Raw genomic sequence first — 121,416 nt, forward strand, 5'->3', positions numbered from 1 at the left:
GCAGGTGACCCCCAGCCCTGGGGACATTTCCCACCACGAGGGATGGTGATTTGAACATGCAGTGCCATGGCTTGGGTGGACAATGCTGTGGTCTGAACATGCAGTTCAATGCCTCGAGTGCACAACGCCACGATTTGGGTGTGCAGTGCCATGGCTTGAACGTGCAATGCTACAGTTTGGGTGTGCAATGCCATGGTTGGGTGTGTAGTTCCAGGATTTGGGTGTGCAATGCTACAATTCGGGTGTGCAGTGCCATGACTTGAGAGTGCAACGCCATGATTTGGGCGTGAAGTGCCCCAATTTGGGCGTGAAGTGCCCCAATTTGGGTGTAAAGTGCCACATTTTGTGTGTGAAATGCCACAATTTGAGTGTTAAATGCCACAATTTGGGTGTGAAGTGCCACAATTTGGGTGTTAAATTCCATAATTTGGGTGTGAAGTGCCACAATTTGGGCGTGAAGTGCCACAATTTGGGCGTGAAGTGCCAAAATTTGGGTGTTAAGTGCCACAATTTGGGTGTGAAGTGCCAAGATCCAGACCTGCAATGCCACAACTTGGACCTGCACCGTGGTGGGGTCAGACCTGTGTCCCTGCAGGTCCCTGAGCTCTGGTGGGTGGCCCTGCAGGTCCCTGAGCTCTGGTGGGTGAGATCTGTGTCCCTGCAGGTCCCTGAGCTCTGGTGGGTGAGATCTGTGTCCCTGCAGGTCCCTGAGCTCTGTTGGTCAGACCTGTGCAGGTCCGTGGGCCGTGGTGGGCCGTGATCACAGGACCTGTGACCCCGCAGTGCTGGAGCAGCTGCTGCTGGAGAGCAGCAGGAGGGCCCAGGACACCCCTTCTCCTCTCAACCCCGCCGTGGAGCTCAGCTACCCCCGGCTGCCACGTGTCACGGCGGTGCCATCACGTGGGAGCTGCCACATGGGCCCCTCGCGTGTCGGGAGGATCCGCGCGCGTGCCGGGGGACGCGATAAGGCCCCGGAATGCCGTGGCGTGAGTTCAGCTCTCCTGCCTGGTCCCAGCAGCTGCAGGAGCCGCTTCCACTTCCTGCCCGTCCCTGCCTGCGCTCCGTGCTGTTCAACAGCTGCCGCGCTCCATCCTGTTTCGTGATGAAAGGTGCTTTAGGAGCGGAAGAAAGTTGTGATGATCGGGAGGAATAATGTACAGGCGGGGCTGGAGGCAAGGCAAGGCTGTGCTCGTCCTGGTTCCAGCCCTTGGGGCGGGTGGTGGTGGCAGGGGGATGGATGTCCTCAGCTGGGCAGCGGCGTGGGGACCCCTTCCCACCCCTGATTTTCGGGTGGCACGTACGGGGTTGGTTTGCTGTGCTCCTGCTGGCTCGCTGCAGTGCCATCCCAGTGGCATGGCAGCATGGAATCATAGGACCAGGGAATGGTTTGGGTTGGAAGAGAACCGTAAAGACTTTCTACTATCCCAGGTTGCTCCAAGCCCTGTCCAACCTGGCCTTGGGCACTTCCAGGGATCCAGGGGCAGCCACAGCTTCTCTGGGCAAACCCGTGCCAGGGCCTCCCCACCCTCACAGGGAAGAATGTATCCCCAATATCTAATATAAATCTCTCCTCCTTTACTTTGAAACCATTCCCCCTTGGAACTCCCATTTCCCACACTGAGGAACCTCACACCCACGGGGAGATCCCCTTTGTCACTGGGATGAAAACTGGGGGCAGGAAAAGAGGCAACACCAGGGGTGCCCACATGGCTGAGAGCCCTGGGGCTGTGTCTGGTGGGGTGCTGGGACTGACCACTCTGGGAAGTCCTTTGCAAGGCAGAAACTCTGATTTGGGTAAAGAAGAGAAGAAAACCAGACCAGAAACTTGGGACCAAACCAAACCAAACTTGCAGTAAGAACATTAATCCAGTAGTGTATTGGAAGATCAATCAGAGTGAATTTACTTATTGAGACAGATCTTGCTGTGTGTAGCTGTTAATGATGGTGAAATTTGGAGAGAGGGGAAATGGTTTGGTTTTTAGGTAGAAGAGAAGCTGGTTTCCTTTCAGGCCCGTTCCTTTCAATCACGGACTCCTGTTTGTGTCCTGTTGGGTTGCAATTATAATCTTTCAGATCAGACACATAATCATTGGGCTGGAGAGCAAAAAGTACCTGGGTAATGTGCTTAACAGAAATTAACCTGGTTACGTTCGGACTCTATTGAAAATGAGAAAGTGCTGATGGTCAAAATCAATTCCTCCCCAGCCAAATTACTGCAGGGCTGGCTTAGGGTTTCAGCTAAATGCTCAGCCCTCAACAATGAGCCGGATTGGATTGAATTAGGCTCCTGATCATACAGTTCAGATGATGGCAATGGTTTGTCTTTAATACCAGCAGCGAGCCCGTGGGCAAAATGGAAAACCCACCCTGTTTTCTCCCTGGGATTGCACAGAGAGTCCCACTCGGGGTCCATCGTGGTGGCCAAAATGGAATATCCACCCCGTTTTCCCCTTGGGACCGTGTGGAGGGTCCTGCTGGATGTCCCTGGTGCTGGCCAAATGAGGGCCTGCCTTGCCCAAGCCTTCCCTGTCCACATTCCAGCCCATCAGTCCAGGATCGTAGCTGGAATTGGGATAATGGGCTGGGAGGTGTGGGGTAGGATGGTTTGGGATCCACAGCCCTAAGTGCTGATAAATCCCAGCCTTCCCATGGGGGTTGATGTTTCTTTTGGAGACTCTAAGTGCCTGGAGAGCGGGGCAGCTCTCCACAGAGCTTGTCAGCTCCTGCCTGGTTACATCTTTTCCCTTAAAAGCCGGAACCTCGCGGAGTTTCCTGGATGAGAGCACCTCAGTCATTACTGTGAATTGGAAATGAAGCAGATTTACAGTACAGATCACAGGAACACGGCGGAGGGAGCAGCAGGACAGCGGCCTGGGGCACTTGCTCCTGCCTTTCTCCCCTCTCCAGGCTCCAACTGGGAATGTCCTGGCTCATGTGCCACCCTGGAGCATCACCTGCCGACACAGCCGCCCTTGTGCCACGGTGCAGGGCTGTGTTGGGAGGTGCCAGACTGGTTCTCCCTCATCCCCTGTGGGATGGGGATGTCCCTGAGCTCCCCAAATCCAGCAGCAGCGGGGTGGCCACTTCCCAGAGCTGGGGGTGGCCACTTCCCCAGGGGATTGTGACAAGTGGCAATTAATTAGCTGCCCATAACGGGGAAGGAGGAGACCTGTGGTCCCGCTGTCGCAATTAGGAGGGAGAAGGAGGCTGGAGGGAGGGAGGGAGGAATGCTGTGACCTGGGCAGTGTGGAGAGGGACAATCCTGCTGTCGGTCCTGCCATGAGCCCACAGCACCAGGGCAGACCCAGGAGGCTGCCCTGCACACTGGGGGTTTGCTCCCTCCCTGCTGTGGGACACAGATTTTGGACATGGCCATCCCAGCTGGTGCTCCCCAGGGCTGTGCCAGGATGGAGCCATCCCTGGCAGGCAGTGGGGCAGGGAGTGGCTGAGGGGAGCAGCCTCTCCTGGTGCAGAGAGGGAGGATAATGTAACATTTCCCCCCGATCAATGGAGATTTTGGTTCGGGAGTTATTAGCCCGGTGTCATAAACTATCTCAAAACCACAAAAGTAAAATAATAAATCTCCCTGTTTACCTCCTGTGTGTTGTTTTTAAGTACCCAAGTCCCTCCAGGCATCGGTTCAATATTGCATTGGCTGAATGTGAACACAAATCACAGAGACAAAGCCGGATTTGGGGGAATATTAGTCAGTCTTTGCTGTTTTCCAGCACTTGGCCGTGTGCAGGGAAGCTCCCAGGGGCTTGTTGGGTACCACAAGCAAGTGCCAACCTCGTGGTGAGTGCTGGAGGGCTGGAGCTGAGTGGAGCTGGGGAAGCACAGGGGGAGGGTGATGCTGCTGTGGCTCCTGGGGATGTGTCCCTGTCCCACACGGGCCCTGTCAAACATTTTGGATGCTTTGTGTGGGAAACACACCTTAACCATCCTTAGATATTAAAAAGCAGCTGGTGCTGGTAAAGCAACAGATCTCACTCCCAAGCTGGGGTTCACCTGTGGTGCTGGGGGGACAGGGGCCATCTCCCCCCAGTGCTCCCACTGCTCCCAGTGCAATCCCAGACGTGCTGGGGATCCATGGGGCATCCATGCCAGCAGTGGGGCTGTGCCTCCCTCATCCCCGTCCTGTGCCCAGTTCTCCCACGAGCCTGGAGGTGTTGGGGTGTCCTCTGACCCCCCCAGCCTCCCTTCCCCTCCCTCCAGCCACAGGTTTTCTTTTTCAAAGATGCTTCTGGTGGCTCTTCCCAGTATTTTTGTCTCCTGGCTGCGGCCGCTGCATCCTCCCTCATTTACTAACTGCCTGGGTTGGGTTGCTCCGTGGTTTTCCCCTATCCCAGCGGTCTCCCCCCCCCATTAGCCAGCGAAATAAACCTCTCAGAGAAGAAAGAATGATAAAGGCTATTTCAGGCAGGTCCAGGGCCGGCAGGTTCCCCTCTGCAGCACTGGGAGCTGGATCTGGGGAAAACTTCCAGCTGCAGAGAGAAATCTGCCTGACCTGGGGGGGAAAAGCGGATTCCAAAGGCAGGGAGGATGGTCTGGATGCAGGAGCTCGATGCTGGAAGCCCAGCCTGCATTCCAGGTGTGAAGGAGTTAGTGTTGGGCTTTGATGGCTTTAATGAGAGGAGCTCCAAGAAGAGAGACGGGGCCAGGACGTCCCTTTTCCAGGGAGATGGGAGACGTGTTTGCTGCTGCCCGCGGAGCAGGGAGCAGTGGGGGATTTGGGCACATCCTGGCACAGCGTGGCACCGGGAAGGAGCTCCCTCAGGACACCCCGAGCCCCACACACAGCCTCTCTCTCTCTTAGCAGTGCTGGGAATCACGTTGCTTCCCATCCGGACACCTGGATTTCAGGATCCCCCACGCTGTTCAAAGCCGGAGAGGAGAGGAAGCCGCCCCTTCCCTGTCCACGGGGAGCCAGAGCAGGGTCCTGCTCCCTCCGTGCCCCGCAGCTGACACAGGAGTTGGGTTCACAGGGCTGGAAAACCAGAAGGAGCCGTTTTTGGGAGCGTTTTGGGAGTGCAAAGCTGAGCTCCCCAGCCCCATGAGCTCTCCAGCCTCTGGCAGCAGGATGTTCCCAGCCAGGCTCGTGTCTGACACACCATAGCACAGCCCTGCTGCAACACAAGGGTTTGGTTTTTTTTTTTATTGTGGTTGTGGAGTTGGATTCTGCCAGGATGTAAACAGGTGCAGCTTCCTGGGTTTCTTCAGGGGCTCTGATTTTGGCCCCTAAAGTGTTAAGTGAGTGCTAAGCCCTATAAAATTACCCTTTCAGCTACTATTTCTGCACAAAAGGCTTTCAGCGACAAGATATGCCAAAGCATCTGATGAAGTAATATGTCTATTCTCATTTGTGACATTTATTATTAACAGGGAAAAGGAAAAAAAAAACCCAGTCAGAAAGAACTCTTAATTGAAGGACTATTGTGCCGTGGTAACTGCTATTAAATTAATCTGCTGCATTCCTTTCCACCCACACACTTTAAAACTTCCTGGTTATAATTAGAACCATTTAAAACCAATTTGACACTCCTTGGATGATGCAGTTCAGCTGCTTAATATGGTGAAACTTTGGTGAAAGGAGCAGAGAGGGGCTGTGAGCAAGCTGGGGCTGCTCAGCTCTTGGGGAGGATCAAACCCAGGAGCTGGTGCTTGTGAACAGGGACGTTCAGTCCCATGGGGAAATTCAAGCTCAGTTGTGCTTTTCTCTGGTGCTTTAAGTCCTCCTGGGCTGGCTGTCCATGGGAGATGCTCCTCTGAGAGCTGCCCAGAGCTGCATCCTTCACCCCTGTGGGTGCTGGGAGGGCTCGTGATGCTGCTCCTTGCTGGGCAGGGGGGGTGCAAGTGCCTTCCCCCTGTTTTGGGAGGCACCTTGAGCACTGTCTCCTCCTTTGTGCAAAGTGAGAAATGCACCAAAGCAAAGAATGCACCGATGCAAAAGCGTTTGGGTGTTTAAGTGTGGGAAAAAAGGCTCCTGACTGCAGGGCTGAAAGGGGATTTTTTGGCAGTGGGAGGCTTTAGAGGTGTGTTAATGCCACACACCCCTGCACCAACGCTCTGCCTGCCTCTGAATCCCATCAAGGTTAAGAAACCCTTGGAGGATGATAGTCCTGAGCTGGATTTGGGAAAGGTTCTCCGGCTGTGTGGGAGCTGGGGTGTAGCTGTTCCCTGGGAGACTAAACAGAGAAACCACCAGGCTTGGCTGAAAACTGGTGCTGAGCCTTGGTGGGTGTCACTTCTGCAAACGTGTTCCTGCTCGACCCCTTTATCTGTCATTCTCGTAACCACCTGGGTGGCACTTCCACGGTGTCCGCGGCGCCGCTGGAGCTCTCCAGCACATCCCCAACCACCTCGAGGCACAGCCAGTTCCTCTAACGGGCCCTGGAAGACCCTGTTAGTCACGGTATCTTTACTGTCACCTTCTGTTTCCTTCTCCATTTGGCTTTCAGTTTGGAGACATGTGTTAACCAGGACTGCGCGCCGGATCCAGACCCGACCCCGCAGCTTCCTCACCCTCCGCTGGGACGATTTCCTCCCAGGGCCCACCTTGTGCCTGTCCACCCAGCAGCCAGGGGTGTGATGGCTTCAGCTCCAAGGCTTTAGGGGAAAACACGGTGGTTTGGGCTCTACACCCTCCGTTCCATGTGTCCTTCCCTCTGGGGAAGGGCTGCAATGAAAACCTCGAGCGCTGTCCCCGCTTCCCTCTGTGTCGGTGCAGTTTCAGGTTCCCGCTTGGCCCCGGGGGCTGTGGCTTTTCGGATGTGCAGTGCACAGAAATTTGGGCTGCAGTGACCCCAGTGGCTCTCCTTGATGTGTTTATTCACCCTCTTAGCAGTGGCTGGTGACAGCTCTTGGTCCTGCTCGCTGCTGTCACCAGCTCCCCCTGCCCCGTGCACAGCTCCCAGCACGAATCGAGCCATTCTGACCTGGGCTGTTTGCCTCCTTCTGGGGCCAGACCCCCTCCTTCCACGCCAGCACTTTCCCCTTTCTTTGCCCTCCCCGCTCTCCCTCTTGCTGATGTTTCACATCTCTCCCAGATCCCATCAATCCCCCTCAGCTCACCCTTGTCTCCCTCCCTTGTGTGCTCAGTGCACGAGGTGGGGACACACTCTCCTGCCCCATCCAAGGGAGTGCCAGGGTGGGTCTGCCAGGAGTGGCCAGAAGAAGGAAACGTGGTTTTTTCCCTCAAACAGGCCCCTGCTGTGGGACAGGGACCCCCAGCTGAGGCTGGTGATGGGGAGCTGCAGCCGACGGGTCGTCTCGGCAGGGATGGAGCACGACGGGCTGGCTGGGGCTGGCGTCACCCTGTGTGCACATTTCAGTTGTTTGGGGTTATTTTTTAATACACAAACTCCAATTTTTTTTAAGGTTTTGAATTTTTTTTTCCCCCTTCGTCTGTCCTCCCCCTTCTTCCGCTCTGGAGCAGGATCAACCCCCAAAGAACAGAGGTTATTTACGCGTTTGTCTAATCCGTGTTGGTCGGGTTTGGGTTGGGTTCTTTTTATTTTATTTTATTTTATTTTTTCTTCTCTTCCCCCTCTTGCTACTTCGACAATTTTTTTCCCAACTTTGGAAGCGCGACAGAGAGAGGCCAAAGGAAAAAAACAAAACAGGGATATTTCTGCTACCCTGTAACTTTGCAAAAATGCTGCGTGCCTGCGCTGGAGCACGGCGGGGGGCGTAACGAGAACCAGGGGCTGCGAGCTCCGGCCAGACGGAGTAAAATTAGCCCAGGAGGCGGGAGAAGGGGAAACATCTTCATCCCGGGAAGCCTCCAGAGCCCAGATGGGTTTGTAGGGAGCGAGCGGGATGCGGACTGAGCTCGCCCCAAGCGTGATCTACCAGTCCCCTCTGAGCGTTTAGCCCTGCTGGTTACAACCTCCCTTTGCCAGCCTCCTCCCTTCCCAATCCAAACGAGGGCTCGTTGTCCTTTGCTTCCCCCTGAGCTGTGACATTTCCCTGGATGCTCCCTGAGAGCAGACAGCTCAATCTCATCCCTGATGGTCGCACAAAGCGGAGCTCCTGGAAGGAGCCGTGTGCCCGTGGCCGCCTCTCCCGGACCCCCATCCCTCAGGGAGCCCTTGCAGGGGGGCTGGGACACCGAGTCCTCCCCGGGGTGGTTATTCCATAGTTATTCCACTTGTTGTTTACAAGCAGTGCCTTGGCAGGAGGCGTCAGCTCAGCGTGGTGGCTCTGCCAGGGTTTGTCGCCGCCCCCGCTGCTCTGCAGTGCCGCCCCTCTGCATCCCCACCATCCCCGGGCAACAGGAGAGCTGGGCTTTGCCAGTCTGTGCCTGTAAAAGGTGCAGATGCAGCCTGGGTTTGTGTCTTCAGAAAAAAAAAGAAAAAAAAAGAAATTAAAGACTAACCCAGGCTGTGGGGTTTTAGGTGTGGAAACCCCATTGGGTCCCCAACACCCGTGTGTGGGTCCCTGATGCCTGTGTGTGGGTCTTGCTGCCTGAATGTGGCACCTGCTGAGGGTTCTCTGAGTGTTTCTGAGAAACACCATGGGCTGCACTATCATTTATATACATAAATGTCCATTTATGCAGGGAGCAGGACGTGGACAAATGTGATTAGGGAATTGATGCTGCCGGATCAGAGGTCTGGGCAGAGAACTCCACTGGAACTGGTTTTGGCAGCACAGAGGACAATTGATGAGGGTAATTAACCCCTGCTCGTTAGCAGGGGGTGCTAATTAAGACGCAGGAGTGCCCAGGGTGGCACCGAAGTGCTGAGGGTGCAGGGATGGTGATGGCAGCAGGGCAGGTATAACACAGGATTTGCTTCCTGACTGGGAATGAAAAAGAGGGATCAACTGAAATCAAGGGGGACAAGGGACAAAACAAGCACGTTCAGAAGCTGATTCAATCTGACAAGGCCTTCTGAGCTCTGTGAGTGGCATTTACTGCTAATGACACGGCAAAGCAAATTAATCTCCTGGGTGTGACAATTGGCTTTAATTAACACCAGAATGGAGCCTGTGGCTGAGCAGGAGGGAGGGGCCCAGGGCTGGAGGTACCAGGGCACTGTGGTAGCAGAGGATTTCCCTGCCCTGCTGCTGGGGCAACATTAAAGAAAAACCAGGGAAAAAGGTAAGAGAGCAACAAGTGGACACTGGAGATGAGAGGCACAAAGGGGGTGGATCCCTGCTGGGCCGTGAAGGAACTGTGCAGACCCTGCTGTTGGCACGGGAGGGAGGAAGATCCTCCATCTCTCACCTTCCCACAGCCAGACCTGCAGAGCTGCCTCCCCAGGCAGAGCTGCCTGGCTGAGCTCCTGAGTCTGTGTTTGAAAGGAGGAGCTGCTGAAAGGGAAAGGGCTGTCCAGGAGCATCCAGGTGCTGGGACACAGCATCGAAATTCCCAGCCCCTCCACCCTGATGAAAACCTGGGAAAAGCCCAGACCTGAGCATTTAAATAATTCCAAGTGGTTTGTTGGTTTGGTTTTTTTTTTCCTTGGAGGTTTCTGGGCTGCTTTACCAGGCTGCTGAGGAGCATTCCAAGCAAAAATTAAAGCCTTTTCCCTTGGAAAGTGGGAATGCTCTATTTTGAAACTCTGAAATGTGATGGGTTTGACTTTTGAGACAACAGTTCAGGCAGTGGAGAGAACCTTGCAGAGTGTTTGGATGTCACTGTGCAGGTTAAGGGCAGCAGCTCCTGCTGGAGCATCCCTGGCAGCTGGAGTGGGGGGAATCAGCTCCTCCCTGGCTCTGCTGAACCTCGAAACGAGGAGGGGGAAATCTCAAGGAACCCATTTGCTTGTCTGAACGAGGCTCTTTTATGGGAGCAGCTCCATGATGTGCTTGGCCTGGAGAAACTTTCCCCCTCACCACCGAAGCTTGGCCGGTCCCAAAGGTTGTCACCCAGCCTGGTGACACTGGAGCACTTAGCGGCCTCCTGCCAGTCCCCAGATGAATTAATTCTCTTTTGCTTTTCTTGAGTCTGATTCTCTCCATTTGGGCTATTGATTTGAACTTTAAAGTGAGGGGGATAATGCTGTTTTTATTGTGCCGAGTGGGGGGCTGAGGATGCTGGTGGGGGACGCAGGCACTGCAGGAATAAATGGAATTATTGTTGTGTTATGGTGAATGTGGTGGAGCTGCCATGGTGTCGGGTGAAGGGGATTTGGGGGGTTCAGCCTTGTGGCACTTTGGGGGGGTGGGATGAGCTTTTCCCTGCTGAGCCCCCAGTCCGTGCTGGCTGTCCATAAATCCCCTCCACCCCCCGTGAGGACAGGAGCAAACCCAACACAGCAAAGCCTCGAGCCCCTTCGGTGGCTTCAGCATTAAATATATATGGGGAGAAAATTAGCTTAATCAAGGCAGAACAGAATTGATTAATATTTTAGTAAAAATGTCACACTCGAGTTTAACAGACTGGTTAAATCTCAGCTGGAAAAACCACTGTGGTTCCCCACCACCTTTTTTTTTTTCTCTTAAACCCAGACTGGTTTCCACAGCCCCATCCCTGCCTACAGGGGCTACTGGAGCTGCCGACCTGCAGCGGGGTTGCTGGAGAGCATTAAGCAGCTCACCGAGCTGTTTGCCCTTTAGCTGAGCAAATAATTAGCAGCGGTTTAAGAGGGCCCTTTCTCCCCCTCCCCGCTCCCTTTTATAGGTACAATAATCAGATAAAATATTTCTGGAAGACTATTTACAAAATTCCCCATCCCCATCAATCTTACCGTTAAGAAGGAGAGGAGGAAGATCTCTAACCTCAAGAAGCTGCTAATGCAACCGAGCTATTTAATGGTGGGGTGGATATTTTCTTTTTTTTCCTGCTAGCCATTACTATGGAATACATAATAACATCAATAATTAAATATAAATTGGATTTAATATTTTATGCTGGCGACATGTAATTTACACTCTACCCGAGAAATCAAAAGGTCATGTCTGAAGCAGAGGCAAGAAGTAAAGGGATGATGGGCTTGTCCATGAAATGATGGGGAGGCTCAAAAAAAACTGCTGCAGGGAGGGGAAGAAGGGCTTTGTTTGGGGTGAAAAGGGAGAGTTTTGTGGTCTCACTGCAGGTGGGATGATTTTTCCTGCCCTACTCAGCCCTGGATCTGCTGGTTCTTGGTGCAGCAATGCTCTTATCTTGATTTTAAGCCTCTTCCAGCAGCAGGGCTGGGCTGAGGGTGAGTGTGTGTGTGTCTTCCCCCATTGCTGGTGTCCTGAGCACCCTCGAAGAAATGCAGCTCAGAAGGCTGAGGAGATGCTGCTGCTCTGGCAGAGCTCTGCCTGCATTGATTTTTGTGGGATCACGGCAGATTTCGGGGCCTTGCCAGCGCTGCAGCCTCCTTAGCACTGGGGTAATTCAGGAACTGCCTGGGTTATTTCTGGAATGTTTGAATCTCCATTTTTTCATCCCTCCCCCCCCATGAGGTCATGGAACACCTTTTCAGATTCTCGTGTTCATACGTGGGATTTTGTGCCCTTATTGGGTTCCCACAGCCTCAGTTCTCTTTGCTGTTTGCTTCACACCTTTAATGAATTAAAAACAGGACAAATCAAACATCTCTAAGGCAGATCTGGGCTCTTCCAGCTTTCCAACCCTTGGTTTGCACCTCCTCCTTCGTTTCCCTGGGTCAGGAGCGAGCTGGCAGCATCATGCCCTCGTTGCAGGATGAAGATTCCCTTGGAAAGACTGGGATAGCTGGATGCACATGCAAACCTTGAGCCTTCCTGGGCTCACTGTGGCGTGGAGAGAGAAGATCCCCATCCTGGCTGGGATAAATTATTGCTCAAGACTGTGGGCAGAGAGGTTTGGGGGCTCGTCGGGGCTGCCCGAGCCAGGTTTCTTTGCAAGTGAGGCTTCTGCTTTTTCAGAGGTTGTGCAACACATCTGGGCAAAGCCATTAATGATTCTTCTTCTTCTTCTTCCCCCTGGAGTGGGTTTAAACACTGGGGTGAGACGAGGAAGTCGGGGGTGGTGGGTTTTGGGGTCTCACCTTGCACGAACGAGGAGGAGGCAGGTGGAGGCTGCACGAGGAGAGGCAGAGCTGCTTGAGATGAGGATGTGAAAGGTTCTGAGCCCGAAAAACAAAAGCTGACTGTTGGGATGGGGGAAGAAATCCATTTTATGCATGGGGAGGTGGCTGCCTAGAGCTGCTGGCTGGGATTTGGCTGCTGCCTTGTGCAGGAGGGGGTTTGGCTGCTGTTGAAAGGTGGGAATAACCAAAAGTGTGAGGGCAGGCTTTGAGGGATGTGCTTTGGGGAGGCTGTGGACAGGCAAGGAAAACCCATGGACGCTCCAGCACATTGGGTGGTCCTTGCAGGACGGACAAGGGTGACATGTCACCCACCACCCACTTGGCTTTCCTCACTGGGGAGCCTGGGATGCAATGCTGGAAGTGCCTGGATCTTATGTGGGGTCTGTTTTGTCCAGGTTTAGTTGTTACCACCACACCAGCGAGCAGAGCCCAGCCAGGAGGGTTTGCTGCCTGTGTGGAAAAATCCTCGCTGATCCTTGGGTTAATTGAACATCTTATTTGTTTTCTTTGGTCTCCACGGCCAAGTTAAATAAAAACCCCACAACAGCTGACTTTCCACACCCTCCAGGAGTTGTAAACCCACGTTACAGCTGCTCAGAAGTGGGCAGAAAGTGCCCTGTTTAATTTGGCAAGCCACAGATGTGGCCAAAATGTCTCCTTTTGGCTTTTCCCTGAACCAGATCCCCACTGGCCAAAGGGACCTCAGGGGGGCCCAGCCCTGATGGAGGCATTTGGGGAAGTGTCTGAGGCCAGGTTGGATGGGGCTTGGAGCAAGCTGGGATAGTGGAAGGTATTCCTGCCCATGGAAGGGGGTGGGACGGGACGGGATGGGCTTCCTTCCCTTCCAACCCAAACCATTCCATGATTCTGTGAAAACAAGCTGGGAGGGCTGGATCCTGCCTCTGCATCTGGAGCCCTGCTGGGATTAAGCCTGATTTGGCTTTTTGCATCACCTGGAGGGTGGCAGTGGCTGCCTTTTGGAGGCAAAGCTCTTCCAGGTACCTCCTGAGCTGAGCTGCCCCCAGAAGCACTCGGGGCTGAGCTTTATAAGGTCATTACGTTCCCGGTGCCTTTTTACGGGGCTTTGGAATCCAGTTGCAAAAAAGAGCTACTTGTTTTTTTGTGGGGCCTACATGGTTTTGATCAACAGTGAGGCACTTTTTTATACCTCCTTCCCCTTCCCTTGATCAGTCACCTGCCTCCGGAGGAGGAAGGATCTAATGAATTGCAAAAGGATGCCACTGTACCTGCCTTCTCGGGGCTACACTTTAGTGGGCTCCCTCTATTTATTTATTTAGTTTTTCCGACTCAGCTATGGAAAATCTACATAAACCCCTCACTCTTGCCACTTACGGTGCCCCTGAAAGTGGAAACACCTGGTTTCAAAGGGCGATCCTGACTCTTAATTGCTCTTAATAGCATATTTTGATTTTATGGATGGGGATAATGCGACTTGGGGGCTGGTTTGCTTGGCAAGGGAAACACTGGGGTTTTCTGGTGCTTTGAAGTTTGGAAGGTTTTGGTGGAGGAGGAAGGTTTTCAGTGGAGAGTCAGGGCCCTTCTCTGCATGTCTCTGTCCCCTGTACAGTCACCTCAAACTACACATTTTTCCCCTTTTAATGCACCAGAATCCAGAGGCATCCCGTGCCACTCCTATTTTGAAGGGCCGAGCGACTTTAATCCTTAAAAGATTAACACAGCAAAGTCACAATGCCATTGATACACTATTATTTTCCATCTTCATTCATCCCCAGATGCAGCAGGAATGGCTCCCTTCAGGCCACTCATAACTGGCAAATGCTTTTAAGACCTTCGCAAGGTGCCTGGTTTACGGCCTGAAAGAGTCGCTCTGAGAAATTGCTTCACTAATGTTTTGCAAGGGGCCCAAGTGAGTGATTGATGGCCAGGATTCCAGCTGATAACCAGTCACTCCATCTGCAGCCAGCACTGCCCTGATCAATCTGAGAGGCAGAGAGGAGGAGGTGGGGAGGTTCACCTTTATGTCGAGGGATTATTGCCTGGAACAGCCAAAACCTGGTCTGCGGGAGTCGGTGGGGTTAATCCCAGCTGAGGAACTGGATTTTGGGCTTTTACATTTTGATTTAAGGGTGCCAATATTATAGAATATTAAAGATCACTTTGTTCCACTCCCTGCCATGGGCAGGGACACCTTCCACTAGCCCAGGTTGCCCCAGGCCCCGTCCAACCTGGCCTTGGACACTTCCAGGGATGGGGCAGCCACAGCTTCTCTGCCCAACCTGTACCAGGGCCTCCCCACCCCCTGAGTGATGAATTTCTTCCAAACATCTAATCTAAATTTCTCATCTGTCACTATTTGCCCTTGTGAAGTCACTCTCCCTCTTTTTCATAAGCCCCCTTCAAGGCCTGGAAGGCTGCAATGAGGTCTCCTCACTGCCTTCTCCAATATCAAGGTTGCTCTGCTCTGTCTTTAGCTGTGCCAGCAGCACCCCTCTCCTTACCTGTTGCTCATGCTCTTTCTGATGCCCACAAAGTCTTACTGCCCCAGGTAAATGGCTTTTCATCACCTCTGCAAACTCCTCTTTGCTGTGAAATGAGTCTGTGGTGGAAATCTTGTGCATTTTCACTGAGATGAGCAGGTTGGGATGCACATGCAGGCCCTGGGGCTGTGCCTGAGCTGCTGGATTTTCACCTCGATTTCTGAAAGATCACTTCAGAGGGGCTGGGGGACAAATTCTTTCCCGTTTAACTGATCCTCCAAATTCAATTTGCCCACAACCCTTTAACTTAAGGCAGCTCCAGAGAGAGACACGTGTGAGTCCACCCCGAAAGCTGCTGCAGGAGGGACTCGATGCCGTGTCCTTTTTGCAATGCCAGAGACTTTCTGCTGGTGTTTGACTCCTCTTCCCCCTTGTAAAGAGACAGAGTCCCTGGCTGGTATTACTCCCCCAAGAAAAGTTCAGCAGCTCTTTGTTTCACCGCCACAATCTTTTGTAACAGAAAGCAATTACAGCCAACGGCTCGAAGGCTTCACGTCCCCAACTTGATTTGCCTTGTCACGTCCCATTAACTTCGAATTCAGCACTAATCCCTGCCCTGAAATATATAATGAAAGACATTCAAAATATATCAAAATGGCATTGGTATTGATTTATTAATGCTAGGGAATGCTGCCCTAATTGAATTTAGGTCCAGGAAGTAAGTTAATGCAGCTGACAGTGATACAGGAATCCAATCTCCCCAGCGCACAGGGTTAGGACTGTTTTTCTCTCTCTTTGTTGTCAGTTGGATAAATAACAAATCAATTTAAATTTCAACGAGGTTGCTAAAAACAAGGCAGCATCTGCCCGGGGCCAATTGCTCGTCCAGGGGTTTGGCTGCTGGGGAAGGTCGGGGGAGGTTCAGCAGGGGATGAAGGACATCCCCGGGCACTGCTGAGGGTCTTTTGGTGCCCACCCCTCCCTGGGGGCTGTTGGACTGTGTTTCTCACCGGGGTACAGATTGGTGACAAACGCTGCTGTGGTTGTTTTCCCGTTACTCCAAACCTGGAGGACTCAGAAACTTCTCCTCCAAACCCCACCTGGGCTTGGACCTGCAGATGCTGCTCATGGGGGCGGCAGTTGTGGGGCTGTGCTGGGGTCACACAGGTCCCTTCCCTGGGGTTATCCCGCTGCCTGACCCATCCAGAAACTCCAATATTCCCTGTTTTTTGGGGGATGCAACCGGAGGTCTCTCCAAAGCAGCAGGAGCTGCCGTCTGGTGCTGCCTCTCCCCGTGGTCGTGCCTTGACTTTTACTGTTGAATACGGTCATTAACACTTCGTTCAAGTTTAGGCAAAACAAGTCACAAATGTTTGTGGCTAATTGGGTTTGGGATTAAGCAACAAATGCTGCTACCCTGGAATTGCAGAGCCCCGTCGTTCCGAGTCGTCATTTTTAATTTCTCCGGGCTTCTTTTTTTTTAAGCTTAAGCTTAAAAACTCGAGCTTAATCTTGTGTTTGAAATCCAGCCCTGCCGGGGTTGGTATGGTCAAGAAGGCAGAGGAGCCTGAGTTAATTAAATCAACAGCTAACAGTGGAGGTTACCCACAAAAGTGAACCTTGGTGCCCCTAAAACCACTGACCAGAGAATGGCTGGAAAAAAACAAAACCACAGTTGGAGTGAAATGGAAAAAGAAATCTTCAGCTCTATATCACTTCAGCTAGCCACAGGTATCAGAATATTAATTGCTCTTTGACTTGATTTTGTTGTGGGATTAAGGGCACATTGTGGCTTATGAAGATATTCTAGGAGCCACAAGGATGGATGCAAAATCCATCTGTTAAGCATTTTCTTTGCCTGCTGAAATCCAGGATGCTGCTGCAGTAGCTCCAGCCTCCTGCTGTCCCAGCACGACCAGGGGCACCAAGCAGCCACTTTGGCTCTCCCAAACCATGTGTTCCCCTCTGGCAGCTGGAAGCTCCTTGTCCCTGTGAGGGAATATCGGGTGCTGAGTGTAATTCTCCCCAAGGTTTCGGATGTGGGGTTGATGTCCTTGCTTTGCAGTGCAAGCTCTGGTTGGTGGAGGCAGGTGCAGGGTCCTGCCTCCTCCCTCTGTTCCCAAATATACAGATTGCTGATGGATGAGCCAGCCATGGAAATTTGCAGGGAGATGCACCTGGGTGGGAGGCTTAAAAATGTGTGGAACGGTTTGAGACAGGGGTGAGCTACACACTGGGTTTTCCTCCCTGCTGCAATGGGCTGTCGCTACCTCTGGTGCTGGAGGACTTGTCCCTTCTCCCCAAACATCTCCATCCCTTCTGCTGGGCATCCCTGTCCATTCTCCTTGAGTGTCCCTGTCCCTTCTCCTGGGCATCCCTGTCGCTTCTCCCCAGGTGTCCACATCCCTTCTCCTGGGAATCTCTACCCCTTCTCCCTGGTAATCTTCATCCCTCATCCCCAGGGGTCCCCATCCCTTCTCCTGGGTGTGTCCACTGCTTCTCCCTTGCTGTTCCTGTCCCTTCTCCTGGGCATCTCTGTACTTTCTTCCTGGCCATCTCCATCCTTATTCCTGGGCATCCCCATCCCTTCTCCCAGGCATTCCTGCCATGCTCTGCTCCACACCAGCTGCCCTGCAGAGCAGCTCTCATGGGTGTGAGAGCCACGGCACCCTGAGCATCACTCCAGGCAGAGCATGGATGGCCCTGGGGAGGTTTCCCGAGGGCAGAGGCAGCCCAGAGCTGCTGAGCTGCAGCAGGAGCTGCCTCCAGCTCTGTGTTTGCCAAGCCAGGATCCCTGGAGGGAGCCGGGCACCTCGGGGCCGTGCATCACTCCCTGCCCAGCGTCTGGGCGCTGGAGCCCATCACTCGGGGCCTTTTCCCAAGCCCATAAATCCCAGAGATCAGAGCAGGGGGGGGATCCAGTCCAGCCCATAAGTCACGGGACGTCAAATAAAACCGCGGACGTTAAAACTTTACTGCAGTGAGTAGTTTTAATTTCCGGGGTATAACAGCTGGGCCGACGCTGACGGCAGATGAAAGCGGAGATTTCCCGGCCGGTCCAGCCCCAGCCTGGATGGACACGGCCAGGAGTGAGGGCTGGTAACAATGCAGCTATTTATCCCCTGAAAGTCGGATCCATTAGCCCCAGAGATGTTAATTACAGCAGAAATTACCTATGAAAGACCTCGCTCAGGAGCCTGAATGTTCGCGGCCAGTAATAACTTTATTTTTTTCCATCGTGCTGCTGCCTTTTTGGTGGGGGATTTGAGGTTGTTTTCATTTTTGGTTAAGGGTTCTTTTGGGTTTATTTTGTTGGGTTTGGTTTAAATGTGTTTTACTAATGTAATAATTAACGTTTTCTGCCTGGCCCGGAGGCTTCCTGCCTGCTGTGGGGGGTTCGCTGTGGCAGCCTTCATGCCCTTCAGTGGCCTTGGAGGAGGATGATAAATGGATATTTGGAGGATAAAACAAAGAAAAGAGGCTTTTTAGGATTGCAATTGCTGTGAGCTGCCGTCAAAGTGCCATGGGGGAGTCTGTGCCACTGGCTGTGCTGTGGGTGACCCACAGGGATGCTCTGCAGCACAGCTCAGTGGGCAGCCAGGGCTGGGGTTGGGATGCAGCCTCTGGGGGAGAGCTTGGTGTCCCCAGAAAGCCTTTAGGATCAAGTACCTGCTCCAAAAGCCATCCCTGACCCCTCCTGGGCCCTTTGTGCTGTGAAGGTCTTGCCCTTTTCAGAGGTTCCACAGCCATTTAGCAACTGGGAGGAGAGGGAGTCACTTCCCGGATCTCACCCAGGCACTTCTCTCGTTGGGATTTTATTGCTTCTTTTCATCCCAAAAGCCTGTGGGCTCAGGGCAGGGTGTGCAGCCTGGGCTGGCACCTGACATGGTGCCCACACAGCTGCTCTTGGCTCCACCACTGCCATGGAAGCACCAGGATGGCAATCCCATGGAACACCTGATCCAGCGCCCTTTGGAAGAGACGGAAAATCTCCAGCCGATGCCGCAGCTTGGGTCTAGCCCTCATTTCCCTCCCGTTCCCTGCTTTCATTTTTCCCCCTGTTTGGGGGGGCTGTCCCCAGGCATTGGGGATGCTCAGAAGTGACCTGCCCTCCTGGAAGATGGAGCAGATGGTGGGTTGAGGTGCTCACCGAGCCCGTTCCTGTGTTGCTTATGGAAGTGGGAGAAGAGCCGAGACAGCGAAGAAGAAGCAGGATGTTGGTGAACCACCTCGTCTGGCTTTGTCTCGAAGCACAGCCCCCAGAGGCAGCTGTGTGGTGGGCAGTGGTGACACTGCTCAGCTGGTGGGGCTGAGGGAAGTTGTGTCAGTGCTCAGGACAGGTTTTGGGTTCGCAGTGGCCCCGCTGTGCCCTTGCCCTGCTGAGCAGCCTTGGGTGATGCTTGGGGTGGTTCCCATGGGTGAGGGACAGTCAGCTGTGCTCACCCTTTGCCCGTGCAAAAGCAGCTGCTGGGAGTGGGGCAGCCACAGGGTCATGACCCCTGTGGAGCCAGGACTGGTGTCACCTCGAGCCAGGAGCAAAGGGGGAAGTGGGGAAAGGCCACCTGTGGGGTGGCCACTGCTGGGAACAGGGAAACAGAAGCAAGGGGCCATCACACAGCTGTGAGGGCTGCCAGGACCCTGTCCCTTCACCCGGGCTTTCCCTGCTCCTGTAAATAGGGGCAGTGTGGTGGCAAGATCTGGTGCCAGGTGGGCACTGACTCACTGTCCCGGGGTCACAGGGCTGAGGTCACCCCCTGGCCCAGCTCTGTGGTCCAGGTGGCTTCTCCTGGCCCTGGGGAAGGGACCCTCCTGTCCCTGCGCTGTGGCACTGCCTGGATCCTGCTGGTGCAGGGCAGCAGAGCCTGGCATGTCACTTATTTCTAGGCATTAACATCTACTATCACAGAGGCCCCAGGGAGCTCGGAGTGGAAAACGTTGTGTTCCTCATCCCAGCCCACCCCTTGCTTAATGAGCACATTAACAAACCCCTGTTTATTTATATCAATCTCAAAATCTCCGAAGACACTCCTGTCCATGAGCAGGGCAGCAGATCCCAGCCCTGTAATGGGTCATTAATGTATTTTAAGCGGGAGAGACAAGTCCTCGTTGGCAGAGGAGGAGGATCAAAAATGCTTTTATAGCAAAATGACCAAGAGTGCCTTTCTGATTGCCTCTAAATTCCCAGTGAATAAATGAATAATAGAAAAATAAATGAATAATAGATATATCAGTGGATACAACTATTTCCATGCAAGGATAATCAGTCACCCTGTGCCCCTGCCAGGATATTTGTTTAACAGGACAAACTGGGAAAGTCAATACAGAAGGTGTGTGGGGACACGATAAAACTCCTGCTTGCATCACTGTAACGATAAAACTCCGGGTGCTGCTGCAGGCGGGTGGTTTCTTGGGGTCCTGTGTCCAAACTGTGCCCTAGCAAGGTGGCAGCCTCTACCTGGGAGGTTTTCCCTGTGCCAGGACCAGCTGGACACCCCGGATGACATGTGAGTGGTGCTGTTGTGCTGCTGCAGGCTTTGCCCTGGGGCGGGGGCGTTGCTGGGGGGTGCCAGGGGGTGCCGGCAGGACGGGTACAGTGGCCATCGGGTCCAGGGATGCCCTGACCAGCCCATCCCACGGCCCAGCGGCTCTGGAGCAACGTGCACTAGAGGGAGACAAAGCCCCACGCTCGGCTGGTGGGTGCGGGGTGTGCGGGAGCGGGGGAATGGGTGTCCCATGGGAGGGGACCCCCGTGGGGTGGGACCCCCGGTCCCCCTGCTGCAGACACGGAAAACACCGCCGGGGCTTTTCCCGGCACAGGGTCCAGCAGATGAGCTGAGAGGGGTCCCAGATGGGACCAGGAGCTCCCAGAGGGCTCCAATCCGGACTGGCAGGAGAGCTGAGCTCAGGGATGGTGTGGCACCCAGTGCCGTGGCCCCGTGACAGGAGGTGCGGTGACATGTGGCCTTCTGGCACGGCACCGGTGCCTGGGCTGTGCTCCTCGTGTCACCCCACACACAGCCCTGGCTGCTCCTCTGCTGAGACAGCAGACCATGTCCCCAGCCACAGTGACACCCCTGGGGGTCAAAAGGCATTAGGGGCAGGGAGATGGGGTCAGTTGTAGCTTTGCCACGGTCAGCAGTGCCTTGAGGCTCCAAAGCCACATGGGAAGCGTGGTCACGGCTTCCACAGCCACCAGCACCATCCTCCCTCCCACAGGGCACTGATCCCTGCCTGCCCATCCTGCCCACACACCCTGAGGTGTCCCTGGTGTCTAAAGGGCTGAAAACCCATGGGACTGGGCTTCTGCTCAGCCCACGGGAGGAACAGACCCTCTCACGTGTTTTGTGCTGAAAAGGTACAGAGCTGGCTCTGAGGAGCCACTTTCTCTGGTCCACAGGAGTTTCCACCACCAGGAAAAGGCTCCTGGAGGGACAACGGATGGCTGCATGGGGAGGGCTGGAGCTGCACCCCATGAAACCGAGACCATGTCTCTGCTCCAAGTTCTCCATGTGGATCTCGTTGGGGTTGAGGGCTGTTTTCCTGCTCTCAGTGCTGGGTTAGGTCTGAGCCTGTGCCATGCCAGGTACTCTGTGTCACTGGGGTTTGTTTGTTTGTTTTCTTACTTTTCCCTCTATTTCTGCTCCATAGAAAACCCACCTTTCTCTTCCTGAGGCCGCAGCATTGCCACCCTGCACGCCGAGCCACCCAGGGTGGCCTTAAAGAGTAAAAAAAAAACAAACTACACCCAGAAAAAGAAAATAAAGAAATTAAATAAATTAACTAAGCAGAGGCTCTTCTCCTCAGCACAGCTGAGGCTTTCCCCTCCTTTTTCTGCTCTCAGCCCATGACCACACGGCCAGAACCTTCCTCTCAATTCTGACCCACTGCTGAGGTGCTCAGGGGATGCTCTGCTGGTGAGGGCACAGCAAAACCCCTCCCTGGGTCGCAGCAGCTCAGCCTGGCACGGTGCAAACTCACCACTGCTGGCGCTGCCTCGCTCCAGCAAACAATAATTGAAGCGAGGAGCGCGCCCTCCCCGCCGCGGAATCGGGGTAGAAACGGCCCCGGGCGAGATTTTTGGGGAGGGTTTTGGGTGTTTGGGGCGCGGGGCGCCCTGACAGCAGGGTTCAGTCCAGGTGTGAGACGCTGCCTCTGCCTGTCAGCCCAGAATATCCTCTGTGGTTGGTTTGAGGGCTGAGGGATGCAAACGAGCCCTCGCTTTAGTTTGTTTATTTGTTTAGAGCCACAGTTTGTCTTTTTTTTTTGGCTTCTAATCTGGACTCGTCCGAGCAGCCTCATTTGTTTAGGCAGCTCATCTGGACGATGTCTTTTTCTAGGACTTTTTTTTTTTTTTTCCTTGTGGGTGCTGAGATCACCCAGTGAAGCCACCAGCTCCTCTGGGCTTGGTGCTGGTCCGGGAGGACACCGGCTGCAGTGGCTCCTCTGATGCCCCAGAACCTGGGGTCAACTGTGAGTTATTAGGACACTTAGAAAGGCCACATGAAAGCCCCACAATCCCTGTGACACACGCAGGTGGTTCCCCCCAGTGACTCTCTGGGGTGGTGGGGATAGGGGCCTCATTAAGACCCCTCATTAGTCACAGCCAAGGTCCCCAAAGAAGCCCCTACTGATTACCCCACGTCCTTGTGCCCTTCTAGCCTTGTTCTACAGGATATCCATGGGTGGCATCCTGGAGCCTTTCCCATCCCTGGTGTGCTGGTGGTAACATCAGGAAGGGGGTTTGCAGCCACCTTGGGTAAATCATGGTGATGCTCCACTCAGCCTCTCTGCAGGAGTGAGCTCCTCTGCTGTGGGACCTCAGGATTTGCATTTCCAGGGGAAAATCCTTGGGAGTGGGGGAGAAGGCTCCGTTTTTTTCTGTTTTCTCGGCAGTTTGCTGGTGCACTTGATGAGAGCGGCTGTGTCATTAGAAACCACAGGTTCCCCCGCCGTTGACATCTCCATTAATGAAGGAATCACTTCTATTTGCAGGTCAAGAGCTGTGGTTTGCAGCCAGTTACACTAATGAAGACTGTGGCTGTGCCCAGCCCCACCTGGCCCCGCGCCAGCACCCGTGGAGGGTTTGACCCAACACCACTGAGTGCTTTCCCCAATTAACCAGCGGGGCCGGCGCTTCCCCGTCGCCTCCCAGCAGGAAGGCTGCTGGTCACAGGAGGGTTTCTTGTGGCACCTGAGACCTCCTTGTCGTGTCCCGAGCCACGTCGGGCTGGTTTCGTGGCCGGGGGCTGGCAGGGAGCAGCCATCCCCATCCTGGCCTCAGCCCTCAGCCAAAGGAAGGAGCTCCCGGGCGGCGTGAACCAAGGAAACAGTGAAGTGATGCTGCAAAGTCGGCTTTTAAAGGGTTTCCCTGGGGTTTGGCAGCAGGGAAGTGGATGGAGAGGAGCGTGGCTGGTGCTGCACAGATCCTGGCCCTGCAGCAGCTCCACTCATCCCCGATGCCAGGGCTCTGCCGTGGCCCTGGCACTGCTCTGGCTCTGCCTGTAGGGATGCCCAGGCTGGCTGTGGCCCTGGAGGTTCCTCTACAGCTGGGCTTGGTGAGAGGTTTCCTTTAAACCATCCCATCCAACCTGTGTGTGCTGGTGGCACAGGAAACATCCCTCCCTCCCTCCCTCCATCCTTCCCTCCATCCCTCCCTCCATCCTCCAGGTAGCAATGGATGTCAGGCTCATCCCAGAGGTTTTAAAACTTTGTTTCAGTCCACTGAGGACCTCTGCACTTCCCATCTCACTCATTGTTCCAGCCATGCTTGGACACCTGTGGAACAAGCTGGGACACGTCTCCCTCCGTGAGCTCTGGCAGGTCCTGTCCTCCCGGGGTGTGATGTTCCCCAAAACTGCCAGGTACCTGCGTGGGAGGCAAACCAAGCCCTGGGGTTTGGCATCTTAATATTTCAGATTAAACACCAGCCATGGGGTGTCCCGTGGGCAGGAGTACAGCTGGGGAAGTGGCAGCTCTTTATGTCCTCCGTGAGTGATGTCCCCTCTGAGCCAACAGTCCCTGGGCAGCGTCCTGATGCCAAAATCCACCAGATCCTGACTCCTTCTGGCTCCCTTGGACCTTCAAACCCTGCATTTCCTCAGGCAGAAGCGGAGCAAAGCCTTGGTGAGTGATCTGGGGCAGATCACCAGCCCCTGATGGGAAAGTTCCTACTCATAGTGGGTTTATGTTGGGGGGGAAGTCCGGGAGAAATCAGAGGGGAGGGGACCATCCTTCTGTCCTTTATCAGGGAATATAATTATGCACTTTCCATCCCTGCTCCTTAACACAAAGGAGGAATGTGCAGTTATGTGATCACAGTTTGCTGCAGTGAATTATTTAGTCAGTCTGTCCTGCAGCATGCTGTTGGGGCTAATGTTGCTTGTACTAATGTAGGAAATCATTAAAGATCAATAAAGAAATCATTAGCAGTGTGACGCCCTCACCGAACCGCCTGAGCTACAGATACACCACTTAATCCGGCCATAAAAACGGCACCATGAGCTCATTTTAATGGGTGTCAGCAAGATTGATTGGCCGGGGGCAAAGGTTATAACAGCAATTTGGGAGCAGGGCCACTAATGCACTTGTAACTCCTTGGTTCTCTTTAATGCAAGTTAAACAGAAAATGCCCTGGAAACCGCACCGAGTCCTCCTGCGCAGACGGCTCGAAAGACTTTCGACGTGATGCAAGATTTAGGAAGAGAAACAGCAGATGGATTTGACTTGGTTAAAGCAAAACAAGCCATAGCTCAGCTCGGTGGAGACGACTCCCAGCAGCCTCTCGTGGGGCTGGGGCTTGGGTTGGGACCCTGATTCCGTTGTCCCTTTGCCTGGTTCACCTTCTGCTTTGCGGGGATGTCTCAGGACATTCAGCTCCGCTCACCCTGAAGGTGTTTGCTGTCCTGCAGGTGCTGTGAGCAGCCAGGAGATGCCCCCCTTTTTGCTGTGTTCCCACAGCTTCTGTGTTTTTCCCAGATGCACAAAAGGGTATGGGGTGACCTTGGGCAGTTCCCTGCCGGCACCTCAGTTTCCCCGTGTGTGAAACAGGGCTGGGTGACACGTGGCCATGGGTGGTGCCACTGAGTGGTGTCACCAGCTGGTCACTGATGGAGCTGGAGGTCCTCCAGGCGCAGATATTCCCTGGCACCAAGATGTTTCCAGAGCAGGGCTGTCTCCTCAACACTGAAGAAATACCAAAGGCTCAGGAAAAGCCATATTTACATAACGAGGCCACATCTCCCAACAATCCCAACGAAGGGCATTGGAGCAAGCAGACAAATCCCAAGACCAAGGAGGGGAAATTGTGGTGGTACCAGAAGCACACTAAAGCAATTAGTGGGCAGTGTTGCCGGGCTCCTCCGTTAAATTCTGTGGTCACTCCCATTTAATGAAACCCCATCCCAAGGAAGACACATCAGCTGTGACCTCCTCATACTTCACGCTGGCCACAGGCACACCACAGTGGTATCAAGAGTGGTTCGAGGCATTAAGGAAAATTACTTATTGCAGGGAGAGAGCCTAATGAAAAAGCTCAACCCCACCGACCAAACTTAGCGGGGCTGAAATAATGGGAGTGTGGTTTCTCTTCCCTCGCTCCTCGGGTTTAAATTACTGGCACAGGGAGAAAGTCTTCTGTTAATTAGTCTTTTCGTTAGAGGTTTCTCCTTTGGGATGAGTGGCTGATTCGGGAGGTTTTGCCCCAGTCCCAGTGCTCTGGGACAAGTTTGGGTTTGCTTTGGGTTCATTTCCACACTGTGGTGAGTGCTCACGTGCTACAGCTCTGTTTCCATCAGGGAAGCATTTGTTCCCTTCCCTGCCTGAAAATGCATCACAAAATCCCTTTAATCCTCACATATCCTCTTTCTTGACCAGACCGAAATCCCGGAGCCACGTAACAAATTGAGCATCAATCTGAACTTAATTCACTCAGCTGAAATGTATGGTATCAGAACCATATCATGGAATCATAGAACACCAAACTGGTTTGGGTTGGAAGGGAGCTTAAAGCCCATCCCATTCCACCCCCTGCCATGGGCAGGGACACCTTCCACTATCCCAGGTTGCTCCAAGCCCCATCCAACCTGGCCCTGGACACTTCCAGGGACGAGGCAGCCACAGTTTCTCTGGGTAACCTGTGCCAGGGCCTCTCCATCTTCACAATAAAGAATTTTTTCCTAATATTTGATCTAAACCTACTCTCATTCAGGTTCCAGCCATTCCTCCTCATCCTGTCACTCCAGGCCCTTGTAAATAGTCTCTCCTGACGTTTCTTTGAGGCAAGAAAGCTGCAATTTTGTCCTCCCTGTTGTGATGTGGCTGGGGAAGGGGTGAGGGGGGTGGCAGCAGAGGCAGCCCCACGTGCCCTATCCCAATCCCCCCTGATCTCCAGGGGTGGGATGCAGCACTGGGATGCTTGTGAGTACTTCTGCCTCAAACTAACAGTGTAGGGGCTTGGCAAAATCTGGAGTGGGATGAGCCATCAGCTCATCCATAAAGTTTGTCTTTCCGTGGTGGGGCAGAGAGGGCTGGTCTTTCCCTGAAACAAAAAAAAAATTGCTTCCAGTTAGATCAGAAATGAGACGTTTCTTTTGGGTTAGAATCAAGTGAAACCATCAGGCTGCTCTGGACTGTGTTGCTGCTGTAAAATTATGGAAGCAGTGCTGCTGGAGAGTGGCTGCTCTGCGGGTTTGCCCATGAAGATTCCGGGCACGGTGGACAAGCAAGGCTGGGGTTTGGCTCTGTGCTGCCTCACCCAGAGGGGATTTTGTGCTGAGTTCATATCCATGGTCTTCAGAGAAGCCTGTGGCTGTTGTGTCTTCCCTGCCTAGAGACCCCCAAGCCACTCAGGGAGAAAAAAGCTGGAGAAACCAGAGAACTGGTCAAATTTTCCGGTAGCCCAACCCGTGGGAAGGCCTTTCCAGCAGTGTGGCACACACTGACTGCAGGAGCCTCCCCTGATCCCTTCAGCTGCTCTGTGACTGCCAGTGCTGTTTGCTGGGCTGTGTTTTAAAGCACTGAACGTTTAATTATAAATGGCACAACAATCCATGGCTAATGAAGTACCGGGCCCTGCGGATGCGGCGGATGCAGCTCGCATTAGCTGCCTCCCACTCCTGATGACTTCATAAAACCCTCGTTACCCACCTCCAGCTGGGAGAGAGGTTTGATCCCTGTTTAATAAGTAATTTCTAATGAAAAGTTTGGGGCTGGTAATCAAGGAAATGCACTGGCCGTGGTTGCAAGTGTCTATGAGGTTGCTGGGGAGCGATTCCTGCGGGGTTGGTGCTGCAGCCGCCGCTCGGGGTGGGCTGGGGGAGAGAAACCTCCAGGCCCCATGATCCACATCCCCCAAGGAGGGATCCATCCCAAGAGAGGACATGGGGCTGGCTGGGATGTGTGGTGCTTTGGGCTAAGGAAGCTGCAATTTTGTCCTCGTTGTCATGATGTGGCTGGAGAGGGGTGAGGGGGGTGGCAGCAGAGGCAGCCCCAGGCTCCCTATCCTGATCCCCCCTGATCTCCAGGGCTGGGATGCAGCACTGGGATGCTTGTGGGTACCATGGGAGGAGCAAAGAGTCCGGGCTTGGTGAGCCTCTTGGGTTTGGAAACCATCAAAATCTCTTATTTTGCGCTTTTTTTTTTTTTTTGATTGATTTGTGGTTGTTTGTTTGGTTTTTTGTCTGTTTTTGTTTTGGATTTTTTTTTAATTATTATTTTTTATGGTTTTTTTTTTTTCCTTTTGCCTTTTCCTGCAAAACCAGTGCTGATTTGGGGTTTGTTCCTCCCTCTCTTCCTCTAAGCCAGTCCAACACCCCGGACCTGCAGTCTTGGGAGGAGGGCTCTGCAATGAATGGGAAGGGCCACCCCAAGAAGTTCCATGGGGGTCTGGCACTGCATCCATGGGGGTCTAGCACCATGTCCACCTGTGGCAAGCCAGGGCAAAGCAATGGGCTGGCATCCCCCTCCCTGCAACCACCACGTGCAGGAGAAGGGAGAAGTGAAGCACTAAAAGACAGTAATTCAGCACAAATCCTCACTAGAAAGAAAAATCCCCGGTGGGGTTTGCAAACGCTGGTTTTTCTTCAAGCTCCAGAGAGCTGCAGGTTGGAGGGGGGGGGTGGTGGGATGGTGGTGCGTGTGTCACTGGAAGCCACGTCTCCTTCCCTCCACGCCGGGGAGGGGGATGCCAGGCCGGGGGGCTGCAAACCATCCCGGGGGCACCGGCCACTTCCCCAGTGCGGCTCAGACTTCTCCTCCATCGCCTCGCCCGCCCCCTCCCCCGGCGGCGGGAGCTGCCGCGTGTTGTGTCTGCAGCATCGCTGAGAAAAGCCGGCGATTTCACGATTTCACGATTTCGCGATTTCATGCAGAGGCTGAGGGGGGGGAGAATCGCCCTCCTCCGCTTCCTCCCGGCCGCAGGGGCGGTGGTGACAGAGCAGAGGGCGCTTGGCTGAGGGGGGGATGCTGAGCCCCCGGTGCAGCCTTGGCCCGTTCTGGGGGTGCTCCCCCATCCCCCAGAGCGAACCCCCCGTGGTTTTGGGGGCAAAAATGGTGCAAAGCCGTGTCCACACTGGTCTGGTTCTCCGGCACCGGTGTCGCCCCAGAGGGACGCCCCAAATGAGGGCTGGGGCTCCCCCCAGCCCTTTGCTCTTGCAGGGACCGTGTCTGCAGCTGGCAGGGGGACAGGGGGACAGGTGGGGTGTCCTGTGGGGTGGCCAACCCCTGTGCAGGGCTGGTTTCACATCACTTATCTGGGTCACTAAGGTGACTCTCAGCCCGTGTCTGTGTCACCGCAGGGTTCCTGCAAAGTTCAACAGCGCCCGTGGCCACCGGGTTTCGAGGCCTTCCCAGCAGTGCAGAACCAGAACCACCAGCCCTGTCCCTGCACATCACCCACTCCTCGCTCTGCCACCGTCCCCAGTGTCCCCCCAGAGCACCCCGTGGCAGCCCAGGGTGGCTCTGCTGCCCACCCCAAGGGGGATGTGCAGGTCCAGCCTCAGGGGCTTGTGGTGAGGGTTTGGATTTCCCTTCAGCCTGATGGGACACCTGGGGGGAAGTAGCTTCAACACTAGAAGTTGTTACTTTCTACACTGAAACCTTAGAAAAATCGCTGCCTGAAACGAAACGTTACCTCCCGAGCCAAACCCAAACCTTGCTGTACTTTTTTTTTTTTCTGCCTTTCTGATCTGCTTTTTAGGTTTGGATCCTTGATATTTTCTCTCGCAGTTCTCAAAACTGCTCAGGAACTGGGAGAAAATGTGTGCTGGGTGGATTCTTGCACCCAGAGGAGCTGGGAAAAAGCCATCACTTGTTTGCTGCCCTGGCCCTGACTTGGTGCTGGGGTCACCCATCGCTGGTCACCCATCAAGCATCACAACACCACACGTGCCCTGACCTGCCCTGGGAGCTCCCAAACATGAATGAAACGCGGCCTTGTGATTTATTTTTAGGTTTTTTTCCCCCCACATTGAGTCCCCTGCATCCAAACTGATGCAGGGCGAATTACAAGAATTCAACACTTCAATCTCGGAGCGGTTTCGTTTCAGGAGGAGACTTGGTGATGCCTGTGGTGAGGTGTGAGACCCCCCAGCACCTGCTGGAACTCCCATGACCCCGTGGGTGTCTTTGTGCTGACGTTGTCCCCAGGAAAAGCCACCTCCCAGCTCCTGCTGTGGCTCCTTGCTGGTCAAAGCCACCTGCCTGATCCTTCTCCTGGGCTCCAGAGCTTGAAGGATCTCACATCTCACACATGATGGCTTTGAGAGAACCAGAAATGTGTGTTTTCACCCAGAAAAATGCCTCTCCAGTAGCCTCAGTTCAGAGACACCCCAGGTTTATAAAGATGCTGCTGACCCAGGGTGAGCTGGGAAGGCACAGTGGGTTGTGCCTCAGTTTCCTTTTTGCCAAGCCAGGAGCTGAATCCCTCTGCGGGAAAGTGTCTGACTCCTGACGGAAAAAGGCCTTTAGAAATCCTGGATGCTCATCTCCCCCTCATCCAACCCTGCTCAGCTCCTCGTGGGGTCTGGGACAGAGCTGGGCTTCTCCAGGGACACCAGTGACACCTCCAGGCTCGGGGAGGTGACCCAGCCCCTCGCTGGTCGCCGGGACCTCCAGAGGTCCCTCCCTGGGGATGGGATGATGCTCGGTCCCCTCGAGGGTCCTGTGGGGTCTGAGGTGCCCTGAGCATCCCTCCTGCTCCTCCCACGTGATCCGATTTGAGATAAGAGGTTTGGGATTTCTTTCTTTGTTGTTTGTTTGTTTGGTTTTTTGAGGCAGGGGACAGTTTTTCTGCTGGAAGAGGAGAAAAGACTAAAAAACCAACCAACCAACCAACCAAAAACGCAACAAAAAAAACTTCTTTGGAGCTCTATCCTCTCAAATGATCTGACCTTGATCTGCTGCGCGGGAGACAATTGCGCCGCTGGTCCGGGGTCGGGGGGGGGGGGGGCAGCGACACCAATTGCGCTGCTGGGGGCTGGGGTTGGGCTTTTTTTTTTTTGGTTTCTTTATTTCCCCCCCCCCTTCTCTCTTACTCTGACTGTGACTCACCCGGGGCAGCGAAGACACGAGTCCCTCCGTTTAGAGAAACCGCACGTCTGAAGAAGTTTCCCACGGTCTGCTCTTTAAATAGCGCCGCGAGCCGTGGCTGGACCGCGCCGGTGCTCGAGCATCGCTTCCCCCATCCCCTTCCTCTCCCGCACGCCTTCCCCTTTCCCTCCACCACCACCCTCACAACCCCCCCCAAAAAAAAAAAAAAAGCACCCCGTGGAGGAATTTCTCCCACCAGCGCTGCTTCACCCCAAAACTGGGGGTGCCCTGAAGGGTGATGCCCGGAGGTTTCCTGCCCAGGCTGGCAGCCAAAGCCCCTTCGCAGCCAAATCCTGCCTGGTTGTCACCTGCCACCGCCTTCGTGACAAGCGCCCCGCGGTGCTGCTTCCGCCCCCGGGGCTCACTCATGACGCTGCTGAGCTTTTGCTCGAAAAGTTAAATAAAAAAAAAAAAAAAAAGAAAAAAAAAAAGCAAAAAAAAAAGCAAGAGAAGGGAAGGAAAAAAAAAAAAGGCGGTGAGAAAGGAAGGAGCGTGCCAGGGGCCCCTCCGCACCCTTCCAGTAAGCGAGTCATCGGGGAGGGGGGGGGAAAGGGCCCTTCTGAGAAGCCCGAAGTGCCGCGGGAGGCGGAGGGGCACCGGGAGCGAGCGGAGGGTTTCTGTGAAAGCGGCCGCCGGGGGGGGAAATGGAGTGAGGGCAGCTGGGGGAGGACGTGCTCCCCCCTCGTTGGTGTTTCTCGCTTTGGGCACGACAGGTAAAATTTGGGTGAGACCGCAGCGCTTATCAGAGAGCCCCTCAGAGGGACCCCCGGACCTTCCCGGGGGTCTCCAGACCATTCCAGGGACCCTCAGCCCTTCCCGGGGTGTGGGTGCAAAGGCCTGTGTCTCGTGGGGCCAGGCTGGCACAGGGAAGGGCTGGGGCCTTGTCACCTCTGCTCACGTTTTGGAGTGGGATCAGGGAATTTTTAAGGTTGGAAAAGCCCTCTAAGAGCGAGTCCAACCATCAGCCCAGAACTGCAAGGCCATCACTGAACCATGTCCCCCAGGTGCCACGTGCAGTTTAAGTGCTAAACCCTCCTGGCACTGGCTACAGCGAGATGCTGACAACATCAATAATAATAATAATCACAATTTGAACCATAAAGCAATTTAGGTACACTCACAGAGGGTGAAATTTGGCAGAATTTGGCAGGCACTGGCAAGATGCCCCCGTCCTGCTGTGAACAGATCTCTGCTGCTGACATGGCCGTGTCCTGGCTCCTCCCTGGTGGGGATGCTCCTGACTCTGGGGCTGGAAGGAGCTGGGCAAATTCCCAGTGCTCCAGCACCCACCAGTGGCTTCACCCTCTGCAGCTCCTGCTCCCCTCACAACCCTCCCCTCCCTCCCTGTCACATCCTGGGAGCTGGGATCAGCCCTTCCATTTTTCCACCCTCTTCTGCACTGTCAGTGAGGGATTAAGTGCAGATTTGCTGCAGATGTGATCAAGAGAAACAGCTGCCTGGGGGGGGTGGGGGGGAAAGGACAAGAAAAGGGGGAAAAAGTATGAGAAAAAGGAAAAAAAAGGAAGGAACGGGGGCAATGTTCTTTAGTTTAGCAAAAGGGGTGTTTTTGTGTGAATGGGAACAGAACACCATGGGTTGAATCCCTTAAAATTCGTCCCTGGTCTTTAAGCCATTAGTTCTTCTGGTTTGGATCTCTTCCCTCTGGAGGGAAGAAGTAGCTCGGTAGTAATCCTAATAAAGATTTCTGTCTCTGAAATAAAAGATAAAACTTGCAATATGGATGGCAGGAGAGAATCAGTGACCAGATGGTAATAAATTATGTGTATTATTGGCATGACAGCAGCTCTTACCCCCACCCTGGAAGAATCAGGGTCCTTCTCCCACATCTGACAGAACCTATACTGGTTTTACTGGTCGTAGAAGAGAAACCCTGAGACAAGTTAACCTAAGACAACACCAAATCCATTGTGTTTGGTGTCTTGAAGAACAAAAATAACTTCAGTTTTCAGTTTAAAAGCAAAGGTGAAACTTTCTATTTAAAAGTGAAAGAAATGGGTGGGAAAAATGAGGTTTTTGTGGAAAAAACCCCAAATCTCAACCAAGCTACAACTTGTTTTTTTTTTTTTTAAAAAAAATGAGCCAAAGTTTTTATTGAAAAGAGATGTGAATTTTCTTGATGGAGGCACCTTCATTGTGAAATGTTAAATGTTCTATAAAGTGCAGGTGATAATTGAACTGGATCAATTACAAATTCTGTGGAAATACAAATATATGTATACATATGTTCATGCTGGTGTATATATATATACATATATAAACTATAAGGAGGGACTGGGTGACCCCTGAAGGTCTCTCTTCCACAATTCCATGACTATATGAATGTACCAATATTTTCTACCACCTTGTGGCCATACATCAAAAGTTTTCCCAGCGTCTCTTTGCCTTTTGATGGGGTGACAGGTTTTAAAACTGAAAAGAACAACGAGCCAAAGAGATCAGACCCTTAAAGCAGGAGCGTGGAGGGCACTCGGGTGAAATGCTCGTGTTGAGGAGCTGCAATTTCCACCTTGCCTCTGAAATTCAGATTAATTAGTGTTTGACACAAATCCTCCTCTCTCCAAGCAGTGCAGGGTGTGAGGGAGGATTTCTGTCACCCGTGGATGGATGCTCGGTACCCACCCACTCTGCTGAGCTCCCCCCGTGGGTGGTGACGTCTCCACGTCTTGATTTGCTTCTCCTTTTCTTTTAATTTATTTTATTCTATTTCTTCGGGGTGGAAAATGTCTCCCAAATCCACCTCTGCCCACAGGCTGTGGGGATAATGCTCACGTTCCTAACCACTTCAGAAAGCTCCCTGATAACGAGCTGCAGCCCACGCGTGCTCTCCTGTGCTGCTGCTCTCCAGCATGGCAAACCCACTGTCCTACCAGCCCCAGCAGGTCCTTTATGGGGGGAAAAGTTGGGATCCTGGCCCTCCTGAGATCCCACAACTTCAGCATTGCCCCAAAATACGCCCTGCCTGAGCCCCACCCTCCCTACCTGCTCCCAGCCCTGTCCCCCCTGCTTGGCAGGTGCCCCTTGGAATTGCATCCACTCATGGCAGTCTCGGCTTCCTTGGCTTCTGCAGGAACCTCTTGGAGAACTCACGTTCCAGGACCACAGACCAGACACAGAAATTCCCATTCTTGGCCATAAATTGTTGTTTGGTTTTGCCTCTCTGTTTGCAGGAGGGGAGGTTGAGATGGGTGGGCGATGGCTGAATGGTCCCCGGGGTATTTCAGGATGGGCAGATGTACTTAAACCCAAAAAGGGAAGCAGATTTCCTCATGCTCTGTGGATGAATTGAGGTTTGAGGGATTTTTAGACTTTCTCTCCCTCTGTGGGGCTGGGGGTGAAGTGGCTTTGGCCCCGTGGGGACCTGCTGGCCCCACTGCTGTTACGCTCATCCCGCTTGGAAATGCAACAAACCCCCTTAATGCTGGTGGCAGAAAGGATGGTCAGGGCAGGGGGGATGGTGTGGGTCATGCCCCAGGTCACTGCCTGCCCTCCTTGCTCCTGCCTGTGACCCTGGGTTCAGGCAAAGGGCAGGAGTGTGACCACACTCAACCAGCGTGTGACTGTGGCGTGACCCAGCGATGGTGCAACCCCAGCCCGTGGGGGTTCTCCCTTCGGATGCTCCCGGATGAAACGTCCCTGCTTGGCTGTTACCTCCCAGGGCTGCATGGCCCTCACCCCACCACACACCCTGGGACCTTCCAGATGCCCGCAGGGCACTTGGATGGGTGCTGCAAACTGCTCCAGGGAGCTGCTCAGCATCCCACAGGTCTTTGGCATCCCACAGGTCTGTGGCATCACACCCCCTCCCTGGCAGTCTCGGGGTCCCACGGGAGCAGGAAGGAGGATGGCCAGCCCACCCTGTCCCTCTTGCTCTGCCAGCACCTCTGTCCAGGCTCTGGAGATGTCCAGGCAGGTGCTGAGTCTGTGCCCAAAAGCACCACCAATTTGCCTCAAATGCTTTGTCCCTTCCTAAACTTGTTTTTTTTCCCCCTTGTCCCAGGGCCATGGTCACCCCTGTGGACAATGCCCCAGACCCACTGCAGAGTCGCTCTGCCAGTAGCTCCCCAGCCACTCCTGCAGGCACTGGATGGCAACTCCAGCAGAATTCCGGTTCCATTGCACCAGCTCCCACCTCTCCCCAGCCCCGGCACCACCAGCACCTCGGCACGGGGGCCCCGGATCCCCACAGAGGCACCCTCAACTGCCAGCCTGGGGTGCTCCCCCTTCCCTGGGGTGCACGGGGACAACAAGGCGGCCGTGATGGGAGCGATCCCGTGGCCCATCCCTGCTCCAGGGGTTACAAGGCCGGCATTGTGCCGCTGTCCCCTGGGCGGCTCCGCAGGGCCGGGCACAGGGCACCGGCCACCGGCATTCCCAGAGCGCCCTGGCGCCGGCCAGGAAGGGCAGGAGCGAGGCTTGGACACAGCCATGAGTTGTTCCTGGGTCATGCCCGTTTTTATGGAGCGGATCACATGCCTCCTTTCCCATGGCTTGGGGCAGAGCTGGCGTGGGGATGGGTGCCGGGGTTGGTGGTGGGGCAGGGTTGAGCTGTTGTGGGAAGAGAGCCCTGCCCTGGGCAGGCTCGGCTGCGCTGCCGGGCTGCCAGCGTGGCTCTGGGCCTCGGATTGCTCCAGAGCCTCTTGGGGCTCTGGGCAGGGATTTTGGATCTTGGGAATGCTGGGGGTGTCCGTGACTCTCATTAAATCTGTGTAATGAGCACGTTGCCTGATTACATCGATCTCCCTGATGTGCTGCCAGTGCCACACACGAACTGTGCCCAGAAAATGTGTGGAATACCCAGCAGGTTGGGTATATAACACCCCTTACACCTGACTGCAGGAGTGACTGGGAGCATTTTGATTTAAAGCCCCACGGGAGGGAAAAAAACACTATATGAACGGGCAGAAGGAGAAATTTTATGATAAATGTTGATTTTGTGGCTCACATGAGGATGATGACCAGGACCAAAAGCCCTGGTTGTGTTCAGGACCATGTCCATGGGGTGGTACAGCCAAGAAAAGGGATGGTGGGAAACTGATGGAGAAGAAAAGCCCCATCCAGAGCCTTCCCAGCTGGTGCTGATGAAGGATTTTTGACCAGTGTGTAAACCAGCACAGCTGAATCAGAGTTCCCACCTGGCACCTAGTGATGTGAGGAGTGGAAAGATACCTTAAAAGCACCTTATAAAAGGACCTTCCCTTACTCTTCCCTCTCTTCTCCATCCTGACTTTTCTCCTCATCAGACCCCATGGGACCTAAACCAGGTGAGGGCTAAAATTCCCACCCTTTTTTTCACAGCAGGGAAGGAGCCATGAAATCCAAAAACTAGCCTGAAAAACTTGACTATTGCCCAGGAGGTTCGGAATGCTGAAGCAAGCAGGGGTGGCCAGCGGGGTGCTCCTGGGCTGGACCGTGATGGGGACAGAGGAATGGATCCCCCCGGGGGTGGAGCAGGAGGGGAGCAATGCCACCACTGTGGTAGAAATAATTTTGCTGCCTGTAGCCTCCCAGGCTGGGGCTGGGGCTGTGGTGAGTGTCTGGCAGGCGAGACAAGGCGATGCTGTTTGGTGCCACAGACCCCGCTCTGTGCAGCTCCGGGTGTTTTCCAGGCTGGGTTGCTTTTCCCTTTCCTTTTGTGCCAGCATTTGCACAACCTCTGCCCCCTTCATTGCTCTGAAACCACTTTTCCTCCCCTTCTTTGCTTGAAGGCAGCAAACAAGGAGTTTTCAGCTGCAGTAAATGCGAGCAGCTCTTTTTTTTTCACCCAGTCTCCAATGACTGTGCAGGAATCTGTAATGTCTTGGCCAATAACATCTTGGTGCACCCAAGCACCATCATCCATCAGATGAAAAACTCAATGGAGAATGACAGTTGTGAACACCAAACTCTCCAAATACCTCGTAATCATATTTGTGTGCCCCAATGTCTTCTGCCTTGGGCCCAATTTTACTGTGGATTTGAGTTGCTCAAGCTTAGTTTGTGTGTGTTTTGTTCCCTTTGCTCTTTCTTACAAGGAGGAAAAAAAAGAAAAGGACAAATATCAGCTCATGTTTCAATTCTACATTTCTTCCTATTTAGGGAAAATTCATCTCTAAGGGTGATAACAGGAATTTTCTATGAGAAAACCCTCCAGCCTCAGGCAAGGCAGTGTCTGATGGCAGCTCCTTTTCCTGGTGTGAGCACCCACTGGGTGCCAGCAGAAAGAGCATTTTTAGGTGCCCCTGGAAACTTGCTGTGCCATGGCTTTATTACTTTCTTACAGAATGGCTTTCCTACCTTAAAAAAAAAAATACATGAGTTATCTTCTGTCATTTGGGCAGAGCAGGAGGTCAGCTGTACCCGTTGCCTTCTTCCTTCTCCTCCTCTTCTCCAGCCCTCTCCACCTTCCCCGGTCCCCTCTCCGCAGCCAGAGCTGTTTATTCTGCTCCATGTGCTTCATATTTTTGCCTAGTACTAATTCACATAAAATCCTTGTGAAGAACCACCCATCCACACATATGGAAGCAGTCTCAGCACAGTCCCCATACCCGGCTGGGAGGCGGAAAGCTGTGTACAGCTCAAAATTGGGATCCAGACAAGTGGTGAATGTGGGAGAAAAAGCAGTTAAAAGGAGAAAACCACGGCATGTAAATGGGTTATTACTTCAATCACCCAATTAGGGATCTACGGGCCCTCTTCTTCCTTCGTTCTAAGGCAACAATATAATTAATTGAAGGGGAATGTCTCCTCCGCTCCCGTCTGTCACTCAGCCGCGAGTCCGAGCGAGCCTCCCACGAGCCACCAAGTGCAAACCATGAAATTATTAGTTTAAAAAAGCAAACAAAAAAAAAGGCCTATATAGGAAAAAGAACCCCGAACCCCAGCACCCCAAAACCACAGCAATGTCATCGGCCCCCTTGACGCCATGGATCAGGTGACGCCGCTCTCCCACCCGGCGGATGCCGAGCCGGCGGCTCTGCCGTGCCGACCACAGAACCACCAGCCAGCCAGAGGCTACCTGTGTCACCGGCAGGGTTTTCCTCTTCCTCCTCCTCACTGCCACCTCACCCATCCTTCCTCTTCCTCCTCCAGGGGCGAGGAGGATGGGATCCAACAGCATCTTCGACTCCTTCGCCACCTACTCCTCCGCTTTCCTGCGCGGTGAGTACAGACGGGCTCTTTCGTTCCTCGGCAGCAGGATGCACCGGCGGGGTTTGTATTTGTGTTATTTATTTATTTTTGGGGGGTGAAGCACCAAACCAGCAGTGGCTCTGATGCAGCTTTGCTGGCACCTCGCTGCCTGCCGGGGTTCCTGCCGGCTCCGCGTTGCCGCCGGGCTTGTCCAGGTGACGCGGTTTGACACCAGGTTCGCTGTGGTTTGCTCCCATTGAATCCTTCCCTCTTCCCGTGCAATGGCAGCGCTGGGAAGGGTCAGGGCTGAGCTGTGCTGGGATGGGTTTGGTGTGTTTGTCCAGGCTGTTGGTTGGATGCTGGTGGGTGCAGCATGCTGGGGAAAACTGGTTTGGAAGGGGAGGAGAGCTGGGGGAGATCGGGGCGGCCGTCGAGCTTACTATTTAATATATTTATTAATATACAACATCCTAAATATGACAACTGTGTATTTTTGCTAAATTTATAACTGCATTGGGTGATGAGTCTGTTCACCCTGCTGTTCCTGGGGTCTCTGCACATCCCTCACGGCTGCCTCGGGACGGGCAAACTGCCTGTCAGGGCAGGTCACTTCTCCCCAAACTTCTCAAGTCTCGGTCCCAGCTCCCAGCAGGATCTCACATCCCCAAAACTGAGCCTGTCTTCGTTTCACAACCGCCGTCCTCTTGTGGAACTGCTCTGCAGCCGGGTGGCTCAGGGGGAACGGGGTGGGCCAGTGTGGGCTGAGCTGCCGGGACCGCGGCTTGTGCCGAGACCTCTTTGGGAAGGAGCTGGGCACTTGCCAAGTCGTTGGGAAGAGCTCTTCAAACCTCTGCCTTTTCCCTTCCTGATGCAGTTCAGGAGCAGAAGCTTGAGCTGCTCGTGGTCATGAGGACCCAGGGGCTGGGTGGCAGCTTGGAATGTCACGCTGAGCCCCAGCAGATCAGGGGAGGGGGGGTAATAAACCCCCCAAAGAGCAAAGTGCAGCAGCTCATCCAGAAACTGGTCACTGCAGACCAGACTTTGGCCTATTTTTGAGAATGTGAGAGGTTACGTGTCCTTTTGAGGTGGCTCTGTGGTGTCAACCGGCGTCACGACACTTCCCTTGAGTGTTCTTCTGAGCAGGTTTTGGAGAGGCAGCAGAAGGAGACAGGGATGCAGTGGGATCACAGAACTATGGAATGGTTTGGGTTGGAAGGGACTTTAAGGTCATCTAATTCCAATCCCCTGCCACGGGCAGGGACACCTTCCACTATTGCTCCAAGCCCAGTCCAACCTCGCCTTGAGCACTTCCAGGGATGTGGATGAGATGGATATGAGGTGGGGGGAGTAAATCCAGACTGGCTTTCCCAGCCCCATCCTGGGTACCCCACACCAGAGCACAGGCAGAATAACCACGTTCATCTTCCTGCCCTCGGCTCGGGGATGGTGGCGTTACAAATGTGTCCTTTGTACTCCGTGCAGCTAATTAAAGGCAGTCCCATGGCAAGGAAAGAAGAGAAGTTTATAAAAAACATTTGCATGGTTCTTTTTAATCTATACTTCTCCCTCCCCAAGCCAGATGAAGAAATGTCGGGGTTTAACTCGCTTGTTTAAAAATAAAGAGCGAGTGAGCAACAGAAATATCACGTCTCGTGTTCAATTTCCATACAAATAGGAACTCATAAAAGCAATAAACATCTTTGTTTCAGACATAATTTTTTATTAAATGGGGGAGAATTAAATGATTGCACCAAGGATGGAATATGGCCAAATGGTGAAACATTTGTTTAGTGTTAGGACAAGAAATCCTTGTTTTCTTTAAGGAGCTCACTGTGTCTTCTCCTGCCCGGCTGGATTTGGGTGAGTACTGCAAAACATTCACGGATGTTCATTTAAATTCCTCATGGCTTTGGGGGATACAACCGCTTTCACAGTTTTACTTTGCTTTCCTGGGCACATCCACGAAAATAAGTGTTTGTTTGTGCAAATATTTAAGGAATGAAACAAAAAATCCTGAAGGCATTCCCTAGTTAGTCTGGAAAAGTGAATTTTTTGAATATAGAAAAGGGATTTTTTGGCTTTTCAATAGGGCTGGGTGGGGGAGTAGCACCCATCCCTGGTTGCACATACAGGATTCACAGCTGAGTAGAATATTTGGTGGAGAAAAATTTGCCTCTGGTCAATGATTTTGGGGATATAACACCAATTTTGGGGCCACTGTCTTTCTGCTTCATCTGAGCACCCCATGGCTTGTGCCCAAGGGCCGGCTGTGCTCTCCTGGGAGCTGCAGAGATGCTGTTCCAGGGACAGGCAGTTGTCTCTAAGTCACCAAACCACAAATGTCACGTCCATGAGTCAGATCTCGGTTGCCGATGGCTATCGGGACAGGGAGGCCTCAGCAAAGGGGCTGTTTCTCAGCAGCCATCTCTGTGTCTTCAGTGGAAACCTGCAGGGACACCCGTGGGGTGGGATGGCTCCATGGATCCACCAGGGGAGGAGCAGGGTGCTGGTGGCTTGGATGCTCCCCGACCTTGGGAGATATTTTGGGAGTTATTTTGCCCTGGGGTGGGTGAGCCCTGTGGAGGGGTGCTGGTGGCACAGCCTGGCTCCTCTGCTTGGGGTGGCCATGCTGTCCAGCTTTTCTCAGCTCAGGTTGCCAATGTTTAACATTTTCCCTTGGTTTTCACAAATCTGAAGCGCACGGGAACAGCTCATGAGCTGTCACTGTCCTTCTGCACTCCCCTGTGAAAATGAAACGGTGCCACATCCCTCTTTGTTTGCCTCTTTCTCCATCAGGTTGGTGTCTGTGGACAGCTGCCCTGACCCCATCACCTTTCCCAGGTGGCTCCATGCCCTTGCACGGGATGCCAAGGGCACCAGCCTCGGCCCTGGCATCTCAGGAGGGGATTTTGCTGTTTGTTTGCTCTCAGCCCTGTTTGACTGTGGTTGTCACTGCTGCTCTGAAGGAACTGAGACTCGTCCTGGGGTTCAGCCCCTGCTTTGCTGCTTCCCCAGGACTCTCCTGGTCTTTGTCTCCAGTTGATGGTGACAAATTTCCTCCTGTCTCTTCACCTCTTGCTCTGCTTTGCTAAAGGGAGCAGGAGGTCCTTTGCTAAAGGGTGCAGGGAGCCTGAAGGCCCCTCCTGGCCCTTCATTAGCCTAATGAATAGGCAGGATTCTGTTTAAATTGGGGAGCTGGGGGGCTGCTCTGCACCCAGGGAAGGCAGTGGGGTCAGAGCACCCCAGATCACCAGCAGCTTTCCTCTCCTCCTGGAGGGGAGGTGATGGCCCCAGCTCACCCCAAGAGGAGGGTTCCCCCTCCCACCCCCTTCCTGTAACCGGCCACTGCAGGATTCCCTGCAAACTGCCTTTTAATGGATTTCTGTGTTTCTTCCTGACCACAGAGAACTATAACCCTGGCAGTACTTGGAGCAGTTCTTTCCTCTTCCTGCCACACCATACCCTGGGTAGTGCCTCTGCTGGAAGCTGTTCTGAGCAGGCACTGGGGGACATGTGTGACGGTGTCACTGAGCTTTGCTGTTGTGTTTCCCTAAAGGCAGGTGTTGTGTTTCATCCTCTGCCACCCAAACTGATCTTTATTTTATCCTGTTTTGCATACAGGTGGCTCAGCTGCCCCCACCAGCACAGCAGCAGTACATTGCACCAGGGGTCTGGGGTGGGAGACGTGAACACATGGATGGGGCAAGGACAGGATAGGACAAGGGGGAATGGATTTAAACTGGAAGAGGTCAGGGTTTGAGTAGGTATTTGGGAGAAATTCTTCTTTGTGAGGGTGGTGAGGCCCTGGCACAGGTTACCCAGAGAAGCTGTGGCTGCCCCATCCCTGGAAGTGTCCAAGGCCAAGTTGGATTGGGCTCTGAGCAACCTGGGCTAGTGGAAGGTGCCCCTGCCCATGGCGGGGGATTGGAATGACGTGAACTTTAAGATCCCTTCCAACTCAAACCGTTCTGGGATTCTGTGACCATGCCTGTGCCTCCAGGTGAGAGAAGCAAGGCAGAGCCTGTGGGCTGGGTGAGGAGGGATGAGCACTGCACTCCCCGTGGGTGTTTGCACACAGGAGCATCCCTGCAGTCACAGCTCAGCCAGAGCCAGCTCTCACCCAGCACCCCGGGTCTCCTCCCCCTGCACAAACCCCACACCCCTGAGGGTGGGGGACAGGGGGAGCCCCACCCCTGCACACACACACACACTCCCCCACACGCCAGCAGCCTGGCACACAGAACTACATGGCCACAAAATCTGGTTTGCCTCCTCTCATCCTCCCCTCCTCGTGCGCTCCGAGCTCCTGATTGACTGTCAGTGGCTTTGCCTTTTCCAAGGGAACCCCGCTGGCTGGTGGCATGTCTTTTTTAATTTATTATTTTTTTTCCCCCCCCCTTTAAATGTATTTCTGCATGTGGGAACGAGTATAAATCCGTTGTCTCTCATCACCTTGTTATGATCTAATAGGGGCAGGGAGGCGGTGGCGTTCCCCTGCGCTGAGCACTTTAATTCATGATGATTTCTCAGGCTTGATCTCCTCCGATACGTCGTCAGTGGTTGTGGTCCACTGTTTTGGCCGCTCGGGGAGCAAACAATGAGCCGTGTGTTTGCGGGCTCACAGCCACACATGGTCGGCATTAGAGGCAGGAATGTGACTTCCCATCCGAAGTGATGAGCCCGAGCCACGGGCCCTGTGCTGGAAAACACTCCCCGAGAGAGGGGAGGACGTGGAAAAACCTGCCCGGAGGTCTCCAGTGGAACTGGAGCTCTGCTGAGGGGACTCGGGGCCCAGCACCAGCTGAGAGTAGGGTTAGGTGGGATATTAGGAAAGAATCCTTCCCTGGGAGGGTGGGGAGGCCCTGGCACAAGTTGCCCAGAGAAGCTGTGGCTGCCCCATCCCTGGAAGTGTCCAAGGCCAGGTTGGAGCAACCTGGGATAGTGGGAGGTGTCCCTGCCCAGGGCAAGGAGTAGGAATGAGATGATCTTTCAGATCTCTTTCAACCCAAACCATGCTGTGATTCTGAGTTGCTGCAGCACAGGGAAGCACCCCCAGTGCCGGCTGAAACCACAGATACTTCACCCTTTTTGGCTGCAAACACAAACCCTCCTTTTCCTTTCAGACCTGTTGCTGCTCCATGCCTTTTCCTGGAAAATTTCCACCCATTTCTGACTCTTCAGTTGCTTCCCTTTGCTGCCCTGACATCACTGGGGCAACCTTCCACCACAATCTTATCTTCTTCCTCCATGGCTCTTTTCTTGCTTAAGATGCCTTCTTTTTTTTCTTTTTTTTTTTTAATTATTATTATTAGTATTTTCAAGAGAGTGGGACAGCCGAAGTGTCTGCAGTCTGGGGGTATTTTCCACAACATAAACGTATCAAAAAGAAAAAGAAAAGGGAAAATAAAAATAAAGAAAAAACCCAAACAATTTTCCATTCCCACTGGAAGCCGTGAGTGCGTTTGGAACATGAGGAACGTATTACTCGGGCTATTGTAAAATAAAATATCAAAACAACCAAAATAGGAGGAGAAGGAAGAGATTAAAAAGAAAAAAAAAAGCTTTGGTTGGGAAGGAAGATACTGAAAAATGGGCTTTTTCTCAATAACCTCTGTTGTGCAGGAGAGTCCTGTAAAGATGTCTGGGATTGTGGAATTCTGAATGGAGGGACAAAAGGCTCCAGGGTTTGTATTTCCACCTGGGGAGGTGTGGTGCTCCCTGTGACTCTGGGAAGGACCTCCTGCCACCCTGGAGGTCCCATCATTCCAGCAAAGAGCATCCCACAAAGGATTCACATCCCATCAGGGACTCACATCCCACGAGGGTTTCACATCCCGTGAGGGATTTGCGCCCCAGCTGGGAGGAGACACCTTCTAAGGGTCTTTTCACCTGGTAATGATGGGATTTAGGGCTCCAGGGCTGCTTTTCTTGCCCCACTCGCTGTGTGTGTGTGTGTTTATGGCAGCTATATTGGGATGTGACTTCACGAGGCAGCGTGGTTTTTGTTAAAATAACTTCTGAAAAAATACAAATCCAAACAAAATGGCAGGAATGGTGTTAGAGGCACAACCCTGGCCCGAAGTCTGCCCTGGCTTCTCACACCCTCTGGGTCTCCTGGGTCCCGGCCAGGGCTCAGCCTGGCACGGGGGCAGACAGACAGACAGACAAAGGGTGTCGCAAGCACTCCCTGTGCCGATGGAGAGCACGTCACTGACGGGGTGAGCTGGTCCTTAAAAACACTTATTGTGTTAATGAACCTTGTCTGGGGAGTTTCAGGATGTTTCCTGCGCGGCTCCGGGGGCAGCAGCAGCAGCAGCATCCCGGGATGGAGCCGCCGGCTCGGGGGCCGGGTGTCTGTCGGGGTGGTGGTTAAATCGTGCTTCTCCTGCAGCTGGGGGGGAGTTTTCCTGGAGGAAAACCTCGGCCAGCGGCCGGAGCGGTTGGTTTCTGATCTCCGGAGCGAGCACGTGGGTTATTCCCGGGAGCAGCACGTTCCCCAACCAGCACACGCCTCCCGTCCAGCGGCTGGCGGGGCTGTTACAGGAACATCCCAGCTGCGGCTCGGTTTCTCTCCCAATGAGAAGCCAAAAAGCCGGGGAGGAAGCTGCACTCGATCCCAAATGCTAAAAACTCCCGCGAAAATCGCCCGTTTCCATCCCTCTTTGTGTCTCTTATGAAACTTTCAAAGGAATATTGCTCCCTGCATCTCACGCTCGGCGAGTGGCAAGGAGATGCTCCAGCTGGGAGCTGGGCCGTGCATCCATGGGTGCATGGAAAAGCCAGGGAGGCTGTTTCTTCACGGGCTGGCAGGGCTTAAATGCCAGACGTGGGCTGCACCATTTCCCTTTAAACTGGAAGCATGTGCTTGGAGATAATTTGAGGACAGAGCATGATCTTTTCAGCGACTTCAAGTCAGGAGTAAACTACTCAGGGAAGGATTTGGGAGAGGCTGTGCTGTTTCTCCTCATTAGGAGGGAGAATGTGCTAGCCAGGGAAGCCAAAGACTAAATCAAATGTGCTGTTCCAAAATTCAGCCCTTGTTCTGCAGCTCCCTTGCACTGTGCTGCATTTTACTGGCCACTTTTGTGCCCAATTACCTTGAACCCTGTAACTAAACACCTTTCTTTTATTAGCTCAGGGTCAGTTTGGAAAATCTCACCGCCTGAGCAAGGCTACCACTTTTTTTCCATAAAGCTCAGCAAGACTGCCAGGCTGGGAGGAGCAGCCTCAGTCCTGACTCCTCATCCCTGAGCAGTCTGGGGGGACACCACTGGTGTCTCAGCCCTGTTCCCATGGGGGTAGGGGTATGAATATCCCAACCCCTATCAGAGCAGGTGAAATACCCTCATCCCCTCCCACAAGATCAGGGCACTGGATGGTTTCCAAGGGGGAACCAAAGCACTTGCTGGGCAACCCCCATGTGGACATCCAGGGTCCTTGGGGGAAGCTGAGGCAGAGCTGTGGATTGAACCCAGACATCTCCTGGAAGTGTTCAAGGCCAGGTTGGACAAGGCTTGGAGCTACCTGGTGTAGTGGAAGGTGTCCCTACCCATGGCATGGGGGTGGAATGAGATGAACATTTAAGTCCCTTCCAACCCAAACCATTCCATGATGCTGTGATGTTGCCTGCCCTGCCAATGCCTTCTCAGAGCCCAGCCTTCCTGCCAGCAAGGGCCTGTGCTCAGTTGGAGGAGAAAATACACAAACACCCTCCAAACCACCAGTTTTGGAGGGTCAGGGGGTGGCTCAGACCCCCGGGACACACCGAGGTTGCGTTCCGTGGATCAGAGATCCCCTCTCTCGCCACAGAACTGGCTGCTCCTGTGAGACACAAAACCGCTGTCACTTTGTCTGGGCAAGTTCTCCATTTCTCTGCTCTCCAGCCCCAACCTGCTGCTAAGCCACCCCAACTTCCCTGGCTGCTGTCTGGGCCGGGTGAGGAGCCCGCTCGTGGCGTGGGCCAGCTGACCCCGGCAGACGGGCACCTCCTGCTTGCGTAGGAACTTCTACAAGAAACTTCTGCAAAGGAACAAAATGAGCTCATGCTGGTGAACACGGGGCCGGGGTTCGATGGAGGCGAGCGGGCACAGTTCCCTTTCCAAGCTGCTGGGGATGGATGAGGAGCAAACAGTGACTTAACAGCGGTCCCTAAATAACATCGCGTTTGAGTTGTCTGAGTTCGTAGCCAGAAACCAGAAAAGTACCTTCTGCCTCGTTTTTAGCCTGTGACTAATTCCCCCGAGCTGGGGATCTGCTCTGTGCCTAAAGGGATGTGTGACTGTCGGGTGAATTCGCAGGCTGAGCCCTCTCGGAGGGCTGGTTTTTGGAGCTGCTCTACAACCCCCAGACCCACTGGTGGGGGATGCTGGGCAAACTCACATTGATGAGAGTCTTTACAGAAGGGCAGATGTGAGAGAAAATGTTTGTACCGGAAAAAACAAGGGTTGCAGAAGCAACACAACCCGGAGCCCAACTAGTCAGAGCAGCCCAACGGCAAAGTCACGTCGCCCAGGGTTATTCTTAGAGTGAAAGTGGTGAATAATGGCAAAAAGCAGATGAACCTGGAAAAAATGGTGCAGCCCTGCGGGGCAATCCATGGCTGGAACAAAAGGTTGGTGCTCTCAGAATTACTTTGCTGTAGGCGAGCAGTTGACAACGGAGTTTGAGGCGGCTCCGTGCTGCTGCTGGAGGAGTTTCTCTGTTTCCCCTGTGGGTGTCCTGGTGGAGATGACAGAAATCAGGGACTGATGTATAGGGATGATAAACACCTCACGTGGGAAGAGCTGGTCCTCGCCCAGGACCTTGCTTTTTGTGAAAAAGGGCCCATGTGTTGCATGGGCAGGAGTGTTTGGGGTGTGATCCCGACCAGGCCGGGCTCGGATGTACCTTTGGCCATGAGCTCTGAGGCAGAGCCAGGGAGCTGCGTGTGGCGGTGATTTCATGGACAAGCTGCCTGAGGAGCAACCTGAGGGGACCCTGGGGAGATGACTGAATGTGGAGATGCAGGATCTGCCTGCAGGATCATGCTCCACACCAAGCACCATCACAGTGATCTGGAGGAACTGTCTGCCAGCCTCCTGTTTGCCTTTCTCCAGCAGTATGAGATGCTGCTTCGTGCAGACCTCTGGGCTCTGTTGCTTCAATCAGTCCTGCTCTTCCCATTCCTGACCCCTCCCTTTAAATACCTCAGTTTCAGGGTTTTCTCCAAACTGTTCTCTTGCTGGAGAACAACTCCCAGCCACCCTGCACAGGCACTGCTCTGCAAAGCTCCTCTGCCTGCAGACAGGTGGGGAAAACCCTTGTGTGGATGAAAGCTGCTGGATGAGGCATGTTTGTAAAACCACACTCTTAAAAAGCAGGGCCTGTGATCTGCCTCTCTCCTGTCTCTGCCTCTGTCAGGGCTCATCCCAAGCCAGGCAAGAGAAATGGGGTGACCAGCTCGGGGGGATGATGGGGAAAGCATGAGGGCTGAGGCAGGAGGGGAGGAGATGCCCATGCTGGTGTCACCACCAGCCACCTCAGCATGACAGCAGCTCTCCTGGTGAGACGTTGCAGACTGAGGTTTGGGAGAAGGGGAAACTCTCCACCTCCAGCAAGAGGGTATTTCAGGAAAGGCTTTGAATATTTAGCAAAGAGGTGTCTCCACTGGCCTGTGGTCAGCCAGTGTGAGACAGCACAACCCCATTATCCCCTTCAGAGCAGGATGCAAATGATGCTCAGGGCCACTGCACATCTGTGGGCCACCAGGCTGAAAGGGTGTTGGGGGCTCTGGGATCAGTGGGTGCCCCCAGGGTGACCAGGCTGGGTTCCCTTTGTCATGCTGATGATGTCCCATGGAGAAGTTAAACAGAAATGGTGTGTTTGCACTTGCCTGTGAAGCTGCTTTTGCCGAGACGTGACCTCTGTCAGACCTGAGCCAAAAGGGAAACTGGAGTTCCCTGTCTGACGCCAGCGCCCGTCGCAGGCAGCTGCCAGTCCCCTCCTGCCTCCGGGGGGGTGAGCACCCACTTCTGTCCCCACATCCGAGAGGGGCAGACACTGCAGCCCTGGAGCAGGGAAACCTTTGGCCGAGGTTTGCCAAGAGCTGCCCTTGGCAGGGATGGGGGTGAGCACAATGTGGGATTGCACTGCCCAAGGTTCACTTTCTCTCTTCACATTTCGACTTCCCCAACGGGATCACTCGGCAGCAGAGCCCAGCACAGCCTCGCTCCACCCCGTTGGGGCTCAAGCACCTGCCCTGGCCACTGTTTCCCTGTGTGGATGCAAGACCCTTCCCGCTGCCCCACAAACCTCAGCGCAGCCCAGGAGCACTGAGCGTGTGCTCGACACCCAGATCATCCCAACATTTTGGCTGTAGGGACCTGCACTGAAAAACGCTTTTTGGGAAACACCACTGCACGTTCAGCCAATGTACGAGGACAGGAGATTGGGTTTCCCATCCCACTGGGGTGGCGACAAGTGATGGGTCCGGTTCTGCCGATGCACGACGATTTTCCAAGGCAAGAAACCGCTTTCTGCAGCGTTTGCCTGTTGCAATAGTGCTTTGCTCAGCACGTGCAGGAGGATTTCCCTGCGCCTTGGAGCTCTGCCCGGGAGCCCTTCCGTGACAGAACTGCTCCGAGCGCCTCTCCTTGCAAGTAGAAATCACAACGTGTTTTTCTGCGTCCGTTGTGCTTTTCTCGTCGTCATGTGCCTTTCGGTTCCTCTTTTCGCCATCCAGACGTTTCCCCTTTTTCTTTCCTTTGGAATTTTTTTTTTTTTTTATTTCTCCCCCTGTCTCGTTTTGGGGCTTGGAGGTTCGGCACCGCCCCGGGATCCGGCGGCACAACCGTGGGACAGGCACTACCCAGGGCCCCGGCGCTCCATCCCTCCCTGCGTGGTTTTGGCTGCGCTGGGCTCTAGGGAAGGGCCATCCAGGGGGTCCCAGGAGCCCCATGAAATACTCGCCACGACTTCACCCACCTGCCTTCCATTGTGGGGAATGGACACACTGGAGATGTCTCCAGCTGAAAGAGTCCTCTTTCCCCGTAGGATCTGGCAGGCGGCATCACACCTCCCTAAAACTCCTCCGAAACCCCCGAAGAGAAACTCCCATGAACTCCAACAGCTCTGAACAAATCCCAGTGTTTCCAGTTGTGCTATCCACCTCTGGGCATTTTTGGAGGAGATGGGATGTCCTTAGGTGCTCCATAACCTTTACATGAATAGTTCCTTTTCTCTGCATAAGCACATTCTTAAAGGAGCATTGGGCTTTCATTCTCCACTTACTCCAACCATTGGACTTCTCTGTTCACTTGTTTAAATCAAGCATAAAGCTCTAACTGTTCTTTGAATATTTATGACTAGTTTTTATCTCATGCCATGCATACAAAACATACTTGATTTCTTTCCTAAAAGTTTTTTCAAGTGCAAAGTTTTAAAAACATGTGGCTTTTATTGCAGGCAGGAATGAATAACAGCATTCCACCCATAACCACATTAAATGGAACAGTAATATTCATATGCGTAAGGGCAAAAGCTGCCTTGTTTCCTATTTGCAGTTGAACTCTGAAATTAATTAAGGACTAAAAGGATCTGACAGTCATTAGGATCTTTTAAAAAAGGAGTGGAAGTGGCAGATGGGACCCACGCTCCGAAAAGCGGCCGTGCTATCAATAGCAGGGAGGATGTGAGCCCTGAACACGCTCCTCGGTGTCGGGCTGCTGTGGGGAGGGGAGGATCGCGGTCCCGGCCGACGAAGAACGGCACTTTCGTGACTCCAGACCCGCAGGATTCACGTCAGTGGCACTCGTGCTCCTCTAAGTCACTCTGCAGCTTTTGAAAGCCCCGGCTGGTCCCGCCGCTGCCGCGCGCGCTCCGGTTATTGGTGCGACACCCCGAGCACAGGGCGCCCGTCAGGGGCTGGTGCTGGGGAATGGGGGGGTCCTGGATCCCCCTGGGAAACCATAAATCCCCCAGTGGCAGCAGCATCACTCCTGATGCTCCACGGGGTGTGTGCACTTGGCTCTCTCTGGTCTGTGAGTGGCCAAAGATGCGGGTGTGGGCGTGCACACGTGTAGAGTGTCTCCCTAGGGATGAGGACTGGCAAAAAAATATACTGATATAAATAAAATGGGGAGAACTGGGAGGACAAGTGAGCCCCAAGGCTGTATGGAGTGCCAACGGTGACTTCTGCAGCCATAGCCTTTTCTAGGCATTCAGATGATGAATAAAACCTGGCCCCAGGCAACCAGGTGGGAATCTCCAACTGATTTTCCCTGCTCACAGCATTTCGAGCCAGGATCTAAAACTCTTGCTAAAGCCCTCCTCGTCCTCCTCCTCTTGCTGCCCCAAGCAAGGATCTTGGGTGCCAGGGCTGCACACACAGACAGTAAGGTGGGTAACCACGGCTCCCATGGGGTTAATGGATGTCCCAGCTCAAGATCCAGTCTCAAACTGCAGCTGTGCCCTTGGAAGTGGGTGCTGAGCAGGGCCCCCCCCCGCAGGTATTGCCTGACCCCGGGGCACAGCAGCCTCCGAGCAGAGCCCAGTGCAGCCCTGCTGGAGTCGTCATCGGGCCGCTCTGGCAGCTGGTCCCTTGCCCAGGCAAAGGCTTCCCCTGATTTATGTCTGGGGCAGCCACTGCCTTCTCTCCCCCCCAGTTTCCCCTAATTTCTTCCCCCCTGGGCCCCGCAGCTTCCTCCCGCAGGAACCTCTGCCTCCAGCGCCCACAATTGCCCCGTGGGAGCCCGTTTTGGCAGCGGCACTCAGGGGTTAAAAATTGTCACCATCGTGCACCCCATTGGCCCCAGCATCTGTTGTTTGATTTATGAATGAATAGCACGCTCCCTCCCTGCATGCTGCTCTCAGATCCCCTTCCCTGAGCTACAAAATAGATCCAGACACCCGCATGGCCCTACTGAGTGCCGAGCTCCTGAGAGTTTGCGATGAATTTTTAATAGAAAGCTTCCTATAAGCCTCTGCACTCGCTGCTCTGCTGTCGAAAAGAGTGGCTCTGCTGCTAAAGAGCAGCTCAAATGAATTAAAAACTACAGAGGAGCCTGTAAGGGGAGTAATCCCAGCGAGTAATGATTTAAAGAGCCGCTGACCTCCCTTCGATGTGAACAGTAGCTTTTAAGTATTTGTGAAGAGGCCCGTGCAAATCCCGGGTCTGATACTCTGTTAACCTCCTCGGGAGTGCAGGGAGGGGGGCAGAGGAATAATTCCCACGTGTTGACACCTCCTGGTTTGTGGAGGACCAGAGCAGTGGGAGTTTAGCTGCTTGTTTGAGACTCTGAATCCTGCTGTGCTGGAAAAGGATAATTCAAATGAAAACTCATTCCTGTTCGGGCACGGTGCTGTGGGTCCCTGGAGCTCTGGGATGGCTTCTGTCACGTGAACACCTCCTGCAGAAGTAGCCACGGGGTTGCTTTGCTGGGCTCTGCATCTCCAGAGGTCTCCAGGCAGTTTGGGGTTGTGGGGAGCCTGGTTTGTCACTGCTGTGTGGTTTGGGTCTCATATTGCTGCAGGTCAGCAGCTGGCTTTGTACCTGTGTGCAGGGCCGTGCTGTGGGTTATGGGGGTGACTCTGCATCCCACCACTATGAAGTCAAGAACAAGTCAGGGTGGGAGGTCAGAGGGTGGTGGAGAAAGTGGATTTTGGGGAAGGAGAAGGACATGGTACCCAGCACACCTGTGATTACTCACCTGTGATTGGTGAGTGATTGAGGGTTATTTGGATAGTGCTTTGAGGAATCAAGGTGTTTTATTCAGTGGCCCCTCCAACAGGTTGCTCCCAGTATAAAAAGGGATTAGACAAATTTTTGGATGGCAGGGCTGTGATACAGCCACTGGATAAAACAGAGAAGGCAGGGAATGAGAGCATCCTGCTTCAGGAAGGCAGCTCTGTCCTGCTGGGACCCAGCCCAGTCCTGCAGGGACCCAGCCTAAAGTCACCCATGGCTCTTGCAGGGCCCCTGTGGTGACACCCACCCCCCGCAGCTCCTGGGACTGGGGGGTGACAGGTAACATCCCCAGGGCTGTGCAGAGCAGAGGTGGGGGAACTGCGGGGTCTGTTTAGCAGCGGGAAGGGGCAGGAGAGGCACCGGGGCGGGATGGAGGGTGTCAGCATCGCGGAGGGTGTCAGCACTCCGGAGGGGTCAGCATTCCGGGCCGGTGTGGGGGTGTCAGCGGGCCGGGGGCTGTCAGCATCCCGCCCCATCCCATCCCGTCCCTCCCCGTCCCGCCCCGTCGCGGAGCCCCGGCGCCAACCAGCGGCCCCGCCGCCGCACTGCAGCGCTGCCCCGCACGCTCCCTGTGGCCCCCCGACCCGCTCATCCTCCGTGCCCCCCACCTCGGGGGCACAGAGGGGGCACCGGGATGGGACGTGCCCGCGCCCCGGCAAAGCCCGGCCCCGCCCGCAGCTCTGCCCCCTGCTCCCGGGTTTCTGCGGGTCACCCCGCGCTGCTGAACGGGGGGCGAAAAATAGAACTAAACTTTCACCTAAAAAGGGCAGAATTGGAGCGCCGGTAACGGCGGGGGACGGCCCGACACGCGGGGCTGGTTGGGCTCGGAGCTGTGCCCGGCGGCGGCTCGACGGCCCCGGTTCGCCCGGCGTGGATCGCGGGGGTGTCCCGGTGTAACGGGGCGCTGAGACGCGGGAACCGCCTCTCCTCATAATGAAAAAAAAATATATATACATATTATATTTTGTTTTTCTTCTTCTTCTTTTGGAGAAACAGGTTTTTTTCTGGGTCTTGCGCAGCCCGGCCCCGGCTCGCTCCTCCGGGCACCGCGGCTTGCGGGGGAAAACGGTTCATTACTTCGCGGAGGGAGTTCTGGAAAAAGAGGGTGTTTTTTGGTCTTGGGGTTTATTTTGGTTTGTTTTTAAGGAAATTCGCGTTTTGCACCGTGCAGCGCGGAGCCGGGAACGCTGCGGCCCGGCCGGCTCCGCTCTCGACGGGCCGTCCCGGTGCCCAAACAGCATCGGGCTGAGCTCAACCCCGGGGAACAGCCGGGCAGGACGGGCAGAGGAGCCTCCACCTCCGCCCCCGTGGTTCGGGCAGCCGCCTTCGTTGTGTTCCCGCAGCACCGGTGGCTTCGCCGCGAATTTTCTCGCCAACGATTCCGGCCGGAGCCGCCGGCCCTGCCCGCAGCCGCAGCCCCGGGGGAGCCGCCGCGGACGCTGCGGGCGCCGCGGGACCGCCGGGGATCGAGGCGGCTCTCAGTTTTGGGGAGGGCAACGGGCGGAGGTTGGGCAGCCGCGGTTTTCAGCGCAGGCCATGGGGTGAACCTCCTCCGTCGGTGGTCCCCGGCGGTCCCCGGCGGCTCCCCCCGTCCCGTCACGGCCGAGCCCACTCGGGGGTCGCGGGAGCGCTGGGCGGCCGGGGGACGTGCTCGATCTGCAGCCGCTCTGCGCTGCCTCGTCTGCGGTCCCAAACCGGCCCCACCGCACCCCAAAACCTCCCCCGGTGGCCGCCAGACCCCACTGGGGCCCCGACGTGCGGGGGCGTGTCCTCCCCGAGCCCACGCCTCTTTTCATGGAGGCCACGCCTCTTTTCAGCACTAACCCCTCCCCTTTCGTGGTGACCACGCCCCTATCCCCACGGGAGCCTTGCGATGGGCGGGGCCAGGGGTCTCCCGCCGGGTCCCCATTGGCGGGGCGCCCCGTCAATCAGGGCGCGTCCCGCCCTCCCGCGGCGCCGGCAGTAAATACGGTACCGGGCGGCGCGGCGGCAACTTGGGAGCGGGGTGCGGGACGAGGCTGTGCCGGGGCTCCGGGCGGGACCCACCGCAGCCAACCCACCGGGGACGAGCCCCGGCGCCGCGCGGGAGCCGACAGAGCCCGCACCGCTCTCTCCCCCTCCGCCGAGGACGGCGGTGTGCCGGCACGGAGCGAGGCAGCGCGGGGCTCCGCCGCCGCTGCCCCCGCCGCTGCCCCGCCGCAGCCGGACTCCTCCTCGTCGTCCCCCCCGGGCCGCGGCGGCTCCCTGACGCCCGCCGTTGTGATGCGTATTCCCGTAGACCCGAGCACCAGCAGGCGCTTCACACCCCCCTCCACGGCCTTCCCCTGCGGCAAGATGGGAGAGAACAGCGGGGCGCTGGGGGCCCCCGCGCCGGGCGCCCGCGCTCGGCCCGAGGTCCGCTCCGTCGTGGATGTACTGGCCGACCATGCCGGAGAGCTGGTGCGCACCGACAGCCCCAACTTCTTGTGCTCCGTCCTGCCGTCCCACTGGAGGTGCAACAAGACGCTGCCCGTCGCCTTCAAGGTAAGTCGGGGGGCTCCGGGCTTGCGACCCGCTCGCCCCTTTTGCCTCCCGCTCCCTTTCGCTTAAAAATCGCTCCTGACATCACCGCCGAGGGAGCGCGGGTTATTATTTTTAATCAAATAGCCCGGTTTATTATTTTTAATCAAGTCTCCGCATTGCCCCGCGGTCACAGCATCTTAGATATTCCGTACAGTTAGGAGCTCTCAGGCAACTTTGAAGTTTAATGAGACGGAGGTTAATTACTTTCCTGGGAGAGGGAGAGCGAGGCAGGGAAGGGAGATCTAATCTGCCAAAAAAAAAAAAAAAGTAAAGCGAAGAGCCGAAGCCCCGGCACCGGGTTGCGCTGCCGGGGCTCCCCCGTTCGCGGGACGGGGGCGACCCGATGGGGCAGCCCCGGGCCGGGCATCCCCCGCTGTACCCGCGGGGGAACGGGGCTGGTCGGGGGGAGCCGAAAACCTGCCGGAGGAGCGGCGAGGGGAGCCGGGCAGGACGGCAGCGGAGTCCCGGGGTGCCCGGCGGGGGTGAGGGGGAGTCTAAACCGGGTTTTCCCCCGACCATCCCGGCACCGGGAGCTCCGGGCGCTGCTCCCCGAGCAGGGGGGGCCCTTCTCCAGCAGCCGGGCCGGCTCCCGGCGCCTCCCCGGGCCGGGCGCGGAGCTCCGGGGCCTCGGTCGGGGCAGCCCCGCGCTCGGCGGCGGTTTATTTCCTTTCCCCGAATCCAACAAAATAAAACCACAAACTCCTCCGACGGGGCCTGAACCCCCCCCTTTGCCCCTTGCCCGCGGAACCCCTTTCTGCTTTTAACCCTTTTTTTAGCTCATTTTCCCCTTCCCCCTCCGATTTTTCAGCCTTCCTCGGGGGCTCGGATTGCTTTTGGTTTTGCTTTGGGGGTTTTTTTTTGTGGGGATTTGGGGGGGGCGTAGGGCAGGTTGGGTTCGATCTAGGTTAATTTTAGCCTAAAATCCTCTGACCCTGCCCTAGGTCGTAGCCCTCGGAGATGTTCCCGATGGGACCGTGGTCACGGTGATGGCGGGGAACGACGAAAATTACTCGGCGGAGCTGCGCAACGCCTCCGCCGTGATGAAAAACCAAGTAGCAAGATTTAACGACCTCAGATTTGTTGGGAGAAGCGGCAGGGGTAGGTACCGGCCAGGAAATGGTTGGCCTTTTTATTTGGCTTTTTAGAGGGGGAAAAAAAAAAAAGAAAGAAAAAAGAAAAAATGTTGCTTTTTTTTTTTTTGCTATTTTTTTTTATTATTTTATTTTATTATTTTTATTTTAAGCTTTTATTTTATACGTTTATTTTATGATTTCATTTTATTCTGTATTCTGTTTTGGTTTTAACGGTGGTTTCGTTGGCGCGGGGTAGGCAGGAGAATCCCCTCAGCCCCAAAGTGGTTCCCGAGCGATGGGAGGGATGCAGGAAGGATGCGGGAGGGATGCGGGAGCAACCCCAGCCCCGCCGGCAGTTCTGCCTCGCTCCTCCCCGGGGTCGGTTATGGGCGATGCAAGGGCGAAAAAAATTTTAAACACGTATCTAAATATATATAAATATTAGTAAATAAATATATTGATAAAACCAAGGCAGCCCGAGCCCAAATCCTCCCCGGTTTCACTCATCAGCAGGATGCAGGAGGCAGCGGGGTGTGCTCGGTGCCTCCCCTCCACAGCGAAATGTGCTCAGGGGCAAAACCCACCTGGCGGCTCGTTTTTGAATAGTGAAAATCAAGTGTTTAAAAATAACCCAGAGCTCGGCCGGACGGGCTGGCAGCGGGTGAGGGTACAGCAGGCTCTGCTCCGCGGGGAGCTGGGGTTGCTCTGAGGGGGGGTTTTTGCACATTTTCTCCACGCTTGTCGTGTGGAAAAGCGAGACAGAAATTTAGCTTTCTGGGTTTTTCCAAAACGAATCAGGCTGTGCCGTCGCAGCAGAGGGAAATAAATCCCCTGGAAATATTAAACACAGAGCCCTGCCTGCCCTCCCTCTGTGCATCCCTCCCTGTACCTGAATTTCAGAGGGTGTAAATAGAATTTCAGCGTTTCATCACCAATAAATGCTGCAGATTGAGGCACTTAATTCTTCATTTAAACCAAAATAAGAACACTATATTTTAATGGCCATATGGCAGCATTTTCTCAAAGGCTTCAAATGTATACACACAGTGTCAGATATATTTTGACTTCTTTGCATTAATTAAAAGCAGTGATGTTAGGAATTATTTGCATGTAATAGCTGTTTACTTGTTCCTCTTTATGAAACTTGAATAGTTTACATTCTTTCATACATTTCCTTTTTCCTGTTGGCTCCTTCTCCATGTTGCAGTTTCTTTAAAACTCTCCACTTAACTGGTTGCAGGTTGATGGATGGAAAATGTTTTTCTTTTATGAATTAAGCTTTCATTTCTGTAATCAATTATTCTCTTAGGCTCTTTTCTTTCTGTTTTTTTTTTTTTTTTTTTACATCCCTGCACAAATTTCCAAACTGAATGCAACCCAATCTCAGCTTGACTCTTGAATTCATTATTAACTTGCTTCCTCTGCACTCCCAAGCTCTGAATTAACAGTAGTTTAGTCTCAGAAAGCCCTTGGGTGAATAATCTCCTTCCTGGGGCAGAGCCCTGACAAACGCTCATTACAGCAGTGGAAACACCTCCGCTGCCTCTAACGGGTGGAACTCAAGTGCTTATTATTTTAATTTTTTGTTTTGTTTTGTTTTTACATATTCTTGTGGGATGAGGCTTTGTAATATTCACAGAGAAACAATCCCATCAGGGCTCCCTGGGGGTGGTGTGAAGGCAGCACAGTGGGGTTTTCTCGGAGCGTGGATTTAGTTCCCTGTGTCCAGCCGTGCTTTCCCGGCACGGGGCTCTTTCAAACCAACTTGGTGTGGAAAAAATCGTTCCTACTGAATTTTTATTCCGGGTGTCACACTCTCTTTCCCTTGCTCGGCTCAGCCTTTGACAGCCTGGTGCTGCTTTCCTTTTTTCTGGCAGAAATCTTGATTCACCACGGAATATTTTGCTGCAGCGGGGCTGTGTGTGTACAAACGTTTGTGTAAATCCAAAGGGGGGATGTGTGCACCCATAAACACCCCCCCATCCAGCCTGTCCGTGTGCCTGAGCTGCAGGAGCCTGGAAAGCCAGGCTCTCGTTTTGAAAACATGGCTTGAAATGGTTCAGAATTGGGTATTTTTAGTATTAACGTGTCTGGGGTTATTCCCCGGCGCTGAGAGCTGGGAAGAGCCGGTCCTAACCCCTCCAAAAAACCCCGAATTCCCATCTCCATGACAAAGTGGGGAGAATGACCAGTTTACCAGATTTTATGCTTTGCTCTAGAAAAAGTAAATCAGCCCTTTTCTGCTCAGACTGTATAAAATGAAAGCTGAGGCCGGTGCTGTGAGCCCTGTGCACCCCGCGCCTGCTCTCCCTGCTGGAATATCCCCCTGGAGCATCCCACGGAGCCCAGGAGCTGGGATCCAGCCTTAGCCAACAAAGCTGGGGCACGGTGGGAACGAGCAACCTCAGCCCGGCTTCCTGAGAAGGCGGGAAATGAGTAAAAATGATGCTAAGTAATAATTATCATTTTCGATTCACGGGCGGATTTTTCAGGGCTGGTGAAGAGATGCGAGACCGGCTCTGGCTGGCTCTGTGCTCCATCCTCCCTGAAAAGCAGGGAGGTTATTTCACATGGAGAATAAAAAAAATTTGAAATTATATTGATAATAATAATAAATAAAACAAGCCAGCTGTGGTAGGGAGCTGGGCACGGAGCTGCCGGGCTCAGCTCTGGGGTGTTTTGCGTCTCGCCAGCTGGATTTGCCCACAGGCTGCCTGCAAACCCTTCCCTGTCTTCACACAGAATTTCCCAAATGATTCCTCCTGGTGCTCCTCATCCTGCACTCTGGTTCTGCAAAGGCTTTGCCGAGAAATCCCCTGGTGCTGGTTGGTTTTGCCGTGGCCGTGCAGGCGCCGGGAGGCTCCGAGCTCCGCAGGCTGCGGCGGCTCGGCCGCGCAGGTTGGCAGCACGACTGTATCCCTGGGGATTAAAATTATATCATTATATATATTTTTTTTTAAAATTTTTATTTTTTTTTTTTAACCCTCCCAAATGCTCCTTTTGGTGCAGAAAACGAGCTGAAGGTTTGTGCGTTGTTTAGTGCTGGTTTGAAAGCTGAGGTGAGGCGTGGATTCGTGCTTGCTGTCGGCTTTTAAGCTGGCATTCCCTCCACTTCCATGCTCCCATAGAGGAACTCTCCCACCTGGGATAATTGCAGGATGTTCTCCAGGGGAGATAATTGCATTTTTTCAGTTTACTCCTTTTTTTTCCCTTTTTTCCTTCTAGCTGTATAAATGCTGTTTTGTTTGCTTAGGGGTATTCTCGGGTTCGGCTCTGTAGATAGATGATGGTCAGGATCTGAAAACCCCTGATCCCTTTAGGGGGAAAGGGAAAGCAGGTGGCTTCCTACTGTATTTATTTGTGGAATGAAGGCTGGAGGAGCAGAAATCCCTTGCATGGAGGTTTATACCTTATACCTTGCTGGGGTTTAGGCTTCTGAAATACCTGATACTTTTGAAATGCCACAGGGATTGCTCTTGGGGGGTTGTTTAGAGTGGTTTGTGCAGCCTCCCTCCTTCACCCCAGTGATTCCTGAATTTGAGGAGGTTGTGGGAGAGCAGAGGCCCTTCCTGCAGAGAACTCCGCTCTCCCATAGCCTCCCCACAGGCTGGATATGGAGTGGGAGACAGCACCACAGTCAGGCAAGGAGAGGACAGAGGGGCTGGGATGAGGATGCCAAAGCTGTGGGAGATGAAGGGTTTGGGGTCAGGGTGGGCCCAGGGTGCAGGTGTGATAACACCCTCCCTGATGCTAAAGGCGTTTTCAGGCTGTGGATGGAACCTTGCTCTGTTGGAGCAAGGGGGGCACTTGTTTTCTTGGCTCCCAAGAGCTTTTCACTCAGGTTCCTGCTGGGAGGGGAGGACAGTCCCCACAGCCAGCAGGGCTGCCTGTCTGGTGGCCAAAGCTGGTGGTCAAAGCTGGCCAGATTCAGTTCTCATTTTGTAGTTTCCTATTTTTGGGCCATTTTCAGGCCACGGGTGTCTACATGGCCAAGGTCTAGCTCAGCTCCCCTCCAAACATCCCTGCAGAGGTACATCCATAGGGCCGAGGCCGTGGATTCCCCTGCAGACTGATGCCACCTCACCAGCTTGTTCCCGCAGGAGCACCCCATGGATACCAGGATCCCTTCACAGACGGGATCCTACATCCAGCGCTGTGTTTCAGGGCCGGATTCCCACAGGAAAAGGGGAAGCATCTGAGCGGGAAAGCACCAGGAAGCTGCTGTGGGTGGAGGGGTCGATATGGGGACAGGGCAGGGGAGGTGGGGACAAGTGACTTTTCCATCCAGGAAGGTCCTGGCTCCCGCTCTGAACCGGGTCCAGACCTCTCCCTGCTGCAGCCAGCTGAGCCCCAGCGGGAGCCGGCCGAGCTTTGTGCCTCGGCAATAACGTCTCATAAAATTAAATGATGTGTGTGTTGGAGTTCCGTGGATGTGGATATTTGTGTCTGAGCCTGCTCCGGCAGGAGCCTTTCTCTCCCCTCAGAGCTGAACCAACCCATGTGAATATCCTCATTTCTCCTGTTGCTTTTTTTTATCTCTTCCCCCCTACCCTCCTTAGGAAAAAGCTTCACCCTGACCATCACCGTGTTCACCAACCCCACCCAAGTCGCCACCTATCACCGAGCCATCAAAGTGACCGTAGATGGACCCCGGGAGCCACGAAGTAAGTAATGTGTTTTGTTTGGCAGCACTGAGAAGTGTGGGGAGGAGGGATTCAGGGGGCTGAGCGCTCCGTGGCCAAAGGATGCAGGACACAGAGCCAGCTGGGGCAGCACATGTAGCTAAGGAGAGTGTTGGTGTGGCCAAGGGAGCCCAAAGCAGTGGGCACAGCTTGGCTCCTTGGACTTTTCTCGGCACAGCAGAGCGTGGTGTGTGTCCCTCCCTGCCTCTTGCTCTCTCTGTGCTCCATATCCCATCTGGGAGGGATGGTTTTACAGCTCCTCATTGTGCTCCATAACCCATCCGGAGGGACAGTTTTACAGCCCTGGGTTGGGATGTTGGGAAAACGCTCTGAGCTCCGACGGCGAAAACACAAAGGGCTCCAACCTGGCGCCGCACAGGGCGTGCTGGGGGGGGCAGTTATGGAGCCAGAGGTGCCTTGCTCGGCTTCATTGGCTGATTGCTGCTTTTCAAACTAAAAATGGTCGCAGGTTCCCTCCGTGCTGAGCTCGTATTTGCCTGTCTGTCGGAGAGCACCTTCCCCTTTGCTTCGTGGTGGTTTCGCTTTCGGGCCGTCAAAGGCTGGGGCTGGCAGCGCCGGCGGCCGGGGGCTGAGCTGCTGGAGAAAACCAAAGGCACGGTGTGACCGCAGAAGCGTCTGTGTTCTGGTGGAGGAGGCTCTCCCGGGTGCAGGATGGTGCCTCGTGGTTGAGGGAGGCTCTGTGAGTCGCCCTCGCTGGGTTGGTTTTCGGCGTCGGGCTGGTTTGAGCTCACCTCGGCGTTTCCAGCGATCCGAGGAGTGCGGGGAAACGCTCTGGAGCTGTTGGCTGGAGGAGTTTCCTCTTGCCATGAGTATTATTTGCTCTGTGGGACCCCCTGCGTGGTGGGATCTCGTCCCTGGGGGCTTCGTCTCTGGCTTCGAGCTCGGGCTTTGCCTTTCTGCTGGCTCAGCACCACCCCAGGGACTATAAAGCTGAGTTTGTTCCCTTTGCGTGTGAAGCTGTCAGTGCCCACATTGAAGGGAAACGGTTTGATCCTTCTAAATATGCCTCAGAAAATATTTTCTGTTGATGCTGTCGTTGGGCCATCGGTGCCCCTTGATGTCAGGCCAGGTGGAGGCTGTTACCTCGGCGAGGGGGGTTGATTTGCATCGGGGTTTGTTGGGTTTTCTTCCCCCTTCCTTTTTATTTTGGAGCGCGAGTGGCTTTATGGGAGCCTGTCGAGCTGCTGGCTGGATTTACCAAGCTGGAATTCAGTTTTGGGTTTGTTTTTTTTTTTTTAAGCCAGAAACACAAGGCAGGTCCCTGCTGTGGCTTTGCAGCCATCAGCACCCATGGGTCGTGGTGGGTTGAGCTTGGGCTCAGCCTGGGGCTGGGAGGGGAAAGCAGGCAGGGGCTGGGCAGGGAATTTCACAACTATTCCAGGTCAGGAATAGAAACCAGGTCTCCTGACTCCTGGCTCAGCCCCTTATCAGCTGCATCAGATCGCCTTTCTAATAATAATAATAATCATCAGGAATACATAAATAATAATACAAGGTGAGATAGTTACTACTCTTAGCGTTTGGTTTGACTTCGCCGATAGCCAGCGCTCGCCAAACCCCTGTGAATCACACCCGCTCCTCCTGAATTTCAACATCCCTCCCCAGAGCTCCCCAGCTTTAATTTAAATTTTCTGATATGGAGGGGGCGGCTCCGTGGCCAGGCAGGGAGCTGGGGGGGGGCGAGCCGAGGGCACACTCACCCTGTGCTTCTTCGTCCTGGGGCCGTGCCTTTGTTTGGCAGAATTAGGCAAAAGCCGAGGATGGAGCAGCTTGTCCTGGCTCTGGCTCGGTGTGCCCGAGGGATGCCTTCCCTGGGACCCGGCCCAGGTGCAAGGTCAGCAGTTTTCTGCTTTTTTTAAATTTATTTATTTATTTTAAAATGACTTGTGGACCTCGAAACGTGCTGGCAGTGCCGGCTCCTTGAGGAGATCTGCGTGGTGTTTATTTGCTGCTTATGCCCTTGTCTCATGTGGACCCCAAAGGTTGATCTCTCCCCCATCCCTGCACCACCCTCCCAGCCCATAAATTGCTGATTGAAGCAGTTTAGACCCAAGCTGTGGTTTTTTTGGAATTTGTTTCAGATGATCATAGATTTGTTGCCAGTAAAGGTCATATTTTGACTCCTGGTTTGACCCTGGGGCTTAAATTCATCATTGATGAAAATCCAGTGTCTTGCACTGGAATAAAAAATAATAATAAAAATCTCTTTTTTTTTTTTTTTTTTTTTTCTGGCCAACCTTCGGTTTGCAGTTTCTGATGAACACGAAATTTAAAAAAAAAAATATTTAAATAATGCCCCTTGCCCTTCCCTCCCTGCAGTCCTGTGCAGGAGCCCTTGCTGTGGAAATTACCAGCTGTGAAGTGATCCAGGCTCACTCCTGGAAAGCCGGGCTGGTTTTCCTGGTTCACCTGCCACTGGGTGGCTCTCTGGCACAGCACCCCTGTGTGCCAGCACCCACCTGGCTCCCCAGGTGGCATCTGGAGCTGGTACAGCCCTTGTAATCCCCACCTTTGACCAAACACCACGGCTGCTCTCTCCCTTGTTTGTCTTTTAGAGGAGAGAGCTGGCAGAAGGAATTGCAAACTTTATGTGTATATCTATTATATATACACTTTGTAACATACATATGGGCGTAGATATATTTTTGTGTGTGTGTGTGTGTGTGCAAAAAAAAGTCGTGTTTTTTTCCCTTTCTTGGCTGCAAACAAGTGGGACGTGGTGTGTGTTGGCTCCTGTCGTGCAGGATCAGCGCTGGCCGGGGCTGGAGGCTGGATGTGGGGCTGGTGGGGCAGGCAAAAAAGCACCCTTAATGTGGAAAGAATTGGCCATTTGTCTTGGTATCCTGGGAAAGCCCTGGGCATCATCTCCTCAGATGCAGTGAAATTCCTCCAGCAAACGTTCTCGTGGGGTTTTTTGGGCCAGGAACGCGGCTGAGCTCCACGCCCCAGCTCCGAGCATCCCATTCATCTTCCACCCCTGTCCCATCGCTTCATCTCAGCCCTTGAGCGAGTCTTTTAACTCAAGCCGTGCCCAGAAAAACTTCTGAGGAGTTTGGAATGGGGTTGAGATGGGTGAGAAACCGCAGGGGAGCGGGTGACAGGCAGGGCCCAGCACGGGGCCGGGGGTGAAGCTGGGATGGAGGGACCAGGAGAGCTGGACCCTGGAGTTGAAGATGCTCCTTTGAGGGACCCACAGCCAGTGAGGAGCTGGTAACAGTGGTGGCTTTGGCTGAGCATCCCCTCCAAGGTCTCCCACAGTCTCCTTCTGAGATCTTTCTTCCTTGTGCTCAGGCTCTTTCTGGGTTAGATCTGGAGGGGAAAAAAGGACATTCTGTCAAGTTGGCACCTTAGCTCTAAACAAATAGCACAGCGGGTGCCAAGTGTTGACATACTTTGTACAAACAGGAAGTAATAAAATATTTGAACTTCCTGTGGAATTTCCTTCTTTTTTTCCCCCCCTCTCTGCAGCTCTGTGTGTAGCAAGAGCCCTGCTCTGGAGAGCTGCAGCCCTGGTGCAAAGCCCTGTCGCATCCACAGCTGCTTGCAAAATAATCCACAACAGGCAGAACACGGAAAATGAATAGCTGGAAGCTATACAGGGATGTTTAGTCTGTTCCTGGGTAAATGGGAGCATCTCCAGGGCCTCCCCCATCACACCCACCTGCTGGCTGCCTTCCCTTTCCCTTCCCTTTTCCTTGCTTTCCTTCCCACCGCTCTCACCTCCTCTGCTGTCGCTTATCCTCTCCTCTTCCCAGCGATCCCTTGCAGCTCCAGCCCCTTTTCTGCCCATCTCCTGGGAACTCTTGTGCAAAGTCTTTTTTCCCCTCTAAATGCTTTTTCCCCCCTTTGATTTTTTTTTTTTTCCTGCTGCCATTCAGTCTTCTTTAATCTCTCTCCCCCCTTCCTAAATCTCCTTTGCCCTTAACCCCTTCTTTCTGGTTTCCACCCCATCCCTGCTGTCCTGGTCACCGTGTTGAGGAGGAGAGGGAAACCAAAAGGATTTGATCCCCCACAGGATCCCTGTGTCCCTCCTTGTTGCCTGCTCAGCCACAGCAGCACAGCAGCAGGTTCTTGGTGTCTCCTGCCCTGTTCATTTTTGGTGTGTGCGTCAGAGATTTGGTGCTTTCAGTCACGTCCCCTCTTTGTGCCACCACAAAAAGTGACAGGAACGTGTCCCCATCCTGCAGCATCTGCTGGCTTGGACCAGGAGGAGGGAGCTTGTGGCTAGAGCACTTCATATCCCCTCTCCCATCATGTTGTCCCTGCAGAGATTTTCTGACTGGGCCCCATCCTGACCCTCTGGGGTCGTTTTTCCCTCCCCAAAGGCTTTTTGCCCCAAAAGGCTCCAGCTGTCCCCGAGCTCCCGCCGTCCCCTTGCACAGCACGTAGCCAGGGGGTGGAAAGGCTTCTCACCTCCCACACCAATGAGTTGTTTCCAGGAACAGCCTTTTTTTTTTTTTTTTTTTGCTTTCATACTTTTGAGAGCCTCAGCTGGGTGAGGGTTTCCCTCCCTGCTGCCTCCCACGACAGATGTCACCTCCGAGCCCCAGCCCGGCCCCGCGCTCTGAGCTGGGAAATGAAGAGTTTGGGACGTGCAGAGGGTGGAAACCCCCTTGTGTGAGGTGTTTGTGGCATCTGTGTCCCCGGGGTGCTGGCAGTCGGTGGGCACAAGGCTCTGTGTCTTGGGTGCTGGTTTCCCTTGAGCACTGGGCATTCTTGGCCTCAAGCATGTAAAAAAAAAAAGGCAAAAAACTGGGAGAAAGATTGACTGGAAAGGGAAAAATCTAGTCTGTAAATCCAGCCTGGAGAAGGCGTGGCCTCTGTTAATGGCAGTGTGCTGGGGTGACTGCAGGAGGAAGGTGCCTGTGGCCCTGGGTGCCCCCAGCCCTGTGCTGGGACATCTCTTCCAGCAATGTTGGCACTGACCAGTTGGGAGCCCGGGAGGAGAAAGGGTTGTATCAGCACTTCATGGGATGACACAGACCTGGCTGGGGCTCCTCTGCCCTTCTGGAAGCCGTGGTGACAAAAGCAGGGCCCCGAACTGCCCCATCCAGCCCGGGCACACCTCGGCCCCGCTGCCCACACCCCGTATCTCACCACCTCCATCTCTGTTCTCATCCCACACCCACTGCCTCGCCAGCCCCAGCTCCCCGAGTCGTGGTGTGTCTGCAAACCACCTTTCTCACTTTATTTATTTATTTATTTATTTATTTATTTATTTATTTATTTGAGGTTCATCTCAATCCATCCCTCTCGGGTTCAGAGGACTCTGCACCGCGAGGTTTTGTCGTAGAATCACAGGACGGTTTGGGTGAGAAAGCACCCTAAAAATCATGTAGTTCCAAACCCCTGCTGTGGGCAGGGACACCTTCAACTAGAAGGTGTCTTTTTTCCCAATTTATTCTTAGTGGATACTCCAGTTTGAGGCCAGAGAGGAAAAGGAAGGACAGCACCGTGCTAGCAAGGCGAGTGACCCCCCTGCACCCTCCCTGTCCCTCATGGCTGTAGATGAGTCTGAGATTTACTACCCAGAAATATCAAAATTCAAATCCCGTTTTACTCAGGGAAGGAAAAAGAGGTGCAATATTGCACCCTGTTAATCCAAATTAGCTCCACAGAGACCCCAATGTGATGCTAACAACTAGAAATCTCAGGCATCCCCTATAAGAGGGTGCTCCCTAATTCTGGCCTCCAAGTTGACCTGCACATTTGGGCAGAGGGTGTGAGGCTGAGCAGGCAGGTTTTCCAGGCTGCTCTGGGAGGATTCAGTGCTTTAATTTTGGGATGGTTCCATGCATGGAGGTGGTCTGTGTGTCCCTCTATTGTGAGCCACCACCATCTCTGCTTGTTGCCAGGCTGGACCCCCAACCCAGTGTGGTGGGGATGTTTATTTGCAGGCAACAGCAGCTTTTCCCAGAGCTGAGGTCGAAGAGCTGAGTCAGCCCCTCCACACTTGCTGGCACAGGGCTCAGATTTGGGGTTTTTGGTGGCAGGGGCTTCCCTGTGGTGCAGCCTTCCAGGCTCCTGTTTGTTTTTCCTGGGATACAGCAGCCCTGAGCAAACTCAGTTCCTTTAGCACCATCCCATTTTCATGCTTTAATGGCTTAAATGCCATCAAAACTACTAAATGCTGTGTTTAATGTTTCGCAGAGTTGGTTATTTCTGTGCTAAGTTTTGGGTTGTGATGTCCTAAAAGCAGTGGTGATCTCTGGGGGGATTTCTGACTCCTTGGGAATTGCTTGTAACGCCGAGGGCTTTCCTTGATTTGTACCATTTTGAGGGGAAAAAAGGAGAAAAATATGAAACAGAAACATTCCTGTTACCTTTCAGAAAAGTGGCTGATCCATGAATTCACCCACCACGCTCTGGCAGGGCTGGGAACCCCCTGGCAAAGCTGCTCCCCAGCCCAGTGGGGATTGTGGCCATCCCATTTCAGGATGTTTTGTCCCGTGGACCTGTGCTCTGGGGAGGATTTGTGTTAAATCCACACTGTGCTTTCTCCTCAAAGGGGGAAAAAAAAAAAAGGTTGTCTCATGGTTTTGTTGATTTCAAGCAATTTTGAGAGGAGACAGAGAGTTGGAAGAGCTCTGCAGGGCTTGGGAGCACTGTGGAGAGGCTTGGGATGATCCACCATGGCCCTCAGCTCCATGAATCTGGAGAGGGGGAAACAAAATCTGCAGCTCTCCCATTCCTGGGACACAGGGAAATTGGGATCTACCGAGTGGCTAAAATAGCTGAGGACGAGGAAGAGGGAGTAGGGCAGTGTGGTGGCATTATGGGATGGGAGCCAAAGAGGAGCAAGGGCAAAATGATCCCCTGTTCCTATGTTCCTACGGGCAATTTTGGGACCTCGAGGCAGAGACACCCTGTGTTTTCTGTGCCTTTCACCCTCAGAGGTTTGATATGGCTTTGGCAAGTGCTTGGAGAAGAGAGAATAAATTATTGGAGGGTCTTGTGCTTCTCAGAAGCTCGAATGGAGACTCGGGATGGGGCTGTGTTGTGCCAGTATTGTACAATTTCAGATCTTTATCTTGGCAAAAAGGCTCCTCGTGGGGCTGCGTAAAACTTGAGCTTGAGATGTTTCTGTAATTAAAAGCAGCCTCGGTGCTGAAGTGCTCCCGTGGGGTGATAGTTTTGGGTATTATTCTGGTCTTTTGTTTTATTCCCCTGCTTGTCCTTAGCTAGAAATAAATACACAGACAGTTCCCAGATCGTCCGGGAATTAGAAAAAAAATAAAAGGGAAATGGCGAAGAAAAAGGAAAAAATAAGGGGGGAAAAAAAAAAAGGCAACAAAATCAATCAAAGGTCATTTAAATAAATAAATGACCTCCCACTTCCTGGACAGTTATTTGTCGATGCAAAATTGGTATAATCTCTTCTAATTTAATACTCGGTGCTTGGAATATGCTGATTTCCCACTTCTTGAGACCTGCCCCCTTCCCTGGGGAGGAAGAGGAGGAAATCCTGAGTGGCACTTTCTCCCTTCCCTATTAACTCTGCTCTGGATGAGCTGTGGCCCTTTGAGACGGAGATTTGAAGAGACTCCACGGGCTCTGTGTGCCCACCTGGGAGCCTCAGCATTGCTCCTGCTGGTGAGGGACCTGCCCTGGTGCTTCCCCGTGGTGGTTCTTGGGGCGGTGCTCTTGGAGACATCAGGCTAATTCCAACTGTGCTCCAGATTTTGCCAGAGGGAGCCCGTTTGGGTCTCAGGGGTCTCTGCTTCTCCCTGCACTGATCCAGCCCTGCCAAGGGCCCTCCTTGAAGGAGAAAAAGAACTTTGGACGAGTCTAGGCTCTTTGACGTGTCCTGAAACAAGGCAGGCATGGAAGATCCTCAGTGGGAATGCAAGGTATTGTAATATTTTAGCTTTATTGGTGTTTTCTCTGCCGTCCCTCCAGCCGCTGTTGGTGTTGTTGGTGCCTGGGATGGGCAACTTGCATGGATGGTGTCTGAGAGCTGAAGCCACCCTGTGCCTTCTGCACAGAGACTGTTCAGCTCCATCCCACCCTTCCCTGATCCCATTTGCTCTTTGGGTGGTGACAAATGGAAAGCAAATGCTGGCTGGGGCGAGGTGGCACAGCATTGGTGCCATCGATGGACGTTCCACCGGGCAGCTCGCGTGGGGCACGACGCACCGCTTGATCTCATCCTTCATCTCCCAGAACCCTTAAAACCCCCAAAACACCCCATAAACTGGGGCCTCTGCAGTGAGTGGGCAGGCAGGAGGCAAAGGAAGGGGTAGAACCTGCATCCCCTGGTGTGTGGAGGATGCCCAGGGCAGTGGGGCAACAGCCGGTCCTGGGGTGGGAGTGACGAGGAGACGCCGGCGAGGCTCGGGGCTCCCCAGCTCATGCAGGAGCCTTTGCAGATCGGTACTTGCTGCACAGGAGGGTTTCTCTGTTTGTATTCCCATCACTAATGTGTTTTGATCCCAGTGGGGAAATTTGCAGCCTTTGGTATCTGCCGAGGCCGTCCGGGGCACCGCGTTCTGCCGAGGCAGTTCGGACGCTGTTGGTACACGCATGGGAGGCAATTATGTTAAAATACCTCCTCCTCCCATTCCTTATAGGCACTGCTTCATTCCTTATAGGCACTGCTATCCAGTTAACCCCTTCAGGGGCCAATCCTACCAGGACACAGTGAGGGGGAATCGGGGCTCAGCTCCTGGAGGGTGGATAAAAATCCCTCAGGGAGAAAAGCAGCCCGGCACTGGGTTCTGTGGGCTGTGCAATCCTCAGCCCCCTGGGGGACCCTCTTGCCCCTCAGCAGGTCATGGGGATGTCCCGAGGGACACCCAGGTGCCAGGGACCTGTGGAGCATTCCCTGGGGAGAGCAGAGCAGGCACAAAGGTTGCCTGACTGTGCTCCAAGCAATGGGTTTGCATTGCCAGTGCCTTTGGTGCTACAGCTCGGGGCTGTAATCCTGCCTCAAAAGAAATAACAGAGCAACCAAAATTATATGGGCTCCGGTAAATTCACTCCCCTAATTATTTTATTTGCCACGTATAGTAAATTCCTCCTCTCCTTTATAATCGCCTGGTGCGTAATAACTTCAAAATAATTTTGCTTAAAAAATGACCAATATTTTCTAAGTGAAGCAATATTGGGAGTCAGAACAGGGAAATTATTTTTGCTTGCGTTCTACAAAGGAATCTTTGTTGGGATTGGTTGCAACACCTCCTGCTTTTGAAAGCTTTGGGAAAACCCCAGGGCACGATTCTCGGCTGGGGTGGAAGAGCCATGCCTGGTCCTGGCTTTGGAAATAAACCAGAGTCGGAGAAGTGGGCATTGATAATGTGTTTGGAAGAGATTAAATCGGGCAAAAGGATTGTCTGGCGGATGGGGGATATTTGGAGAACGAAGTTCCATTGCGGGTTTCTTCCAGGAGGGTTGTTGGTGTGTTCTGTGCCGGGCTGTGCCAGGTGCTGTTCAAATAAACAGCAAAAAAAATTCCCTCTGGGTCCAAAGGGAGTTGGGTTGGGATGGGATGCAGGTGACAGGACACAGTGGCACTAAAAAGGAATATTTGTGAGTGTTGCAGCAAGGACACTGGTGAGCGTAGCTCCTTCACAAAGGAGCAGCATTTTGCCCCGTGCCTCAGTTTATAAAGCAGATCTCATTCCTGGTGGGCAGCAGGTGCTGCGCAGGAGGTTGTTGGTGAGGATTTGTCCTGCAGGAGCAGGGACTGCACATTGCAGGGTTATTAATACAGCGTGGCCTCGCTGCCCTCAGGCAGGATTTGGGAGCTCAGGAGGACAGAATGAAAGATCACGGATTGGAAAAGAGAGAGGAAAAAAAAATAGTCAGTGCTAAAAGGCCAGTTTCGTTTCAGGGGAGACAACAGCTAAAGGACCAGAACTATCAAACAAAACCACAAGATCACATCAGATGTCAGGGCAGGACACATCTCGTTCCTCCCTCCTGAAAGGGCTTATCAGTGCAACCAATCACTTTAATGATGTGGCAGAGGGAGGAAGAGGATTTGACTCAGAGTGAGATGAAATTTAGTTCCTGAGACCCTTCTCTTCCGCTGCCGGAGACCAGTCACCTGTTCTGCAGTCAGCCACAGATAAATCATATCCTGCAGCGGAAGGTGCTTAGACATGATTTTGCATTATTTTCTCTTACTCTTTCCAGTGACTCTACACTCCGTAGTGGGAGAGGGGGAGGGAGAGGAGGAAGAAGAGGGACTGAGCGAGCAGAGACATCCCCAGTGCCCTTCTCAGCATCTGAGGACGACGGCAGTGGGATGGGAACCTCCCCATCCCAAAACCAGATGTGGGAGCAGGCAGCCCCCTTGCCCGTGGTTAGCCTGTGCTGAGCTCTGCTCCTTTGGCTTTGAAGAGCAGCACTGCAGGGGGGATGAAGGTGCTGTGCAGGTAGTGTTGCTCTGGGGCTCCTCCTCACAGCTTTGCGCTGCCCGTGCTGGCAAAGCTCGTCAGGAGCTGTAATTATCCAGCATACCAGCCAGTCTCTGGAGATGGAGCTTGGAGCTCAGTCCTGGGATCGGGGGATATTAGTATTCAAATGTCAGGGCTCGGCTCCAGCTCTGTCCTAGGGCAAAGGGGAAAAGCAGCGCTCAGCATCCTCAAACCTTGGGAAAGTTTGGGTCTGATCCGGGTTTTGCTGTTACCAAGGGTGCAGGACTGGCTGGCAAATCACTGCTCCCTCCACTCAGCTGCTGTGAGGCCCTGCAGCGTCAGGTTCATCTCATCTCCATCAGCTGAACCACGGCACATTCCTTGCACAGGTCTGAACCCAGCAGCTGGTCCTCCCCATCCTGGGCAGAGTATCCTCAACCAGTGTCACCCAAAGGAATTTGATGTGCTTGCCCTAATGGAACAGGTTATGAACTGGGAAAAACCAGCTATACTGGTAGCACGCAGCCCAAGTTGTTAGATAGCAGCATTAACTCGCTCCAACTGGCATCTCTCCACTGATCTACGGAGCGACGGCTTCTGAAAATCTGATCTCAGACGTGGCTGAGGCAATACCAGCTGGATGTCCTTGAGATCTGTCTGCTTCCTCCCCAGCACCCAGCCTGGAAATCTTTGAATCAGGGTTTTTGCCTAGTTCCATGAGAACCAGATCACAGCCCAGGAATGAATTCTGCCTTCCTGGAAGCGGGAGCAACTGCAGAGAAGCCGTCGGGGTGGGGGGGGGCTGGTGGTTTTTGCACCCTGCTATGAAAGCTGCCCGGGTTCCTGCAGATGTGCACTCACCTGCTGGTTTGTGACACACGGGCTGAAATTCTCAGATCTGTAAATCACAGCTTTTAAAGCCCCACCTAGTTCACTCTGCAGTCTCAGAGGGAGATTTTTTTCAGAGGTCTTTAAGGATGGAAAAACTGCAGGAAAACACTGGTGGGGATTTTCAGCAAGGCACGAGTGGGATAAATGCTTAAACCTGATGAATTTTACCGATTGCTGAGAATGCCCCCAGCTTGCCCTGTGCTGTGAAGTGCTTTAAATACCTTTACAAATCCAGAAAGACTCTGTCTCCACACTGAAACCCTGGGAATGGGGAGCCAGTGTCCTTCAGGCATTTGAGCTGAAGTTGCGTGGAAATTTGGGTGTGATGTTCCCTTCGATTTGAACACGGGCCACATCCCCAGAGCTTTTAAAAGCGCTACCCTAGATTTCTGTTTAAATATCTGAATTAATGCCCTGCTTTTTTTTTCCTTCCAGAGGGCTTAGTTTTGGAGTCTCCCAGTGTAATAAGTGGCCTCTACAGGATTTATCAGGCACTGTCCCACTTGCCAGGGCTCCCATCACAGGGTGGGCAGGGAGAGAGGCAGAGGGACTTAACCCATGAGTGAGAGGAGATCAGGGGCTTGCAAAGCCTCTAATCAATACCAGCCTGCCTAGAACGAACATCTCTCCCACTGCTGGAGCTTCAGACACTAAAAAACCTACTGTAAATGCAACATATCTCTGTGCTTCCTGCCAGCTGGCCCGGAGCCAGCCTATTTCCTTCAAAAAGAGGGATATTTATTTTCATCCTTTTAGAAGCAGCCAATTCATCTCAGACCACCACCAGCTAAAAAAGCTTTATAAATTAGGAGCCGCCTTTTTTTTATTTCCCCCCCCTAATTCTCTTTCCCTCCCCCCCCCTTCCCGCCCCCTTAAATATTATTTTCCTTTCGTTGTTCAAGTTGGTGTAAATCCTCTGCCAGGACATGCGAGCCGAGGCGCATTGCGACACACTCCCCTTTCTCTCCAAGCTGGAGAAAGACAGTAGCTGTAGTGTCTCACGAAAGCCAGAGGAAACCAAAGCAAAGCCCGGCCGTGACTGATTCTCTTTCCAAATGGCGTAAGCAGGCCAACTTCAAACATGTGAATAATGAGTTATCTGTGCTTGACTTTGTTCGGCACCCAGAAGAGACGGTTCCTTCTAACATTTCCCCCCTGCTCCCTCCCGTGAACTCCTGGGCTTCGGCTTCTAGAAGTGGGCTGAAGTAGGGTTGGCACTCTCCAGGCTGCTGCCACTCGCCGGAGCTCGGTGGGCATCTCTGTCACCCTCCGTGGAGGCGTCACGTGTGAGTCCCTCCCAGCTCCCAGCGCTGCGGGCAGCCGGGTTCCCATCTCCACACCGTCCCCCCCCCTTTCCTTCGCTGGCCGTGGGGCCTCCACCAAATTCTTCTTGGCTGGGAATTTCCCGTGGCGAGTCTAGAGCAGGAGGTGGGATTCCAGGGAAAACCTGAGGGGTGTTCATGCCTTGTGTTACAGGTGTGCGAAGATGAAACCACCCCAACGTGTGCTGTAAGGGACAGGCCTGCTGTTCCCATAACACAGGCATTTCACATGTGGCTTCTTTCTGGAGCACATGCTGGGACTTGATATTCTAGTCAAGACTCAGACTGGGAAAAAATTCAACCCTCTGTAGAGGATTGGCGTGTCTCTCTGAAGTACCTATTTTGAGGGCTATAAGAGGGATTTGAAAGGTGTTTTGCACATTGAGACGGAGTTTTATCCACTGCTGATTGCTTTCTTGTGGTCCATTCTCATGGACATGTAGAGACTAAGCCACAGGGTTGTGTGCAGGGACTGCTCCTGGTGAGCTCCTGCTTGGCTGAGCCCTGGAGTTTGACTGTGAATATCTGAGCAGAGCCTTGGGTGGAGGATGGTGGGATCATGCTGGTGGGATGTTTGTAGCCTTGCTTTGGAGGTGGATGAGTGGGGACCTCTGTGGCTGCTGATGGCTCGAGCTGATGTCCCAGCCCATGTTGCCATCTCCTGGTTCTTGTCTCTTCCTCACTGGAGCTAAGGAAATTATCTGCAAATGCGTGTGTTAATGAACATCCCCCAGAGCTGAAGAGCTCTGTGTTTCCTTCGCTCCATCTTGCCGCCAGCATTTCGCAGCAAGACTCCTGGGGAGGGCCAAGCCACTTCCCACCATCTGCTCTCCCATCCTTTGGTAGGAAAGGGCTGTGCCAGGGCATGGGGACAAATGTGACACCCAAATCTGAACCCACCAGAGGTGGAGAGGAGGATGTGCAGCTCCTTGTCTCTCATGACTGAACAACTAAACACAGATAAATCAGGGTACCGTGACCCTCAGGCACCCTGGAGAGTGTTTTTTCAAATCAAACTTCTCTCTCAGATTTTGGCACCACTCAGGTTCCTGAAGCCCCTTTCTACCTTTGATCAACTTTATATTCTGCATCTCAGTAATCTGGGGAAATAAGCTGCTTTTGGTGAACACTGTGGAACTCCCTCCTGCACTGCCTGGAAACCCCATCCAGGTCCCAGCTTGGGAAGCCACATCAGGTTGCACACTCCTAGAAGGAAGAGCAGGGTCTGTTTGGTCTTTGTAATGTTTTAATGCAGAAAGCATGCCTTTAAATCATAGCTTTGAGCGCCTGGGCTGCAGTGTGGCACACACTGTTTCGCTGTCTGCATTCCAAGGAAACACCCAAAACTTCCAGTATGCTTCTTATTACTGGCCTAAAGTGTCAAATTCACATCAGCTCTTCCAGCTGGGAAGTGTTCAATGGGATCGTTTGTTTGATATGCTGATACAGATCTTGTTATTACCTCAGGATCATAGGTGATCTGTCAATGTTTACATCATGTCATGTTCAATATCGGAGTTAACTGCTTCAGAAACCCGATCCAGCGTTAAAACCCTTGTGCTGTTGACAAGAAGTGCCCGAGGTCAGTAGCTGCCATCATTTGATGGTTCTAAGCTCTGTTGTTTCCATAAATATTGACCTGCAAGCCAGCGCTAGCCCAGCTGGAAGTGCAGGGCTAAGTCTCCAACCCCAAACGGCAGGTTTCGTGCCCCAAAATTCACAGGTCGGGGTGATGAAGACTTCTCAGGCAGATTTCTTGGGATGAGGTCTGGAGCTGTTTGAAGTTGAGTGAAAATCCGCCCACCACTGGCTTCGGGAGGCTTTGAGTCAGTCCTTGGGTTAAGCTAGAAACCACCTTCCTCTTCTCTAAGGTATGAGCTATTGTTCACTTGACGGCACTGGTTTCCTCTCCGTGACAGCTGTGGGCAGATGGGGAAGGGCTTTTAATGGAGCCAACCGCTGCAGAAATTAAAAAGCTCAGGTTGTTCTGATGAAAGAAACCCATTAATAGCGATTCTCTCTTGCGTGACAAAGTCTGACGTCCCCAGCTCTAAAGTGACAAGTGGCAGGAAGTGCTGGGGAGAAAGCCTGAGCTAAAGAGGGTTGGCACTCCAAGCTGGTGGTTTTTAACTCGTTCAATGCCTTGTTTCATAGGGTTTGGTGCTGCCACGTCCCACACGTGGAGACAGGGCAGGATACAGACCAGAGAGGGCATAGGAAAGCTGGGAATGGTCCTGATCCCACCACAGCATCCTCTGGTGAGGGCTCATCCTAAGTGAGCCCCTGTGTTTTGCCTCGACTTACACTGGCATCAAGTTTTCCACTTTCTTTTTTTACGGTAGGTTTAAGGTTTTGGGGGTTTCGCTGGTAATTGCTGGGTCTCCCCACAAACCAGCCCCTCCTCATGGGTGTAAGTACAGTGCTGCTGTTTACTTGAGTCTTAAAACCCCCACGGGGCTGTGTCCATGTTCAGACCATGTGGGGACCAGAGCAACCCCAGCGCAGCATGACACAGCCACATGAAGCCCTCAGTCAAGTTGTACGGCTGAATAATCTTTAAAAAACATGATCAGCACAGAGATCACTTGATATATTTTTCAGGATTTTCTCTGTCACATGCCAGATACCACCGCAGGATAGGGTTTGTGCTGAGACAGAGAATTTGATTTCCATTAGATTTCTGGGGAACTTGAAGTCCTTTTGGCTCCTCTGCCACGCTCTGCCCAAGGAAAGCGGTTAAAGGTGAAACATAACCCTACTTTTTTTTTTCTGTGCTTAAATGTATACTGAAGTAATACAATGTGGACCAAAACAGGACACCTCACTGCACACACTTTTCCCCTGGGGAAAGCACAAATGCCACGTGACAGATGCTGCTCATGGCTCCAAAGGCCTCGGATAATGCAGAGGTGCCTGAGGTCTGGGGACACACAGAGATTAGAAGAGATCATTTACAGTGTTGCTGTGAGGTTTCCTTGGTTTATTTCACATAGCAGGGAAAAGACATTTTCAAAACACCACTGGGTTTTGCTTTCTGCTGGGGTTTGTCCTCAACAAGTTTTGCTCTCTGGTGTCAGCCCGTTTTCCATCGGTTTGGACTTTTACACACCCAGAAGCCTGGGGATTATGGAGTTTGGAGGGGATGGTGGGGCTCACCTGGATGTGGAGCTCACAGAGGAGGGTCAAAGGCCTTCAGAAACTGTGGCAAGGGGTGGTTTGCTGTTGGGACATCCATGGAGCAATGCCATGGCAGGCAGCTCAGCTGGGAGTTGAGAACCCCTCTGGAGATCAGGAGATGCAAGTCACTATTAAAGTGGGGGAAGTCCGGGGACTTTCTGTGACTTTGCTACAAACTGACAACGGGGCTCAGGCCACGCAGATGTGAGGGGGGGAGGGAAGGAGGGTGTGAGCAAGAGGTGGCTGCGTTTATCACCTTTTAAACGCGTCACTTCTTAAAAGCCACCAAGAACTGAGCCACTGACTCAGTGGATGTTGGTCCGTAGGATCTGATAAGGCCCAGCTCTCTGAAGCACTGCAGAAGGTTTCTTCCCAGCTCCTCTCCCATCTCCCCGGCCTGCCCGCACACCTCCAGTGCCCCCGAGCCCTGCGCTTGGATTACACCGGGCTGAGGCTGCTGCCACCTTGGGAAGGTCCTTTCATGGCAGGTGCAAAGAGCTGGGGGTGTTGCAGGGCTGTCTGGCTGCGGCAGGTAAAGAGCAAGGAGAATCCAAGGTCTGAACCCCGGCACTGATGTAAAACCGAGGCAGCTCCAGCTTCCCTGGAGCCCCTCCAGCTTTGTGCGGGTGTAACTGAGACTGGAATCGGGCCCAGAGAGAGTGAAGCTGTTTGGTGATGATTAATATAGTAAAATGCGAAAGTTATGTATCAAGTGTATTTCATGCGCCTCTTGCCTCGGGACAATTAACATAAATTTAATAATTATTGCCCTGTGCCAGCAGCTGCTACCTAAGGAGCTGGGAGTGCTTTACAAACGCTCATTAGCTGCTGCCCTGCCTGGGGGAGGTGGGTGATTAGTCTCCCCATTTTATGGGTAGGAAAAGAGGAACAGAAAGAAGCAAAGTGAGGTGGCCAAGGTGTGGTGCCACTGCTGCTCCCATCCCTCCTCCTGTGCCTTCTCCAGCTCCACTTGGCTCTGACCCCAGTGGGTGAGCAGAGCTGGGAGGGGGAGTAGATGAGAGTTTATTCTTTGTGCGCTGAGCAAATGCTGCAGAAAATACTTAAAATTCAGTGTTTCCTTTGCTGGTTCCCCATTCACCCCTTTGCCAGGAGATGGGGTTTTTCCTGCCTTGCACGTGTCTCCCCTCTGTGTTCAGAGAGAGTGAGGGCTGGTGGAGGCTGGTCACTCAGGCACAGCACAGGGCATCCTGATCCAGGCTCCTTGATCAAAGGCTGACTTGCTGGATGATTTGCAGGTTGATCTGGGGCCTCCCACATGGGTCAGTCCGTGTCCCATCTTTGGTGGGCTTCATTTTCCTGAACCATGAGGTCTTCCCCTGTGTGTGTGCTGTGCAACCCCCCTGGTAGCTGATTTCTGCCAGGGCTGCCCCCCGTTACCCCCATGTGAACATCAGCAAACCGCGGAGACAGAGGCTGCGCTGACTCTGTGTGTAACCAAGGTGCTGCAGCCAAAGGGTAACTGATCAGATATCAGACTCTTTTATCATGTTCCAGGGCACAGACAAAAGCTAGAAGACCAAGCCAAACCCTTCACCGACCGCTACGGGGAGCTGGAACGGCTGCGCCAGTCCATGAGAGTCACCCCGACAACACCGAACCCGCGCGGATCCCTCAGCACCCCGAGCCACTTCGGGTCCCAGGCTCAGACTCCAATACAAGGTAACTGGCTGCGTGCCCCAGCCCGGCGTTACACCCCAAAGCCTCACACTCCCAACACAGCTGGGCAGGGAGCGGAGCCTCCCTGGCTGAACAAGATTCCCTTCGGATGGCCTTGTAGGGCTGGAGTCCAGCTCTCCCCTGGGTAAGGAGCCCTGCGGGGGGACAAGCCAGGGGGAGGTTCGCTTGGATTTCTTGGCCTTGGAAGCCTTTTTGCACCCATGAAATCACTCTTTGCACCATCAGATCAGGGCTCTTAGGAAAAACTGAGGAGCTTCAGCAGGAATGCGAGGGAGATCAGAGCAGCACACTTTGAACCCAGCAGCTTCTTTGACATGAAGGCACCCACGTTATGGTTATGCATCAACTAGAAAGGGTGTTTTGTACTTTACATGCTAATCCAAATGGTTTCTTATCTTGTTGCATTGTGTTTATGCCAAGCCTGGTGATCACCCAACTGCAGCATAATTCCCCACACGTATGCACACCTGCATGGGCGCACGCGTGCACACACACACACACAGAGGCTTTGCTCTTCCCATATTTGCCATCAGCCAGGAGTGCCCCGAGTCCTTGGGCGTTCCCCGGGAATCCACACTGCTGCCAGGACAGCAGTGGGAATTGCTTGGGTAACTGGAGTTACCCAAGAGAGGTCAGTCTGTTAATCCCCGTACGCCCGAATTTCAGCCCCCAGTTAAGCGCTGCTGTTGGAATTTTCCGGCTGCCTTGCTGCTCCCGTCTTTGTGCACGTCTCAGCACAGCCAGGTGCCACCAGAATGAATTAAGAGAGACCATTCTCCTGTCTGCATGTGAGACGTGCTCCTTTTCCGTGCAATTTCAGTCTCGGTGGTGTTTTCCTTTGGAAAGCAGCAGAGATACTAACAGGGATTTCAGGAATAGTATTTAAGCTGTCTGCGTATTGAGTTTTGATGAGAAGTGGCCGTTCTTGGAAGGTTTCCTATAAAAAGTTCCAGAAGCCTTTGTGTGTTGCACTTTCAGAAGTGACGTAGATGTTTGAAAACCTCAGTGTCATTGGCAAAGAGGGTGTCTCGGGTGCAAAAACATGTTTGAAAATGTTACCTGAACTGTAAAAGCTGCCCCGCTCCTCCCAACCCAAAATTGCAGTGAAAATTTAATTTATCTCTCATTGAAATGCAAATCTCCATGCTTGGAATTTTCATTGATATTAGCATGGTTTATGAGAAGAACGCGGGCATTTTGTGTAGGATTATCATTTGATTTTTGTTTAAAAAAAAATGAGAAAGAGAGAGAGAGAGAAAGAGTTTTCTAGGCTCATCCCATTGGCTGCGTCATAAAGAAAGAGATTCTTGGGGAAGAAAAAAAGATTTGTATTTTAAATTAGCACAGCCCCATGCAGTGCCAGAAACCCAAACAGCGTCGTTTGGAGCAAGGGATCAGGTGATGACACAAATCCAAGGAGAAAAAAAAAATGAAATTGGCCACAAGCTGCCGTCCGTGCCAAATTCCCAAATGTCAAGTGACAGCAGGAGTGGAGACACACAAAATTAGCCATCTAAAATCATTCCTGCGGAGTGAATCCAAACTACCAGGAATGCTGCAAAAGGCGGTTCGTGCACGCTCTGCTCTTGGCTCCCTCGTTCCCAAGTTGAGGAACTGTCTTAAAATGACTGTGGGTTCTTACCAGCGTAGCTGGGAGCGGGATCAGCTCAGTATTTTTAATCTCAGCCCTGTCCTTTTGACACAACGCTGGCTATAACCAATCATAATCATAATTTAAAAAAAAAAAACAAAACAACCCTCTTTCTCTCGCGCACACACACACGGCTCATTCACAGAGATCATAATTTTTACCCGAGCAAGTGGAGCCCGGCCCGTGCCAAGAACAACACAGGAGTTAACAGGCCTGTAATTCTCACGACTTGGCACGTTCTTGGGTAACACACATGAGAAGCCGATTAGTGAAAAGCATAACGAGATACCGGTTAGGAGGGACGGGCTGGAGTTCATCCGGCCCCCACTATCCTTTATGTGGGTGCTTCCCAACCATAATGTTTTTAGCATCCCTGTGCAGGGATTGAAAGGGGGCCAGAGGAGCAGGTTTTCCCTCCACCGGTGCCCAGCAGCCCTCTGCTCGTGTGCTGGAGGTGGTTGGCCTCCCAGTTCTGCTGACCAAGCAGTTTGTACAAATGCTTCCTAATCCGCTTCTGGCGAAACCAGGCTGGGAGCTGAGATGCTCAGAAACAGCCTTGGCCGCTGAGGGGGGATTCCAGCACCTCAAATCCCTGAAATACAGCACGTGGAGCTTGGGTTTTGAGGCAGAAAGCCACGTAGGAGACAGTGTTTATCTTTGGGAGGAACTGGGGTTCTTTGGAGGTGTGTTTGCTCTGGCCTGGTCCAATCTTTCCAATATTTCCAGTCCTTCCTCCTCATGAGTGAGGGCTGTGGCCAGTGGAGATCACGGCAAGGACGCTGGTGTAAGTGGGAGAAGAGTCTGGCCCTCAGCCATTCGCAGAGGCTTTCAGTAAAGCAGCCCCTGGAGGTTATAAATAGTCCCCATGTAAAATGATCGTCCTGAGGTTAAATGGTCTCAAAACCAAAAACCTCCCAGTAAGAGAAAACTGATTGTTTCTGAAGGACATGCCAGGAAACACGGGAGGAGAGCGTGCGCAGCTCCGTGGCCAAGCAGGTCACATCCTGCTCTCGTGCTGGTTCCCCATGCCCAGCGTCAGGGTATCTCAGTGGCTTCAGCCTTGCCTTGTCCCGCTCAGATGAGCAGAGAATCCATCCCTTCCTACGCCTGTCCCCAACAGGATTGACATTTGCAACCCTCCACACACCAGATTTCATTCCCACTTACACTGCTTTGGTGGGTAAATAGGGTAATTCTGGGTTCAAACCGGTGTGGCTGTGATGACAGTCTGGCCCAGTAGCTGGGCAGACCCTCATCATCATCCATTCTCTGGCTTCAGCTGAGCAGAGCCGTTTGCCTCTGCTGAGGATTTGGCCCAATGCTTCTCCAGTGAGGTCTGGAAAATCTGAGGTTTTGAAATCCCAGCTCTGCCATCTCCTCAGCGAGACACCAAGCTGTCATTAGGATGGCTCAAAATGGTTCCTTATTACGGGGCATGAGAAGCCAGAGCCTTGCGTGCTTGCTTTATTCCGAGTTTCACCTTCTAGCTTAAAAAAATCAAGTAGCTCCCAAAAGCGAAGCAAGATGTTAAAGGAACTTGCTTCTGACTGCCTTCAGCTGCTTCTCAGGGCCCCCTTGCTCTGGGGAGGCGGGATGGTGACAGACACACGTCCTCCAGGGGAGAAGCCCCCAGTTCTCCGCGCGGCGCTTCGCCCTTGCCCGTGTTTCAGCAGCGGTTCGTGCTGAACCATTTTATTCCCACCACAGCAGAGCAGGACCGCCCACGCAGCCGGGCCTGTGCTCTCGCTCTGTGGTGGAAACATCTTCAGTCACTCAAAAGCAATTGTGTGCATTGTCCAGCAGCACGAGGACAATTGCAAAGTGATTTTAAATTTGATCTACTCGGTACCAGAGCGAGCTGTTTTGACTAATGCACTTAACGTCCCCTTGCTCCAGCGAAACCAAACTCCCCTGACTTCACAGAGAGAACAGTAAACGCTGGATCCTTTTGCAAGCTCCGTCCTGCCTCTCCTAGCTTTAGTGTCTGCTCAGTGGTTTTCGGGGGACATTGTGTTTGCTGGTGAAGAGCTTCAGCTCTCCTGATCTGGAAACAGCTCAGCTTTAACCAGCTTCACTCCCAGTCCATTACTTAGGGCCAGTCATCAGCAGAATGCTTCACCATATGCATTTAAAGTAAAATCTCTCTCTCTCTCTCTTTTGCTTTTTAAATATACAGTTTTAAAGTATTACATTACTTTTAAGAAGCCTCTTGGCATAGGCAGCGAGTGCCCTATTGTTTCCGAAATGCAACGTGGCTGCTCTGAGGTTAAGTCCTGAATTATGGGCCCAGCAAATACACTGAATTGCTGCTTCCTAATCCCTGTCCAGATTGACTTATGGTTTCTTTAAAATATCCGTTTCTTAATGGATAAAAACATTCTACCATGGGCAGAGACTAAATTGTTTCCAAAGGAAGCTAGGCAAGCATTAGTGGGAAGAAAACATATTGTGGGATTCAGCTTCAGCCTCAAAGGAAGGAACACGCTCAAGATGGGTTTCCTGCCTGCTTTCAGGCTTCTGTGTCTATCTTTAAACTGCTTTTCTGCTCCTTTCATTTACGCTTGCGATGTCCCTTAGATGAATTTGGTGTGTAACTGTCAAAGATGAACCACAGACCGGTGCTGGACGGGAGCTTCCCCCGAGAGAGAGCTCAGGCACCCGCGACCGCTGCGCTTGCCGCTGACGTGCAGCCGCCTCGGTCTCCCAGCCACAGCTCAGGGGGCTGAAGTGCTGCAGTTCCCACAAAATAGCAGATGAGATTACAGGGAGCCCCGGCTGCATTTGCCTCAGGCTCCAGGGGTGCCATCCTGCCTCTGGCACGGGATTTTTGGATGTGCTGGGATCGACAGAGAGCGGGAGGGGAGCTCCCAGCCCAGGGTGCCGCTGCAGGAGGGCAGTGCCCACATTACTGGGATGTTGCTGCAGCGCAGCCCAGCACAAATAGGGCTGGATCCCCCTCTCCCAACACCCCTCAGCCTCCCTGTCAGTGGGTTTCCCATGGCAGACTTGGCCTGGTCTAAACCTGCTCGGCAGGCAAGGTGGTCTAGCTGCAGGCTGGGTTGTAAATTCAGCAGCTTCCTTTTATGTAGTCAGGGCTTGTTAATTTTTTTTTAATACCCTTTGAATACAGGTAAAGAGCAAAGCGCAGGCAGGCCAGAGGGAGTGGCTGCGATCACGGGAGCGTTTCCCGTTCAGCCCACCCACCCGCTCCAATTAGCACCGTTAGCTTATTCATTAGCTCTGCGGGATGGAGTGGCGGGAACTGAGCCTGGTGCAGGGCAGGGGGACGCGGGCAGAGGGCTCTGGGATGGTGAGAGGAACAGAGAGGCTGTGGTGGGAGAGGAAGCATGGAGAGCTGAGCTTGTTTAGTCTAGCAAAGGGCAGGCTGGGAGCGGAGCTGATTGCTCTGTGTAAATACATCGAGGGGGTAAACATCGGGGAGGGAGAGGAGCTAATGTAAGCTATGGAGGACAGTGCTGGCACAGGAGATGGGGTTGAATTGGCCCTGGATAAATCCAGACTGGAAGTTAGAAGCAGGGTCCTCCCCAGCAGGGCAGGATGGGTCCAGCAAATGGAGCATCCCAATGGGCCTGGAAGGGTTTGCAGAGGAGGTTGAGATGCAGTGCATGATTCACCGGGCTGGGAATACCTGGGAATTTCCCTGCCCTGCCTGCATAGACCAGGAGGCTGCTGCCCAACACATTTGGGATCGGATTGAAAGTGCTGGGAGAGGACAGAGGAGCAGAGCTTTGTGCTGCTCATGGGGTAGGTCTGGGGGCCGCGTGTGTGTCTGCACGGTGGCACATGGCATTTGAGGAGAACTGAGCAGCAAACGTGCTTGGCAATCTTGAGGTGGTGCCTGGCGATGCTGTGATAAGGCCGTGTGTGTTGTTGTGTTTTGGTTTGGGGTTTGGTTTTGGTTTTTTGTTTTTTTTTCAAACTCTGCAGAGGAAGTCCTTGCACCCAGTTCGTGAGCTGGCTCTATCAGATACAGAACAGTGCTCCATGGGCGTGTAACAACGGATGCCGTTCACACCCTCATTTTTTTTCAACACCTCCCCTCCTCCCCCAAAATATATTTTGCTCTATTTTACGTGGGGTGGGAGGAAGGGGCCGTTTTCTTTTTTAGTTGGCTCTGGCTTGGAAACAAGTGAACTTGTTAACATACGTGACAGAGGCGTGAGAGCGCGCCTGCATGCGTGGGTGGGGAGGAGAGCGGCGCCTTCTCTAGAGATGAGCTGGGGCTTCACACATCAAATGCCTCCCGTGCACCTTCCCGTACAGATTGTCTCCTTCTCTGGCCACCTGCCTCTCCCGTTGTGACCAGGGGAAGGAAGCAGAGAGGAAGAGAGGGCAGAAAAATGCTAAAAGATGACCCGGAGGTGCAAATATCAGAGAAATCTGCAGAGAAAAGACAGCCAAAGGTATACACAGAGTGGGAATGTCTGTCCCTGCTCTGTCTCACACGTGCATGGCTATTATATACAGAAGCATAAGGTATCATTAGTGTTTACACAGTTGTCAATCATCGTGGCATAAGACAGGAAAGGAGGGGTTTTTTCCCCCGGGGTTGATTTTTTCATGACAATTTTGCAAGGCACATATATGCGTAGAATTGAAACAGTGATATATGACCATGGTGAAGATATTTTATATTCTGTCCACTTGGAGAGAGCCACACTATCAAGTTCCCTTTACATTTCCTTTATTCTCTGTGTGTACTGCACACTATGAGTATGTGTGTGTGTTGTGTAATATACACACAGTGGGTTAAGCTTATTGCTGACTGGATTCATCAGCCACTGAATATCCCCACATCTCTGAGATGGGGACCAGAGAGTGGCCATATCTTGGGTGCCGTGGAGCTGCTCAGATTCCACACGTCTCTGCCCGGCCCAGATGATCTGATAATCTCCTCCTGTACATTGGGCCCCGGTGCTGTGCTCTGACACATGCCCTGGGTGAGCTGGTTGTTTAGGTGTCACTCAAAGCCCTTTCCAGGCTGTAGCACTGAAGAGGTCCTGACGTTTCTTTTGCCGCCCTTTCCTCTCTCCACGCAGAACATCTGTTTTCCTGGAGGAGGAGGTAGTGGAAGCACCCACTGTTCTGCTGGGAAGGATGCACATCCATCCCTAAAACCTTTTGCAGGGTCCATTGCCTCATCTCCTCAAAGGCCTCCAGGGAACTCTGAGGAGATCCACCAGCCCTGACCCAGCAGGGGTACAGGGACCAGTTCCACTCCATCCAAAGCAGCTCCCAAACCCAACATGGTCTTAAGGGAGGCGGCTGAACACACCCTGAGAAACCTCTGTGGTCGACAGCCTCATGAACCAGCTTCCCCACCTCCACGCTCGTGACCAGCCCTTGCCACCATGAGCCAGCTGAGGTTTGGCCCCATCGCCGCACAGGCTCAGGGGCGTCTCTTCACATTTATCTCCTCGCCATCCACCCAAGAAAAGACCTGTATTATCTCTGAGGTGGAGAGAAAGCTGCTGTGTCACTGGAGCGCTGTTGTTTTATCTGGAAAGGGGCTGAGCAGCTTTGAAAGCCTGTTTCTATCCGGCTCCACGTGCAGGAGGACTTGGGGGTCCTTGAAAGGTGCAAATTGCAGCTGCACAATTAAATCACAGGGTGTGTCCTGGCCTCCGAGGTCCCCTGGGCAGCTCAGCCCTAAGGAGGACACAGTGGCATTACTAATCAGGGCTTTGACCTTTACATGGCTTTTATTTAATACACATTCCACACTTCCCCAAACTCCCATCCAAAACATTGACATTTCCGCTGATAGATTGGGTCAGATTTTGGAGTAGCTGGGGGACTCAATTCACTCTTACAATGGTTAAATTCTTACAGCTAAATGGGCTTATTCAGTTAGTGCAGCAGCTGGTGTGATTTCGAGAAGAAAATAAACATTTCCTTCAAATATTTTGATTGGCAACTGGACAACTGAAATACTCAAGCTCAGATTGCCAGGGTCCAAAAAAGCAAATGGGGGCTGGACGGAGAGTAAGAGAGGGAAACTGTAGTAAATCCTCGGAGGCAGAACTATGGAGCAGATGTGTGTGAGATGCAGCGGGGAAGGGGACAGTGAGATGGGGCTTTTAAAGCCCATTTTCGGCTGTGATTCCTAAGGGAATGTGGAGTCCAAGGGTGCAGCTTCACCCACTCTTTCTTCTCCGACATTTTCTCAGCATGTTGCTCGCTCCAGGTTGCTGTTTGATTCTGGCTGAGTGTGCCGGAGGGTTGCTCGCTGCTGAGTTAGGTGGTTATGAGGGGGTGTTAATGGCGATGTTTTATTTGGACCTTGCTGGGGCTGTTTCAGTGGAGGTCTCCTCGGAAGCAGGGCAGGGGGGATGATGCCCCTGGCCAGGGCAGTGGGAACGGGGCTGTGTGGTTGCAATCTGCGTGGATCCATGGCAGCCCGGAGGGGAGGGAACCCAGATGGAAGGGAGGGAACCCAGATGGAGGGGAGGTTGTGAGATGAATGAGATGGGATAGAAGGGAAACCCTGAGGCGAGGGCCAAGATATAGGGGCAGCTCTGAGGTGAGGGCACTGAGGTGGAGGGGCAGGCATGAGGTGGAGAAGACAGGATGGAGGGGAAACCTTAAGCTAAGGGTTGAGCTAGAGGGGCAGCCCTGAGATGAGAGAGCCAAGATGGAGATGGAGCTCTGAGATGGGATGAAGGAGAAACCCTGAGGTGAGGACCAAGGTGGAGTGGCAGCTCTGAGATGGGATGAAGGAGAAACCCTGAGGTGAGGACCAAGATGGAGTGGCAGCTGTGAGGTGACAGTGCTGAGGTGGAGGGGCAGTTGTGAAGTGAAGGAGATGGGATGAAGGAAAAACCCTGAGATGAGGACTGAGATGGAGGGGCAGCCCTGAAGTGAGGGAGCCAAGATGGAAGGGCAGCTCCGAGATGAAGAAGATAGGATGGAGGCAAAACTTTGAGCAAGGACCAAGACGGAGGGGAAACTTTAAGGTGAGGTCGGAGGTGGAAGGGGCAGCCCTGAGGTGAGGACCAAGACGGAAGCGGCAGTTGTGAGGTGACAGCGCTGAGCTGGTGGTGCGGCCGAGACGGAGGGGCAGCCCTGGGGCTAATGAGACGGGACGGAGGGGTGAAACCCTGAGGCGAAGACCAAGGTGGAAGGGGGCTGTCGTGAGGTGAAGGAGACGGGACGGAGGGGAAAGCCTGCGGTGAAGCGCCCGAGATGGAAGGGCCTCAGCGCGGTGACAGCGCTGCGGCGATGGCGGAACCCCCTCTAGCGGCCGCCTCCCTCCCGCCGCCCGCCCGCCCGCAGCCGCCCCCTGCTGGCGGCGGGACCGCGATGCCCGCCCGCCCCCTGAGGGGCACCGGGGCCGCCGCCGACCCCCGCGGGCCGGGGGCGACACGGGCCGGGCCATGGGCGACACGGAGGACCAGGAGCCCCCCGGGGGGAACGGCTCTCCCGCCGGGGTGCCGCGGTGTGGAGCTCGTCACCACCGGGGGGGCCGTGGTGGAACAGAGACCGGCGTTATACAGCGGCACAGCCCGGTGTCTGCAGGGCTGAACCGCCCCCCCCCCGACACACCCAGATAACACAGCGGCGAAATACACAAGTGAGGTTTTGTTTTTGAGGTGGTTTTGGGGTTTATTTTTAGCCTCAGACTGGTCGGGGAGAGCCGGAGCTCTATTCTGGGCCAGACTTTGGAGCCCAAGGCCAGCGGAGATGAAAGCGAGCTGGTCACGGCGGGCTGGATGCCCCGTGGCTCTGCTGGATGTGGATTCACACCGAGGGTTTACGCTGAGGGATTTGCTTTCTCAGGGATTCACGCTCCAAATTCATGGATCCCGAGCCTGCAGAGTGCCCTCTGTCCAGGATCAGACCCTGGCAGAGCTCCCTCGCTGCCCACCCGTGTTTTTCGGGCGATAGCTGAGTGCCTCCAGACCCCACAGCGCTGCTGTGCTGTGCTCCTCACACACATGGCCTCTAATGAACACTCTTACACACTCCTGTCTGAATTAGTAGCAAGGACCCGTTGCCAAACGGTGCAAATTCAGGCCAATAAAACGTAGCCTCTAAAAAAAAAAAACAAACCTTTGAGTGTGTTATAGAGGAAAGGGGAAATGTGCCCTGAGCACTTAGGTTTGATTTCGATTTGCATTTTATGGAATATTATTTATGGGCCTGTGAAAGCTAACGGAGGAGCACGGTCTGAGCGCTGGAGATTGTCATCTGGGAAGGCAGCAAGCGCCAGTCTGGGTTTTCTGGGGACTGGGGGAGTTTGGAGGCTGCTTTTTTCACAGTGTATGGCAAACCAGCAGTGGCAGAGCTGCTGCGTGTGAGGGGAGGCGTTTTGTTCAGAAAATAGGGTTTTTTCTTTCCAGTCCACGTTCAGCCAGGATTTTTGTCCCATGGTCCCACCTCACACTGTGATGCTGCTGGATTGCTAAAGCTACAGGTTCTGGTCAAACTGCTTCTTGCAGAGCTGGTCTCCAAACCTCAGCTCCCAGTGCCTGACAGTATTTCGGTGCTGCTGTTGCAGCAGCCCGGCTTTGGGATGGGGCAGAGCGTCCTGCTGGGATGTGAAATCAGGTCGGCTCGGTCAGTTGTGAGCACTTTTCACAGCGTCGTGCTTTTCCAGCCAGCCCGAGCACGCTGCCCCTGCACACGGCGTGGAGCAAGGACAGCCCTGTGGCCAGGGAGCCGCTTCCACAGTCGGCTTTTCCAGCAGAGCAGTGTGGTTCGTGACAGCTCAGGGCTGCTCCTCTCTTATCTCGCACCAAAGCCACAGCCACGTTCACAAACCAGGTGCTCCCCCGCCTTTCCCCTCCGTGGAGCCTGCGTGGGAAGGCAGGCGCTGCCGATCGCCCGCAAAAGGGCTGCAGGGGAGGGAGGGAGGAACCTCCTCCCTCCCTCCCTCCTCCTTCCAGCGGCCGGTGGCTGAAGGACTCACCCGGGATTAGAAAGAGGGTTCAGATCAAATCCCCTCCCTACCTGCCCCTCCAGAGCGTGCCCGTGTCACCAGGTAGCTGGAAGGGATTAACTGAAGTGTTTTTTTCCTGGGGAAATGCTTCAGGGCCTGGAACTCCAGCCCTGAGAAGTTAAAAGTGCTTCATTGTAATAAATATATATATATATATAAAACACACATCCCTGTGCATGCAGAGCAGACACCCAACCCTATGAATGTGAGTTTGTAGGTATATGCATATCCAAGCCCAACAAGCATGTTTAGCATACTCACCTCACCTTCTCTTGCTCTGAGTGATTCAAAATCCAGCTGACGTGACCAAAAAAAGTCACTGGGGCTGGATTCCACTACCAAAGCAGAAAGGCCCTGCTTTTAACAAGGGAAAAATAGGGGTCTTGGGGGTAATCAGAAAGGATGGAGAGCCACCTCCGACTGGGCAGGGCTTTGAGCTCAGTGCATCAGCTTTGGGTTAGAATTGCTCTTTCAAGAGATTTTCATCTCACAAGGAGTGTTACAAGACCGAGGAAGGTGCAGTCACAGCGTTTCTAGACGTGCTCTCTGCAGACCCACTGCTGGAGCTTGGCCTGGGCTGTGGAGGTCTCAAGTACAGAGGTTTTGCTTCTCTCCTTGGAGAGCGAAACTCATTTCTGTCTGTCTTGATGCACCAAGGCCAGAGGTTTCTGGGCTTTTTAAGGAATGGCACCGGCCTTGGGACAGCCGAGAGAACCACAGGAACACCTTGAGGTCCTCAAAGGATCTGCTGGTGTGGATTCCCACCTCTAACCTGGGCTCCCCACAGGAGGACGGGATCCAAGAGCACTGAGCAAAGGTCCCTCTCCAGTTCCAAGCTGATTGTGACCCCCTTTGTTTATAGATCCCCCAAGAAAAGGTGTGGGGGGCTCCAGCATCCAATGGAGCTGGGTAACATCCCCGAGTCTCCCTTCCCCCAGCAGAAGAAAGCCTGAATTTCTCACTCTCTTTATCCTCTTGGAAGGAGAAAAATACACAGAGAACTCAAGCAGAGGGATATTGTGGCTCCTAGCTTGGGAGTTTTCAGCTGTGTGTTTATCAGCTCCATCCCCTGATGGTATCAGCACGAACAGGCCACCCACAAGAAGGCTTAGCAGGCTGGTCTGGGCTCCAGCTTTTCCTCCCTGTCTCTGTGTGTGTGTATATACACCACGGAGGATCCCAGGGACCGGCCGTCTGGGGCCTGCATCCATTTATTTACTACACAGCTGATGTAATGGCTAAACATTTTTTTTCTGTGTTTACGGGGTGTGTTTTTTTAATCTGCCGGAGATGAATAGACCCCTTAGAGAAGCTCAGCTTAGTCGTGTCCCTTCTTGGATAGGAAACAACAAATTTGAGGACAGGAAATGGGAACAACTTAAACAAACGGGTTTGGGATTTTTTTTTTTGTTTTATTTTGTTTTTATTTAAGTCCCCCAGCTCTCTTCCCCGGCAGATCCAGGAGATGCTTTTCCTTCTGACTTTAATTCCTAGGGCAGGGGGCAGTGCTCTAAGCACCCTCTTTCTTCCTCCACCCCAACAGGCACGTCAGACCTGAGCCCCTTCTCTGACCCCCGGCAGTTCGACCGCTCCTTCCCGACGCTGCCGGCGCTCACCGAGACCAGGTTCTCCGACCCACGGATGCATTATCCCGGCGCCATGTCCGCTGCCTTCCCGTACACCGCCACCCCCTCGGCCACGGGCATCGGGGGCATCAGCATGACCAGCATGCCCACCACCACACGCTTCCACCACACCTACCTGCCGCCCCCCTACCCCGGCTCCACGCAGAACCAGAGTGGACCCTTCCAGGCCAACCCCTCTCCCTACCATTTGTACTACGGCACGTCCTCGGGCTCCTACCAGTTCTCCATGGTGGCGGGCGGCGAGCGCTCGCCCACCCGGATGCTCTCGTCCTGCACAAGCGCCTCGGCAGGGAACAACCTCATGAATCCCACCCTGGGCAGTCAGAACGACGGGGTGGACGCGGACGGGAGCCACAGTAACTCACCCACGACCATGACGACTACTGGGAGGATGGATGAGTCGGTCTGGAGACCCTACTAGGAGGAACTCAGCTGTGCACCAATGTCTTTTAACTCAATCAGCCACCTTTTGCTCCTTTTGGTAGTGACCAGAGCAAAGTGATGCCTAAACCAAAGTCTCCCAAGCCAAAAGCAAACCAGGATCCTCTGCATGCAAGCACGGGCAAACATCAAGCAAAGACGGACCAGGACCTACGTTACATTTCAAGATGAACATCCACGAGGCTTGATGTGGTTCCTTTTGTGTGTCTTAAGTATGTGGATTGTACATAGGGGGGAAAAAAAAAAAAGGACGTGTGGAATCAGATGTTTGCTACTCGGAGAACACTTCTCAGTCATCTCACTCGCACCTCTTCCCCTCAGAAAGAGTGAAGAAAAGCTTCACCCTTCCTCTGCAAAATGATTCAGAGAAGAGAAAAGACCAGGGAGTTGCCCAAACCACCTCTCTGCCAGCGCGAGAGGACTGAACTGAGAGAAAAAAAAAAAAAGGAGGGGGAAAAAAAAAAAAAAAAGAAAAAAATCCCATTGTCTCTTCTCCTTCCCTTCCCACTGGTGTAGGGTCCCTGACCACCAAAGAGCTCTGGAACAACGCCAGAGCAGTCGGGTTTACAGCACAACCGCGGGGATCGGGCACGGCGGGGCTGGGCCGGCGTCAGCCACGTGAACAGGAGCTGTGATGTGATTATTAATATTATTATTATTATTATTATTATTATTATTATTATTATTATTATTATTATTATTATTTGCTGTCGGCGACAGAGGTTGTACTGTTCATTTTTTTTATCATTGTCGTCACTTTTAAAACAGTAACGTGGCTGATCCCGTGCCTGACCGACCCCTTTTCTCTATGTTTACACACGAGATGTACTTTTTACGCGACGTGTTTTGTTTTGTTTTGTTTGCTCTTCTGTCCTGACCTCACCACTCAGTTCTTTGCTCCTCTTAGCAGATCTCAGTGATGGTGGCTGAAGTGAAGGTGGCATTCAGGACAATCCAAGACGGATGAGATGCACTTCCAAAGCGCGTTAGCTGCAAAAGGGACTCGGGGGCCTTTGGCATAACCTTTGGCATGACCTTGCTCTCTGGGTCTTCCTTCCTCCTCTCTGAGTGGCAACACATGCAGCTGGTGGCAAAGCATCATCATTCTGTTATGATTCTTTCCCATGTTTTCACCCAGAGTGGATTGACACGATGACTTTTTATTTTGACTTACACTTGTCGGTTCATGCTGAAAGCTCTAACTGAGATTTGGAGAAAGGAGCACTTTTTACACTTGGTGGTTGGGAATATTGTGAAGTGATGTAATCTAGTCTTTTCCATCCCCTCACCCTCCTTCCCTTCCCCTCAAGTGACCCAGAGCATGAGTATCTTGCTGTAGATGAATAAGCTGAAGAAGGGCCACTAAAGGCACCATCAATGACTGGTTGCATCTTGTGGCATTTGGAGGAACCAGCTCTCCCAGGCACCCTCGTAGCTGATACCAAAGACATTGCAACCAAACAGGGCCATGATGGGAGGTCGTAGGCAGCTGGAGGGGCTGTCTGGGCTCCTCCAAGCTGGGGTCAGTGGTTTGGCTCTGATGCAGAATGCAGGGTTTGTCACCTCCTGCAAGCCAGCTGGGCTCTATGCTGGCATGGGAATTGGGACTGGATTCATGATTCCCTACCCTGGCAGGGCTGAGGGTGTGTGGATGGGTTCCTGGGGAATGTGTAACTGCAGTACCCACTGCCCTCCAGAGCCTCCCCTGCAGCGAGGGGACACGGACAGCCCCAGCCCCCAGCGCCACCAGTAACCGAGACTTTGTCTTTTATTTTTTTACCGCGAACATCAGAAAATTGAAACCCCATAGCTGCCCCCCTGGGCCCCTCTGCCTCAGTCACACCATCACAGCCACATCACCTGTCCCCCCAAATCTCAGTTGGCAGCTTGTCAGCCCTCGGTCGAGGCACAGAGCGTTGTAATTGCACTACCACGTCGAGACTGGAGCAAGACATCCTGGCTTGGTTGGAAAGCTGCGATGACCACTCACGAGTTCCACAGGCAACAAGAAGAACAACTCTTCTAAATAATAATAATAATAATAATGATAATGGTAATGATAATAATAATAATAATAATAATAATAATAATAATAAAAATAAAAAGCCTTACCCCAGCAAAACTGCAACCTTCACTTGCCTTAGCGCCAGCAGGCACCGCGCCGGCGCTCGCCGGCTCTGGAACTGGACCACGGCAGCCTGTGTTTGATGCATTTACGTTTGTCATCCACTTGATTTGAAAGCACAAAGGAAACAAGGCATTCGTAGTACTAGGTTAATTTAAGACTGTTCGTAGCGAATTTTAAAAGAGGAAATAATAAGAATGGCAACGATGTTGTTTTTATGACATATTGTCATGTGAAGGTGTAAATAGATGCACCTCTGTTGTATGCAAACGGTCACGAGACAGGCCAATGTTTTTTGCTTTGCACTATAATTTGCTTTTTTAAAAAATGCACAATCGCTTGTACAGTAAAACCCCTTTGTCTGGCTCACAGAATATTTAACTATAAAATCTAATTTTTGGTCTTATTTGTTATAATAATATAATTCTTAAGTGTGTTGAAGGATACGATTCTTAATAATGCTTCTAATACTTGTATGTGCAGGGTAAAATAACACCAGACTAAGGAGATGAGAACGAAGATCTTTGTAGATAAAAAAGGCTGAAGTTTTTGGGTTTTTTTAATGATGTCTTACAGTGGACATTAAAAAAAAAAAAATGCTAGTGATACCAAAAAATGTGGTTATTTGTGTAATATACCAGCCCTACTTGAAGGTACTGCCCTATATTTAATATGTAGCCCAACTTTTTAACCTGTAGCACTTGTCACTGGGGAGGGGGGGGCGGGGAGGGAGAGGAAGAGGAGGGTCTGCTCCTGTTGAAGTCGTTGGAAGAAGCTGTGACTTCCCTGAGAACAGTCGGGCTCTGTCGGGAGCGGGTGGGGATGGCGTGGGGTCGAAGCCATGGCACAGTGGTCAGTTCTGCTTCTCTGGTATCGGTGTCGATGTTCTTATCCAATGTACGTGATCATAGAGCCAGGCCTCCATGTAATCATGTTAATGACTTTCCATGTGGAATAATAAACGTATGGTTACGAGTCTCCCCGGTGCCTTCCGCCTGCTCACTTCTGGCTGTGGGGAGCAGGTCTGTACCCTGCCACAGAGGAAGGTTCCTCTCGCTGCTGTTTCTCCAGGGTCTAATTTTGGCACCTCTTTGAGCACCACGGTGCCCAGATCTGGTGTTTGGGGGGGGTTCATGGCTGGTCTCAATCACAGTTTGGCCCAAGGAGGCATCGCAAGGGTGCCCAGGGGGGAGGGCGGGCAGGGATGTGATGGGCTGGGGGGACCCAAGCTCTGAGAAAACCCTTTTATGCTTCTCCAAGGTGGGTCTGGACCACTAACCCTGCGCCGGGGTAGACCTGGCAAGGTGATCCCTGCATCCCTGCCAAGCATCCCGCTCCCTGCCCTCCGCCTGTCATCGCCGCGCCGCTTCCCGAGCCACAAAAGCTCCAGCGCAAATCTTCAGCGGGACCCAGACTCCCAGGCGGTCCAAGCCCAAACCCTTTAGCACTCACCACTCGCCTCCAGAACCCAAATGACTGAAAAGGCAAAAATGAAAGAATCCCAGCCTACAATAGCATCCCGTGCCAAGGCGCTGCAGGCTGGGGCTCCCGAGGAGCTGAGTCACTCAGCGCCGGAGTTATTCATGGTCCCGGAGAAGGAACGCCGGGGCCATGCCAGCGCCGTGCCCCAGAGCAGGGAGGACGTGCTGGAGCCAGTGCTCTGCCTCCTCTTTGCAGCATCTCTGTAGGCAAAGCCCTCAGCAGAGTTTGCATGGAAAGAGGGGGAAAAAAAAAAAAAAAAGAGAGGGGGGGGGAAAAAATTAGGAAAAGCCCAAAGCAAACCACAATAAATGCTCAGCCCTGGCTCCACAGCCCTGGCCAGCGGAAATGTGTTCCAAGGCAAACCCAAGACATAGCTGCCTTTCTCTTCACAGCTACTGGGAGAGGAAACACCCCGAGGTGTAGCTGTTATTTACAGGAACTTTCTGTTCCAAGTTGAGCTGTGCTTTTCTCACAGCCTCGTTTAAAGCTGCAAGGGGAAGGAAAGGGAAAAGAGAAAGAGGATTAATAACAAGGGCTTTGTTGTACTGATGTGCACTGGGTCGTCCATGGGACCCATGGAATCAAGGGGGTGCCAGCCCTCTGCCAAGTGGTTTTGGTGCTGGTACCCATGGGGTGATGGCAGAGGGGGTGAGGATGTGGCTGGAGCAGGAGATGCTGGACCAAAGCAGTGCAGGGAGGACATGGCAGCAGCCAAAATCCAGCTGGGAGGCCCAGGGAGGTGATGGTATTAAATAGACCCAACACCTGAGGGCCAGATGGGTGTTATTTTTATATGGGTATTATTTTTATATGGGCATTCTTTTTATATGGGCATTATTATTATTATTATTATATGGGTGATATTTTTATATGGGTGATATTTTTATATGGGTGATGTTTTTATACGGGTGATGTTTTTATATAGGTGATATTTTTATGTGGGCCACCTACCATGCACAGCATCCAGCATGCTGCCACTGCATCTTGCTTATACACAAGTTTTGCACCCATTTAATGAATTTAAATAGGAAAGCTGGACCCCAGCATGGCAATGTGGGGATGTGGGATGCACCAGCCTCTCCCAAAGGCTCCTGAGTACCCAAGAGCTCCTGCTGTTCCAGGGGGATGCTGGAAAACAGGACTGGAAGCAACAGTTTGGGGCAGCCAGAGCAGGAATGTTTGGGTTTTCTTTTGAAACAGAAAACTGAAAGGAGGGAAAAAAAAATCACTGGAGCTTGGAAGACTATTTTTTGAGCATTCAGATATTAAATTGCTTGGAGTTCAGGCTTAAAAAAAATCTCCTAGGAAAAATGAAGACTATTTCCTTTGAGATCAGAACTAACAAAAGTCTCAGCAAAAATCTTATTACATTTCATTCCAGACCAAGCTCTAAACCCCAGCCTCTATTTTAATGGCTCTGTTGTGTCCAAACTGCCTTAGTAAATAATCTTTTAGCTTGCAAAGATTTGAAGGCTACGCAGAATACAGGACAAGGATCCTGGCTCTTGCCTTGGCCACACCATCCCTTGCCCTCCTCAAGCCCTTAAGGACCCTTGCACAAATGAGCAACCAGCATCACCTAAGGCCCAATCCTGCTCCTCTGAAATAGGGCCAAGGAGAGGTGGAGAAAACCCATCCTGCACTCCCAGAGACCCCCTAAACTTACAAACAGGGACACCCATCTCCTGGTCCAACACGAGATTCCCACTTTGGCATCATCTCCATGGGCATCTGTGGGGGGTTAACCCTTCTGCAGGGCCTCCTGCTGGAAAGGATGGGGGGTTTGTTGGGGTTGGGGTGGGTGTTTTTGTGAATGCTGCCTATTTAGAAGCTAAATGATGGAAAACATGGAAAATTCATTAGGGTGTCTGGGAAAGTGTTTGGTTACACGTCATTCACATCCACTCACTCAGCGGGACCTCACGCCTTGGGGGAGATATATATTTATATATATTTGTATGTATATTTTGTACATAGAAGTTTCATGGGGTTTTTTTCCCTCTCCATTTAATTCCCAGACAGGCACAAAAGGGAGACCTTTTGCTTCTCACAGGCTTTTCAAATCTCGCTGCCCCCTTTCACCTGGTCTCGCTGGTCCCCTTCCCACCCCTCGGGGTCAGCCCTGATGCTGGTCACCAGTGCCATTCCCACCTTTTGGAAAGGCAGGAGCTGTTAGCCCAAGGCCTGTGAAGGGCAAATCCACCACCAATCCAGGACCTGCTGGCCAGGATCCCTGTCTGGCTGTTCCTGCAGTGCTGGCTGGCAAAAGGCTTGGCGAGGATGGGAGCTGGGAGAGGAGCAGGGGTGGAGGGCTGGTCCAGTGCCCAAACTGTAAAACAAAACAAAAAAAAAAAAACCACCAATCAATCCTTCATTCCTGATCACTCAGAATTTTTCAAGTTTGGTGCAATACAAACCCAACCCAATAAAAACATCGTTCCAGGGTCACAGGAGTTGTTTTGTTCAGGATGTTGGGGTTTTCAAGGAGCTCTGTCTCCCCAGCTTCAACCCACCCCAACACCACCATCCAGCCCTGTGCCATGGCTCCTTCAGCTCAGATCAACCCCAAATCCTTCCATGTATTGCAGAGGACTGTCTCCAATTCAAAAATTTAAAAAAATCAGTCTGTCTTTGCCCATAAACAGGACTTCAACAACAAACAAACCCTTGCTGCTCAGCTCATCCCCAGTGCCTGCTTGTTCCCAGTTGGACCAGCCCAACCCCCTTCCAAGGCATACAACTGAGGCATGTCTGTCCTGGGCTTTGGACACCAGATTTTGGGGAGGAGGGGGCAACCAAGGCCAGGGCTGCAGGGGCAGCCAGGACTCCAAGGGCTTATTCCTTCCTTGGGGTGCACCATGACTCTCCCAGGTGGGCAACAGTCCAGCTGGACCAATTTGGGTTAATTTTCAGTGGCTTGGGACTCTTCTACAATGCCATCCCAGCTGCCCACCTTGGAAATCTCTCCTTCAAACCAGTTTGGGATTAGGGCTAAAACGGGAAAAAAAAGCTGGTGGGAATTAGGCACCCAAATACTTTTGCCCAGCTCAGGAATCTTTCCCAGAGCCAGATTTAAACAGAGTTCCCTCTTCAGCCTCCTTGAATGCCACCCACCCCACAGGGATGTCACCAAGTGGGGCCATGTCTCTGGGCACACATCCCAGTGGCACCCAAACCTACACCCCAGTGCTGGCTGCCCCGAGAACTCCAGCTCAAAATGCCCCTGAAACACCTCATGTGCCGTTCTGCAGTTTAATCACCTGCAGTATTTTTATTTCATCCACTCAGACCAAGTGTCCCCGTGTAACTGTTAATTCCTGCCAGCAGCAGGTTGGGGTGCAGGGAAGGTGTTTTCTTGCACGGAGGTTGGGCTGGGCCGGGAGATCAGAAGAGTTTAAATTAAAATAGGCTCAGGTGAGTCTTTATTCTTGGGCTAACCCACAGAGGCTAAAAATGATGCGAGCGACAGGGTGCCGGGATCCCGGCGCGCTCCGGGCTGTCAGACACCGGGCCATGAAAGCAGCTCCACTTCAAAGGGCCGGGGCAGGGGAGGATGGAGAGCGGGGCCTCATTAACCTCGGAATTGCATGAGATGGGGTGATAACGGGCTTTAATTAGGGCAGGAGGGGCGGGCAGGGGAGACGCGGGTGCATCCCTCGCGCGTGTGTGTGTGTGTGTGTGTGTGTCTGTGCTCGGTGCCGTTTCGGCGCATCCCCAGGTGAGCGCCCCGGGCGAGCACCTGCCTGCGTGGGCAGCGCTCACGCGTGACGGGGCACGTCGGGGTGGAGGGGGACGCGGCCCCCGGGCTCACCCGGAGGCACCCGGCAGCACCCACCACCTCCTGCCAACCCCACTCGGGCACCTCCTGCAGCCGGGTCCCCGCAGGGACACGCTGCTCCCCCGGGGATGCTCAGCTCTGGCGGGGAGGGATCTGGCCTCGGGAGCGGTTTGGGAGTGTCCCCCCCCCAGCCCCCCGCACTGCTCCAGCCCCCGGGGGTCAGGCAGGGTGCTTATAGGGGTGCTGCTTTTTTTGGTGGGGTATCCAGGCTCCTGGCAGGCCGTGCACCGTGCACCTCCAGCCCGACACTGCACTGGAAATCCCGCGGGTCTCTTTGGGCAACCAAACCATCCCTGGGATGGCACCGGGGCAGCAGAGTGGTCGGGAGAGTGGTGGGAGCACCAGGGCGCTGCCCTGAACTCCTGCCCCTGGCACGGCGCTGCCACAGCCAGCAAAGCGGGAGGGCAAGGAAACCCCAGCGAGCTTTTGGGGCTGGATCACCCAAATCCTGGCTCTGCCCGCACTGCCATGCCCATCGGGTGGGCAGCCAAGGATCGGGTCGGGTTCTCCATCCCTGCACAGCGCTCTGCTGATCCCCCTCCGGTGATGCCGTGAACCCCTTCTGCAGCCCCCGCCCGGGCTCTGGCCGCGCTCCAGGAGGGATATTTCACACCAGTGCTACCAGGCAGCGTATTTCCTTTCCATCTGAGCGATTTGCAAAGCCCCCAGGTCCCTCCAAACATATACAGAGAATTTTTTAAGACGGAGAGGAAAGCAACCACAGCAGATCTGGGTTTGGCTCCAGAGGCAGGACCCGGAGGTGCCAGTCCCGGTGCTGTTCCCGGTGCTGTTCCCAGTGGGTCCCTGCGGTGGCTGCAGCCCAGCTCCCCCCTCCTTGGCAGGTTTTGCTGTTTGTCTTTGCAGCCCGTGGGTTTATTACGACCAGGAACACCCAGGTTTTTTTCACTGTCTGCCATGAAATCGATACAGTAATTTCATTTCTCAGTCATAAATGAAATGAGCTGTAAAGTAAAGTTGGGTGTTTAAGCCGGAGTGAAAGAATGAATTGTTCTAATGGGGGACGTTAACGAGGGGATTAAATGTTCCTGCGAAACCTGGGGGTCCCCAGACTGCCCCTGCTGCCACCGGGTGCTTTTAGGGCTCCCTGAACCCCTCCCTGCTGCTGCCTCGGAGCTGTGTGGTCCAGCACCCGCAGTCCCCGGCCACGCCACCACCATCCCCGCCTGGGTGGGCAACAGCACTTCACCCACCCCCTTTCCCTGTGCCCCACTGGGGACCCCGTGGGGCAGGGAGTGGCTCCAGGGGATTTCAGGCGCTGATGGCTAAGGGAGAGACCCGAGGGAAGGTCCTTGCTGTGGGATGGGGCCACTGGACAGCTCTGCCGACCCCTCCTCAGCAGTGCCCTCATCACGGCGACAACTCACTTCCATGTGGAGTTAGACTAAAAGCAACCGGGAAAAAGAAAACCAAACCTAAAAGAGTTTGTTAACAGCAGCCTTTCAGCTGACCCAGAGAAACTAGGGGGGTTCTATGCAGGGTATTTTAGGGGGGGGATATAACCCCTGCTGCTTTCCGAGGAGGTTTCCGCTCCCAGGGCCGGGCAGTGGGTGGCACGTGGGATGTTTCCCCTGGTACAGAAGGCAGGCACTTTGCCCAGCTCCACACCGTTAAAAGCCAAGCCCCGAATTTGGTTTTTGCTTTCCTGCCCGCAGCCTGGCAGCCCGACCCTGGGAACCCTCCCCTCATGGTAAGGGCCCAAGACCCCCCCTCTCCCCTCCTGCCCCTGCCCCATCCTTCATCTCCCAGCAAAGAGTGACCCAGCGCTGATCCGGGGCAAGAGGGAGCACTTTGGCAAGCCCCAAAAAATTACGAGGCCATGTTATCTTTAAACCATTTTAAAAACCCCCACAGTGAAAGCCCTACAGGGGCAGGAGGAACTCCAGCCAAGCTCCCCACGTCCGCCCCCCGCTCCGGTTGTATCCCCCTGGAAATCCTCGCAAAGAAAAACACAGGCCCTGAAAAAAAAAAAAAAATAAAAAATTTGGTTTTCATTAAAACCCTCGAATGTGAGGGGTTCTGTAGCTTTCAATGGGGCTTTGATTGCTATAGATGATGGAATGTTTTCAGAACATTTAAAAAATGTTCTCCACCTTTCTATCTCATATCGGCGGAGAACTGTGCTGGTGTTTTTTTCCCTGATAGAAGTGGTGAGGGCTGGATGCAGATCCAAACCCTTGCCTTTATTTACCTTGAGGTTTGGGTTTAAAAATATGATGATATTTTCTTGTGGCTTTGGAACCAGAGGAGATAACCCCACGTGGGGGTGGGGGGTGGGGGGGGAAGAAAGAAATGTGTGGAAAATGCTGCAGGAGTTTTCTTAAAGGGGGTTTTTAATGATTTATTTTATTCCACGGAGAGGAAGCCAGGTCACCCAGCACATGCAGGCACCCACGTACCTCCCTGAGCACCTTTATCAGGGAGCTCAGAGGCATTGCCAACCCTCTAAGTCATCACTGGCTTTGTGGAGATCATTGTCTTTGCCCAAATAGATGATTTTATTGCCGTGCTCTGTCCCTGCTCCTGATGTGCTTTTCTAAATCCCCTTTTACATGGCATCCACCCTTTAATGTAATTTAATTTAATTTTTTTAGAGAGTGTAAAGTAGGTTTCTGACCTTTGCATTTTTGAAGGTGATGTTTAAAGGGCTGGGCTCAGACAGAGAGAACTGGGGGAAAATGCACCTTCCTATCACACCCAACTCTACTTCATGCCAGCAATGCCCAAGGAGCCTTGAGGTGCTCCAGTGATGGTCTGGGACAGCCCCGTGTCCCTTCCAGAGCCAGGGTTCACTCCTACCCCATCGTGCCTGGGTGTCTCCAGGGCCCAACCATCCCCACTGTTCTCTGCAAAGGGTTTTATTCCCACCTTCTCCTGCCTTTCCAGCTGAGGCCAAGCCAGCCCCTGTCACACCCCGGTGTCACCCTCCAGGCCTCGCCGAGGGCCAGCTCTTCTTCCCCGTGCAAACCCCAACCGAGCTGGTGTTTTGGGTGGCTTTGTGCTCTTTTCCTGGCAGGAAAGAAACCACCCCAACCCCCTCTTGTGCACCTCAGTGGGGTGTCGGGCACGCGGCGGCGGGAGGAGGTGTCGGCCCAGCCGGGATCCGGCACCCGGCAGGGGCTGGTTGGGCCGGTCGGGCCGGCTCAGCGGTGCCCGTGGCACCCAGACACGCCGTGTTCGCCCCTATCTCGGCTCCCTCCCCCTCCCCAGCGTGCCAGCTCACCTGCTGCTGGGGGTTAAAGCCTCATCTCAATTACAAGTCATTAGCCACCACCCAAGAAAGGGCCACCCAGCCTGTGGTGGCCCGGTGCCACCGCGGGTGCCCGGCCCCGCTGCCCCGTGCCAAGGCAGCACCTGCAGTGCTCCCAGCCTGGGTTTATCCCTGATTCCTCCCAGAGGGGTTTGGATTAACCCAAAGGAGCTGGGCACGGAGACAATGGGAGCCAAACCCCACGGCTGCCGTCGCTCCAGCCCTGCGGTGCTCACCCAACGCCTTTGGAAGAGCAGCCACTGGCTGGTTTTGGAGCTACTCCCCGAGCCAGTGTCCCTGCGTGTGTCAGGGTCCAAGCAGCAGTGACCTGAAGGGGCTGGTGTTCCGTGGGATGTGCTTCCACTCCATGGGAGCTTGGCCACAGGGCTGCACTTGCCAGCTCTTCCACAGGCAGGGATGAGTCCATTCCACCTGCAGTGTATCCAAGGGATGGGAAGCAACACGGAGTTAAGTCTTTACCTTGCCCCCACGAGGGTGTTCCTGGGCTCCCCCAGCCCCTCACAGCAGGTGACAGTCCCTGCCCATCCCATTTCCCTGCTCCAGGTCCCAGAGCTGCAGGAGGTGGGAAGAGCAGGCTCTGGCATGAGCCTGCCAGAGCTCACGTAGGCAGGAGGTGCTGCTGCCTCTCCAGGGTGGAAAAGGATGGGATACATTCCCCTGGCACGGTGGGCAGTGACCAGGAGCCAAAGGCACCACCAACAGGAGACATGGCTGGTTTAAGCCATGAATCCTGAGAGCCCCTTTCCAGCCCCCTGAGACTCCCAAGCAACAAGGAGCCAAACACCAGCTCCCACCTCCCACAAGGAATGCAAACACAATTGATTTTTTAATCTGTAATGAAGTTTGATGTGCTGCCCTTGCACTAGGGGTGCAGTGACCACCGAGGTGGCTGCCACTTCAGCACGGGAAGAGTTTATAGAACACCCTCATGGAGCCTTCAGGGATTCAAGGATCCCTGGAAAGCAGCACACAGGGGTGGGCTGGGTTCACGGGCAAGAACTCGTGGTCCTTGTGTGGCTGGGGGCACATCACAGCACCCCACCACAGCCTCCCAGCATCCAGCAGAGACAGACACCAATTCCAGTGGTGCTGAGAACCCTGGAGCTGGGGAGCCCCAGCTGGGGCATCGCTGAGCCCTGTCAGGTCCCTCACAGGGCTCCAAACGAGCTGAAATGATCCCAGTCGACAGTCAAAGGTCCCTCTATAACCCAGCAGGGCTGATCTGTGCCTTGATGAGCTCCAGCACTTGCCTACAGGGGAAAAAAAACACTTATTAGATTAAAACCAAGCCCCTCTTCATGAATCCTCTCCCTCTTCCCCAAGCCCAATCATTTTAAAAGGCAGGGGTGGAAAAAAAAATCCCGGGATAGGTTTAAAGAGACTTACCTCTTCAACAGGAGATACTTCAGCCTTCTGTAACTTTACAAATAAACTTTGCTTTATAAGTTTGACTTGTGGCACAGTTTTGGCAAATTTAGACCCCTTAAATGCACCATTTCCTGCATTCTTGATTGCTATCAGAAGGCTTGGGAAAATATACAGGTGGATGGAATAAATTTTAACTCTTTGCTCCCCTCCAAATCAGAAAGCAACTGGTCTAATGGAGAGTTCAGGGCTGCTCCAGAAGGCACCAATATTCCCAGATGGAGAACAAATCTCTGCTCTGGTAGCACAGGGAGATGCTCGGGATGGGCTTGGAGGAAAATAGGAATTAGGCCTAAAGGAAAGAGCTGGAAGTCAGGCTCAAACATTATAATGCATTATATTATGCTATATTGTGTTATATTATATGTATTGTATGTAGTATATATTATATTGTTTGTATTATATTTCATTGCAATGCATTAATGTCTTACATATTATAAATAATCCTATTATTTCCCAGTTATTTCCATCCACCGCTCAGATGCTGCCAGAGCTCTTCCAAAACCACTGGACCTGCTGATTTTATTGGCTGCTCTCAGACTGCCCACCCAAGGGTTCCTGGGGATGGAGCAGGGGGGAATTAGGGCAGATGATGCTTTGGGGGAGCAGGAGCCACTGGCACGGTTGTCCCAGTGCATTTCTGGCTGCTAAATGCAGCAAGCAGGGAGATTTCATTTAAATAAAATTTAAAAAAAAAAAAAAAAAAAAAAAAAAGAAAGGAATTAAGGAAAGGAAGCTGTTCCCTTCCCCTGTTCTCCTGGACAAACAACCTCTCTCAGCCCACGTGCAACGACTAATTTCTTTCTGCCACATCAAGATACGGCGGATCTGAATCAGCTGTTTTTACTGGATTCATTTTTTTCCTTCTTTTTTTTTTTTTTTTCTGCTTTTGCCAACAAAAGTATTCAGAGGTTCAGCCCTGGAGATGAAAAATGAGCGGCTGGAAGGAACCACAGCCCGAAGCCCCAGGTGAGGCACTGGGTGAGTCTGGGCTGGCCAGAGCCCACGTTCAGCCAGGAAAACCCAGGCATGGGGAGTCCAGCTCCATTTCCCACAAATGCCAGCGACCCCGCTGGCCAAAGCTTGTCTGGAAAGCCAAATGAATGCAAATAAAGTCATAATAATAATAATAATAAAAAAAATAAATTAACAAATTAAAAATTCCAGCGAGGTCTTCTGGGTCTGGACCAAGCAGGAGGAGGAAATTCCAGCTCCCTCCATGCCAGTTGCCACCACAGAAGGATGCTGAAAGGTGCCCAGAAAGTCACTGGTAAGAAATGTGCTGTGCAGAGGCTGGGCTGAGTGGGAAGGACACATCCACACTGGGATGACAGGGCTGTATCCAGCCTTTTTGCCTTTTTTTTTTTCCCCCTGAGCCTCAGCCTCACTTGAGCACAGGGACAGGAACATCAACAGGACCTGGACATCTGCATCTGTCAGCCAGGACACTGCTGAGGGACAGACATGTCATGGAGCTCCAAACAGCCTTCCAAGGGGAGCAGGAGCATCCAGGCCTCCCAGAGGAGCGTGAGTGAAGCTGGCAGGGATGCAGCAGGAGCAGGGATCCTGTCTGGACCACGGTGGCTTTGCTGGTCCCCTTGACTCCGGGGCCAGCAGCCACACAAGGAATCCCTTTCCCAGCGAGCAGAGCCCCGGGACAGCTGGAGAGGGAGGGGATTCCTCATCTCCACAGGGTTTGTGGCTCCAGGGACAGATTTTTTCCTCTCAGATGCTGAGATGGGAGAGGGTTTGCCATGTACACGAGCCCAAGTCAGGTCTTTCCCAGGGAGCCTGGATGCAGGGAATCCAACATCTCCCTGTCAGTGCCCACCCATCCCCTCCGTGCTGGGGCAGAGGGGACACTGCTGCCAGTGGACTTTCACTCTGCCCCAGCCCTGCAGAGGTGATTACCAGGAACCAAACAAGGCTCCTGGATCACCCCTGTTTCCTCAAAAAGGCCCTGAAGCACCTGGGCATCAGGGCCAGAGCAAGCCCTGTCCCTCTGCAGCTCAACAAAAAGATCTTGGCTGCCTCCTGCCCTCCTCAGGCACCTCTTTAATTGTGGTGACAAGGACTTGGAGTGGGGGGGAGAAGCCAAAAGAGGATCATGGGATTCAGCTTAGGAATGAGCTGGGGAGACCTTGGGGCTGGGCAGGGCTCGTGCCTGCTGGCCCAGCTCCTGGGAGCGGAGGAGAAGCTGGCCCTGGGCACTGAGAGCAGATCAAAGCACCTGAGAGTGTTTGGAAGTGATGGACAAGACAAAGGGAGAGGATGAGCAGACAGAAACCTGCCCCAGATGGGCCATGTGGGGCTGGGCTGAGGACGGGCAGGGTGCTCGCTGGGATCTGAGCTCTGCCCCGGATTTGTGGAATGACCTCGGGCAACTGCTTTCATCTCATTGTGTCTTGGCAAAACTGGGTGAAACACTCCCCTCGTGGCTCCTGCTTTGTTTAGGTGGCAAGTGGGAGCACGGGCTGTCACCCAGGGCCTCGTGGGGCCTGTGCCAAGGCTGAGCTGCTCCAAGTCCAGCTTGACACAGCAGCCTCCGGGCTCGAGCATCCCAACACTCCACATCCACTCTCTGCACACTGGGAATGCCCACAAAGCCCCTGTTTTCTCTCCAAGAGGGTAGAAATGCAGAACTGATTTCAACCCTGGCTTTGCAGCAGGGAGAGGAAATGTGGGCAACACAGGGGAGCTGCTTTTCTCCTTTTCTCACCATCAGCCCCCCTCCTTGCTCCATCTCTGAGGGGTGGAGAAGCAGTTGAAGAGCCTCTCTGGACATGTCAGGGAGCAGGACAAGGAGCTGGAGGCAGGAACAGTTCCCTTTAGGGCCCCAACCTTGGGGACTCACACCCTGCTCTGCACCAGCCGTGCTTTGCCCATTCCCATCTCCCAGGACCCATCCCACCACCCATCCCTCATGGATGGGGAGAAGCCAGGCCAGACTGGGGTTTGCCAGGATGAGAGGAAAGTGCAGCTCATGGAGGGGACCTGGGTTATCAGCACAGGCACTGGAGGGGAGAGAGGAGCTGAAAAGGGACCTGAACAAAAACCCACACGCTCCTGGTTTCCTGGGAATGGTTTGCAGTGACCACAGGAAGCAACACACAGGTCTGGGCAGATGCCCCAGCCACTCTGCGGGGCCACAGCCACCGGCAGGATGGCAACAGCCGTGGGGTCAGAGCCCTGCCGTGGCCGAGGACGTGGCACGGGTGGCACTGCCGAGGAAATGCACAGTGGGAAGGCAGGAGGGAGGCACCGACCCCAGTAACTACCATTCCAGTGGTGCCCACGGAGCACCCCTGCTCTCCTCTCTACTTGCACCGAGATTCTGCAGGACTTTTTCCACTTGGGGAAGCCCCTTGTTTGACAGCAAAACCAGCGCGTTCTGGAGCTGTGGTGCAGCACCACGTCTGCTTGGCACAGCGGCCAGAGAGCAGCGCGGTCCCCCAGCTGTCCCCTCCCTGTCCGTGCCCTGGCACAATCCCGTTTTCCTTGGCCGGACCCACCTCCCGTCAGAGCAGGGAGCTGATCCCGCACTGAGCGGCTGCACCGCCCCCAACTCACAGGGAAAGTGGGGATGAGAGGGAGCAGGGGCCAAAATCCCGGGGCACCCGTCCCGTCCCGGTTGTGCAACAACCCCCGGCCCCTGCCCGGCTTTGAAATGCAAAGGCAGGAGCTCTGCTGCGCTCGGGCAGCGCCGCTGCGGGCCGAGGCAAACAAAGTGCACGACGCAACCCGGCTGCAGTTTGCTAATCAACCGAGCAGATTCAGACCGAGAGGCATCTCGCATGTAAATGGCGTTTACCGCTAATTAAATGCACAAAGGAGATTTTTTTTTTTTTCCAGGCATCCCAGGTCGCTCCTGCAGAGTCTGAACACCCACACACGCACACACACCCAGCGCCTCTGCACGACCAGGGCTTTTTTTTGCGCACAAAGCAGTTCATTTCCATGCGCGTGGATTGGGCAACGCTGCCATTCCCATGTCCCCCTCCCTGCTCCTGCCGAGGACTCACGTGCTCGTGGGTGGCAGCGGGTCTCAGGTCTCCCAGTTTCACCCCCATGTCCATTTTTGGGGCTTCTGGATGGGAATCACAGCGCTGGAACAGCTCCAGCCCTTGAGGTCTTGCAGGCGTTGGGCTCCTGCAGGTTTGGGGCAAACAGCTGGTTTGAGGGACAAGACCCACGAGGTCCCGTCGGCCAGAGGCAACCCTGAGGTCCAGCCACTTGCTCTGGCCACTCAGCACAGGTACCCCAGGGTGCCAGTGGCCACAGGAGAAAGTCCTGTGAGGAGAATGTCACCCGTCCAGTGGGGACACAGCACTGGTGATGCTCCACGAGCCACATCAGGGCTTGCCCTGTGCCAGCTGCTCTGGGTCAGCACCAGCCCGGTCAGGGTGTGCCACACACCAGTGCAGGTGCTCAAGGGGTGTCCCAGGACTGGAACTTTCCTCTTCCCAACTGGCTTTGAGGCTGCTGGGACCTGACACCCTCCAGGAGCCACCCCTGCCCAGCACCCTGTCCCCAGCCTGAGGGCAGGCAGGGGCACGGGAGGACGAGTCCCTCGGTGTGACCTGTTCCCTGCCCCGCTCCCGAGGCTGCCTGCAAGCTAACCAGGATAATTGGGCAGAGGAAAGCTTGGGGTCAACGAGCAATTCCCTGTGGTGTGCAGCCAGCCTGCAGGACAGAGTGGTGAGCGCTGCCCTTAATGGTGGTGAATACAAATCACCTGTTAAACTTACCTGAAACTGCAGTGACTTCAGAGCCAGGAGGAGGAGACAGCCATGAAACCAGGCTGGCCTTTTCCTAGATCTTGTCCTGGAGTGGTTTTACCAGCAGGACCCCACGTCCCCACCACGCCAACTGGCCAGGCAGGATGGGGTGGTTGACCCGGGGTGATGTGCAAAGAGGCAGCACAGCCCTGGCTGCACGTGCAGACCATGAACTCCAGTGCTCCCAGTGATGCTGAGCAGCTCAGGGCCACCCCCATCCCAAAATCCCACTGCTGCTGCCCTGTGTGGGGGGGTGAAGAGTCCCATTGCTTCGAGGCACAGAGTCACCCCTGAGCATCACCCGTGTTTGCAGGGTTTAACCTGAGCGAGCTGCCTGCCTGGGAGCAATCACTGGGCTGCCAGGATGGCACAGGACACTTTGGGAGGCATTAGAGGGGAGTGGCAGTGGCAGCCAGCAAAGACTTCAAGGCCCAGAGCCATGGGCAGACATTCCTGATGCTTCCTGACACAGCAGAGCTCTGTGTCCGTGTCAGGTGCAGTTAGGGAATGATCAAACTGCTCATTTTGAGGCAGTAGGAGGATAAAAACTCGGGATGCAGAGCAGTGCTAATGCTTGGGATGTCTGCAGGCCTGGGGGGGGGAGGAATTTCCATGTGGAAAAGTTAAAGGGTGAAACCAGCACTGGCAGTGAGGGTGGGAAGGGGCTGAAAGCAGCCAGGCTGCAGGTGACAGCAGGCACAGGGATCTCAGAAGGCAGGCTCTGGAAGGGGTAGGGGGCTGCTGGAGTCACCCCACCCTGCACAGTGATGGTGAGGGGCAGGAGTGACATTCCTGGTTTTCCCAGCCATGTTCCAGAGCCCAGCCCACCTGAGGGAGACCCAGGGGATGGCCAGGGAGACCCAGGGGATGGCCAGGAGACTCAGGGGATGGCCAGGAGACTCAGGGGATGGCCAGGAGACAGACACCACTGCATTTCACAACTGCAAATGGCTCGTGCTCCCCCCCCCCCGCCTCCCCCCCTGCCACCACCACCCACATTTGGGGTGTGTTTGTAATCTCTAGACGTTTGTATCTCCTGCTCATCTCCAGTTGAAACATTCCTTCTTGTTTACTGGTCCTCTCCCAGTCACAGGCTCCCAGTCAAGCAGAGGAGCTTTCATTTCCTAGGGACATCTTGCATTCATTAGGACATGTTGTTATTGACTTACAAGGCTGCTAATTCTCAAGGTCCAATTCAGCCCTCAAAACCACTAACATGTGTGCTGGGGAGTTGCTACATCGCTGCCACCAGCCAAGTGTGCTCAGCAGGCACAAAGGGAGCCCAAATTTAAAGCCATCTTCTCCATCCCCTCGCTGGCAGGGAGGTTTGGGTCCTCTCTGCTGATGCTCAGGAGCTTCAGCCCTAAAGGGCACCTGCATCCCATGCAGGGATGGCTCTGCCTGAGGCACAACTGCCAGGGCAGCTCAAATATTTGCCCTCTGCAAACGGAAGCGGCGGGTCCACGAAAAGCAGCCGCGGTGCCGGGGAGATGCTGTGGGGTGATGGGGACACCTGGTCCCCCAAAGCAGCGCCTGGCTGCAGGCACAGGAGACACACAGGCAGCCCCCCAGACCAGAAGCAGAGTGTGGTGACCCTGTGGGGTGGGAGGGTGAACTCTGGCTCCCAGGGCTGCACCACGAGACAGCGCCGGCAGACGCGTCTTAGGAGGGAATTCAAGTGGTTTGAGAAGTTGCCTCAGCCACGGATGAACTGCACCAGGCAACCACAGGTGGGCTCCTTGTCTGGGCCCAGCATTAGGTAAAACAGGTTTGCTTAACTCCCCATCTCGGGGTACTTCTCCCTGCCTGTGGTACCCGGGGAGCCAGCGGGGAGGGGCAGCTCCCGAGCAGCCCCACCGACTATATATACTGAGCCCAAGCTCTCAGCTTGAGCCCCCCGGGGGCACTGACTCACCCACAGAGGTGGATTAAAGCCGGGTGGCTGAAGCAATTCCAGCCCCCAGCTGCCGGCCCCACCCCGGCCGGGAAGCTGCAGCCCCCACAGCGGCGATGGCTGAACCACATGGAAGCAACGCCGGAGCCGCCGTGTTTACAGGCTGGGGAATGAAAGCAGGGCTGGGAGCCTGTGCCGAGCCAGCCCGGCAGCCACGGGATCCACAGGCTCCCCGCCACGATGGCTGGATGATTGGGATGATTGGGGATGATTGGGATGATTGGGATGATTGGGGATGATTGGGATGGCGGCGGGAGCAGCCCCCAGGGAGCAGGAGGGGGATGTGGTGGATGCACCTCCACAAGGACCACTCTTGGAGAGGTGACCTCTTGACTACCCAAAGGGTGGTCACAGCCTTGAGAGGGCTTCTTCCTCGGCCAAGAAGCTGAGACCTTGTGCAAAGCTGGAGGGAAAAGAAATGGAACTGCACCCACAACCTCTGGGCCAACACTGGACTGGTACAAACCACGTCCCCACTCGCCACCTTCCCTTCCCCAGCTTTTGCAGGTTTGGGTGGCACTGGGGAAGGAACCCCCTTCTCTGGTTGTCCACAGCCTGATGTGGGACCAGGAGCTGGGGCTCCCAGCATGAGGGTGGTCAGGGATCACACAGGGTGGCTTAAAGTCCTTCAGAGAGGGATGGAAAACCCGCTTCTCTGAGGCAGAGGTGCTGCAAAGGCCTCGTTTGGGGCCACCTGGAAAGGGAGAGCCAGGAGCAGAGCTCCCAAAAAAACATGCACTCTGCAAAGGTGCTTTTGGCTGCCAGCTGGAGGTGCCTGATGTGGGACAAAGAGCAGCATCTCCCACGACCCAGCTGCTGGCTGGGACAGCCCTTATTCCCAAGCTGAGCCTGGCCCAGCACACATCAGCAAAGCAAACTCCATATGATTATGGAGTTCCCAAGCAGTTACCTGAGCAGAGCAGAGGAATTATGGCAGCCAGGAATAGCATTGGACCCCTGAGGTGTTTACACAGGGCAGGGGGGCAGGAACACTGCCTGGCACATCTTCACACACACACAGGAGCTGCTCAGGTCACTGGAGCACAGAAAGAACAGAGAAATCCACATGTGAACGAGGAGAGTCACAGGATTTGCATCCCAAGGTTCAGCTGCAGTGCAAGACACTGGGAAACAAGGAGACTTCCCAGCCTGCAAGAAGTCCAAGTGTCTCCATGTGCTGCAGGAGCCAACCCTGCCCAGCTGCTGTGACACAGCACAGCCTCAGGCAGCACAGGGAGCAGCACCGCCTTCCCCCGGGGATGCTGCATCCCGGGAATGGGCTCCTTGGGCAGCAAGGCTGACCCTGCTGCTGCAGTGCTGAGGTCCTTTTAGAAATCAAACTCCTGAAGTGCTTTGGGAAAGGCCAAGAGCTGCTCTCAGAGCTCGTTACCGGGACCAAATCCCAGGAAACCCAGCCCTGGGCTCCTTCAAAAAACTGATTCTCAGGCCATGGCTAAGAGGGACTGGAGTTCATTACCATGTGTGTAACAAATGCAGATGAAGAGGAGCTGGGGCAGGACAGAGGCACCTCACTGCAGGCAGGAGTAGGGCAACCTGTAATTAAAGGGCTCAGCTAATTCTTCCTGGGTTCAGGTCATCACTTCACTGCCCCTCAGAGCACTTTATCCTTAGAAAATGCCAATCCCAGCCACTGCTCTTGAGTGATTGCTGAGCACATGAGTGACACCAGGCCCAGTGAACCACCTGCTGATCAATGCCAGGATGGGACATGTCACCACAGGGCTGGTGACCTTAGAGGGTGGCACTCAGCAGGTTGAATAACCAAAAAGGTCCCTTTTGCCATTAAAAAATCTGCGTCTCACCATTGGAAAAGCAATCCCAAAAGTCTCCAGACAGGAAGACACATCTCCAAATGCAGCTGTTCACGGAGCCATGTGGATCTTCAGAGGCCCAGGAGAGGTGGGAGAGGGTCTTCCCAACACACAAACCCATCCCTGGAGAAAGCTGAACAGCACCAAATTGTTTTAAAAGGCCTTACAAACCAGCAGCTGAAAAATCTAACCGGATCATTTCCTCCTGGACATATTTGGGAATGTATTTATTTTATATCTCGTGAAAGAAAAAAAAAATGAAATTCCAGGATGTAAGTGAGAAGCCAAGAAATAAAAAAAAAAATTTAAAAAAAAAAAAAGAGGGGTGGGGGGGAAAGAAAGAAAACAAATTTGAACCGGGGCTGTTTTACGTGCAGTATTAAATCTCCAGCACACAATGAATCATGTAGTCCTGGGTCTAACAAGGAGGACTCCAGAAAGTCTGTAGCATGAAGGAGTCACTGGAGACTCTAAGAAATATGACAAGCTCGGTCCAAAGTGCATAAAAGAAGGTGGGTTTTTTTTTTTTAGTAAAGGGGAAAGAAAAGGAAAAAAAAAATCTAATGGTAAGGGGAAAAAAAACCAAAACCAAAACAAACCCTCTGAAATTACAGTCCTACAACAGCTTCATTTGTATAATCCTTCTGTTCCAGGTCCCAGGAGGGTGCTTAGGGGGGGACAGGGCTCTCACCAGCCAGGATGAGCACCCAGATCCCAGAGAGCCGGGGCTGGAGCCCAGGGAGTCACCAAACCTGTTCCCTCACCCCAGGCAGGCCGGTGTTTACATGGACAAAGGTGTCTGAGAGCTCTGACACGTCCCTCACCCCCCGTGGGGGCAGTTCCCTGGCAGCTGGAGATTTTTCCTGACATCCAGCCTGGATCTGCACCTCTGGTTTTCCTCTCCCTGGACAGCAGTTCCCCTCAAGGAGATCCTTGCCTTGTTTCTCTAGATGATGCTCCCTCTCCCTTTGTTTGTCCTGCTCTGGGCTCCCAGTCTCTCCTCTCTCCTAGGAAATTCCAGGAGTAGTCACTCACCTCTGAGGTTTGACCTTGTGGCCTCCAGCCCTGACTGCCCCTCTCAGGGCAGACACACAGGACAGCACGAGGCAGGAAAACCCTGGGGGAAACCTCTGCCCTCCTGCAGCTCTGGCAAAAGCATCTCCAGCCTCTTCCTGTGCTTGGGAAAGGCATGGGAAGAGACTCACCCATGAGCTGGACAAGGCAGGAGCCACATTCCTCTCTGCAGGGCTGGAGATCCTGATGGATGGAGCTGGAGGAAGATCCAGTGTGATCCTAAGGTTGGTTTGGGTCTGGAGAGGGGGCCCAGAGCCAAGAGCTCTCCAGGATCTGAGGTGCCCAAGAGCTCCGGGAGCGATGCCGAGCGAGCACAGAGGCAGAGCCGCCTCCAGAGCCCCTGGAAACCAGCAGAGAGAACCAGCCCCCAGCACAGCAGAGACCCAAGACCCTTGAGCATGGTCCCACCACGGCCCCCCACTGTCCTACAGAGATGCTGCTTTATCTGCCACCCAAAATCAGCCAGTGCTGCCCCACAGCACAGCAACACTTCCCCATTCCCGAGGCAGGGAGCGAGTCACCTTCATCTCCAAACCCGCCCCAACCCCTGTCCCCCAGCTCAGGCTGCCCCTCTGTTCCCCAGAGCAAAACCTTGGGATCTGCAGCAGCAGCAGGCAGCTGGGGATCCTGCAAAGAGCAATCCCTCCCTCCTGCCAGGGGGTCATTTCCCTTTGTGCCAGGACGAGGAGCAGCCGAGCTCCCAAAGTTTGCCTTCACATGGACTGGGGGGGGGTGAGCCCAAAACCCCCATCATTCCTTAGCCCAAAGCAGCCACATCAACACAGGGATGTCACTCCTTGCCCAGTCCCACCAAGCTCCAGCTGGGGCCATCAATCTTAATAAAACATGGAAGGAAGACTGCACAGGTCAGCAAAGGAGCAGGGCAGGTGGAGGAGTCTCCAGAAGGAGGGAGCTGCCCCTTTCTTTTTGGTACAACAAGAGGCTGAGGGAAGGAAAACATGAACCTGTCACTCGGCTCAGCCTGGCATCAGCTGGGCACTTGCCAGGCAGCAAAACACTCTGTGGTTTCACTCCATCCCCACCATCACAGGCCCTGCTTGGGAGCTCCCTGGCTCCTCGGAGGGACTTTGATGCAGGATGGATACAGCAAAAAAACTGGGGAGGGGCAGAAAGCTCAGCCCGTGGGCATGCACAAGCACAGCAAACTCGTTCCTTGGCCTTTCATCTGCTTAATAACATGCTTTCTGTGGCATCTACAGAAACCTGCTAATAGCAAAGAATATGAGCTCGTCTAAAACAGGAATCCACCTTCCCCACGTGTTCCCGGCTGGGATGGAGTGTGGGGAGCACCAGGGAGGACAGTTACCCAGGAAGGGAGCAGCAGGGCCTGGGAGCATCTGCTGTGTCACCAGAAGCATCCACACTCCCTGCTTGACTAGGTGGGAAATGGGAAGGATTATTGCTTGGATAACACCCCAAGTGCTCAGCTCCAGGGAAACTCCTGAACTTCACCACGGGAATTTCCTACGTGCCCGAGAGGAAAACCCGGTATCCCAAATCATTGCTGGGGCCAGAGCAAAGGGATCAGCAGCAACCTCTGCCAGAGGGGACAGCAAGGCAAGGACCTTCCCACTGTCCTAAACAGAGCTTGTGTCCCCCACAAAATGGCCCTGGAGGGCACCATCCATGTCCTGTGCTGGGCACATTCCAAGGAAGGCCTGACAGGCTCCTTGTCCCTGGCTTTTCCAAACTCCTGTCAGATAATCCTGTATGGCCTTAGGCAAGGCTAATTCAATATTAGGGAAAAAATACATAATTCAGCGTGGAAGAGGCTCCCACATGGCCCTTGGAAAGGGGAGGAGGCAGGAAGGGCTTGTGATGCAGCACCAGGAACTCGGGAAAGCTGGGTTTGATACCTGTGTCCCACCTACTACAGGAAAACAGGGACATGAAGCCTTCAACTCCCACTGTCACAGTGCTCCTGGAAGGGGCTGACAAGTCCTGTGGGAGAGATGAAGGAGTGAGAGGGACTTTTCTTCTCAGCTCAGCCTAAACCCCACCTGCAGTGGGGACCTTTGTGTCAGAGCTGCAGCGACCCAGCTTCCCACAATGGCCATTGGTAATTGAAGTGGCACCAAAGCCACATCCCATGGGCAGGACACGGGAATCCAGCAGCAAAGGTCATTTCAGGAGCCTGAACTCAGCTCTAATTAGCACTGGGCACTGCACAGGCAGCACAGAGCAGGAGGAACCTCCCAGGGATCCAGCCATGCTTGGGATCCTCGTGGGGATCCATTAGGGATGGGCCAAGGAAATGCCTTGTGGGACAGAGATGGTTTTAAATAGCATCATAGGAGGTGCTTGGCTGCTTGGCAGGGTTTGGAGAGAGGCATCACCCAGCCTTCAGCTCCACAGGGTCCTTGAAAACTACCTTACATTGAGAGCTTTGTGCAGGCTGCAGAGCTGCCTCAGTGCTTTGGGGCATTTTGGGAATGGAGGCTCCTCCAGCAGCAAACTCTCATCCATCCCCAGCGTTCTGCTCTTGTGGGATGAAGAGGGATCTGGAAAAAAAAAACAACACAAAAGTACAGAAAAGCACCAAAAGATGTCCTGCTGTCCATCTGTGGCCATCTCTGACCTGCACCCCCAGAGTGTGACACGGGTCAGCACATCAGAGGTGTGCTGCAGACCCGGGAACACGGGGACAAACGTTTCTCTAAGCCAAGCCCAAACACACTCACGCTGTTAAAATGGGGCCAGAACAGAGTATTTCGGCTTCCTTCGCTCTCAAACGTTCCCCGGTGTCTCTGTATTGTCCCTTCTCCACCGAGAAGGAGCCGTGGGATGTCGCGGGAGGGCGGCGGGAGCCACCAAACCCCGGCGTGGGGAAGGTGCAGCCTCCGGGGTGGCCCCGGCTGGGGCAGGAGCCGGAGCCCGCGGCTGCTCCCGGGAGCTGCCAGGAGATTCCCTGGGCCGAGCCTGACCTCCACAGGCCGCCTGGATCATGACAGCCCCGCGCTGCTCCTCGGGACCAGCAGCACCTGGAACACATTCCCAAATCGCGCGAACAGGAATAGCGCCCTTTCCCCACCAAACTGCCCCGGTGTCACCAGAGCTGCGGGATCTGGGACTGCCTCCCTCGTGTCCCAGCAACCGGCTCGGGGCACAGGAGCTCCTGGGCTTGTTTCTCCTCTCCTGATACATCCAGGGCTTCTTGCTGTGCATCTCCCCTGCTGCTGCCTTCCCTTGTTCCAGAAATTAGGAGGTTGCAAGAAATGCGGATGCTACAGGAAGGGAAGATTCACAGTGCACGAAGCTGTTGGTCTAACAGGGCTTTCCATGCCCTGAGGAGCCCTGTGGGCACAGAAGATAGAGCTTCAGGGCCTGGAGCAGACACAGGAGTCCTGATTCCCCAGAATCCATGTCATCTGCTCAAACAGGGCTGTTCACACCTTTGCACTGACACAGAGCCTGGAAAGGCTTATCCTGTACCCCGTTAACAGTAGGGCAGTTAACACTCAGTTAACACTGAGGATTTGGTTTTCAGCTCAAAGAGGGGAAAATGGGTGTAGCTGATACTGAGGCTTCTTTTCCAAGACATTCTGAGCGAGCAAAGCGAGTGCCCCAGCGGAGCCAAATCATCCCTGGAGGGCAACAGCAGCTCCGGAGCCTCCTGCCTGACTGAGGTTTCCACTAACAGCTGCTGATCTGAATTCCTAGACACAGCATCTGCCTCCTCAAAGCCTCGGGTTTGTCTGGGTGTCAGTGCCAAATTCCAGAGCTCTCCGGCGTCCCGGCGGATCCGCTTTGCCCTCCACACACACGGCACAGCATGTGACGGGAAGGGGCAAGGCCCCCCCAGGAGGGCAGTTGGAGCTGGTGGTGCCAGCAGGACTCCAGAGCAAGGAAATCAAAAGGAGGGTTGGTCAGAGTCCAGGGGAGAGAGAGCGAAGTCAGTGACACGGGCAGGGCTGAGCGAGTGGTTTGCAGGTCTGAGGCCTCTGGCCAGATGTGACAGGAGCTGCTCCATGTCCTGAACCCACCCCACTGCTCTCTCTCGGGCCCAGCCTGTGTTCCAGCACTGGCAGGTTCCCCCCCAGCTGCCCAGCCAAAGTTGTTCCACCAAGGTGTAACAACCCCCTTCGGAGCAGCTGCATCCACGGCACAACATCCAGTGCTCCAAAGGGCAGGTTTTCTCTCTCCCAGTGCCACTGCAGTTGGGAAGTGCGGGAACAAGCAGTGGGAAAACAGAGCCTCTGACATGGAGCCTCAAGACCTTCTCTGAGTGCTGTGCCACGATGCCACCAGCCCTCTCACGTGGGTCACCGGACTTCTCGCCCTGCACTCCTTCCTGCTCTGCTGCTACAAGGGGAGACTTGCTGGACTAGTGCTGTGGAGACACGAGGAAAAGTGTCCCATGAAAAGCCTGGCAGCCAATTTGATGCACTGTCTGCAGAGCCAAGTGTTTATTCCCAAGTGAACTCTGCACAGAATCACTCCCAGGCTGGGCAGGGATCAGCACCACAACAAGGGTGTAAATAAAATTAGGAGTCCAACATTGATTCCAGTTTGCCCACTAACAACATTCCCATTCACTCAAGGAAACATTCCCAGGAATTGCTCCTATTTGCTGTCTGGCAATCCAGGCTGTGTTTTTCCCCTCTGTTGAACCAACACTCCTGATAAAGCCAGGAGCCTTCCGGCTGCTCCCTCAGCGTCGAGATACAAAGAGCCCTCGCCTTTCATCGCCTGTTCCAACCACACAGCGTGGCCAACCCTGGAGAATCAGGACTCCTGGATTCCTTCCTGGCCCTTCTGCCAAGGGGGGGCCCTGACATGTGTCCCCGCTGCACTGGGGTGGGTGCCTTTGTGGGCTCAGCTCGGGTGATAAGATCAGCCCTTGGGAGCAGCGCAGCCACGGCCGAGCAGGGCGCTGTCACCCCCACACGGCACCCAAAATACAGCTTCACCCCTTGGGCCGGGTCAGAGCCGGGGATCTCTGCCCCAGACACGCACTGGGTGACTCACAGGAGGGCACCCAGAGGCAGCTCCTGCGCCGGTAACCCGGAGGGACCCCCAACGAAGCTGTGGAGCTCAGCTATTCCTGGGAACCAGTCACGGCTTGCCTGGGTTTCAAGGCCTTCTCTTATCTTGTGCAGCAGCTCGGGCTCATTGTGCAATCTCCCCACTGGAGACGTTACCAGCCAGGATTTATGGCTTCTGTAGTTTCCCTTTCATCGGCCCAGCTGGGGAAGCGCTGGCGGAGGATGAAAGCTGCTGCTCGGGGAGGGATGTCAGGAGAGCACTTCAAAGGCTCCCGGTGCTCTGAGTCGCGTTAGGATACCCGGGATCCTTCTCTTACAGCCATCCAACACTTCCAGGAGCCTCTCCCTCCTTAAGCACAGGCTTAACCATTTGGACCCGGAGTGAAGCACCTGCAGCTCAGCTCTCCAGGGGCAGGATCTGCCCTCAGGAGCCCCCAGCAAGTTCCTCCTCACCCACAGCACGTTGCACAGCAGTACCCTCCTCCTGCCCCCCAGCCCTCTCCAAATACTTCACTCCCAAAGAAAACGAAGTGCCAGCTGGCTCAGACCAGCGCAGTGGCCACCACAAATCCAGTCTGGAGCAGGAAGTTTCATGGGAAAGCTGAGCAAGCTCTGCTGTAAGGAGTAACTGGCCATAAGGGAAGTCTGGGCTGGAGGGGAAGACCAGAGGGAGCCTGAGAAAGGATTTGGACACAGATCTTTGTGTCACGTTGCCCTGTGGGCAAAGTCACACTGTGAGAAAGTTTGCTCATGAGCATCTTTCACTGCCCACTGGGACAAAAGGATCTCAGACCAACTGAGCTGGTCTGTCACACTCCGGTGCCTGGAGGGACCCAGAGACAATCCCCACCCTGTGAGCTGCCTGCTGGTGTGCAAAATTTCCCTCCTCAAGGAATCTAACAGAGAACAATTCACCCAAAGGTCAGAGCAGCATTATTTCACACTCCCCGTGTGCTGATTCTGGCTCCAAGCCCACAAAAAGCCCAGAAGTTAAAGCCCCTTGAAGAAATCCCACACTGAACCTTCAACCCCCCCCCCCCCCCGGCCTGCAGTAAATGCTCCTCTGCTGTTGTGGACCTGAGTCCTGGGTGAGTGGGTGCAGCGAGATGAAGAGCCAACCACTACCTTAAAACCCAACAAAACACAGACTGCAGGAACTCCCAGTCCCTATAAGAAACACTGCCTGGGGAAATTAAAACTCAGAAGTAGCTGAAGCAGCACATGCCTTGCCCACACACACACATGAGCAGGAGCTGCAAAAACTGCCAGCATTTTCCTCCCCTCTGTCCTTGCCTGGTGTCACAGGGGATGGCACCTGGAGGGCAAAGAGCAGTTTGAGTTGTCCAAGTGCCCCGAAGGACAGAAAGAACAGCACAAGCTCCACGGTTCAGTTGTGTTTCAAACACAGCCACGAGCAGGAGCCCACGGGGACGGATCAACCCACCCAGGGCAAACGAAAAAAACTCAGCTACGAAGCCACAGGACAGGGCTGAGCCCTCACAGGGCCTTGTGACGCTCGTGGAACGTCATTCCCAGTTGTCAACAAAGCTGATAAACTGGAGTCCCTGGGACCAGCAGAGCCAACAAAAGCCGATTTCCTCAGGGCACCTGCCCTTGTCCTCAAGCAAACCCCCTCCAGGGCAGCAGCCTCAGGTCCCCCCTTCACCCCGGGAGCTCCCGAGGTGCAGCAGTGCTGGGGCTTGTCTGGAGCTACACGTGTGTGTTTAGGCCCCAGTTCTGCTGCCACAGCAGGTTCGTTGGCCAAGCTCTGCCCCAACAAGGGTCTTCGTTTAGATCTCAAAGGATTGCCCGTGATACTTCTAAGTCTCCTGGTTGGTAAATCTTTCAAAAATCTTTCAGAGGAAATAGTTCCTTTGAATTTCTGAAACTATTTACATGGAAGAAAAAAAGGGGGGGGGAAATCATGTGCCCTACATTTTAATTTACTCTACGTTTTCGCTACAAATGGAAACTGCCTGACACAGACAAGAAATGAATTGGAGGCCTCCAGAGTCAACTCCAGGAACTGTTGCCCAGATCATCTTTCTTCCTCATTAGGCTCTTCCCAACAAGAATTGCATCCCCAAAAACAAACTGTGCAGCTCCAGAGCAGCAGCACAATGTGGCTGTTCACAGGGCCCAGCTTTGTGTCTAAAAGCAGCAAAGTCTCTAACGAGGCTCAAGCCTCAGGCAGTAAATTGTTCAGGAAGACAACCAGGGTCTCTGTCTTTTTCCCACCATCCCACAACAACTGCAGGAGCATCCAGGAGCTGGAGTTTTCCCGGGAGAGCTGTGTGCACACAGCAGGACCTCCCGGAGCAGCTGGGAAAAGGCAGCTCGGAGCTACTGGGCACTGACTGCAGGAGGCTGGAGCTGCTCTGCAGGAAAACAGGACCAGCTGCAGCTGTGCTCCACATCTGGATAAAGGCATCACACAGCAAAGGCTGCAGCAGGGGGGTGTGGAACCAAGGGAGAAACAGAAGCTGTCAAGGATGGGGGATCCAGCTGGGAATGCAGAGTCAAGACTGACCAGCCTGAGCGCTGGGCAGGAGTCACAGAGTCACAGAAGGGACCCACAGGAGTCATCCAGTCCAACTCTTAACCCTGCCCAGGGCACCCCTGAGGTCACACCCTGTGCCTGAGAGTGTTGGCCAAACTCTTCCTGAGCCCTGGCAGGTTTGGTGCTGTGACCACTGCCCTGGGCAGTCTGACCAACGAGCTTCCCGCTCCCGGCTCACGTCCCCCTGCAAACCTGATAGCTGGTATTTTTAGGTATTTTCTGGGTTCTGCTCCCCCTCCAAGCAATCCCATTTCCGTGACCCACAGTCCCTTCTTCCCAATGGGAAGGCCTGGAACAGGAGGCTTGAAAGGCACAGCAGATCAAAGGAACCCCTGCGCTGCTGCGCTCGGCCGGGCAGGCGCCGCTCGCCTTTGACTAAGCTCCCTGCTTGGCCCGCTCCCAAACCTGCTGCCTTTGAGTGTCTGACTGCTCACAGAAGCTTCTCACAATCAGCTTTTCTGATCACACATCGTTTAAAACGTTGCCACGTTCTGCCCCCAGAGCTCAGCACCATCAGTGATCTCTCCCCGGCCGCCGCGTGGACAGGGGAGGGTGTTTTAACCAGAGACTCATTAAGAGGAGCAGTATCACCTCAATCAGGCTCCTTGAAATAAGAATTCCGTGTGCAAACTGACAAAGTCGTTCTCCTGGGTCCCGCCAAGCCCTTTGCCGTAGGCAAAGCAGTTGAGACGTCCCTTAGCATCGACTCTGTTTGTTTATTTATAAAGTTCACATGTTTGATCTTCGTTTAGCAACTGTTTTCATCTCTCTGGCCGGTGGTAAGAACACAGCAGTTCTTCTCTTGAGTCAAAGAATCATGAGTTCTCTTCTCCCAGCTCTGGAAACCGTCCAGCATCAGCTTTGAGAGCTCATCCCAAATTTAGCCAGGCCAAGTGCAGGAGGCTCTGCAGGGCTGCTCAGCTCCACGCTGCTCATCTCACACAGGTACCACCAGGCTCTGGCTGTCACCTTAAGCTAAGAATTCCCAGGAGTTACCTCACAACACTTGACTAGTTTCCCTCATTTTGAACACAGCCATCACAGCCCCAAGTTGCTCAGCCACCACAACCTTTGGGAGTCTTGGAAAAAACACCAACCTGGACTAAAACACTTTGTTACTGCCCAAGCTGCTGTGTTTTGTTTCACTGGAGATTAAACTGTTTTCAGTCCCACCACTCTGCCTTCAGGAGACACCCCCAAACCCAAGCACTTGGGAGAGAACCAGATCCAGGGAATCTTGCTTTGCAGTGAATTCAGTGAAGCAAAGGCCTCGAGCAGCAGCTCCTAAATGTTTGTGATTAAAACCTCAGTTGCTCCTCATGGACCACTGACCCTGTTAACACCATCCCCTGATCTGTAAGTCCAGCAAAGGCTCTCCTTGGCCTCCTGTGATCCACTGAGAAGAGTTTGGGAACAGTTAAACACGTTCTTGATCAATGAGTCACTGCATCCACCCTTTCTCCTGGAGACTTCCAGAGGCAGGAAAACCGTTCAGACACTCAGCCCATACTCAGCTTTCATTGTAACCAGTGTCCAAGAGCCCTCAGGCAACCACCTTGAATGAGTTCCCTTTCCATCCCACTGAAAACAAAGGTCTGTCCAGGTTTCTTCTTCCTTTCATAAAAATCTCCACTACCCTCTGACAAATTGGTTCCTTACTATGCCAGGAAGTGCCACCCTTGGAGTCACTTCCAGGGTCTCCTCAGCCTTTCAGCTGCTGCATTTTGCTGCTGTTTATAAGAAAGAAAAAAAAAGAGTTGGGAAAACAATTAGAAAATTGTTTCTGGAACTTTCACAGCACAGTTAAACACAACTGAAGCTTTCAGCAAATACTGTGCCTCTGCAATAAGAAAACTGGAGCTCCATAAAGTGTCCTAACTGCTGAAGGAATGAAGGTAAATCAGGGCATTGCCCACATCTTGGAATGATCCCTGTAAAACATGGAATTATGTACAAAGCACTGGTTTATTTCTAGGAACTTCTTGGTGAAACGTCACAAAATTAAGTTGATGAGTATCTAAAATAACAGCTCCAAACACGGTGCCATAGGAGAGATCTCGAGGTGAACCAGCTGCTCAACACCACCAGGTCTGCCCTGGTTTAGCACCAGGGACTGACAGCACCTTCCAGACTGGCTTAGACTCAGAGGCAGGACAGACAGGAGGCAAATGGATCACAGATACACCTGTGGTCTAACTGAAGCCCTCTCCTTTGGGAGGAGGGAGGTGGCCCAACATTTCAGTCACTGCAGGTCTCACACCAAGGTGAACCAACAACTACCACTAATCCCAGCTCAGGTGGTCCAGAGCCTGAACCACTGGAGTCCAGGGCAAATCTCCAGACTAGTTTTCCCTGGGAATGTGGCAACATGTTTGGGAGAGGTAAGCCAGAGCTCTGAAACCTGGATTCAAGCCAAGCTGAGGATTATTTGGATCAGAGCTGTCCCTGGGCACAGGTCAGAAATGTTCAGGCTCAGCAGCTCCCCTCGGCCTCTGGAAGTCTTTCCATTGCTCACATCAGCAGCTACACACAACTGGCTGGCACTGGGCTCCACAGCTGTCTCCAGAGCCAAAATCCAGCTGGGATGTCCAGGAGGAACCTTAATCACCTGGGGGGTCACAAAAACAAAATCTAGCAAAAAATGCAAAGGTTACTAACGAGTCACA

General features: G+C 53.6%; 1 protein-coding gene and 1 long non-coding RNA gene across 3 annotated transcripts; one reads left to right on the forward strand and one right to left on the reverse strand.

Annotated features, from left to right (window-relative positions):
- The first annotated feature begins 53,162 nt into the window (after positions 1 to 53,162).
- RUNX3 (RUNX family transcription factor 3) lies at positions 53,163 to 90,068 on the forward strand. Its single transcript, XM_032710267.1, has 5 exons — positions 53,163 to 53,423; positions 54,404 to 54,560; positions 59,095 to 59,199; positions 76,505 to 76,669; positions 88,844 to 90,068. The coding sequence occupies exons 1-5, from the start codon at positions 53,163 to 53,165 to the stop codon at positions 89,365 to 89,367; spliced, it is 1,212 nt and encodes a 403-aa protein (XP_032566158.1). The 3' UTR covers positions 89,368 to 90,068.
- A 10,949-nt stretch (positions 90,069 to 101,017) lies between these two features.
- LOC116798043 lies at positions 101,018 to 106,283 on the reverse strand. Of its 2 annotated transcripts, XR_004360809.1 has the most exons (4): positions 105,963 to 106,283; positions 105,569 to 105,695; positions 101,508 to 101,838; positions 101,018 to 101,371 (listed from the first exon to the last, which is right to left on the reverse strand). It is a non-coding gene; the product is annotated as an uncharacterized LOC116798043 (long non-coding RNA). The 2 variants fall into 2 exon arrangements; XR_004360810.1 differs by lacking the exon at positions 101,508 to 101,838 and having other exon boundaries at positions 105,963 to 106,278.
- Between the last annotated feature and the right edge of the window lie 15,133 nt (positions 106,284 to 121,416).

This window comes from Chiroxiphia lanceolata, chromosome 24 (assembly GCF_009829145.1).
Source record: "Chiroxiphia lanceolata isolate bChiLan1 chromosome 24, bChiLan1.pri, whole genome shotgun sequence".
In the NCBI taxonomy this organism is placed as follows: domain Eukaryota; kingdom Metazoa; phylum Chordata; class Aves; order Passeriformes; family Pipridae; genus Chiroxiphia; species Chiroxiphia lanceolata.

What these genes read in the sequence shown, in the direction of transcription:
- RUNX3 (XM_032710267.1), top strand. Translation starts at nt 53,163, where the DNA reads ATGCGTATTCCCGTAGACCCGAGCACCAGCAGGCGCTTCACACCCCCC. An exon ending in CGCTGCCCGTCGCCTTCAAG is followed by an intron (nt 53,424 to 54,403) that starts GTAAGTCGGGGG and finishes ACCCTGCCCTAG; the next exon opens with GTCGTAGCCCTCGGAGATGT. An exon ending in GGCTCAGACTCCAATACAAG is followed by an intron (nt 76,670 to 88,843) that starts GTAACTGGCTGC and finishes CCACCCCAACAG; the next exon opens with GCACGTCAGACCTGAGCCCC.